At 46.1% G+C, this 144179-nt stretch overlaps 2 protein-coding genes across 4 annotated transcripts; one reads left to right on the plus strand and one right to left on the minus strand.

Moving 5' to 3' along the window:
- Positions 1 to 16632: 16632 nt before the first annotated feature.
- ATXN1 (ataxin 1) lies at positions 16633 to 31490 on the plus strand. The gene is made up of 2 exons (XM_068960974.1): positions 16633 to 18552; positions 30866 to 31490. Exons 1-2 carry the CDS (start codon positions 16633 to 16635, stop codon positions 31394 to 31396), a joined length of 2451 nt encoding a protein of 816 aa, XP_068817075.1. The 3' UTR covers positions 31397 to 31490.
- Positions 31491 to 41810: 10320 nt separating this feature from the next.
- Positions 41811 to 101201, minus strand: GMPR (guanosine monophosphate reductase). 3 transcript variants are annotated; one of them, XM_068960504.1, is made up of 11 exons: positions 101037 to 101201; positions 91390 to 91509; positions 87767 to 87850; positions 82679 to 82852; positions 70919 to 71000; positions 67318 to 67424; positions 51021 to 51063; positions 48266 to 48429; positions 47935 to 47971; positions 43094 to 43117; positions 41811 to 42344 (listed from the first exon to the last, which is right to left on the minus strand). In XM_068960504.1, the coding sequence occupies exons 1-11, from the start codon at positions 101121 to 101123 to the stop codon at positions 42046 to 42048; spliced, it is 1221 nt and encodes a 406-aa protein (XP_068816605.1). In that variant the 5' UTR covers positions 101124 to 101201; the 3' UTR covers positions 41811 to 42045. The 3 variants fall into 3 exon arrangements, with proteins under 3 accessions (XP_068816605.1, XP_068816606.1, XP_068816607.1); XM_068960505.1 differs by lacking the exons at positions 43094 to 43117; positions 47935 to 47971 and having other exon boundaries at positions 41811 to 42226; positions 48270 to 48429; XM_068960506.1 differs by lacking the exons at positions 43094 to 43117; positions 47935 to 47971; positions 87767 to 87850 and having other exon boundaries at positions 41811 to 42226; positions 48270 to 48429.
- Between the last annotated feature and the right edge of the window lie 42978 nt (positions 101202 to 144179).

Below are 144179 nucleotides of genomic sequence, written 5' to 3' on the forward strand. Positions count from 1 at the left end.
TATGCACCACTTCATGAGGTAACCCCAGCAAAATGGAAGCTAACTGTGTATATTTTCAAACCTACAAAGGGGAGAAAGATCCCAGTTTTTGAAATATGCTCTTATGGGGGGGAGAAAAGTGTGCCAGACAAGGAGATTATATGTCTCAAAATGGAAGGGGCTCATTTTTCTACTTAACACAGACATTTTTCTAATGGGAGGCTATTATTTATATTTTTGTTTACTTTAGGAAACGCCTAACTTATTTTAAGAAATTATCTCTTAGTGAAATAAAGGCCTTCCCCCCCCCACCCCATTTCCCAGTCTAAAGTACACTCTGGAAGAGATCAGGAACAATAGTGGTCCTCTGCACATATCTGGGGCTGTGGATAGCCCACACTTTGAAGTCAGGGGATGCTGATGGATAGGAGCTGAAAACACTGAAATGAGGCACGGTTTCCCCTTCGCTCTGCTGGAATTACATTGTAAGGAAAGCGCATCGACCCTACATTTTCCAGACTGAAGGCAGAACTTAAAAAAAAAAAATCAATTGGGAAAAATAATAGATTTCCTAGAAAAGAACACAAGCAAAAAACTCAAAATGAAAATCCTTAATGGCAAATAAGTCAACTACTGAATATACTGACAGATTTCTCAAGAGTTCTGATCATTTCCATCATCTTACAGAGGAAAAGAAGTTAATGTGGATATTATTGGTGGTGGTGTTTACTTGCTCAGTCATGTCCAGCTCTTTGCAACCCCATGGACTGTAGCCCGCCTCTGTCCATGGGATTTCCCAGACAAGAACACTGGAATGGGTTGCCATTTGCTTCTCCAGGGGATCTTCCTGACCCAGGGATCAAACCTGCATCTCCTGCATTGGCAGGCAGGTTCTTTACCATTGAGCCACAAAGAAAACCCGAATACGCCTGTAGTTCCTATTGAACATAAGGAGCATTTCTTAGCTAACATCTTGCATCATACCCTGTGCTTGGACACTGCACTGAATGCTTAATATACATGATCTCATTTGATGGTCACCCCTGATGGCTCAGAATCCACCTGCTAATGCAGGAGACCAGGATTCAATTCCTGGGTCGGGAAAGCCCCCTGGAGGAGGAAATTGCAACCCACTCCAGTATTCGTGCCTGGAGAATCCCATGGACAGAGGAGCCTGGTGGGCTACAGTCTGTGGGGTTACAAAGAGTTAGACATGACTGAGTGTTTAATACTTTTACTTAATCCTGCAAAGTAGATATTTTAAGATGCTGAAGCAGAGCCCTGGGTTAAGTAACTTGTTGTGACTCAAGGCGCCTACCCTATAGCCATCAGGTATAACATAGATTATCTCCCAGAAGACTAAGGCAAAGCCTAGTCCATTTAGGGAGGAACAAGGCTAAATTCTTTTCTCCATGGTGAGATGGAAAAAAGGGATAGATAGGGGGCTTTTTTCCCTGATGGTTGAGACGTTTTGAAGAAAGATTGACCCTTCTACGGGAGTAGCTGGATAGAGGGGTTAAGTGGCAAGGAGGCTTCAAAATCAGTGCTTCTAGACTTGGGGAAAGGGTGCAGAACTGTGGCACCAGCATGGACACAGAGGGGATGCTGGCTTGAGAGGGATGATAAAGGGAAGTCGGAGCAGTTACATGGAGGCATCTGTCCCACAGGTAGCTGGAGCTGAAAGCAATGTTCAGCAAAGAGAACATATTTGGATTTTTTGTGATAGACATTGCACTTTCTCCCATGAAGGGCTTCCCTTTGGCTCAGACAGTAGAGAATCCTCCGGCAACACAGGAGACCCAGGTTCGATCCCTAGGTTGGGAAGATCCCCTGGAGAAGGGAATGGCTACCCACTCCGGTATTCTGGCCTGAAGAATCCCATGGACAGAGGAGCCTGGTGGGCTACAGTCCGTGGGGTCACAGAGTCGGACACAAAGTTGAAGCATTTATATGAAGGTTCCCAAGAGGCAGTTGGAGCTCAAAGCAACATTAAGGAAAGAGAACATACTTGCATTTCTTGTGATAGACGTTGCGCTTTCTCCCATCCGTCATCTTATTTCATCTCATAGCAATCTTTTGGAAACGTTATCATCATCATTCCCATATTATAGATGGGGGAAATGGAGGTTCAGAGAGGTGAACTGTCTTTTCAGTTCAGAGAGATTTCAGTTCAGGTTCAGAGAGGTCACAGAGCTAGTGAAGAAAATGAGTTTGGTTGTCAACAGGGCGCTGAGTGACTTTGTTGCATTTCTGCCTGTCCAGTAAACATTTTATTGCCTCTTTCGATTATAGTCATTCAATGCCTGCAGCTTCCAGCAGCATCGCTTGTTGTCTTTCATTTGCTACAAGGGTTTTAAATAAAATAGCTGGCCAATTTTTGTGCATTTATAATGTTGTGGAGATTTTCAGTGGGGCCTGGGTATTCTAAAGAGGTTAAATAGGATAGGGATTGATTTCATTTGTAATGAGTAATTGTGAGTAAAATAGGTACCGTGCTCCACATTCAAAGAAGCCAGAAAGCTTCTATTGATAACTGTGGGGAGAGAGCAGATAATACAAACAACTCCACATTTTAAACATGAGTGTATTTGAATTTTATTTTTGAATGCAGATGTGATTGATCATTTGTTCTGCAGGCAAGGCTTTAGTCCAGTTAGGGAGAAAAACATCAATGCACTCGTATCGATTATTTTCTAGAAGAAGTTTTAGAGACTTACTAATAGTAAACTTTCTAAGCAGCTGAGACTTGAAATTCCTCATTAGTGGAGGTGAGGCAAGGAGTCAGAGATTGTTGCACACATCACCTTTGCTGCAGTTGACTGGCACCTGTGTTGCCTGAAGTAATCCAGGAAAGAAGTCAAGGGAAGAAAGTGTGCCTTCTCAGTGAAGGAAGTGGGGAGGAGGGTCCTTCTCAAGAGAGAATCATCACTTCAGCCTCCAGTATTTATCGGACACGCAGTGAGTCAGGCCCTGGTCTGAGTTCTTTGAATGTGTGAACTCCCAACAAGTCTGTATGGGCTGATTTGTTGTTGTTAATTCACCAAGTCGTGCCCAACTCTTTGTGACCCCATGGGCTGCAGCCTGCCAGGCTCCTCTGTCCAGCGGATTCCCCAGGCAAGCATACTGGAGTGGGAGTGGGTAGCCATTCCCTTCCCCAGGGCATCTTCCTGACCCAGGGATGGAACACGGGTCTCTTGCATTGGCAGGTAGGTTCTTTACCACTGTGTCACCTGGGAAGCCCGTGTGGGCTGAGGACTGGTATTCTCACTGTAGAGATGGGGGAACTGAGGCACAGCTGGTGGCTGAAGGAGCCAGGATTCCCACTGCAGCAGCTGGGACCCCAAGCCTGTGCCCTCAGCATCCATAAGGGGAGGTCATTTGATGCCTGGAAGTGGTTCATGGCTGGGGATGACTTTCTTTGGCCTGCTTCAGCCTGCTTGCTGGGCACTGCCTGATCCCATGCCATTTCCCTAACAGCCCCATGAAATAGAGTTCATTATTACCATCATTTTCTTAAAGAGGAAACCAAAGCTTAGAAAATTGAATTTCTTCCTTAAAGTCACCAGTCACCAAATGCCAGAAGTCTCTCCCGGGTCTCTGCAACATCAAAGTCATTCATTGGTTGACTGCCCAGCAGTCAGAGCTGTAGTCTAAAGTGCTGGATGGGATGTCTCTAAGTACAGAGAATTGAGCAAAGCCTGTCTTCTCTTCCGTCTTTGATGGGCTTTTTATCAGAGCCTTCCTTTCATGGCATATCCAAGAAGTCCTGCCTAGAGGAGGGGATTCCCTTCTTCCCAGACCCTAAATTGAATAAAAGAATCTAAAACCCGTCCCTGACATCTCCTGCTGAAAGCTGTCGACTTGACCATGTGCCTCGTTCGGAGGGCAGCGGCATTCTTCCAGGGCGAGTGTAAACTGTTCTCATTGAATGAATACCTGATTAAGTTAATGGTGCTGAGCCAGGGCGAGGAGGAGCGATTTGGCAGCCGAATTCCTGGCAGCTCATTCAACGTCCTTAATGTTCCACCGGCTTCGTGCTGGGCCGCCTGTGAGCCCCCGGGAGGGGCCGCCGGTAATTACTCAGCGTTTTGATTGAAAACAGCTGCAGGTAGCGCGTCATCCCATTGTCCGTTTCGCTGGTGATTGGAAGTGACTGGGGGCATCTTGGTCTCCACTGCGCAGCCTCACTCCGGGGAGTGGGGGTTGGGGATGCGGGGAACAAGGTAGAGAGTAGGTTTCCCACTTGCTCCGCTTTTCAAAATGAACCATTCATCTTTTGAGGGTCAGAACTCAGCCACTCATTCAGTGAGTGTGAGTCAGAGCCCTAATTCTAAAACAAACGTTTATTTCAGGGAGAATTCTTGTCTTGGCTGATCCTTACTAGCTCCTCTCCCTGTTCTTTCTATGCTTTATCTAAGCTGGTTTCAATAAGCTCACTGTCCTTGTAAGCACGTATTCCTTCCCATAAATCCAAAGAGGATCCTTGGCATTCCCCTGGGATAAATGGGGGACAATCTGGACATAGTTTCGGATCATGGGGTGTGGATTTTTAGAGGTTAAAGAGGCTGCAGCCTCGCTCCGGGAAGTATCCGGGGTTCATAATCTCCCATGAGAATCTGTGCTTAGAAATGGAATCTCTCAGGCCAGATGCTTTTTAGATACACAGTATTTTACGTCCCTCTGTCATGAGTTTCACTTTCCATCCAACACCGCATGATCACGTCCAGAAATTTAGAAGAAGATCCAGAAACACTTTGCCTTTTAGAAGCCAGCAGCGAACAGCAGTAGACAGACACAGGATGAGAACAGTCAGCCGATGAAGAAAGGACAGCAGCCCGAGCGTCCCACAGCGTTATGAAATTCAGTCTGCCTCCAGCACAGGGGCTGACCGTCTAGTGAGAAAGATGCACGGAAGTAGGCAAAGAGTGCAGTGAACAGGTTACATAAGTGATGGTGAGCCTCAGAAGAAGGGCTGTGCAATGCTGCAGTGCCTTAAGGGGCTTTGTCGTGGTTTTAGGGGATGATCCCTGTAGATGGTGGGTTTCCCTGGTGGCTCAGATGGTAAAGAATCCACCTGCAATGCAGGAGGCCCGGGTTCGATCCCTGGGTCAGAAAGATCCCCTGGAGGAGGGCATGGCAACCCACTCCAGTATTCTTGCCCGGAAAACCCCATGGACAGAGGAGCCTGGTGGGCTGCAGTCCACAGGGTGGCAAAGAGTTGGACACGACTGAGCAACTAACACACACACACAGTAGATGGTAGAGATCAGGGGCAGGAGTGGGCATGGGGTTTAGGGAGAGAGAGGGAGAATGGGGACTTAGTGTTTAATGGGGACAGCGTTTCAGTTTAGGAAAGGGAAAATTCGGGAGACGTCTGACGTCGAGAGCTGCACAACAATGTGAGCGGACTTAGTGTCACTGAAATGTGCAGTTAAATATGATTAAAATAGTATGTTTTGTATTAGGGGACTTTTACCACAATAAAAAAAAAAAATCAACCAAGGCAGAGGCATATAGGGCAGAGGTCTGGAGGGGGTCCAAACCCGGGGCTTCCAGGCGTCCTCTCCTCGGGCGGGGCGGGTCGTGGAGGGTGTCACCTTCTCCCACCCCTTCAGTGTGACAGCTCACATGCAGTACAGCCACCCAGCGAGGCTTCCCCAAGCCCTGGTGTCTGGAGACTCACTGCAGCTCAGACGCAAGCCAAGCACATGGCTGGTCTTTACTCCCAGCTCCTTACGCAGGTTGGGCGAGCACCTTTAGTACCTCCTCCAGAGGTTGGCACTGTTACAGCCTGTGGCCCAAAGCCGCCATCATAAATGATATTTTAGACTGTCCAGTGGTCAAAGCCCCCAGGCAAACACAGTCCCATAGGCAGGACATTCCAGAGGTCTAAAGGTCACCTCCCAGTAGCCAAAGACAATGATGAGAAGTCTCTTTGGGTGAGATTATCCGCAGTATATACCAGCAGCTCACTGCATAATCTGAGCACTGGGACCCAGATGTTTGTATCAGATGAACCAAGATTTTCATCTTATTTCTGTGATTTATGAGACCTCAGACTCGTGTGTGGACGCTCAGTCGTGTCTGACTCTCTGTGCCCCCGTGGACTATAGCCCATTAGGCTCTTCCATCCATGGGTTTCTCCAGGCAAGAAGACTGGAGTGCCATTTCCTCCTCCAGGGGATCTTCCAGACCCAGGGATCAAACCCAGGTCTCCTGCATTGCAGGCAGGTTCTTTACTAACTGCACCACCTGGGAAGCCCTTCATGGAACCTTAGGAGACTCATTTAACATGCGAAGCCTCAGTGTCCTAGTCTTTACACAAAAACAGCCTCAGTGGCATCTGTCATAACCCGCTTTGCCTGGGGACACTGGGTCCCAGGAGGCCTCAGGGCCTTTGTCACTAAGAAGATAGCAGAGTCGTATAGCGTCCCAGAGACGAGAAGACAATCACAGAGGGGACGCTGCCATGGAACCCCCAGAGGTAATGACTTGTTAGTTCACAGTTATCTAGAACGTCCCACTGTCCTTCGGCTCAGCCACATCCTAGGGCAGCAGATGCCTCAAGACCCTCTCAGGATGCCTCAGTTCCAGAAAGGCATTTTTCTGACCCGATGGGGATTTTCATGTTCTGCGATTGTCAGCGTGGGAGCCCCCCCCCCCGGGCGCCCTGGTCGCCGGTGGGATCTGACCAAGCCCCCTCCAGCTCCTGCTGGCCCTTTGCTATGTGGTGCGTAGCAGAGCCGCTGAGAGCGTGTGTCGGAAGACAGCTGGCAGCCATCCCCGTGGGGCAGGGAGAGAAGGTTCCGCATTTCCCCCCAGGCCTTTGGGGTATTACTCATCTTCGTGTTGTGGAAAATCAGACTGCATGGAACCAGGAAGCATCATGCTTAACCCTCGAAGAGACATGCCAGACTCCAGTTTCCCAGCTCACCCTTCTGTGGACTCCGTTGGTATAGGCTGAGCGCCTTTCGTGCTTTGGGGTGTGAACTGGGGGCCTGTGCACTGGGAGCTGTTACCAATATAATCTCTTCTGTCAGCTGAAGAAAGAGAATAAATGCTCAGACATCCATGACTTTTTCTTGTGTGAGTCACAAGTGTGAGGGGGAAAAAAAAAAGACCAGATGCTGGAAAGGATGGAGAGTCTGAGGGTATCGTGTTGATTTGATCATGGAACCAGGAGAGATCAGTCACAGATCAGTGTGGGTGAAAACAAGAGATTCCACAGGAAGCGTGTGCTGAAGTACAGTTGGGATGGCGACCGTGTATTGAGTGTGTACATTATCCCAGGCACCAGGCGTCTTAATTCCTCCCCATTTTATAGGCAGAGATACTCATTACAAGATCACACAGTATTGAGACACTCTCTAAATTGGACACCCATATAATTTGGAGTAAAATAAGGATGACATTAAAAGAAGGGAAATGGGCAGCAGGCGTGAAGCCAGGGTGTTTTTGCCATTGCTTTTTTTCAATTTGAGGGTCTTTTAAAAAAAATTTTTTTTATACAATTTTTAAAGGTTACTTTCCATTTAGTTATTACAAAATCCTGGCTCCGTTCCCCATGTTGTACAGTAAACCCTTGAGCCTGTCTTTACACCCACCAGCTGTGTCTCCCCTTCCAGCACCCCATGTTCCCTTTCCTTCCTCCCCACCGCTAACCACCAGTTTCTTCTCCCCACCTGTGAGTCTGTGTCTTTTATGTTGTATTCATCAGTTGGTCGTATTTTCTAGATTCCACATATAAGAAGTATCGTTCTGCATTTCTCTTCTTCTGACTTAGTTCACGTAGCATAATGCCCTCTCAGTCCATCCATGGTGCTGCCAATGGCAAAATCTCACTCTTCTTCATGGCTGAGTAATATTCCACTATATGTACATACCACATCTTCTTCATCCACTCATCTGTTAAGGGATACTTCGGTTGCTTCCACATCTTAGCAACTGTAAATAATACTGGTGTGAATATTAGGGTGCGTGTATCTTTCCAAATTAGTGTTTTTGCTCTTTTGCCTGCAATATACGCCCAGGAGTGGGACTGCGGAATCATATGGTAGTTCTGTTTTTAGTTATTTGAGGAACCTCCATACTGTTTGTCATAACGCGTGTGAGTGCTCAGCCACTCCGTCATGTCTGACTCTCTGCGACCCCATGGACTCTAGCCTGCCAGGCTCCTCTGTCCATGGGATTTCCCGGCAAGAATACTGGAGCCACTTGCTATTTCCTTCTCCAGGGGTTTGTCATGATGGCTGCACCAATTTACATTCCCACCAACAGTGCACGAGGGTTTCCTTTTCTCTACACTGTCGCCAGTGTTTGTTACTTGTGGATGAAGCCAGGCTTTGAACTTGTCCTTTAACCTCCACCCCAGGAGTAGGCTATTCTTCCTACTACTCCTCATTAGTACTAGTAAGAATATTCATGTTGCCTTCCTATCAGTAATAATATTTTATCCTGATACTCCAAAGATGCCAGTGGAAGTGAGTCCAGAATGACTTCCATAGTGAGATTTTTTACTGCCGTACTAATAAGCACATTCAGTTGAGAGTCAAAAATAACTTGTCTTCTAACCCCAGTTCTCACCGTGTTACTATGGCCGGTTCTTTGCACCTTTTGTCCTTAAAGCGGTTCACTCTGGCACGGGGTGCAAACTGCTGCGGGTTTGTGGAAAGCACCCAGGGAACTGTTTGCAGCCTTCGGTGGGTAAATGGAGATTTGGGTGTCGCTCCCGGGGTAGCTTACCTGCCACACAGGATGCTTGAGAGCAGAAAGGTATTTGCTCACACATGGAACCAGGGAAGGTCTTGACAGAAAGGCATTTCCAGCTTTTCTTAAAAGCGTCTTTTGGACAACTCATTTGGGACCGCTTTCAATCCAGATGGTGATCCCTCCAAGTGATTATTTTTCCATCTTCAGCCTTTCCAGGAATTCCAGCACGGGCAGGCTGCCAGGGGACACTGGCTGCCCAGATGCTGCAGTGACATCCCACGTGAGCCAAGGACAGGCCAGCCCAGCTGCGGGCCTGGGCCCTCCTCTCTCGGCCTGGCCTCCTACAGACAGAGACGTGGACCATATCCCCATACCGTAGGCCCCACCCACAGGACAGATCTCCCTGTTTTCCCAGAGGTGGCAGAACCCGCTAGAAATACTCCCAGTGTCACACTGTTATCACATGGATACGATACGGGTATGGCAAAAGCCAGCAGCCGAAGAAAGCTTCGCCTGGGCCTGATGAAGCCTGTTGCTCTGTGATGCAGACAGTAGAAGCAGATGCTGGAGCCCGACGCAGGGAGGAGGGAGATGGGGGTTAGCTCCACACCAAGCAGAGGAGTTCAGCAGAGCAGCCGTGTCTGGAGCAGTCCCCTCCGCATCTCCAACAGGGAGGTGGCTTTTAATCAGAACAAAGATTCTGAGTCCATTTGTTGCCCTCAGAGCTTCCCTGGGCCCAGGGAGCCCCCAAATGCAGCTGTGTTCTTGTGGATAGACTGAAATTTTTTAATTAACATATGACATTGAGTGATTGTATTCATTGCCCCCAAGTCCCCATGACTCTAGCCCGCCAGACTCCTCTGTCCATGCAAGAATCCTGGAGAGAGTTGCCATTATTTCCTCTGGGGGATCTTCCTGACCCAGGGATCAAATCTGGGTCTCCTGCATTGCAGGCAGATTCTTTACCATCTGAGCCACCAGAAAAGCTCCTATAGATAAACAGGCCACCCCAAAACTATTATTCTTGGTTCTGATAGAAGGGGACTGTTTACTCCTGCCAATCCTCATTCCCCTGAAATCCCAGTGTGGATGGTAGTGGCAGACCAGGGCCTCCCCAGCCCTGTCTAGCATGTATCACTGCTCTGACTGAAGGGTCCTGCACCCTGATACAGACTCTGGTACCAAACTTGCTTTTGGTGACCCTAGAGGGAGAGAGAGAGCTTGTTAACCGCATGTTGGTAATCCATGGTTCTCCATGCCTGATCTGTAGGACTTGCCCTCTGTGGGGAGTTTCAGCACTGCTGTGCCCTGGATCACCACTAGGTGGGAGTGTTGAGTTCGGTGCTGGGTGAGGCTGAGGGTCCCTGGCTCCCTTGCCTGGGAAGTCTGAAGATCGCACTCTCTTCCTTATTCAATTCAGCCTCTAACCTGAAATGCCACACCCACTGCAGCCCATGATTAGAGCTAGGAGAGATGCCGCAGTGCCCTTGACATCATCTCCCCCTCTGATCCCTTTGCATTCTCTTTTCCACATGGGACCATCAGCAGGTGTCTCTAAACTCTGCCTCAATGCTTAGGATGACACGGGGATTCCCCACCTCATGCAGCCCAGCCCATTTGACCAGTTCTGATTAGTTTCTAATGTCTACTGTATACGGTCGTCTATCAGTATCTGCGGGGTTTGGTTCCAGGAGCCCCCGATGCTCAAGTCCCATGGTCAGCCCTCCATAGAGGTGGTTCTGCATTCTGGAATTCAGCCAACCGCAGATTATGTCGTACTGCGATATAGGAGACGTGGGTTCGATCCCTGGGTCAGGAAGATCCCCTGGAGGAAGGCATGGCAACCCTCTCCAGTACTCTTGCCTGGAGAATCCCAGGGACAGAGGAGACTGGCGGACTACAGTCCGTGGGGTTGCACAGAGTCAGACGGGACTGAAGTGACTGAACACAGCACACAGCAGGTCTTTATTGAAAACAATCCCCACGTAAATGGACCTGTGCAATTCAGACTCAAGTTGTTCAAGGGCAAAGTGTGTATCACTGTAATCTGGAGCTCAGCTCTGTTCTGCTGTCTTTCACAGATGACCCTTCATAGATCTGAGCATCACATCTCTGCTCCGGCTTTTTCTATCCTTCCCCAGGCCATACATCTTCAGTTGCTGCCACTGTTATTTACCTGTCTTGGGTCCAGACCTCCCACTAACCCCATCACTCCATCCTGGGTATGCCCGCCAGTATCCCCTTGCCTCAGGACTTTGTGACCTTACCAATGCTGTATGCTATTGCAATATTTATTCTGTTACTGAGAATAGTGTGCTTTTTAAATGACGCTATACGAGCTCTTGCCTGGAGAATCCCATGGATGGAGGAGCCTGGTGGGCTGCCGTCCATGGGGTCGCACAGAGTCGGACACGACTGAAGCAACTTAGCAGCAGCAGCAGCATACCAACTCTTACCTGGAGAATCCCATGGATGGAGGAGCCTGGTGGGCTGCAGTCCATGAGGTCGCTAGGAATCGGACACGACTGAGCGACTTCACCTTCACTTTTCACTTTCATGCATTGGAGAAGGCAATGGCAACCCACTCCAGTGTTCTTGCCTGGAGAATCCCAGGGACGGCGGAGCCTGGTGGGCTGCCGTCTGTGGGGTCGCACAGAGTCAGACATGACTGAAGCAACTTAGCAGCAGCAGCAGCATACCAACTTTTAGGCACCAAACCCAACTGTTGGTTCATATTGAATGGATAGTCAAACAGAAAATTCCTGGGCTGTTTGAAATGAACTATTCTTCAACCAGATCTCTCTAACCCTGCTATTAATTGAGCTATTGAAACCAAGGGTAGGGCATTTATTTATTCTTGTTCATTTTAGTATTTTTGGCTTTGTGCCATCACTTCCAGGTTCTTAGGATATATTTGAATATTAATTGCAGGTAATATATGAAGCCGGCTTCCCGACAGCTCAGTTGGGAAAGAATCCGCCTGCAATGCAGGAGGCCCTGGTTTGATTCCTGGGTCAGGAAGATCCACTGGAGAAGGAATAGGCTAGCCACTCCAGTATTCAGTATAATATAGTAAGCACCCCTTCCAGCCTTCTGTTGCCTCTAAACATGATAACCAAACCACTTAATAAAATGTTGAACAGAATAGAACTGAAAATAGAGTTCTTGCATACCATTTGCCCCACACTGACACTGAACAGTTAAGGTCTATGATACAGACTGGAAACTAAGTGTTTGATGAATGACTATGTGATACACTTCCTGTGAGGTATGCTTGTTCAGTCAGTCTTGAAGATATCTAATTATGCTGTCATCCAGCACACCTTTCTCCATTTTGGAAATTTCAAGCATGTCAGAGTTGGGCATACTTTTAACATTTAACCTAAACGAAGTGCATTCTGCCTTTGCACTACACAGATCAACCTGTTTAATAATTCAGTAAAACAAGAGATTTGCATGCCGGGACTTCAAGAATCCTTGCCAAGCCCTAGTGACCCCTCCCATTGGGTCCAGGCATTCTGTCTTTTAAATGGTCTCATGGTTTTTCCAGAACTGACACGGGCTCACCAGGCTCTATTTCCTCCTCTTTAAAACGAAAACTATGTATCTGTTGTGCATGGACATTACAAGCCAGTCATGGGTTTCACTCAAACTGAGAAACTCACAGGATGGAGGGTGCTGGGCAGAGCAACCCAGTGTATCGCCCTGACCTTGGGATGCATGTTTAGGACTGTATGTATCAGATTCTAGGCGTGTTTTCTATTCAGAGCAGTTAGTTCGTATTTATGGGACTTGGAGTCAGTAGGGATCATCTCATTTTCCTGTCACTTCTGAAACAAGCTGAATCCATGGTAATGGGTGGGGGCAATTACAGGGATTTTTGAATGATAGGAAAGACAGAAGTGTCTTCCTTTATTAAAGTTTGCTTTTCCTCCCAGAGATGACTGAATCATATGTATAATTTACAATAATAGTCTTTTTAAAGTGTGTTTCCTTAGAGTTTTCGAAGACAGAAAGAATCAGAAGAAAAGGAGCATCTGTTACTTAGAACTGTATCAAGTTTAGGTGACCCCAAAGGAAACAGCTGAGTTCTCCCTAAATATTCCTGTATGTGCGTAGTTGTTTCCAACTCTTTAGCAATCCCGTGGACTATAGACCACCAAGCTCCTCTGTCCATGGGATTTCCCAGGCAAGAATACTGGAGTGGGTTGCCATTCCCTTCTCCAGGGGATCTTTCCGACCCAGGGATGGAACCCAGCTCTCCTGTGTTGCAGGAGGATTCTTTACTGTCTGAGCCGCTAGGGGAATGACCCTAAACATTAGCTGCTTGTCTCCAAGGCGCCATCAGTTCTGTCTGCTCACAGAACCTAGTTTGGTTCCCCAGCACTTACTCCATTAGAAAGAGGCTGAGATGTCTACTTAGGAGCTTAGGTGTACAGGCTGAGTTTCTCACCCCTTGCTGTGCATGTGAATCATCTGGGGACTTTGTTAAAATGCAGAGACTCTGAATCAGGAGCTTTGGATAGGACCTGAGTCTCTGCATTTCTAAAGCTGCTGGGGGGGCTGGTCTGAGGACCACACTTGGAATAGCAAGGCCATATGCCACTGAGCTAAATTTTAAGATACTGATGGAGAGAGAGAGAGAGAGATAAATGTAGATGTGAAGATGCTTAAGATGACTCTATTCAGAACAGTGATTAACAGGCAAATCATACGTAGTAAACCCTATATAAATTTGTCTTGATCCATCTATTGACCCCTGTTCACTCCCCCTTTCCTAATAATAATGTTTAAACATGATCTGCCTGTGTGGCTCTTTGGTAACTTTGCAGTTATATAATCGTGCTCAGCCCCATGTTTCTGTTGCGGCAGGTGCATCCGGAGGCACACGTCTCGTCTGGGGGACTCAGGTGAACGAACCATTGGTGTGTTTCAGCACTGAAAAGGCAATTAGGGACATGAAGCCCATTTGTCTGCAGCTAGAAAGAAGCCCTAAAAGCAGACATCCACTCTCCTTTCTTCTCTTCTTTCCTAGTCTCTCTCTCTCTCCCTTTTCCCTCCTGTACTTTCTACCTTCATAGTTTTATCTCTGTTTTTTTTTTCATCCCGTGAACCATCATCCAATGTACCAGGGACACAGTGGCATCCTGTGGTGCCCTCTCGTGGCTCACTGAAAATATAGCTAGACACAGTCCCTACTCTCACAATGACTTCCCCTGCTGAGAGATACAGACAGCACAGAGAGCCAATGAAGCGCAGAACAGGGACACGTGCCCCAGAATTACAGCGACCCAAGCCTGTAGCTGCACTGGTAAATAGGAAACATGGTCCTTCTAAATGTAGGAGAGTGAGCTGAAATTTATATCAGTCTGGCCCCAGGGTTGCTCCAGTTAATCTTTGTATCCTTGACTTAGTGTCAGTTATTATCTGGAAAAGATGTTTATCAATGGACCACTTTTCAGAAGAGTGCATTTGAATTTGTGTGTTAAGGCCGGTATGTTTTAGTGGTCCATTAGCAGAAGAACCAGCCATGGAATCTATAATGAGATCTTTAAGGCCAACAAAGCCTCCCAGTGTCTCTCAAAACAAACAAAAAAACAGTGTATATAAACCAAGGCACTGCTAAGAACCAAGTCGGCATTGTTTTTTCAGATTCACTGAAGCTGAGTTCTGTTTTAAAAAGTACCTTCAGAGGAGTTTTCTAGTTTTGTGTATGGTGTGTTCCATTGTGCAGCAATTTCACATTTGCATTGCTAATGGACCTCTTTGCAAACGTGTTTGACATTTTGCTTGGCTTTGAAAGGACTTTTATGCTGCTATTTTTTTCCTTCCCTAGAGCTGCCTTGGGCTAATTAACCTATTCCCTTACTGGCTGGGCTGCTATATGCAAATACTCTCATTCTGGATTCTGACACACTACTCTTACATGAACATCCCTAATGAAATCCTGTGGGGTTTTATTGGAGCAGTGCTACTGTGGGGCCAGCAGGGGGCGCATGGAGCAGTTCACGTTGAGTCCATCTCCTAAATCACTTTCCTTTGCTAGTCCCAAGGGGAATGCCAGTTTATGTTCTCTTTGTTAGAGTAACTTGAAACCTAGAGATAAAAGATCAGTATCAACACTTTTCAAGCAGTCAAAAGCGTCAACTGTTTTCAATTTTGGTAGTTTAGTTTTATTCTGTCGTTTTGAAAACAGCACTGTCATCTCAGTAGATTTGTATATATTAGGTGTAAATTACATGCCATGACCTTCCTAAGAGAAGGCTATACCTGGGGCTTAATAAAGCCGGAGGTTGGGAGGGTAATGCTGAAAACTGCTGCCTTATTGTGTCTGTTTTAACATCAGACTATAGAAAACAGGTCTGGGTAGGAGAAATGCTAAAACCCAGGACCTGGAATTCCCAGAACCTGATTCAGCAACTTTCCAGGATCACAGCACAAGACTGCTCACAGCCTGTAAGGCAGCCCTCACATCTGCCTCCTGTTAGCCTAGTTCCTGTTGGTTCCACTGATGATCTGCCTCTTGCCAGGTGGACATCTGTCTGCCTACACAGTTCTGGTAACAGAGTTCGGTGGTTCCCGAAAGACTGAGATAGGTGTCCATGAAAACTGGCTCCCTACATGTATGGCCAGGTTGAAACACACAGGCCTGATTGGTCTAGCAGAGGCTTCATCTCCAGGGTTCATGGTGGACTGGCCCTTTCCAAGAAGAGGGTGGAGAGTATGGAGAGAGAATTCAAAGAGCACTTGGAAAGGAAGTAAGAGGCAGAGATGAAGCAAGCATGTTGCCCTCATTAAAGACACCCTCAATGCCTGATTATTGCATTTTTAAAAACCAAACCATGTTCCTGTTTTAACTCATAGATTCCTTTTGGCTGTTACCATATGAGTAGCTGTACTGGGAGCTGTTTGGAAACGTGTAGAGAACATAATTATTTGGGGCTGCCTCTGCTCAGTTGGCCTGTATATAGTGTGTTTGTTTATGTCTGTGTGTGTGTGTGTGTGTGTTAGGCAAGAGAGAATTGTAAATCCAGTATGGACCCAGAGTCACTAGAATCTTTGAGTAGTGCCTATGGCAGAGCTTCCCTGATAGCTCAGCTGGTAAAGAATCTGCCTGCAATGCAGGGGACCCAGGTTCAATTCCTGGGTTGGGAAGATCCCCTGGTGAAGGGAAAGGATACCCACTCCAGTATTCTGGTCTGGAGAATTCCATGGACTGTATAGCCCATGGAGTCGCAGAGTTGGAGAGGGCTGAGCCACTTCCTACTTTCACTATGGCAGAGGAGGACTCAGATAAGCTATGAAATCCGCTGGGGACTTCCCTTCCTAACCTGGTCCTCCCAGTGCCTGGCTCAGAGGAGGGCTGATCGTCACTGGTGCCATCCTCCTTGTAGGCTTCGTTTGATCCTCCAGAGACTGGGTAAAGATACTGCTGAGGAGTGGGAGGGCCATTTCTGGGAGGGAAACTGAGAAATGCATTGTTTGGCCTCCAAAAAGAAAAAGGGGCAGGGGAGGAGAAGGTATTGAGAGAGATATCTTAGAAGACTTACTAAACCCATAAAAAAAGGTTTGACTTGCTCCATGGCTTAATGCTCTTCCTGATGTCCTACCCAACACGGCCAGCGTTTTACCTGCTCTAATAGTGGGGCTGGCGGCAGGATTTTGGGGGATTCACATCAATCTCGCGGGAGGGTGTTCTTTTCCGGTGTTGATGTTCTGACGCCCTGTTCCCCCACCCCCCACCCCTTTCTCCCTCTTGGTCCCGACCCTCTGCCTTTTCCCAGATTCCAGAGCAGCTGCTGGAGGATCGCACCCACGGGGAGATGATTCCTCATGAAGAGCCTGGATCCCCTACAGAAATCAAATGTGACTTTCCGTTTATCAGACTAAAACCAGAGCCAGTCCGACAGTGAAACGGTCACCGTGGAGGGGGGACGGCGAAAAATGAAATCCAACCAAGAGCGCAGCAACGAATGCCTGCCTCCCAAGAAGCGCGAGATCCCCGCCACCAGCCGGCCGTCCTCGGAGGACAAGGCAGTGCCCAGCGACAACCACCGCGCGGAGAATGCGGCATGGCTCCCCGGCGCCCGGGGCCACGTGGGCGGGCGGCTAGGGCCCGCGGGGCCCCCGGCGGAGCTCGGTTTACAGCAGGGAATAGGTTTACACAAAGCGCTGTCCACGGGGCTGGACTACTCCCCGCCCAGCGCGCCCCGGTCCGTCCCAGCGGTGGCATCCACCACGACGATGCCCGCGGCATACCCGCCGCCCCCGCCATCCGGGGCCCCCGTGTCCCCGGTGCAGTATGCCCACCTGCCGCACACATTACAGTTCATCGGGTCTTCCCAGTACAGTGGGCCCTACACCGGCTTCATCCCTTCCCAGCTGATCTCGCCCACGGCCAGCCCGGTCACCAGCGCGGTGGCCTCGGCGGTGGGCGCCGCCACGCCTGCCCAGCGCTCCCAGCTGGAGGCCTATAGCAGCCTGCTGGCCGACATGGGCGGGCTGAGCCGAGCCTCCGGACACAAGGCTGAGCCACCGCCACCGCCGCCACCGCCGCCACCGCCGCAGCACCTAGGCCGGACTGCGGGGCTCCTCCCCCCGGGGTCCCCACCGCCCCCCCAGCAGAGCCAGTACGTGCGCATCTCCAGCTCGCCGCAGAACGCCGCACGCCCGGCCTCGCCGCCGACCCTCCCAGTCCACCTGCACACGCACCCGACCATGATCCCACACACGCTCACCCTGGGGCCCTCCCCGCAGGTGGTCGTGCAGTACACCGACTCCGGCAGCCACTTTGTCACCCGCGAGGCCACCAAGAAGGCCGAGAGCAGCCGGCTGCAGCAGGCCATGCAGGCCAAGGAGATGCTGAACGGGGAGGTGGAGAAGGGCCGCCGGTACGGGGCGCCCCCTGCGGCCGACCTGGGCCTGGTGAAGGCGGCCGGCAAGGCGGTGCCCCACCCCTACGAGTCCAGGCACGTGGTGGTCCACCCCGGCCCTGCCGACTACAGCGTCCGCGACGCGTCGGGGGTGCGGGCCTCCGTGATGGTCCTGCCCAACAGCAGCACCCCCGCCGCCGACCTCGAGGGGCAGCAGGTCACCCACCGGGAGAACTCGCCGTCCGCCCTCAACGACAAGAGCGGCCTGCACTTGGGGAAGCCCGGGCACCGCTCCTACGCACTGTCCCCGCAGCAGGCGCTGGGCCCCGAAGGCGTGAAGGCCGTCGCCACGCTGTCCCCGCATACGGTCATCCAGACCACACATAGCGCCTCGGAGGCCCTCCCGGTCGGGCTGCCGGCCACGGCCTTCTACGCGGGCACGCAGCCGCCAGTCATCGGCTACCTGAGCGGCCAGCAGCAAGCGATCACCTACGCCGGCGGCCTGCCCCCGCACCTGGTCATCCCGGGCACCCAGCCCCTGCTCATCCCCGTGGGCAGCGCCGACCTGGAGGGGTCGGGTGCCGCCTCGGCCATCGTCACATCGTCGCCCCAGTTTGCTGCAGTGCCTCACACGTTCGTCACCACCGCCCTGGCCAAGAGCGAGAACTTCGGCCCTGAAGCCCTGGTCACCCAGGCCGCCTACCCGGCCATGGTGCAGGCCCAGATCCACTTGCCCGTGGCGCAGTCCGTGGCCTCCCCCGCCGCCGCCGCGCCCCCCACGCTGCCGCCCTACTTCATGAAAGGCTCCATCATCCAGTTGGCCAACGGGGAGCTGAAGAAAGTGGAGGACCTGAAGACAGAGGACTTCATCCAGAGCGCGGAGATCAGCACTGACCTGAAGATCGACTCCAGCACGGTGGAGAGGATCGCGGACAGCCACACCCCCGGCGTCGCCGTGATCCAGTTTGCCGTCGGGGATCACCGAGCGCAGGTAACGTTGTGGCCGCATCACGGGGGTAGGGGGACACCGCGTCGTGCCGCCGCCCTTACCTCCTGGCACCGTGACTTTCTACCAAGCAGCAGACCTGTCTGCGGCTGTGGGAGTGATTGAGGGTTTTCTTTCACTTTCACTTTGTACTTAAAGGTTAGGCTTCTCACGTTCCTCCAACCACCATTCTCTAAGAAAATTAAGCCCTAATGCACCCAGAAGCATCCTCTGTTTGTAATGAATTAATTTCTCTGCTTCTCCAATGGGGGCTGGTCAGGTACCATGCTTGGGACAGTTAAGAAAATCACCACTCGGGTTGTTTTGCTGATGTTGTCCTGTGGTTCACATGAGTAACCCTGATTAAGAAAAGCCATTTTCCACCCCCACCCCTTTTTTTTTTTCGGTCAGGAAAAGACAGTGCTGCTTGAGGGGAGAATGTTAGTTGCTCAGAGTTGCCATATCCCATTACAACATCAGTGTTTTGTTATTGTTTTTATTTATTTATTTTGGCTGTGCTGGGTCTTAGTTACAGCACTCAGAATCTGACCTTAGTCGTGGCATGTGAACTCTTAGTTGCAGTGTGGGGGATCTAGCTCCCTGACCAGGGGGTCGAACTCAGGCCGCCTGTATCAGGAGCTTGGAGTCTTAGGCGCTGGACCACCAGGGAAGTCCCAACATCCATGTTTTAACATGTAGGTTTTGTTATCATTTAGGTATGGTGAGGCCAACAGAGGAGAATACATCTGGTTATACTCAGATCCCAAGGAGAGGGGATATGCCCAGCCACGTGGGCTGCCATGCAGAAGAAGGCCAGGGGCTGCTAAAAGGCACTGGGAGCCAGGAAAATACATGGACAAGAGCCTTTGCTGTCGTTTCAGTGGGAAGGAGTGCGTGAGGCAGGGTAGCAAGCGTAGGTAGGCTAGTTGGAATCATTTCAGCAGGCTCTGGGTACAGGAGCTGTCCCTAGGTGTCTGATAGTGGCCCAGAGAGTGAAAGTCCCATTCACTGAGGAGGAAGCTGAGGTGTGGGTGTTTGCTTTACACGTGAAGAACATTATCCCCAGCAGGGAAGCTGTTGGCTATGTCTAGGAATTAGCTAATGCAGGGAGGGACAGTCCCTCCAGTGTCAGCAAGACCCCAAGATGTCAAAGCATCAGATACAGAGAATAAAAGGCATGGTTCATATAATCTGGAAGGTCAAGGCTGTCCCACGTGATCTCCTGGACTTCTGATAAATAGGAACCCCCAAGGGCCAGATGCAGCCAAGCTGAGTCATGTTAAAACTAGAACCGGGATCAGCTCTTAATTTCCATGAGTTCCTTCAGTCCACTCTTTTTCAGCTTCTTAAATCACTTGAATGCCTTGATTCCACCCATGTGTATGGAAACAGTAGTTTCACTGCCCAACTTGCTTGAAGTCAGGTTTGGCCCCAAGGCAGGGAACTTCCCAGGCTATAGAGCCTCAGTGCCTCTGGGAATGGGATATGACAGCACCTTCTTCAGTTTGAAATGAGTTGAAAAATGGTCATGGCGTAGCTGGTATTTGGGACAGTCAAAGATAAACAAACTAGTTAATGGTTTGAATTGTTCTTAGAATATTTTTTAAAAGATCAAGTGACGTGGGGGAGTCTGATTTTCCAAAGCGTCTTCCAGGACTTCTTGTGAATGTCCGGATGTGGGATCTTGCGCAATATCAGAGGGCCTGCATTGCCAGGAGCTTTTAGCCCCGAAGACTTTTCTTTTTAATGGTGAGATGTCGCTGTAAACTTTGGTGAGGCCCAAGAAAAATTTCTCAGGGCTCTGATGCAAAAAAAAAAAAAAAAAAAAGGTAAAAATCAGGATATTTGGAAAAGGGCATCATTATGTAGAACTCCCTGCCCACTTCTAAGTTTCTGCTCTCTCTCCGCGTCCTACGCGGATTAGGAGTGGGTGGATCCTCATTGACAAAAGAATGAGCTGACTTACTAGCAAAGTTGTCTTTTAACAGACCCCAAGTGAAGCCTGGGAAATGAACAAGAAGAAAAAGTAAATGTTTTTTTTTTTTTTCATGATGCTTTTAATCCTTAAAGCACTACTGTAAACAGAGGTAAGCAGAGGAAGAGGGTTTATTTTGAAATGCAACTATCTCCTGCCCAGCACCTCTTTTCAGCTTTCAGTAAAGAACAGCTCTGAGCTGCAGGCTCATCTCCAAGGCTGCAGGAGCCCCCATAGACCGGAGCCTCACAGACCTCTAGGCAGTGCTGAGGGAGGTAGCATCTCTGCGTGCTCCTCCCGCCCGATCCTCCGCAGAGCGAATGCTTAAACGATCGAGAAATTGGCTTCCGAATGTGAAGTCTCATTTCCTTCCCATTGCCAGGCCACCGGTCTCTTTGCTGACGGCCAAGGTGCAAATTAGAAGGTAGCGGGTTTGTCAGGGCCTGTTTGCAGGCCTGTGAGGCCGCCCGCTGGGAAGGACTCAAAAGGGTGGCTGGGGTTCCAAGCTGCAGAAACACAAGTGCAGGGCCCGGCACGCCAGCGATGTGTCACTTTACCCAGAAGCCTATCAGAAACAGGCTGACATCATCCCAGCTAAAATACTCCACCAGCTGTGTTTGCCACAAGTGACGGGGGCAGAGTCAGCAGAGAATCAGAGAAAGCGAGGCGGGGAGAGGGGCGGCCAGGGAGAAGGAAGGTCCAGGTTTAATTTACACTCTTAAGGGCTGAGGGCTTCCCTTCCTCCTCAGGGGGCTCTCTGAGGGGTTTTCTCCCCAGGCCTGGAGATCCCATCTCGGTCTTCTCAAAAATTAGAAATCTCTTAACACTTGCACCCATTAGGGAGGGTGAGAGATGTGCAGAGCCCTTTGACTTAATTAGCCAAATCACAGATTTGATTGGGGAAGTTGTGGGAGGAAGGGGGTGGTTTTCTAAAGGACAGATGGCTTTGTGACCCCAGGCGTAAATCCTGCACGGAGGCAGGACCACAGGGACACTTGACTTCATAACCTACCACAGGCGTCCCCGGTGAATGTGGTGTGGCTGGTGGGAGAAGCCCCGAGCTTGGGGTCTGGACAATGGCAGGACAAAAATGGTCTCACTTCTCTCTGAGCTAGGGTTTTTCTCATCACTAAAATGGGAAAATGATTCCTTATACAAGATCATATCTTCAGCATCCTCTTTGTTTTTGTATTCCTTTGCTTTCCTGCCGTTCAGAACAGTCCTTGTAAAATTCACTAGCATCCACTAAACAAAAAAAAAAGTGGGGGGATATATACAGAAAGTTACCTGACTTTATGCTAATAATCAGCATATAGATCCAGTGAGAAGGAAAGCCACCCTCTATAGAAACAAGGGAATTTTCACAGAGGGATTATTTTCAGGAGCTGAATTCCTAATTATTATTGTGAAAAGAGACCTCCAGGGTGGTGGATCTGAAGCTCCCTGTGAGGCAGTGTAGGAGAAGAATGCTTTTGCATATCCGTCCCCATCCCTGTGGTTTTGTTGTTCCCAGAGCTGTATTTCTTGGCCCAGGCAAAGTATCCTTGCATCTCAGTTCCGCCCAGGCTGGTTCTCCTCCAGGAGAATTGAAGGATCTCAGGCATTGTCTGTCAGCCTGTGTGCACCACACGAAGCCTCGGTAGCCACCCATGGTCTCCTGAGTCTATGGTGAGCCCAGAAGGGATCCTGAGATGATGATAACATCCACATGGGAGCCCATGTGATTCAGCTGGAGGGCAGAGCATCATCTGCTTGGGTGGGAAGCAGGTTAACTGGTCAGAAAATGCAAGACCTGGAGCTGAAAAGACCCGAGGCCGAATCTGTCCTCCACCACCGGAGCTTTGGGACTTGGTGCAAATCACAAACAGACTAGTGCACACATGCTTCGTGGTGCAAATGACACATGTGCCTTCCATCCGGCTCGTGTTGTAGTGTGAAGAATGAAAGTGGTTGTAATAATGAAAGGAAAGTGAAGCCAGGGTGTTAGCCGCTCAGTGGTGTTACTCTTTGCAACCCCATGGACTCTAGCCCGCCAGGCTCCTCTGTCCGTGGAATTCTCCAGGCAAGCATACTGGAGTGGGTTGCCATTCCCTTCTCCAGGGGATCTTCTCAACCCAGGGATTGAACCTGGGTCTCCTGCACTGCAGGTGGATTTTTTACCAGTTGAGCCACCAGGGAAGAAAGGAAATTTGCTCAAAAGAACCAGTTCAGTCAGTAGTGGATAGTAGGTCCTCAGCAGTGTTAGTTTCCCTTCCTTGGTTCCGCTTGGGTGGGACTTTGACCCTAAGAACAGAAAGGTTAGGCCCTGAAAAGTGAATGAGTAAAAGGCTTCATGTTCTTACAAGAGCTTTTGGAAGGAGGGACAGTTTAGAAAAGTCTGGAAGGAAGGCTGAACTTTTCTGGTGAGCCTCATAAGCCATTTATTTCACTCTGCCTGTGTTCTTGCGGCATATTCCCAGGAGAGGTCCAGGAGCATCCCTCGCCATCGTGTTTCTGTGAAGGAAGTACCATGACCTCATGCTGGCCTGCGTGCACGCAACACTGTCTGGTTTTCCTGAGTGTGAGCTGGACTGGAGGGGTCATTTGATGGTTGAGCCCTCCACATCAGTGACCAATGCAGAAACGGGCTCATGCACCTCTCCTTTGCAGAAAGGATCTGGGCACCATGCCCACTGAGGGACCCCCGGCCCGGGAGAGCCCCACTGGGAGAGCCTTGGTCTTCCATTTTTGCAGCCTCCTCAGCCCTCTATCTCATGCTCCCCAGGCTTGACTCTTCTGAAGAGTACACAACGTTTTGTCAGTACGATTTATCTGTGATGAGGCTGCTTTTTTTCCCCCTTCATGCTTTGCTCTGTCTCTCATTAGGGCTGTCTGTCGCCTCCCAGAGTCAGGAGCTGCCTGCTGCCTTTTACCTCCTTGGTGGCAGCTTAATATTCCATGTCATTTTCTTCTCCCAACTCGTGTGCGTGTGCGTGCACGCACACACCCATACAGCATGTTACAATGACATGCTCGCTGTACATCGACTGCTTCTTCCATTCCACTATTTTTTCATATGACCGCTGTGTTTTGTGAGCCATCAGTGTCTGCATTATGCATTTAATGGGTTAGCTGGTGCCTAAAAATAGCCGGAGCCCTCCTGCAGGCAGCACAGACGCCTGTATAGTCCCTAAGCAGCCAAAGCAGACCAACTTGCCAAACATTTTACACATGGGGCTTGGTGGATGTGAACCCTGATGAACCAGAAAATGGGTAGTGGCTGCCCTCGATGCAAAGCTCATTACTGGCCCTGGGGTCCAGTGATTGGTGATAATCCTCCCAGCTCTAATGCCAGAAAGGCTCCAGCAGAGAAGCAATGTCAAACACATTTTTCTTTGCCTGTGTTCCCTCCCACTCACCCCAAAAGAAGAAAAATGCTCTGCTTTAGCATGTGTGTGATATAAGTGCCCCCTGCTTGGGGATCTTACATGTGTTATTGAAGCAGATTATCTGGGACCATTGTAGCTTTTTTTTTTTTTAAGTAGACTTTATTGTTGAAAGTAGTTTTAGCAGAAAGTACAGAGTTCCCAGACACCTAGAGTTTCCCGTTATTAAAATCTTGCATTTTAACGGTACACGTGTGACTTGTGATTGATGAGCTAATGTTGATGCATCATTATTATCTAAAGTCCATACTTTATATTAGGATTTACTCTGCTCTACATGCTGTAGGTTTTGAGAAATGTGTAATGTCACATAGCCAGCCTTCCAGTGTCCTGAAAGATCGTTTCCCCACCCTAGAGATCCTTCATGCTTCACCTGTGGGTACTCCCCACCCCACCCCTCACCCTGGCAATCACGGATCTGTTTCCATCTCTGTAATTCTCCCTTTTCTGGAACGTCATGCAGTTGGACTCCTATAGTGCGTCGCCTTTCAGACTTCTATCACTCGGGAACATAAATTTACAGTACCTTCATGTTCTGTGGCTTTGAAAGCTCATTTCCTTATAGCACTGAATAGTGCACGTTTGTTCTTTAAGGCACGCATTTTCAGACCCTGCTAGGGAGGGAAGGCAAGTGGGACAGACCTGTGTGCCCCAGAGCTGCCCTGGTCACCTGCCAGTTGGGTCTCTGGGAGCCAAGCAACATTGCGAAAAGAACTCAGCTCATCCGTCATGTGGGGCTTGTGTTTGGAGGCGTCTCTGTGCTGGGATGTGGGTTTAATGAAACAGCTTCCACCAAAGACTGAGTCAGACTTAGCGTGAACGTGATGAAATGTTTTAAATAGAACACTCACAGACGCTCTTACACTCGACTGAAGAGGTGTGACTGTTTTTATTAATGATTTTTCAACATTGAAGTAAATCGGGCCTCTGTCAGCCCCTCCGTCTTTGCTCCAGTGTTTTCATTTTTTCTTTTTTACTTGGAGAATGTGGTCATGCAAACTAGCCTTCAAGGAGAGCAGACAGACTTTTCTCTATGGTTGAAACGGGACCCAGAACTTCGCTTGAATGTCACCAAAAGTGAGAGGTCCTCACTGACACCCACTTCTGAGTCATGTCCTCACTCCTGGATGCAGGCAGAATGTGTACATTTGCGAAAAAAGTGCTTTGTAAAACAGATGCCCTTCACATTTGTGAAAACAGGGATTCTCATGAAGGAAAAGGGAGACAAATTTAAACAGCAGATGTTTTGTTTTCTTTATATCTTGCTTTCGGTGATACATACATATGTGTGTGTATAGAGAGAGCACCAATCTACTGTTGAAAAATACAGCCAGACAGCATAGATGTGCATATATGCATGCACAGTTTAGATATGGTGGTCTTTAAGTAGCTAAAGGTATTTTACTGAACTTACACAAGAGCTAAGATTGATCATAAAAGGCGGTCATTCGCCAGACCAGGAGGCGACACTAAATAATTATCAGCCCAAAGTGAGGATGGTACCTCCCTGTCTTGGTTTCTTCATCGTGAATAGAAGTTGGAGGCGATCATTTTAGAGGAGCTGGTTTAGTGGGGCTGGAGAGGGGGAGGGGAGGCGGGGCAGGTTCCTCTTTGGAGCCGTGGGGAGCAGTGGGTGTGTCTGCAGCCATGGGAAGAAGGCGGGAAAGGGCACAGGAGGATGGAAGGTGACCACCCCTAAAAAAGAGAGGTGCTGGATACAAGGCATCCAGGGATGAAAGGCAGAGGAGGCCTCAAGCTGACACCAGGACAAAGGCTATTCATGCTCTCATTTCATCCTCCAGTTTGCTTCAAGTGTTTGGAAAAGGATGTATTTATGTGATGAAAAAAGAGAAACTGGCTGTGCCGCGCTACCAGGAGTTATATAACAGGTTCTGGTCTTGTTATGGTCCTGCCCTCTTGAATATATTTTCATTGGGGTTTAATCGGAGCCCATTTGAACCTCGACAAGGTCATAAAACGAAATCATGGTTATTAGCGCAGCTGAAAGCGCAGCAAGGAACCTCACGCTTGGGGAGAAAGTAACTGAAGTATGACTCAGTGGGATCAGGGTGAGCGCCGCGTCTGACAGGGGACTGTGGGTGAGGCGGCTGTGGCTCAGCCTGGAACGGCACCTGTGAAGAGCTGAGCGAGACCCAGGGAAGCTGCAGCTCCTCTCTGGGCCAGGAGCATGAGCCTGGTGGAGTCCCGGCTGGTGGTCGCAGGCCCAGGCAGTCTCTCTGTAGCATCTAAACACTGGCCTCTGTTGGCCAGTGGTACGTTGTGGTGTTTTCACTCGTGGAGGGCAAACACAGAACCAGTCTTTCAGATTTGTCCTGAGCACCCATTACAAGCCAGGAGGTGTCCTGGGGATAAATCAGTGAGCAAACCAGGCGGTATCTCAGCACAGCACCCCCCACCCGGAACATACAGTCTCTCGGGAGTTCATGGGCCGAGGTGAAACGGAGAAATATGGAAGTAAAGAAAATGACACATCAAAAGATAACCCGTGCTGTGGGAAAAAATAAAGCAGACTAAAAAGGATGGGGAAAGAAGGACGGAGAATAGTTCAACAGGGTGTTTGGTGACACTCTGAGAAGGGGAACAGGAGGCGACAGGACACAGAGCAAAAAGGCTTTCAAGTGGAGGGAATAGCAGACGCACAGACCCAGAGGCACGAGAAAGGGCCAACGAGAAGACCAGCGTCACTGCGGTGCAGGAATGAAGGGGTGGGGTACAGACCACGCCGGGCTTGTTCACAGGGCTTTTTCTCCCAGTGAGAAGCTGGCTTGGCCAGGACTGTGACCATGGAGGCAGTGAGAAATAGTCTCATCCTAGCTGTATTTGGAAGAGAGAACCCCTTGGACTTGCTTGTGATTTGGATGCATGCGGTCTGGGAGGAGGAGCCCAGGAAAGTATGATGCCCAGGCTGTTGACTTGAATGCTGGAAGTGCGGGGACGCGGCTTTTGGAGGTGCCAGGAGGAACCCAGGAGGGGCATATCAGGGGTCCGTTTGGGACACGTTCAGTTAGAGTTGCCAGTATGTAGCCAAGTGGACATCGCCAGGTAGCATGGTTGCCAGTATCCAAACAGGCCCTGGTGAATTTACTGGCTTTGCATGCCTGTTCTGGCTCCTCACTGAAGGCAGGAACTAGGTCTTAAACGGTAACTCTCACAGTCTCAGTGTTACATTTTGAACTTGATTCAAACTGCAAAACCTGGAGTGTGAAATAATATTTCTCAGCACCAGAGGGAGCCCCACATGGGCCTCAAGTTCAAGGAATTCAGACTCATTTCTGGTTTAAAGCGACGTCATGTCCCCAAATCCCACCATGTCTGTTTCATATCCACAGTAGTACCTGTTGGCCTTGACAGCATGTTTTGCGGCAGATAATGCTCCTCTGTAAGGGAATTTCAAGCGGTACATTCTCACTGAAAAATCTGTCAGTATGATTTCTTCATTAATTGTTAATGATCAGTTAACCTTTGAGAATGTTTATGTCCTTCTGACAAACCTAGTTACAAAATGAAAATACTTTTGTTATGACTACTTCAGTGTGCTTATTTGAGATATGTGCAAATGAGAGTTTAACTTTCACCTGAGGAAGGGCAAAACCTTACTTTAGTTCACGTATATCCAGACCCCTTAAAAAAGTGCATTATCTAGATAATTCAGGCTACAGCATTAGGGAGGGAAGAATATTCATGATGGTAAATATTAGCAAGGATAAATAATTAGGAGAAAACTAACATGGTGCCTGAGCCACGCACTCAACTGCTTACCGCGATCAGATGACCTGAATCTTTTGCTCCTAATTTGTATGGACCCAGCTGAAGGGGTGGCATCTTTTCCTGGGATGGCAGAGCTCTCTAGGGAGAAGACACAGTGAGCTTTTAGGAGGAAGGGGCCAAAGGCAAGCCTTTGAAATGACAGAGAAGATTTCCCCAAAGCTCTCTAGGTTAAAATAACCCATTATCATCGCCCTTTTCAGCATACCTCTCAAATATTCTCCTCTCTCCTCATCACTTTTCTTTCATGCATTATTAGGTAGGCTGTTCAAGCTATCAGGCACCTCACAGAATTTCATTCTAAGACCTGCTTTTGGAGTTTTGAGATGATAGAATGATGAAGGGCTTTCTAAATGCCCCCAAATATGGTGTATGTAACGGGGGAGCAGGTTACATCTATATCATTCCTTATGGAGTCATCAGTAACATTACTTGTCACAAAGGCTTTGAAGCCATCTTCTTAATGAGTCTGTCGCACTTGGCAACATGTAAAAGTCTTCAGGTAGATTTGTACACAGTAGAAGTTATTTTCAGAATGTGAGCACTGGCTGCTCTGAGGAATGTGTGTGATTCGGCTGACACAGCAAGATCTTCTTGGTTGGGAGCTGTTGGGCTGACTGTCAGCACAGGTCTACCCAGGAGCAGGGCTCACCTAGGAAATGCAGCCAACAGTCCCCACTTGAAGTAGGATTTGTTTCCTCTGCTCTGTGTATGATGTTAATGGCTTCAAGCCATAATGGATTCATGGAGTTAGCTCCTGATTGGTCCTCCCAGTTGGAACTTAGTGGGTATCCCCATCTGATACTGTAACTTGTATACATTTGCATGACGTGACCATAGCTCTGTCATTGAATATCAGCCTCATATATAGGGAGACACTTGATTTGCATAGCAGATGTAAGGCTGATGATATTTCACAATTTTTTGTCTCATGGAACAAATCCATAACCTTGGGTCATTGGATTCTATTTATTCCAAGTAACATTCACCACTTTTGGGGTAGTGGAAATGTTAAGTTCATCTCTTCTGGTGATACTACAATATCTTTGTTCACAGGGGCAGAGATCAGTAACATAGGAAAAAAGAAAATGGGTTTGGGGGCCACAGAGACTAGGATTAAATCCCAACTCCATCAGGGTATAGTCATGCCATTAGGTCACCGATTCAATCTCTTTGACACTTAGAGTTCCTTAGTTGTAAAATTGGAACAACAGCATTTTCCTCACTAGTTTATTGTGAGTATCAAACAAAATACTTTTTGTGAAGTATGTACCTAAATGTTTAAGAGATGTAGGAACTCAAAATTTTTTAAATTCTCTTTTCATTATTCAGATAGTCCATAACAATGAAATTTTCCCCAGATAATATGAACAGTTATATGGGCTCATGCCCACACACTGGAGAAGGAAATGGCATCCGACTCCAGTATTCTTGCCTGGAGAATCCCATGGACAGAGGAGCCAGGCAGGCTACAGTCCATGGGATCGCAAGAGTCAGTCACAACTTAGTGATTAAACCACCACCATGCCTACACACATACTGTAGTAATAGGCTTTCATATAAATTCATTTAGTTGTCTTTTCTAAAAACAGGTCTTCTATGGAGCAAATAAAATATATCATTCAAGAAGTGCATTTAAAACAAGATTAATCACAGTTATCAAAAATAGGTTAAATAGAAAGGCCACAATCCATGTAAATTACATGAAAATTTACTACTTTTAAAGTGAGATATTTTAATTATCTGTGTTTCTGGATGCTTGCCTGTGCATGAAATTCAACATTTTCAATATTATTGTGTTTAGTCAATACGGCCATCTTTCCATATCTGTGGGTTCCACACCTGTGGAGTCAACCAATCACAGATTGAAAATATTTATGGAGGAAAAAAATTCTAGAAAGTTCCAAAAAGCAAAACTTGAGTAGTTCCCAGGCAACAATTTACATAGCATTTACATTATAAGTAATGTAGTTGAGTTAATGTATGAAGATAATGTGTGTAGGTTATATGCAAATACTGTGCCCTTTTATATGGACTTGAGTATCCTTTCAGTCATTGCAGTTTATTGAAATTTATAGTAATACATGGCACATGTGTGTGTGCTCCAGTCGTGTCTGACTCTTTGAGATCCTATGGACTGTAGACCGCTAGGCTCCTCTGTCCATGGGATTCTCTAGGCGAGAATACTGGAGTGGGTTGCCACACCCTCCTCCAGGGGATCTTCCTGACACAGGCATTGAACCTGCGTCTCCTGCAGTTCCTGCATCGGCAGGCAGGCAGTTTCGTTATCACTAGCGCCACCTGGGAAGCCTGCATGGCACATAAGCAGCCTAGGAAAAACAACAGCTACTGAAAGCATGCTGGGCTTCCCCTGCTTTTGTCTTTCAGACAAAAGAGAGACTGTCTGGAGTGCCTGGGGCTTGACGGTGTAGCTGGGCCAAGCCCGTGAACTGTTTTGTATTCATTGCACCCTCAAACCCCTTGAAGTGGTGCCCAGGTTTCAGGTCCTGGGGAAGCCCTCCCTGTTTTCTCCAGCTCTCATTGGTTCTCCTCCTAAATTCCTAGAATATGCATTCATTTGTCCAACAAATATTTATTTTCAACTACGTGCCGGGTACTCTTTTCGGGGCCAGGGACACAGTGATGAACACGTGCCTGCCTGCCTCATGAAGCTAAAATACAGTCTTAACTCTGATGCCTGTTCAGCGCTGCCATCGGTGAGGATAGCATCTGTCCAGTGAGTTAATAAAGCACAGGAACATACTTTGGGCGTGAGTCACATGCAGCGCCCAGCGCCTGAACACTGAGCAGGTGTTTGTCATCCTCGGAGGGGTCCATTGACTTGTTTTAACAGAGACCAGCTGCAGAGCAGATAAACAGTAAAACTATATTTTGAATACTGAATGGACTTTGACTCGCTTCGCTATATGGTAAACACAGGGACAGCAGAAAATTAAGAGGCCTATTTACATGTGTTGGTAGAGGCAGATTGGGGAACTGAGTCTGTCTTGTCTGCCGATCAGCTTATGTGCGAATGTATGTTTGTGTACATGTGTATATGCAATAAAACAAGGATAAAACATCTTCATCTTTTCCTTCTTTCCCTTCTCCCCGTCTCTCCCTGTTCCCACAGGTCAGCGTGGAAGTTTTGGTAGAGTATCCTTTTTTTGTGTTTGGACAGGGCTGGTCATCCTGTTGCCCGGAGAGGACCAGCCAGCTCTTTGATTTGCCATGCTCCAAACTCTCCGTTGGGGACGTCTGTATCTCGCTCACCCTCAAGAACCTGAAGAACGGCTCTGTTAAAAAGGGCCAGCCCGTGGATCCAGCCAGTGTCCTGCTGAAGCACTCGAAGACCGACGGCCTCGCTGGCAGTAGACACAGGTATGCCGAGCAGGAAAACGGGATCAGTCAGGGAAGCGCCCAGATGCTCTCTGAGAACGGTGAACTGAAGTTTCCTGAAAAAATAGGATTGCCGGCCGCGCCCTTGCTCACCAAAATAGAACCCAGCAAGCCTGCGGCCACGAGGAAGAGGAGGTGGTCAGCGCCCGAGACCCGCAAACTGGAGAAGTCGGAAGACGAGCCACCTTTGACTCTTCCCAAGCCTTCTCTCATTTCTCAGGAGGTTAAGATTTGCATCGAAGGCCGCTCTAACGTAGGCAAGTAGAAGCTGTGTGGGGAAGGGAAAGCTGGCCCTCCTTTATCATTTGTATCCAGATTACAGATGTACTGTAGGTTAAATAACTCAGTATTTACATGTTATCCTCTTACTTTAGGGTTCTGTTATAACCTTGTCATTAGAGTTACAGCTGGCGTTGGGCAGGCGATCGGTGCATATGCTTTTTCCGGGCGTGTCTCTCGGCAGGTGGGGTGCCAGGGTAGGTCCAGCCCAGGCTCCAGGCAGGTGGTGGGCATCCTGGTTGAGATGAAGGTGGCCCCATGGCACCCGCCTTTTCTGGCATCGTGGATGCATCCACGGGGGCACCGACTTCCACTGGCTTCAGAGGGATGATCTCGGGAAGGGAGCTGCGTCAGGGGGGTGTGCGTGTGTCTGTGTGCCAGGGAGGGTGCCTGGGTGACACTTCTGTGAGGGTGTCTTTCTCTCTGCCTCCCTCTCTCTCGCTCTCAGCACCAGATTGGAGGTCTGGGGGAATGTCCTCAGGAGGTTCCCCCGGTGCAGAGTCAGCACTGGGGCCTCCGAGAGAGGTACCAGACAGCAGATGGAAAGCTAACCGTGTAAAAGAACATTTCCCCCCCCCCCAACTTATTTTACAATAAAAGCAACTTTTAATCATAGAGATAAATATATATATATATATATTTCCCCCTATGGGGCCTGACTGCACTGATATTTTTTTAAAGAGCAACTGCCACCCATGGGATTTCGTTTCTGCTTTACTAGTGCAGTAGTGATGCCTCCAGGGCGTCATGGTGGGCAGGCGGCCCCTGCTGGCATCGCTCCGCACTGGTTGGGGGGAGGGCGCTGGGCAGCAGGGGTGGGGGAAAGTGAACACCCCCTCCGGTCTCTGTGCAGTGTTAGGAAAACCAATCAGGTTAATTGCATTGACTTCGCTCCCAAGAGATAAGACACAAACTGCCCTTCAGAAGAGCTGCAGAAGCTCTTTGCTTTGGGTTTGCAAATCTTTTGTCTTTTAACTCTAGTACTGTTTATAGTTCATGACAATGGACAACTCGGGTGCCACTTTTTTCAGATTCCAGTGTGACGTGAGGAAATAAGATTTTGAAGATAAGCATATATATTACTATCTCTTAAGTACTTAAAATGCCGTTCACACTTTATTACCAAGCATCTTGGTCTCTCATTCAACAAGTACTGTATCTCACTTTAAACTCTTTGGGAAGAAAAACAGAAAAGAAAAAAAAAAAAAAACTAAGTTGCTTTCTTTTTTTTTTTTTTTAACACTGTAACTACATTTCAGCTCTGCAGAGTTTCTCACGGAGCAAGATGCTGAAAGTTTCAAAGTGGTTTCAAGGGATGAATGTGAATTATGAACTTGTATGTGACAATGAATGACCACCAAGTACAGCCTGACAGGAGGCACTCTTCACTTTGATGTCTCAGAAAGGAGTAAAAAGCGTATGCAGAGCTGGCAGAGGAACTGAGAGGGAAGGGATGGGGAAAAAAAAAAAAAGAATACTCACTTTTGTCCAGTGTTTTTTTTTTAAGACGAACTTTTAAAGAACCTTGCGATTTGCACATCTTGAGTTTATAAATTTGTGTGATATTCCTGCAGTTTTTATCAAATAACATTGTGGGAAAGGCTTGGGGGACTGAACGAGCATAAATAAATGTAGCAAAATTACTTTCTAACCTGCCTAAACTCTAGGCCTTTTATAAGGTTATGTTCCTTTCAAGATTCATTTTTGGTCTTCTTACCGTATCTGTCACATAAAACCAGGTCTTAGCAGGACAACTCTGAGAATTTTCTTCAGATTCATTGAGAGAGTTTTCCATGAAGACATTTATATATGTGAGCAAGTTTGTTTTTTTTTTTTAAGAAAACAATTATTGTTGTTGTTATTAATGTTATTTTCAAAATGACTTTCTTTTTCCATCTGAAATCAAGATTTAATGTTTGGTACAAACCCAGAAAGGGTCTTTCACAGTTGAGACCTTTTATCCCGAGATCTGAAAAATTGTTTGTGGGTTTTGAGTGTGCGTTTTAAGTGCTTAAAAGTTTTATAAGGAGAGAGAAATTTTTAAATATTCTTACTTGGAATGGCTGCAGAGAATCTGAACAAATACCTGATTTTTCTTTTACCATTGAAAATAGTATTTTTTCCATTTCACAGATTAAAAAAAAAAATTCTTGTCAGCCCACATTCTGGCTTTCCAGTATTCCTTCACATTTAGCTCTCAGCAGAACTGATGATTTTTAGAAACCATTTCTGGGGTGTACCAAAACCATTGGAGTAGGTTTTGAACTGCTAGAACCAGTCCTTGACTTTCCTCGGTGTTCATTACCCTCTCAGCATGCTAGCAGAGAGCTGGGTGAGTCCATTTTTGCAGTCATATTGCTTACTTAGTGCTGTATTTTTTTAAATGTCTCTGTTCAGAGAACTTGCTTAATCTTCCATATATTCTGCTCAGGGCACTTGCAATTATTAGGTTTTGTTTTTCTTTTTTTGTTTTGACGGTAAGAGGAATACGGGGCTGCCATACAGACTTTGTCCTCATCAGTACCACTAAGGACAGCGATTCAGGCGGACTCAGAGAAACACCCACCACCTTTTGGCTTCTTTTGAGTATTGAACTAACCGGATCCACACCTCCAACACTAAAACAGGAAAACATGCGTGGTTTGGAGCAATAGGAACATCATCATTGTTTTTTGTGCTTTTGTTTCAGGTATAGGAATTATCACAGAATCGGTTCTCTCTAAACATTGTCCTGTTTCACCTTCTTGTTTCTTTAGTGTGTGCAATACTTTCCGTGCCAATAGAGTCTGATCAGTGTGCTCTAGACAAAGTGTAGGTAGGCCCCTCTTGGCTTTTTCCTTATTCTCTCCATCCTTTTTCTGTGCCGGCCAAAGAAGGGCTGGAAGGAAGGAGCCAGGAAGGGGAGAGCCTCCTGCTGGGCGATTGCCCTGCTCGGGAAAGCCGAGGCCCCAGGGCAGGGAGCTTTTGGGGGAGCTCTGCGTTTCTGTCGCCCTGTTGCAGAAAAGAGCAAACAAAGCAAATCTTCCCCTCCTCACCGCGAGGAATAGTGGCGTGCAGACGGGAAGCAGGCAGACTCACTTCTAAGGCGCACTCTTGAGCAATCGAGCCAGGATCAGCCCCTGTTCCACGGTCCTTTCCTCGAGTAGGTGGGCCCCCACCCACTCAGGTCTGTGTCCTGGAGACTTGGAGCCGTGCATCCTCCAAGCGTGGGCAGGAAGTGTGGTCCACCGCGCGCGCCTTCCGAGCCTCGGGCGCAGGCGGCTGCGGAGGGCCCGGGCCTCCTGCGAACAATGGCCACCACTCCTCTGTGGCAGCTCTCGCCTCCAAATAGGAAGGCGATCCGGAGAACAGGGGCCCTCCTCCCGTTGGCACATGTGGGCGAGCGCCGAGGCCCCCAGAGCAGCCCGGTCACCGCGCCCGCCTAGCCCACCTAACAGTGCCTCGCAGCTTGTGAGGAGCAGCCATGTGCCTCTGTACCGGGTCCACTTTGCAATACTTACCTAACCCATCTTTTGTTCTCTTTACCTGTTTTCCATTTTTAAACTAGTAACAGCAGGCCTTTTGCGTTTACAGTGGAACACAATCACCAAGAAATTAGTCAGGGCGAAAAGAAAAAAAAAATTCACCAACAAACAAGGACCTCTCTTTCTAGGGATTTCTAAATATATAAAATGACTGTTCCTTAGGATGTTTCAACTTCAGAATTATTTCAGTTTGGGCCACATTGGGGGCGGGGCGGGGTGGCTAGAGAGATGGATACCACTTACCTCAAATCTTTTCAAGTGGAAATCCAAAATTGCTTTTTCATTTGGACGTTCAGGATGATTTTCTATGTCGGTCAATTTTGTGTCTTTTCCAGCTCACCCCCGTTTGTTTTCGGAGGAATTTCTTCTTTTTTTTTTCCCCCATTGCTGTCCTCAGTCCCATTTCTCACCCTGAATCATGACCCTCTGTGTGTCCTGTTAGGTGAGCGCGTTGGGTTATCTCGCCCACCGGGAAATGGCAGCACCCCTCCTCCTCCCCCCCAAGGAACTCTGCAGAACCTTTCACACCTCTAACTCAGGGACGGGGCTGGCATGTGTGTGGTACACTGACGTGTCCAGAAGCAGCACTTTGACTGTTCTGGGAGTAGGGTTGTACAACTTCAAGGAATGTTTGGATTCCCTGCACCTTGTGGGTTTCTCCTTAGATACCGCATAGATTGCAATATAATGCTGCATGTTCGAGACGAACAGTAGCTCCTAGAAATCAGAAAATCCACTCTTTGCACATAGTTCGATCTTTACTGAAATACATTGCCAAAATTTACTTTTGTTGTATAGCTTTGGAATTTTTTTTTTTTAAGGAAACAATTGATAATACCCTTTAACATCTGTGACTACTAAGGAAGCCTGTTTCTTTCATAGAGAAAAAAATATCAAATGCTTTTGAAGACACTAAATGCCATCCTATTTCAGATCTGGGTGAAGAAGCAGAGCTCTGGGGACGGAAAGGCTGGGCTTTTTGAGCTGTGTTGGTTGTCACGGCTACTGTTTGATGAACTGTAAGCAGCTCGACAAACTGGTCCATTTCCTCCTAAAACCCTTTGCACGTCCTATCTCCTAGTCACCCATGATAATCCCAGGTGAAAAAAGGGCCAGCAGTCTCCGTGGCCCAATCCCGCTTCTTCAGGGTGATGTGAAAGCAAAGGGGAGGACACTGTGTGGGCTTTTCAAGTGAAGCGGAAGTCTCTGCTTCCACCTTTGTTTTCAACCCAGAATTTCTGAAATAGAAAATTTAAGAACACATCCAGTAATAACTATACAGAGAACATACTTTGCTATAAAGCACATGCCTATCTATGCCATTGTGTTAGGTTGGTTTCCTCTTTTTTCCCTCCACGGACAGTGTTGTGTTTCTGTTGATAGGGAAACTCCAAACTGTTTGCACACCTCTACTCCGGAGCTAAGATTTCTTTTACATAGATGACCTCGCTTCAAATAAGTTACCTTACTGATAGATCTTTTCTTGTAGCACTATACCTTGTGGAAAATTTTTTTTTAATGTACACCTAATTTGAGAAGCTGAAGAAAAAAAAACTTTGAAGCACTCACTTTGAGGAGTACAGGTAATGTTTTACAAAATTGCACAAAAGAAAAATGAATGTCAAAATGATTCATTCAGTGTTTGAAAGATATGGATCTGTTGAAACAATGAGTTTCATACCTTGTTTGTAAAAAAAAAAAGCATAAAGGTTGAAAGTTACATGTTTTTTTGTATATAGAAATATGTCATGTCTAAATGATCAGATTTGTATGGTTATGGCCTGAAAGAATTACTACTTAAAAGGCTCTTCAACTATACCTATGCTTCCTCTAGGTTTTTGTTACATAGAACCCTCATCTGAGGGAGAGTAATTCTGTATTTTGCAATTAGAGAATACTGTTCATTCCTATGCCGAAAGTACTTCTCCGAGCTCCCTTCTTAGTTTGAACTCTTAAGCCATTGCAACTCCTTTTTCTCCAGAGATGATGTTTGACATTTTCAGCACTTCCTGTTCCAGTAAACCCAAAGAATATAATTCTGAACAAGAAGTGTTTGTAACAAGGGATCCTGGCTACCACAAAAACGGGGCTCATCACGAGGACACACACACAGAAATGTTCAGCCTTCTCTCCCCACCGACACCTCATTTCAATGGCGGGGGGTGGGGGGTTAAACAAGAATTTCAGTTGAGATGCCTTGTTTCACTTTGGTTTTGATTTTTTTTTTTCTTTACCATTAAGAGGCCAAAATTAACGTGGAGCAACTTCTCAGAAGTCATATTCTGTCCAGAAATCAAACCAGCCAGCAGAAACTGGACAGCTGGCAGGGGAGGGGCGGGATGTTGAGCAGATCCCCCCTCCAATTCTTAAAATTCAGAATCTGAGCCCCTCCCTCACATTACACACAGTGTTTCTGGTAGCTGACATTCACCTGTACGACGGCGGGAGGGAACAGCGGCTTCAGTTTCTCGTGTCCTCACGACTTGCATACAAATGGTTCAGCTGTATTAAAATTAAGTGCTTTTGGCCAATAGGTAGTAGCTCTCCAGTAACCGTCTCTTAAGAATTTCCGTCACTTTTCTTAGCTGAAAGGACTCCAGTCTTCCACTGCAGATAATTGGAGACTTCACCCAAGTTTTCTTTCCCTTTAGTTTGTTCGTTTGCTGTCTGGGACGGCCGATGAGCCAGTCTCCTTTTCCATGGCCAGTCTGAAGGCCCCCTTTGGAAGTGCTGTTTGCAGTCATCCTTGCCGAGGTAACAGGAACTGTCCTCTGGAATAAATGGCAAGTCTGAACGGTTACCAAGCTGGGTGTGTAGGTTTCCTCTGGTTCCTAACATGAACCGCCTACTCTTCAATTAATCCAGTTCAGGAGTGGGGTGAATTTCTTTACTGTCAGTGAACATTAAACTTGATACCTGTGTGCATCAGTTCTGTGAATACTGCCCTTTTGGCCTTTTAGGGGAGGTTTGTTTTTTTTTTCCTCCTCAGCCTTCACTACTCCCTGTACACCCAAATTAGTGTCAGCTGAAAGGCTCCAGCAGAGCCCTGCCAGCATTTTCTGGTGGCCTTTGGTTAAGACAAGAGTCCTAATTTCTAGCCAGTGGGGTCCTGGCCCCAGGGCCATCTCTGAGAGTCACACCGATGTTTTTCTAGTATCAGCTCACGACCTACCAACCTTCCAATCGTATGCCTCCCACCGGCCAAGGAAAAAGAGACACCAGAACTTTGAGGGCACTATCAGACTGACATGGCCAGTACAGAGGAGAACTAGGGAAGGGATGATGATTTGCACCTTATTGAAAAGAAAAATTTAAGTGCATACATAGTTAAGAGCTTTTATTGTGACAGGAGAACTTTTTTCCATATGCGTGCATACTCTCTGTAATTCCAGTGTAAAATATTGTACTTGCACTAGCTTTTTTAAAACAAATATTAAAAAAAAATGGAAGAATTCCTATTCTATTTTCTAATCGTGGTGTGTCTATTTGTAGGATACACTCGAGTCTGTTTATTGAATTTTATGGTCCCTTTCTTTGATGGTGCTTGCAGGTTTTCTAGGTAGAAATTATTTCATTATTATAATAAAACAATGTTTGATTCAAAATTTGAACAAAATTGTTTTAAATAAATTGTCTGTAAACCAGTACAAGTTTATTGTTTCAGTATACTCGTACTAATAAAATAACCGTGCCAATTGCAAACGTGTCTGTGCCTTGTGTCAGGTCCTGGGAAACCAGGGAGGCTGAGGAAGTGTTGGTCCTTCTTCTTGACCCACTGTGATCACTGGGTAGCTTTAGTGGTGGCAAGGGTGACATCAGGCTCTGCCTTTCTTACTAATTTTGGGGAGTGGTAAGCGGGTCGGTCGTGCTTGAGATGAGAATCAAAGTCAGGTTTCAACATCTGATGTTTCAGCTCGTTCCATTTGTTTCTCCTCTCTGCACACTGCTGTGTTTACAAGAGATTTTTCTTCTCAACAGAATTTGCCATCTTTGTGGGCTTGTAGCATTATCGATATGTTTCTGTAAGCTTTGCTATACACTGGTTAATGGTCTGAAGGTGGAAAGTTCATTTCTTGGAGTTCATGCCTGTTAGAAACTCAGAGGTTTGCACGGTGCCCGCTCTCAGATGAAGGAGACTTGGCAGTTGCCCCAGAAAGGAATTCCTCCAGGACCCAGGCAGGTAAGGCCCTCTGCCTGTATCTGCACGCGTGGCTGTCCGATCCTCCCAGCCTTCAGGTTCTGCAGTGCTGGAAGAGAACTTTTGGCATCCAGTTCAGTGTTGTTGCTTACCCCAGGCAGGGACGGGTATCTCCCGTCCTGTTAGTCATCTTGCTTCGGTGTATGGGGACATCTCACCAGGACTCTGCTGTTAGCCCTGCGACATTGAGGTCCTGTTGTACTAAGAATGCTAGCGTGAACGAATGTTGGGTGTGTAAATTAGCAGTGATGCACTGAGCCTTGAAACCCAGACAACAAGGCTGTCCAAGCCCTCATCTTCCAGAACGGTCTGGGCTGACGTGGGTCGCTCTGGTACAGCAGTCTGAACCGCCGCCTGCTCTGCTGTTGTAATAGTAGCTGCTAATGGTCCTGACAAGTCTGGGTTCCAAGAGCTGCGAGTCTTACTTGAGCCAGTCCAGTTGATGAGAGGAAAGCCTTTGCTTCACAGGCGGCAACAAGGTCGACCTTAAAACCACCAGGAGCCTACAGCGCACAGGAAGCCCTGTACAATCAGCAGGTCTGAGGGTGTCCAGGGCAGGCTCCCCCACGCCCACTGCTACTGGAGGCAGGGATGAACCTGCAGAGGGTCAGGGAGCCTTAGAAGTGAGACCTCTGCTTCAACATGTTCCTGATGAGGTTCTGGCTTCTGCGATCATGTTTTCGCTTCCCTAAATAAACCAGGTGAGTGAGGAACCTGCCTCACTCCCCTTGGTGGAAACAGAGCGGGTAGTCTGGAAAGTCTTTGCACGAGATGGATAAAGCAGGCACACGTCCTCACAGATAGGACTGGACAGCCCCAAGTCAAGACAGGAGTATGAAGGATGCTGTTCTGGAAGTTTCCTGACTACTTACTGGCAGTCCCTTTTTAAGAGCTTTAAGACTTCTCCTCCACTTCTTTCCCTTCTTTTGCCATGAAGGATCTCTTAAAACTAATGAACTCAAGGGCTCGAGTGTGACACACATCTAGCTCAGGTTACAGGGGTTCACACCTCAGACAGCCAGACAGAAAAGGTGGAGTACCTCCAGCAGCAATGCACATCCCGCCAGAGGTTCAGTACCCTTCAAACCCTCAGGTGTGTGGGCATTTGTGTTCCTACAAGAATTACTCTGGGTGGATTTAGGAGGAAAAAGTATTACCACAGAGCTCAAGTTGCTGAATTTTTTAACGTATTCTTCTAAGACTGTAAGACTGGACCACGAAGAAGGCTGAGCGCTGAAGAATTGATGCCTTTGTATCATGATGCTGGAGAACACTCCTGAGAGTCCCTTGGACAGCAAGGAGCTCAAACTGGTCAATCCTAAAGGAAAACCACCCTGAGTATTCATTGCAAGGACTGATGGTGAAGCTGAAGTTTTCCAATACTTGGGCCACCTTATGCGAAGAGCTGACTCATTGGGAAAGACCCTGATGCTGGGAAAGATTGAGGACAGGAGAAGGGGGTGACAGAGGATGAAATAGTTGGATGGCATCACCAACTCAACGGACATGAATCTGAACAAACTCTGGGACATAGTGAAAGACAGGGAAGCCTGACGTGCTATAGTCCATGGGGTCACAAAGAGTCGGACACAACTGAGCAACCGCATGGACAACAAAGACTATAAACTCAGGCCTGTAAGTCCCTGAAGTGTGGTGGTTTGTTCAGATTCCTCGTACAGTGTCAGTCACCAGGAACGTCAGGCTGTTAATTCGCTCTCACGCAGCAGGAAGGAGTGGCTCCTCTCTCCTCTAGGGCCGTCACTTGTCTCTCCAAAGAAAAATTAACTCCTGTATCTGCTTCTTTAGCCTCATTTAAAAGGAAATGAAGCAAAACATCCTGGGCTGCATACACTTCCCAGTCCTAATACTCAAGTAATGCTTCAAAAGAAGTGGCCGGTCATCATTAATGCATGCGGGTTCACCATTTAGACAACTGTCACCGGGCACTGGGGTGGGACTCCCACCAAGGCCATGAGTGAGTCTTTTCTCCAAGAAAGTACAAATGTCACCAATGAATGCATGGACCCTTAGCCATGCCCACGGTCCCTCCTGGAGAGTATTCATCACTGTGACGAGGGGATGCTAGCTGTGATGCTAAACCAATGTCAAGGCTTCAGCTGCTTTTCACTGGGACTCTACCTGCCAACTTTTTAGTGGATAACCTTGCACTGGAAAGATCCCCTGGAACTTCCTTAAAATAATGTTCTCTAAGAGAGAGGACAGCCTGGAACTGAGTGGGGGGGGGAGAGATGGAGGAAAACGAACCGAACGAAAACCCAGGACAAGACTAGAAGCAGCGTGAGCACAGTGACGGAGGCCCTGTTCCCCAAAGGCATGGGTAAGAGACGTGGCGTCAGTGCGTCCCCGCACCTTGGGGACACCGAGAGGAAACCAAGTTCAGCTGTCCAGGTGATTGCTCTCATTCTTCTGCAGCACCTGTGAGCTGGATGGAGCAGGGGCTGGTTCCCCTGGCTGCGGCCCCCTCCCCCCACCCTGCCCACCCAGGTACCTTAACCACCAAGAGCCAATCGTGGGAAGGAAGCAGAAAACCCCCAGCCCCCCAACAACGTGGTCCTGTAAATGCGAACTCCAGCACGCAAGCAAGTCTTTGTAACATTATATTAAAGTGAAACCATTTTCTTAAAAAAAAAAAAAAAAAAAGGCGTGAGTTTTAGTTTTACCAATGAGGTTACACATTTTGGGTAGGTAAGCTCCAACCGCTGACCCACTGAGTGCCTGACTTCTGGGCCCCTAGACCTAGGGGAGCCCTGCAGCCTCCAGGTGATGGGAGGAGGAGGGGGGCCCCCCACACCCCAGGACCTGCTGGAACCTCTGCCCTAACATGAGGAGGGAGATGGAAAAGCAGGCGTGTGTGGACGCCTCCGCCAGCCAGAGGTGGCCTCGTCTGCAGGGTTAGCTGAACACGGTGTTGTATTGCTGGGTCACTCGGATGAACGTCGCCCTCCTGCTGAGCTCTTTGAGTTTGGCCGCCCCCACGTAGGTGCAGGTAGACCTCAGTCCCCCGAGAATATCCAGAATAGTGTTCTCGACGTCACCTTTGTAAGGCACTTCCACAGTCTTGCCCTCAGGGGCTCTGGAAGAAAAAGGAGGTGTTTCTTTCAGTCTGGTTCTTTTCCCTGAACTACCCAGCCAGGATCCCCAGCTTTGGCACTTGAACCCACCCCAAGGCACTTGGGCGGCTGCATGCCACCCTCTGATCCAACCCACCCTAGGAGGACCTCGGCCTCGCTGCACACGCCACGTGGGTCAGGCCAGCATCTCAGGTGAACGCACTCCTCCCACCCAAGATGCACAACCTGGCTGCTGACTGCCCAGAGTCCCAGGAACACAAAGTCTCCATCAGCAACTCCTGGAAGAGTTGCAGACCCGGCCCGCACCCCACCATCTCCTGCAGGTACGCCACACCTTCCATCGGAAACCAGCCCCCTCCCCTTTCCATCCTCTGCTAATCTGTACACGGGCCTCCAGCTGACCCAGAGTCACGAACACCGACGGGGTTAGGGGAACAGACCTCCCGGCTACCTCCCACCATGGCCTCTCCTGCTGGCCCGCCCTAACCAATAACAGAACAAGCCCAGAGTGTCCCCTTCCCCCGTACCCCTGCCAGCCCTCCAATCGGCATCAGACAGAGCATCTTCACAGGAGACAATCGAGAGAGCAAGAAGGGACAGAGAAAATGGACAGGCACGGTGAGGTTACATGGAGACCTCCACAAGTAAGGTAAGTGACTCCACTCACACGGCCTCTCTTGGGCACCCCTCAGCTTACCTCCCTGCGTCTCCACAAATCACCACGCCTAGATGTGCTGCGGGGCCTCTGCAAGGTGGACCCAGAGCAGAACTAAGGACCTCCTCAGCACACAAGGCTTTGGTAAGCATCCTTCATGTTTTCTGAGTGACACTTAGAAATCCAGGTCTGGCTCATGGCACAAACATTAAACCACATCTGACTGTCCAGCTGAGTCCTTGTCCCACTCTTCCTAAGGCCACCAAGCAACACTGCCAGATTCTGTGTCACACCCCCTTACTGCAGGTTTTGAAGATACCATCTAGACTTGCGTTAGAAGGGGCATTGCAAGAAGGGAATCTCCAGTCCACACAAAACTCTACCCCCCCATCCAAGGGTCAGGAAATCTGGAAATTCTAACAATTTACCAAATACCGGAACTCTAGCTGGTCTCTTCACATGAAAAAACAGCATCTCTTGATCAAAAAGTCATTACCTAGAATTTCAAAAGGGTATTAACTCTTGTGCATTGAAATCTACACATGCAAGACTACCCTCAGGTAAGATCTAGCAGTTTAAACCATTGACCAGAACAAGACAAGGATGTCCATTCTCGCCACTTGTTATTCAGCCTAGTTTTTGAAGTCCTAGCCTCTGCAATCAGAGAAGAAATAAAAGGTATGCAAACTGGAAAAGAAGTAAAACTGTTTGCAGATGATGATACTATACACAGAAAATCCTAAAGAGGCCACCAGAAAACTACTGGTGCTAATCAGTGAATTTGGTAAAGCTGCAAGATACAAAATTAATGCAGAGAAATCTCTTGCATTCCTATACACTAACAACGAAAGATCAGAAAGAGAAATTAAGGAAACAATACCATTTTACCATTGCGACAAAAAATAAAAATGCCTTGGAATAAACCTACCTGAAGCAAAGCCCTTTCCTTGGGTGAAGGAGAACAGTATGGAGGTTCCTTAAAAAACTGAAAATAGAGCTACCCTATGACCCAGCAATCCCACTCCTGGGCATATACCAGAGAAAACCCTTAGTTCAAAAAAGATACAGGCACCTCAGTGCTTATTTACTGCAGCACTGTTTACAATAGCCCAGACATGGAAGCAACCTAAATCTCCATCAACAGAAGAATGGCTACCGACGTGGTACATATACAGAATGGAACGTTACTCAGCCATAAAAAAGGAATGAAATTGTACCACATGCAAAAACATGGACAGACCTAGAGACAGCCATACAGAGTGAGGTCAAGTCAGAGAAAAACAAATATGCAATAACACGTATATGTGGAATCTAGAAAAATGGTAGGAAGGAACTTATCTACAAAGCAGAAATAAAATGGGAGGGAAGTCTAAATAAAGGGGATATGGGTATACATATGGCTGATTTACTTTGCTGTAAAGCAGAAACACAACATGGTATACAAACAACTATAGTCCAACAAAAATTAAGGAAAAAAAAAACAAAAACACAAACCATTGGCCAGACCAAGGGCTGGCCTAGCGGCTAGTTTACAGCACCAAGTTCATGAAGCCGGTCACTGGTCACACCCAAGATGACTGGTATTGCTGTATTCTCTGATCACAGACCAACATGTGCATATGTGCCAGAAATGATAACCACTTCATTTTTCAATAAACATTTCCATGGCCTCCCCAGGCTTACAGACACCCTCCAGATCCTCAGCATCACTTCTTCTCTAAGTGGCGATGGTACCTTTTGCAAGTCATTTATCATTGACGCCCAAGTCTTCTCATCTGTAAAATGAAGGGCTTGGATGTGTCTCCCAAGGACAGTGTGAGAACTAAATGGGTCATGACTGGGAAGGAACTAGCAAAGCATAAATAACTCTGCCTTAATTAAATACATTGTCAAACTAGGAGAACCAGTCTTCGGAGGAGATCAGGTGATGGGGGGCAGGGTGCGGGCCAGGGGGGTGCAGAGACGGAACACGGATGCAGCCTAGAGGGCTCGCGCTGCCTCTGGATTACGCTTCTCACTCCTTCAGCACTTTCCTTCCGTGTCTAAGATTTGATTGAATCCACTTCCGGAACTGAGTCTTGGTACTCCCGAATCTTCTATTTTCTGTTTTGTCTAAACCCTGCTGGAATCACAGAAGATGGTTTTTTGTTCAGCTCCTTGGTTTCTGTTTGTGCTCTAGCCTGGTCTGGCCTTCCCTACCTGCTTTTCTTAGAAACCCAAAACAGATGCAGTGGCTAGAGGGGAAAAAAAGTCCTCCAGGCACAGCATCTGGCTGCCACGCAATCACAATGGTTCCTCTCCCAGTCCAGCACATGGGAGAAGGCACAGGCCCTTGAACAGTGGTACTGGTAAAGCATTAAGCTGCTTGGCAGAGGTTCAGGTCGAAGGGGAGGCAGTAAACCCCTTTCTCTCTCTCCCCCGACACTGTCTGGCCTCCTCCACTAGTCATCACACAGGAGAAAGAGTCCTTTGGAGGCTGCGTGGGACGGGGTGTCCCTCTTGTCCTAAACTGTCTGCAGCTTCCAGGATGAAGGTACGAAGGTAGCCCCCAGCTCCTTGTTCCCACCCTGCTGTCCCCATAACTACAATATCTTTTTCTTATTGAGAATCCCCCCAAAAGAGAAAGACTGCAGAGAAAGAGGAGTGAAGTTAGACTACCAGTACCCGAGGAACAGAGCTCTGGTGGGGGACCCCACCCCTCCCACCAGCCTGCCCACCTGAAATATCTCAGTGACTGAATTGTGTACCTTGAGCTTGGCTCAGACCTTACATAATGCCTCCAAATCCCACATCCTCATGATAAGCTTTTGGGTGTGGAATAAGTGGTAGGAAATTGAGGGTATCGGCCCATGGAAAGGGGCCTGAATTCCCATTCTTCTAAGGATTCAGGAGCCCGTCCACATGGTGCAGCCTGTCATCACTGTCAACTCTGATGAGAAGCAATGGCAGACTCTGGAGGAGGGCGAGGTGGTGAGCAAACTCTGCCACAACGTTCTTTAAACACACGTACAAACAATTAAAACGGAAGTGGAACAGATAAGCAGACATGAGCATCCCTACCGCAGACTGATGTGATTAAATGCCTACAAAAGCTGCCTGTGTCAACTGTCTCAGCCTGCAGGCAGGGGCGAGTCCTGTGGGAGCTGCTGCAGGTGACCCAGGGCATTCTTCCCAAAAGGTCTGACCTCCGTGAGGGGGTCTCACCCACCCCATCTCACATGCAGTGGGAGACCCTTCAGCCTGACTCAGCCTGACTCACACCAGGCTCCACAGGGGCTCTCTCAGGACAAGGCTTGGATATTCTGGCCTAGCCCCTTGGAAGCCTAGTGGGTTCCCCTCCAGGGCTAGCTGAACAAAAGTCATAACTACTCACACATACCCCTAATTCCATTTCCAACTCGACCCCAAACACTGCCAATGCTAGTTGGGATAAAAATTATGGCTGATTTGAAAGAGGCCAGGATGGGTTTTCTAATCAAAGATGATATAAATAGATGGAAAGAAACCATGTTCTTGGATTGGAGGAATCAATATTGTCAAAATGATTATACTACCCAATGCAATCTCTTATCAAATTAGCAATGGCATTTTTCACAGAACAACAACAAAAAATTCTTACAATTTCTATGGAGATACAAAAGACCCCAAATAGCCAAAGTGATCTTGAGAAGAAAAATGAAGCTGGAGGAATCAGGCCCCCTGACTTCAGACTACACTATATACAAATCTACAGTTATCTAAACAATATGGTACTGGCACAAAAACAAATGTAGGTAAATGGAGCAGGACAGCAAGCTCAGAAATAAATCCACACACCTATGGTCAATTAATCTATGACAAAGGAGGCAAGACTACACAATGGAGAAAAGACAGCCTCTGCAATAAATGGGGCTGGGAAAATTGTGGGGAAAAAAAGAACATTTTTTAACATCATACACAAAAAGAAACTCAAAATGGATTTAAGACCTAAATGTAAGACCTGATACTAGGAAACTCAGAGGAAAACATAGGTAAAACTCTTTGACATAAATCACAATATCTTTTGATCCATCTCCTAGAGTAATAGAAATAAAAATAAATGGGACCTAATTAAACTCAAAAAAAGTTTCTGCACAGCAAAGGAAACCATAATCAAAATGAAAAGGCCACCCACAGAATGGAAGAAAATATTTGCAAATGATGGCAACTAGCAAGGGATTACTCTCCAAAATTTACAAGTAGCTCATGTGGCTCAATCTTAGAGATCATCTCACACCAGTCATAATGGCCATGATCAAAAAGTCTACAAAGAGTAAATGCTAGAAAGGGTGTGGAGAAAAGAGAACCCTCCTACACTGTTGGTGGGAATGCAAACTGGTACACCCACTATAGAAACAGTATGGAGACTCCTTAGGAAAGTAAAAACGGAGGTACCGTATGATCCAGCCCCACTCCTGGACATATATCTGGGGAAAAACATGGTTCTAAAGGATGCATGTACCCCAGCGTTCACTGCAGCTCTGTCTACAATAGACAGGACATGGAAGCATCCTAAATGTCCATCGACAGATAAATGGATAAAGAATACATGGTACATATAACATGTACACGATGGGATATTACTCAGCCATTAAAAATGAAATAATGCCATTTCAGCAACATGGATGGACCCACTAAGAAGTCAGAGAAAGACAAATATCATATGATACGGCTTCTATGCACAATCTAAAAAGAATGATGCGAATAAATTTATGAATAAACTTACGGTTACCGGGAAGGAAGATGGGGGACAGACTCAGAGTCTGGCACTGATATGTACACACTGCTATGTTTACAGTAGATAACCAACAAGGACCTACTGTATAGCACAGGGAACTCTATTCAGTATTTTGCAGTAACCTATAAGGAAAAAGAATCTGAAAAAAAAAGTATGCGTATGTACAACTGAATCACTTTGCCATACACCTGAAACTAACAATGCTGTCAATCAACTATACTTCAATTAAAAAAATGTAAGCCATACAGTTATTTAATTAAATCTCTTAATTTTAAAAATGTTTCCCAGGCCTTTCCCACGGTACCATAATATAAACAGACTCGTATTCTTTGAGACCTACTTCCATCCCCCAGGTCTCCCACACTGCAGGTGGATTCTTTACCAGCTGAGCCACCAGGGAAGCCCAAGAATCCTGGTGTGGGTAGCCTATCCCTTCTACAGGGGATTATCCCAAACCAGGGTCTCCTGCATTGCAGGTGGACTCTTTATCAGCTGAGCTACAAGGGAAGCCACCATAATATAAACCAACTTGTGCTCTTTGAGACCTATTTCCATCCCATTTCTGTAAGAAGCAAGGGAATGTAACCTCACCAGTTATAGCGCTGTGCCCACTCCCCATCCAACCCCCACATACCTATACTCCGCAACCCCTCCTGAGTGTTTCTTCATCGCCGTCTCTGAGCTCATCCCATAGAAGAGCTTGAGCTTCTGTCCGTTCCTCTCGATCACCTCTCCAGCACACTCAGTATGGCCCGAAAACATTCCTCCCAGCATGACAAAATCTGCTCCAGCCCCTGTACCCCAAAGTGGGGACAAAAAGAAGCAGCAGAGAAACGAGTCAGGGAAAAATCAGCTCCAGAAAGATGCAAGGGCTACCAACCCCCCCGTCTCTCCTGGCTATAGTGAGAAAAAGCTCGAATTCCTTACTCAGGGGAAAAAAGTTAGGAGCAGACGAGCACCAGACAGTCTGAGCAACAGAGCCTACTGAAGCTTGGTGACTGGTACACTTGGCAATCCTTAATGGTTATTGTTGACTTCCTATGACCATCTTTCACAGGTCTAACTCTCTTAAAATCAGAGAAACTTTAGAAGTGAGCAGCATCTCAGTGTGTTGTCCAATCTCATACTTAATACAATAAGTCCTCTGCCATGTCCCCATTGGGCATCTGGTCTACCAAAAGGTCTCAGCACTCTCACACTCTGTATAGATGGGAAGGGACCTCAGAACAGACAGAACTTCCTGCCCTAGAGCTTGGGCATGGAGGAGAGAAATCTGTACGTACATATATGTATATGTGTGTGCATTTGTGTGTACACATGTGTATGTCTGTGTACATAAAACATATACACACATCTGCCTATAGATATATCCTGTAAAACTCGACTCACACCTCTGTTGTGATAAACATTTGACTTCCAGTGTAAACAACAACGCATATAAACCACCAAATTACATGAAACTTCCAGGACAGGTACAGAGGACACTGGGGTGTTGCAGCGGCCTTTGGAGGTTATGTTGGATCCGAACCAGGAGTGGTAGGACCCGGGCTGGCTCACTGCTCTGTCCTCAGAGTTTATCACAGCACATGGCAGAGGTGGCGCAACTAGCTGTCAGGAAAGTAGAAGGCATACACGGAAGAAATAGAAACAGTCACCGTTCGCCATCCTGACCATCCTACTGAGGGTTTACATTCAGAATTGGGGGATATCAGGGTACAGAAGTGTTACACAGTCAGGATGAAGGACCAGAAGGAGCAAGCACAGACTCCCCTAAAAACTGGCCTTGACCACTTCCAGCTGGTCGCTTAAATATTTGTAAGAGGACTTTGACGTGTGCCTCAGGTGTCCCAGGCCCTTCTGTCCAGCATCACAGAAGGCCGGCTCTGCAAGGCTGGACCCTGGGCCTGGCAATCAGGCAAGCAAGACATAGGGCCTCTCGACTTGGCAGCAAGCTTTGACGACTTCCCTGCAGGGTCCCCAACACAAATGCCAGCTCCTCCGTCCCCCTGCCATGATGATAAGGGGGCAGGGACAACTGGTGTCCGGTCAGGCCTCCTGATGACCACAACTCAGGAAGCAGTGCTTTGAAGTGGCTTCCAATCACTTCCCTTTCTGAACGCTCTTGTGTCCTTTCCCAACGAGCATTTTTCCCTAAAGTGGTTCCTCTCCGTCCGAAGGCATGGCTACACTTCCTGGAATGGGGGTGGGGGCAAGCCTTCAGCACCTGAGTGCAGAGACCACTCTGCACAGGGTGCCCGTGTGCACTGTTAGAGGGGAGCCCGAGACAGAACACCCTTCAGTGTTCAGTACATCCAGCTGAAAACCCCACAGGAGAAATGTCCTTGGCTGCTGATCCTTATTAAAAGAGGTGAGTGAACAGACCAGTGGAGCCGGAATCCCGATTCCGCCCCCGAGTCCGGGACCCTTAGCTTGTCACTCGCCTCTGGGGGCCTCCGTCCCCTGCACGTTCTCCAGGGTTGCTACAAAACCTAGCTGCTAAGAACAGCCCCCGGCATTGTCATGAGCAGCATTCGAAAAATAATTTTAAAAATGAACTCATTTTAGATAATTTAGAATTACTTAAATATTTAGAAAAAATAATTTAAAACATGAACCTAAGACGATTTACGGGCTGAACTGAAACAGCAGTAAAGAAGGACAAGAGGGGATGTCACCTCTTACAGGTGAGAGGAGGGGCCTGCAGCATCTCTGAGGGGTGCCCAAGGCAGAAAAGTTCCCTCCAGCGAAAAAGAAAAAAATAAACCAGCAGCAAACCCGGTCCTGTTATCAGGAAAGGAAGGAGGGGCTGCCTCTGGCTGGTACACCTCACAGCTGCGGACCGCAGTTGGCAAAGGTTCAGTGGCGGGCACGGGGCACAGCCTGCAGAGATGCTGCATGGCCCAGTGCCTTCCCAAGAAAACACCTGGCCAGCCGGCCCGTGGGCCAGCCCCACCAGACCACAGCCGGAAGCTGCTGCCCCCTAGTGGGAAACAGGCTCCTCAGCATCTGGTATGTGAAACTGCGGCTTGGATCTCAGTCCCTCCCTGGGGATATTAACCCTAGGTTAGGCTCCAAACACCCCCTCGCTGAAGTTTGAAGTTTCGTGGGGCATCAGACCTGGTACAGTCCTCTTCCAACGGGTCCCCTGAGCCTTCTCAGCGGTGACTTCTGGGCTCTGACTTTGCCCACTATCTATCCCTGGGCACTCCGCCTGCTCTGACACCAATTAGAATCAAAGGGCCAATCAGAGGCTGAGATCCAGGGAGAGGAAACTCAGGATTGGCCCCGATCCTCTCCCAACGTGTCTGCCCCCTCCCTCCGGCACCCCCTCAGGGAGCTCACCGCCCCCTTCCCTTCACGCTCCCTCCCCTCCACGGCCTCTTACCAAAGGCTTTGGCGACATCTCCTGGACACGTGCAGCCTCCGTCCTTCAAAAAGGGGAAGAGCAAAGAGAGGAGGTCAGTGGGAGCTGGGCCAGGCCATTCCCAGCCCCCACCATCTCCCCTGGGCGGGGAATGAGATGGTGTCTGCCGGCCTAGTCCGCTCTGGCCACCCTGCCTGGAGACAACCACACAACCAGCAGAGCCCAGGCCCAACACTCCCCTTGTAACCAAGCCAGACTGTGTGGGTAGCTCTGTCAAGTTTACGATTAACCTCCTTCTCTGAACGTTTATTCCTTTTCTTGTTCAAAAACTTGTTCTCCTCAAGGCTGAGGAGTATCAGAAAAAAAGAGAGGAACTGCAACCCAGCAGGACCCCATGGGGCCCTTCCTGGGAGACAGGCCTCCCCCTGTATTGTGTGCTCAAGCTACTCTCTGAAGTACCTAGATAATAGTATTTGATGCACAGTTCCTGAGTTGCTTTGCAGATATGAAAGTGAAAGTGTTAGTTGCTCAGTCGTGTCCAACTCTTTGTGACCCCATGGACTGTAGCCTGCCAGGCTCCTCTTGGCCATGGAATTCTCCAGGCAAGAATATTGGAGTGGGCTGCCATTCTCTTCTTCAGAGGATCTTCCTGACCCAGGGATTGACCCCAGGTCCCTTGCATTGCAGGTAGATTCTTTACTATCTGAGTCACCAGAGAAGCCCCTATTTGATGCACAGTTCTTGAGTTGCTTTGCAGATACGAAAACCCACCACCAAACAGGTGTTAACTACTCTATTAATATTTGATGACCATGAGCACATAGCCCCAGGCTAGGACCAATAACATGAACCCCTGTGACATCACTCTGTTCCCTCACCATCAACCAATACGATAATTGTGCACAAGCTGATCACGTGACCCTGCAATCTTCCCCCCACACCCGAACCTGGCTTTTAAAAGTGCTTTGCCAAAACCCTTCCAGGAGCTTAGGTTTTTTTAGGGCATGAGCCGCTGTCTCTTTGCATGGCCCTGCGATTAAACCTTCTCTGCTCCAAACTCCAGTGTTTCCGTTTGTTTGGCCTCTGCATTGGGCACCCCAACTTGTGCCAATACCCTCACCATTGCACCTGCCATTCCCAGGCCCCGTCAGTCATGTTTTAGGCCAGTACACACACCCTGCCCCCACCACCTGCCCCCGCTCCGCCACCGGGCATCAGTACTCCGCTTAGGATGCAGGAACCACTGAGCAGGCAGGATCGGGGGGCCGGACCTCACCTCCACCAGCCCCCGTACAACATGCCTGGCCACTGGCCATCCCCACGTAACTCACATTCAGTCATCACCTCTCTCCGCTGCCCGGCATGAAGTGAGATTTATTTAGCACAAGAGCACTGGTATTTCATGAGCCACAAAGGACACTGAATTTGCTCCTTTATATTTTGAGCCTTGTGCCTCCCTGTCACTTCCTTGTAAGGTCCCCAGTTTCCTTCAAGTCAAACACAGGCTCCTGAAACCCACTTGACCCACAGAGCGCCCTGACTGGTTCAGTGCCTGTCACCATGGGCTGCTGGCACAGTTTGGCCGTGGGGGTTATGTTTCAACACCAGGGACCCAGTATAAAACCACAGGACACAGACCTACTGGGTTTTCTTACAAGTATGAGAGGCACAAAATAACCAGGCTGCTACCTGCTGTTGGCAGTGTGGCCTGTGTGAGGCCCAAGGAGGAAAAGGCCAGCCACGGGGCCTGGGGTAGCCGCCCACCCAACAGAGAAAGGCAAGGAAGCAGCGGCCCTGGGAAGCCGGGTCAGTCCTCAGGTGAGACGTGACAGAGCCCAGGGCTGGTCTTGGAGGGAAGTGCCTGTTCCTAGGAGAGGGGACACACTCTGGGAAGGATGCAGAAGACGCAGGCCACCCGAGCTACCCATGTGGTGATGGCAGGAAGGTGGAGGGCATCTCCGTGGAACTGAGAGGAACCACCTTACAAACAGCCTCTCTGACTGAGGACGTGGGTCCCTATGACTCAGTTCTCCTTTTCTGGTCTGCTTTTAAGCCTGTCCTTCCAGGAGCTAGACCTCAAACACTCAGTTCAGTTGCTCAGGAGTGTCCAGCTCTTTGCAACCCCATGGGCTGCAGCACGCCGGGCCTCCCTGTTCATCAACAACTCCCAGAGCCTACTCAAACTCATGTCCATTGTGTCGGTGATGCCATTCAACCATCCCATCCTCTGTCATCCCTTTCTCCCGCCTTCAGTCTTTCTCAGCATCAAGGTCTTTTCCAATGAGTCAGTTATTCGTATCAGGTGGCAAAAATATTGAAGTTTTAGCTTCAGCATCAGTCCTTCCAATGAATATTCAGGACTGATTTCCTTTAGGATTGCCTGGTTGAATCTCAAACACTGCTTCACTGCAATTCTGATCAAAAGGCAGGGGTAGGGATTCAGTCTCTTGTTTTTATGAATATTTACTGACTGCAATTACCTCCTCCATCAAGTGCATCATTCATGTCTGGCTTTCCTGACCCAGGAGGACCATGGGGTCACAAGCAAGGATTTATTTCAGAAGCAGGCTCTCCATAGAAGGGCCAAAGCCCTTCATGTGAATACAGTCACACACACGGCCGTCTGTCTTGTTGCTGCTTCAAATTTCCTGCATATTTTTACTTTCTCTTTCAAAGGTGCAACCCCTCTATGCCCTTCACTTGACTTGCCAATTATTTTTAAATTGCTTTATCTTTTTATCAAAACCAGTTCTCCACAATAGGGTTTCAAACTTATAACCTCGAAAGAATAAATAGGGACTGGCCCTGGCAGTCTAGTGGTTAAGACGCCCAAGCTTCCACTGCAGGGAGCATGGGTTCAATCCCTGGGTGGGGAACTAATATCCCATATGCCATGCAGTATGGCCAGAAATAAAGAAGATTAAATACACTCATGCTCCCAATAAGAAGGTCCCTAGCATGGGCTGACTTAAAACCAAAAAATGTGTGCATACCTCCACACACACACAAGCGTGTTCTTAAGTCTTTATCTCACTTGTGAATAGTTCGTGACTGCTTGTGCAGGCTCTGAAAATGTCACACCTGTGTGGTCAGTGATGCAGCCTGACTCAGAAAGCCTGCGCCCTAGGGACCCCCAGAAAGCAAGCTCTTCTCCTCCCAGGATCTCCACAGATGTCAAGATGTCCACAGTTAACAGGACTTCATGATGTGCTTGGGAGACGAAACCATACATAGCGCTTCATCTACTCGCTGGCCAGGGTGGGATTTAGGAAACAGAGAACGCATGGCCAAAAGGCAGGACTACAGTTTAACCCAGTGCAACCCAACGTCACACAACGCCTTAGGGCAAAGGAGTCTGCCCCCGACTACATTTACAGGTAATCTCCAAAGGAGGTTCAAAGCATCCTTTCATGTTCTCAGGAGGCAGAGACATGCATTTACTTTCATACGTAAACACGCACAGCTGCAGGGAGTTTTTTTTATTTTTAATGCAAATATTTCAAGGGTTACTTGTTTTGTTTTCCAAGAGTGTTGAAGTCTTTTAGTAGAAAAGGTATCACATGACACGAGTGGTGATTCGATCTGTGAACTGTCAGCATGACCTCTTCTTAAAAATACCTGCCCAGCCCTAAAAGAAGGGGCAGTGAAAACAAGCATGTGTGCACAGAGGGGACTGAATTGAGCACCAACTATGAACAAGGGGTTCTCACAAATTTCATTTTTCTATTCAAACACCACAAGTACCAGAAGTTGATGCTTTGTAGGTGGGGAAACTCAAAGAGGGAGGCTCAGAAAGGTGGAGTGACTTGTTCAAGGTCACACAGCTATAATAATGGATGAACGAGATTAGAACCCTAGTTAAGAGTAACCTCTAACAATGTCTAGAAGCATACATATCAAAACATTAGCAGTGGTTATCTTAAGATGGCATTTCTATAGAAGCAAAAACAGAGAAATGGGACCTAATCAGGCTTCTAAGCTTTTGCACAGCAAAGGAAACCATCATCATAACAAAAAGACAACCTACGGACTGGGAGAAAATATTTGCAAATGATACAACTGACAAGAGCTTAATTTTCTAAATATACAAACAGTTCATACAACTCAAAAACAAATGACCCCATCAAAAAATGGGCAAAAGGCCTAAATAGACATTTCTCCAAAGAAGATGTACTGATAGTCAACAGGGACATGAAAAGATGCTCATCATCTCTAGTTATTAGAGAAATGCAATCAAAATTACAATGAGGTACCCCTCGCACCAGTCAGAATGGACATCATTAAAAAGTCTACAAATGACACATGACAGAGAGGGTGTGAAGAAAAGAACTCTCCTACACTGTTGGTGAGATTCTAAACTGGTACAGTCACTATGAACGAGGATGGAGTATGGAGGTTCCTCAAAACACTAAAAGTAGAGCTGCCATGTGACCCAGCTATCCCACTCCTGGGCATATATCCAGACCAAACTCTAATTTGAAGAGAAACACGCACCCCTGTGTTCATAGCAGCACTCTTCACAATGGCCAAGACATGGAAAGAACCTAAACTGCCCACTGACATATGAATGGATAAAGCTCTCTCTACACACACGCACGCACACACACAGAGGAATATCATGCGGCCTTAAAAAGAATGAAACCATGCCACTTGCAGCAACATGGACGGACCTACAGATTATCACACCAAATGAAGCAAGTCAAAAAGAGAGACAGGGGCGTCCCTGGTGGCTCAGTGGCAAAGAAGCCACCTGCCACTGCAGGGGCATGGGCTCAATCCCGGATCCAGGAGATCCCACATGCTCTGGAGCAACTAAGCCCGTGCACCATAAGTACTGCACCTGTGCCCTAGAGCCCAGGAGCCGCAACTCCTGAGCCTGTGCACCCTGGAGCCCACGCTCTGCAACAAGAGAAGACACTGCAGTGAGAAGCCTGCGCACCGCAGCTAGAGACTAGCCGCTGCTTGCCACAACTAGAGAAAAGCCCACACAGCAACAAAGACCCAGCACAGCCAAAAACAGAGTATGTTTTTCAAAAGACAAATACAGTACCACTTATATATGGAATCTAAAATATGACACAAACGACCTTATCTACAAAACAGAAACAGACTCACAGACATAGAGAACCAGACATCTTGTGCTTGCCAAGAGGGAGGGGTTGCAGGGAGGATAGATTGGGCGTTTGGGATTAGCAGATGCTGCCTATTATATATAAAATGGGTAAACAACAGTGTCCTACTGTATAGCACAGGGAACTATATTCAATATTCTGCAATACACCATAACGGAAAAGTATGTATATATATGTGTGTGTGTAACTGAATCACTTTGCAGCGCAGTAGAAATTAACACACTGTCTATCAACTATACTTTAATAATTTTTTTAAAAGATGGCATTTCTTGTAATCTTTATTTCCTCTATATTTCTAACTTGTACTAGGCTAAATGTATTTGGTTGAGGGATTTCTCAAGCCTCAAAAAATGAAATTTTTTGAATGACTTTGTTTAGTTCAGTTCAGTCGCTCAGTCGTGTCCAACTCTTTGCAACCCCATGAATCGCAGCACGCCAGGCCTCCCTGTCCATCACCATCTCCTGGAGTTCACTCAGACTCACGTCCATTGAGTCAGTGATGCCATCCAGCCATCTCATCCTCTGTCGTCCCCCTCTTCTCCTGCCTCCAATCCCTCCCAGCATCAGTCTTTTCCAATGAGTCAACCCTTCGCATGAGGTGGCCAAAGTACTGGAGCTTCAGCTTCAGCATCATTCCTTCCAAAAAAATCCCAGGGCTGATCTCCTTCAGAATGGACTGGTTGGATCTCCTTGCAGTCCAGGGGACTCTCAAGAGTCTTCTCCAACACCACAGTTCAAAAGCATCAATTCTTCGGCACTCAGCCTTCTTCACAGTCCAACTCTCACATCCATACATGACTACTGGAAAAACCATAGCCTTGACTAGACGGACCTTCGTCGGCAAAGTAATATCTCTGCTTTTCAATATGCTATCTAGGTTGGTCATAACTTTTCTTCCAAGGAGTAAGCGTCTTTTAATTTCATGGCTGCAGTCACCATCTGCAATGATTTTGGAGCCCAAAAAAATAAAGTCTGACACTGTTTCCACTGTTTCTCCATCTATTTCCCATGGAGTGATGGGACCAAATGCCATGATCTTCGTTTTCTGAATGTTGAGCTTTAAGCCAACTTTTTCACTCTCCTCTTTTACTTTCATCAAGAGGCTTTTTAGTTCCTCTTCACTTTCTGCCATAAGGGTGGTGTCATCTGCATATCTGAGGTTATCGATATTTCTCCCGGCAATCTTGATTCCAGCCTGTGCTTCTTCCAGCCCAGCGTTTCTCGTGATGTACTCTGCATATAAGTTAAATAAGCAGGGTGACAATATACAGCCTTGACGTACTCCTTTTCCTATTTGGAACCAGTCTGTTGTTCCATGTCCAGTTCTAACTATTGCTTCCTGGCCTGCATACAGATTTCTTAAGAGGCAGGTTAGGTGGTCTGGTATTCTCATCTCTTTCAGAATTTTCCACAGTTTACTGTGATCCACACAGTCAAAGGCTTTGGCATAGTCAATAAAACAGAAATTGATGTTTTTCTGGAACTCTCTTGCTTTATTCATGATCCAGCAGATGTTGGCAATTTGATCTCTGGTTCCTCTGCCTTTTCTAAAATCAGCTTGAACATCAGGAAGTTCATAGTTCACATATTGCTGAAGCCTAGCTTGGAGAATTTTGAGCATTACTTTACTAGCGTGTGAGATGAGTGCAAGTATGCGGTAGTTTGAGCATTCTTTGGCATTGTCTTTCTTTGGGATTGGAATGAAAACTGACCTTTTCCAGTCCTGTGGCCACGGCTGAGTTTTCCAAATTTGCTGGCATATTGAGTGCAGCACTTTGATAGCACCATCTTTCAGGATTTGAAATAGCTCTACTGGAATTCCATCACCTCCACTAGCTTTGTTCGTAGTGATGCTTTCTAAGGCCCACTTGACTTCACATTCCAAGATGTCTGGTTCTAGATGAGTGATCACACCATCGTGATTATCCGGGTCGTGAAGATCCTTTTTGTACAGTTCTTCTGTGTATTCTTGCCATCTCTTCTTAATCTTCTGCTTCTGTTAGGTCCATACCATTTCTGTCCTTTATCGAGCCCATCTTTGCATGAAATGTTCCCTTGGTACCTCTAATTTTCTTGAAGAGATCTCTAGTCTTTGCCATTCTGTTCTTTTCCTCTATTTCTTTGCATTGATCGCTGTAGAAGGCTTTCTTATCTCTTCTTGCTATTCTTTGGAACTCTGCATTCAGATGCTTATATCTTTCCTTTTCTCCTTTGCTTTTCACTTCTCTTCTTTTCACAGCTATTTGTAAGGCCTCCCCAGATAGCCATTTTGCTTTTTTGCATTTCTTTTCCATGGGGATGGTCTTGATCCCTGTCTCCTGTACAATGTCACAAACCTCATTCCATAGATCATCAGGCACTCTATCTATCAGATCTAGGCCCTTAAATCTATTTCTCACTTCCACTGTATAATCATAAGGGATTTGATTTAGGTCATACCTGAATGGTCTAGAGGTTTTCCCTGCTTTCTTCAATTTAAGTCTGAATTTGGTAATAAGGAGTTCATGATCTGAGCCACAGTCAGCTCCTGGTCTTGTTTTTGCTGACTGTATAGAGCTTCTCCATCTTTTGCTGCAGAGAATATAATCAATCTGATTTCGGTGTTGACCATCTGGTAATGTCCATGTATAGAGTCTTCTCTTGTGTTGTTGGAAGAGGGTGTTTGCTATGACCAGTGCATTTTCTTGGCAAAACTCTCATTAGCCTTTGCCCTGCTTCATTCTGTATTCCAAGGCCAAATTTGCCTGTTACTCCAGGTGTTTCTTGACTTCCTACTTTTGCATTCCAGTCCCCTAGAATGAAAAGGACATCTTTTTGCGGTGTTAGTTCTAAAAGGTCTTGTAGGTCTTCATAGCACCGTTCAACTTCAGCTTCTTCAGCGTTACTGGTTGAGGCATAGACTTGGATTACTGTAATATTGCATGGTTTGCCTTGGAAACAAACAGAGATCATTCTGTCGTTTTTGAGATTGCATCCAAGTACTGCACTTCGGACTCTTTTGTTGACCATGATGGCTACTCCATTTCTTCTGAGGGATTCCTGCCCACAGTAGTAGATATAATGGTCATCTGAGTTAAATTCACCCATTCCAGTCCACTTTAGTTCGCTGATTCCTAGAATGTCGACGTTCACTCTTGCCATGTCTTGTTTGACCACTTCCAATTTGCCTTGATTCATGGACCTGACATTCCAGGTTCCTATGCAATATTGCTTTTACAGCATCGGACTTTGTTTCTATCACCAGTCACATCCACAGCTGGGTATTGTTTTTGCTTTGGCTCCATCCCTTCTTTTCAAATAACGTCTGACCATTCCTAAACTAACCATTCCTAAGCTAATGCATTAAATCAACAAAATAAATCTGTGGATCAATGGATCCCTCTTTGCAGAAGGTCAGTGAAGTGGATGAGAGCCCTACTGACTGGGTGGAGACAAACAGGGGGTTGGGGGTTACTCTGAATCAGCCCCACCTCTATCATTCTCTCCTCAGACTGGAGAAGCATGCTCTCTCGGTCTTTATCAAATACAATGGTTAAAATTTTGGCCCTGAGTAGAGAGACAACAGTGATTCCAGCCAACCTCATCACAGGACTTTTTTTTTTAGGTCCTGCCTGGGAAGCACTACAGAGTCCAGACTATTTTGGGTATGGACAGTGAACTCATCTGGTTCTTCAAATCCCTCCCCTTCCTCAGGGTTCATCAGGTACTGACTCTGATCTCTTCACTGGAACACAAGCTTGGGAGCCCTGAGGGGAAAGGCTGAGCTATAAGCACAGATTAAGCTGAAGCTCCCCACAAAGCACGGGTGGGAAAGGGGCAGACCGGGAATGCTGGGCCAACCCTGCATTCTTGTTGATTTCAGCAAGCCCTCACCCTCTGAGTCTCCACGTTTTCTAAATGAGGGTGATCAAGGGAAGGCTTGGAACACAGGAGACAAACAGGCCTCGGTTTCAGAGCTGGCTTTGCCCTCCACCAGCAGTGTGATGCTGAGCAAATCACTAAGGTCTCAAAGCTTCGGTCTCCTCACCAGGTGTGATAATGTTATATGCCAACTTTACTGGGCTGTGGAGTGGCCTTTGGTAAAAAATTGTCCTGGGTGTTTCTGAGAGGGTGTTTGGCAATAAGAGTGTGTGTGTGTTAAGTCACTTCAGCCGTGTCCAACTCTTGGCAATCCTATGGACTGTAGCCCACCAGGCTCCTCTGTCCATGGGGTTCTCCAGGTAAGAATACTGGAGTGGGTTGCCATACCCTCCTCCAGGGGAGCTTCCCAATCCAGGGATTGAACCCATGGCTCTTACACTGGCAGGCAGATTCTTTACCAGTGGCGCCACCTGGAAAGCCCTTTGTGGATGAGATTAATATGCAAATCAGTAGCATAAAGCAGATTGCTCTCCCACATGTGGGTGGGCCTCACCTAATCACTTGAAGGCTTGAATAGCACAAAAAGGCTGAGACTTCCCCAAGGGAAGAGGATTCTTCCTCAATGACTGCCTTAGAACCGCGACACTGACTCCAACTGAAACACTGGCTCTCCCTGGCTCTCAGGTCTTCGAACTCAAGATTGGTACCACACGATCAGCTCTCCTAGGCCTCCAGCTTGCCAATTCACCCTACAGATCTTGCGATTCTTTTCAGTCCCATCATCACACGAACCAATTTATTTCCTTATAATAAATCTACTTCTATCTAAACACACAGGGGCACACACACACACACACATACCCTACTGGTTCTGTTTCTCTGGAGAACCCTGACTAACACACCTGTCCAAAGAAGATAACAGCAGTATACTCAATACCTAGACCATTCCAGGGATAGAGATTATAGGTATACTGTGCCCACAAGATAGATGTTCAATACCTGACAGCCATTATGACCTCTAAAGCTGTTTCTACCTTTAAAATGCTCTCCTTTGTGTCACGTCCCCAGCAGATGACAAGACAAAATGAACCGGTCACACCTTACTCTTCACCTATCCCAGGGGGTGTCTTGGATTTCTCAGCCCTCTGCCTCTCAGAAGCCCACACGGATCACAATAAATGGAAACCCAGCTCAAGTCCAGCCGCTTGGCCATGGCCAACCGCCCGCTGTGGCTTCCTTCTGAACTTCAGCAGCAAACACGTGCAAATTCAGCAATGAGAGTGTAAAATGAGGCAGCTGGACAAAGTGGCAGGATCCAAACAACTGACAGGTTTCCACTGGGTTTAGGTCTCTTGGCAAGTGGGAGAAACCTGTTTGTGAAGCTCCATTAGGCAAACAGTCAGCAAGTAAAACAGCTGCTCTGAACCACAAGATGCTCAGCTAATCAGAAGGAATGAGCTGAAGTCAGGGGTCCAGAACCTATGTAAGTCTGTGAACTTCACAGGGTCTCTGCTGGCTACAAATTGAACTTCTAGCCCTATCTAGGAAAGCTCTGGCCACCCATGGAAAAATAAGAACGTCAGAGCATCAGGACCACCAGCCTGGGCTGTCACTGTCCCTGACAAACTCAGAAAAGCTGTTTTGTGGTTGTCAAAAGACGGCTCTGGCACATGGACCCAGCCTGTGTGTGCTAAGCCTCAACTCTAGAAGCCAGTGCCTCTCAAGCTTGAGAACAGACCCAGATTACTCGGAAGGCTTGTTAATTTCACCTTCAGGGCTTCCCATTCTCTAGGTCTGAGATGAGGCCTGAGAACTTCTCACAAAGTTCTCAGTTGATACTGGTACTGCTGGTCTGTCCACATACTTAGTGGACACACACTTAGGCTGACATAAGCTATAAAGTAGAGGATGCTGGGTAAGGAGATCCTAGGTTGATTTTCAGAGTCATCTGTGGTGCGAGCAGAGCCTCCACCCCTACTCTCCCCAAAGTCCTATAAACTAAGCCAGTGTGAAATTTCCAGAAAGACACAAGTATGGGATCTCAGAGTAAGTCCATAGTAAAACTTCATTAATTTGACCTCTACTGATTTAAAAATGGTGGCCTTTGAAGGAATACATATAAGGTCTAAATTGTTACTAAGACTCTTGATGGTGAACGGAGAATTATGACTAATTACCTATGGTGCTCTAGGACACAAACTATGAGCAGTCTAATTCAACAGGATTGAGGGATTGTTCACTAGGGCAAAAGCTAAAACAGAAAGATACTGAGTTGAAGACCTTAGAACTGTTGTGCATGTATGCTAAGTTGTTTCAGTCATGTCTGACTCTGTGTGACCCTATGGACTATAGCCCACCAGGTGAGAATACTGGAGTGGGTTGCCATGCTCTTCTCCAAGGGATCTTCCCAACCAAGGGATCGAAGCTGCATCTCTTATGCCTCCTGCATTGGCAGGCAGGTTCTTTACCACTAACACCACCTGGGAAAGAACTCGGTCAGCACCCGATAAATCTTTGGTCATTTATTCCAGCCCCAAGCACACAGTAGATGCTCAATGAATATGAACTAACTGAATGGATGGATGGATGGAAAGCCTGGATGAGAAACCAGAAGGAGCACAGGAAGTGAGCGTGGGACCATGAATCAAAGACCTAGATCTTCATTTCGGTTTACTAAGTCATGTGGGGGGAAGCACTGGCAGCAAGGCTCAGATGCCGCAGTAAAATCTGAAAGAGATTGTGTGCTCATAGGGATTTTTAAAGTATATTATTATACCCTCAATACCGAAATCTGATTGATTATATTCTTTGCAGCCAAAAATGGGAGAGGCTATATACAGTCAGCAAAAACAAGACTGGGAGCTGACTGTGGCTCAGGTCACAAATTTCCTATTGCAAAATCCAGACTTAAATTGAAGACAGTAGAGAAAACCACTATTCTGGTATGACCTAAATCAAATCCCTTATGATTATACAGTGGAAGTGACAAAGAGATTTAAGGGATTAGATCTGATAGAGTGCCTGAAGAACTATGGATAGAGGTTCATAACACTGTATGGGAGGCGGTGATCAAAAACATCCCTAAGAAAAAGAAATACAAAAAAGCAAAATGGTTGTCTGAGGAGGCCTTACAAATGGCTGAGAAAAGAAGAGAAGGGAAAGGCAAAGGAGAAAAGGAAAGATACACCCATTTGAATGAAGAGTTCCAAAGAACAGCAAGAAGAGATAAGAAAGCCTTAAGTGAACAATGCAAAGAAATAGAGGAAAACAATAGGATGGGAAAGATTAGAGATTTCTTCAAGAAAATTAGAGATACAAAAGGAACATTCCATGCAAAGATGGGCACAATAAAGGACAGAAATAGTATGGACCTAACAGAAGCAGAAGATATTAAGAAGAGGTGGCAAGAATGAAGAAGAACTATACAAAAAAGGTCTTCATGACTCAGATAACCATGGTGGTGTGATCACTCATCCAGAGCCAGACATCCTGGAGTCTGAAGTCAAGTGGGTCTTTGGGAGCATTACTATGAACAAAGCTAACAGAGATGATGGAATTCCAGCTGAACTATTTCAAAGCCTAGAAGACGATGCTGTGAAAGGGCTGCACTCAATATGCCAGCAAATTTGGAAAACTCAGCAGTGGCCACAGGACTGGAAAAGGTCAGTTTTCATTCTAATCCCAAAGAAAGGCAATGCCAAGGAATGTTCAAGCTACCACACAATTGCATTCATCTCACACGCTAGCAAAGAACTGCTCAAAATTCTCCAAGCTAGGCTTCTTCAACAGTCTGTGAATTGAGAACTTCCAGATGTGCAACCTGGATTTAGGAAAGGCAGAGGAACCAGTGATCAAATTGCTAACATCCACTGGACCATGGAAAAAGCAAGAGAATTACAGAAAAACATCTGCTTCATTGACTACGTTAAAGTCTTTGACTGTGTGGATCACAACAAACTGTAGAAAATTCTTCAAGAGATGGGACTACCAGGCCACCTTACCTACCTCCTGAGAAATCTATATGCAGGTCAAGAAGCAACAATTAGAACCAGACATGTAACAACAGGCTGTTTCAAATGGGGAAAGGAGTACGTCAAGAGTGTATATTGTCACCCTGCTTATTTAACTTATATGTAGAGTAAAATCATGCAAAATGCTAGGCTGAATGAAGCACAAGCTTGAATCAAAATTGCTGAGAGAAATATCAATAACCTCAGATATGCAGATGACACCACTCTTATGGCAGAAATCGAAGAGGAACTCAAGAACCCCTTGTTGAAAGTGAAAGAGGAGAGTAAAAAAGCTGATTTAAAACTCAACATTCAAAAGACAAAGATTATGGCATCCAGTCCCATCACTTCATGGCAAATAGATGGGGAAACAATGGAAACAATGACAGACTTTATTTTGGGGGCTCCAAAATCACTGCAGATGGTGATTCCAGCCATGAACTTTAAAAGACACTTGCTCCTTGGAAGAAAAGTTATGACCAACCTAGACAGTGTATTAAAAAGCAGAGACATTACTTTGCCAACAAAGGTCCATCTAGTCAAAGCTATGGTTTTTCCAGTAGTCATGTGTGGATGTGAGAGTTGGACTATAAAGAAAGCTGAGTGCCAAAGAATTGATGCTTTTGAACTGTGGTGTTGGAGAAGACTCTTGAGAGTCCCTTGGACAGTAAGGAGATCCAACCAGTCCATCCTAAAGGAAATCAGTCCTGAATATTCATTGGAAGGACTGAAGCTGAAACTTCAGTTGGCCACCTGATACAAAGAGACAACTCACTGGAAAAGTCCCTGATGCTGGGAAAGATTGAGGGCAGGAAAAGAAAGAGGCAACAGAGGATGAGATAGATGGATGGATGGCATCATTGACTCAATGAACATGAGTTTCAGCAACTCCAGGGGACAGTGAAGGACAGGGAGGCCCATGGGGTAGCAAAGAGTCAGACACGACTGAGCAATTGAACAACAATAAATTATGTCCTCAAAGCAGGTCTAGAAATCAAATCTCACTAGTTTCAATGCTGAACCAAAACCAGTAACAGATCATTCCACCAGAATGTTAATTTACTATATCCATTTTTTTTTTTAACCAAAATAGCCTGTCAATTATTTAATATGAGAGCTTGGCTTAGCAACTGAACAAGTGAAAAGGACTGAAGATTTAATTTACTATATTTAATATGAGTCCATTGTTATAGCACTGCTAAAAACATGCCAAAAGTTCAGAATTTAGATATATGTTATTAAATATATATAATTCAAATGTTTATAGGATATATACGGGCTTCCTTTGAGGCTCAGCTGGTAAAGAATCTGCCTGCAATGTGGGAGACCTGGGTTCATTCCCTGAGTTGGGAAGATCCCCTGGAGGCGGCGAAGGCTACCCACTCCACTATTCTGGCCTGGAGAATTCCATGGGCTATACAGACCACGGGGTTGTGAAGAGTAGGACACGACTGAGAGACTTTCACTTTCAGGATATACATATATAACCCCCATAAACTGAAGCCATAGTTCTGTCCAAGTCCATCCAAATATATCTGACAAGTTCTGCCCTGTTCTGAGCATCTCCCCTAGAAGGAGACATATGTGATGACTACTTGAATGATGGACATGTCGATAAAGGTAGAGAAGAATGACGGATAAACTGAGGGTTAAATTGACACACCTTCGATCTGTAACATTTAGTCGCTGAGTACTGGGGTGTTTTTCTTCCAGAAGCTCCATAACAGTGTTGTTAGATCACTGACTCTCTTCACCTCCATCCATATACCCCTCCACTTGCATAATCTAACTTCTGCCCCCAGCATCGTACCAAACCCGTGCTCACTACAGAAACCGGTGACCAGCCAGAGCACTGAAAGCACTGCAGATGTGAGTAGCTAAGGTGAGGTCACCTTGGAGTAGGGTGGGCTCTAGTCCCATACAACTGATGTTCTTATAAAAAGGAGAAGTCTGGACACAAAGGCAGATGTACATGCAGGGAGGATGCCCTGTGAAAACCAGAGCTCTGGTGCCCTTAGCTGAGCAACTACCAGAAGCTCTGGAGGCTGGAACAGGGGTCCCCCTGGAGGCTTTGTGGCCCTACTGACACCTTGATCTTGGACCTCTGACCTCCAGAAGAGTGAGACAATATACTTCTCTTATTTGTTCAGTTCAGTCGCTCACTCACGTCTGACTCTTTGCGACCCCAAGGACTGCAGCACACCAGGCCTCCCTGTCCATCACCAACTCCCAGAGTTTACTCAAACTCATGTCCATTGAGTCGGTGATGCCATCCAACCATCTCATCCTCTGCCTTCTCCTTCTCCTCCTGCCTTCAGTCTTTCCCAGAATCAGGGTTTTGTTCAATGAGTCAGTGTTTTGCATCAGGTGGCCAAACTATTGGAGTTTCAGCTTCAGCAACAGTCCTTCCAATGAATATTCAGGACTGATTTCCTTTAGGATGGACTGGTTGGATCTCCTTACTGTCCAAGGGACTCTCAAGAGTCTTCTCCAACACCACAGTTCAAAAGCATCAATTCTTCGGTGCTCAGCTTTCTTTATAGTCCAACTCTCACATCCATACACAACTACTGGAAAAACCATAGCTTTGACTAGATGGACCTTTGTTGGCAAAGTAATATCTCTGCTTTTTAATATGCTGTCTAGATTTGTCATAACTCTTCTTCCAAGGAGCAAGCATCTTTTAATTTATGGCTGCAGTCACCATCTGCAGTGATTTTGGAGCCCAAAAAAATAGTCTGTCACTGTTTCCATTGTTTCCCCATCTATTTGCCATGAAGTGATGGGACCAGATGCCATGATCTCTTGTTTTCTGAATGTTGAGTTTTAAGCCAACTTTTTCACTCTTTTCTTTCACCTTCATCAAGAGGCTCTTTGGTTCTTCCTCACTTTTGGCCATAAGGGTGGTGTCATCTGCCTATCTGAGGTTATTGATACGTCTGCCTGTAATCTTGAGTCCAGCTTGTGCTTCATCCAGTAAGGGGGCACTTTGTTACAGCGAGCCCTAGCAAGCAAACACGTGACCCTCTCATCTTCTCAAAGCTCCCCATGTATCCCGTCATGATAAGCACCACCTCCAGCTATTACTGACTACAGAGTAGTTACTTGCCAAGGAGCCGCCCCCTTCTCCACAGTCCCTAGGGAGTAGGGCCTGTATCTTTGTTGCGTGTCACCGTCAGCGAACGCTGCGAGCGTGGTCCCCAGCTGGCTCCCGAGACCGCAAGGTCACCAACGAGGTGAAAGGCGGCAGGGGGCAAGGGCCTCCCGGAAACGCCCCCCCACAGCCCCCTCCCCCAGCCCCGCCGGGACACTTACGGAGATGATGTGCCCCTTCAGGCCGTGGGCCGAGTCTGCGCACTCGATCACAGCGCTCAGCTGGGGGTAGCCCACCCCCGTCTTGGTGCGGGTGGTGCACACGGAACCTGGATGGAGGAGGAGGGGGACCCCAGAGAGAGATGGTTAGGGCTGAGCAGACAACGAGCCTCCTCTCCCATCACACAGCCATGCCCCCATTTCCCGGGGTGGAGGGCGGCGGGGCAGGCGGCCCCCGCAGCTCAGCCGAGGTGGTTATAACAGCCGTCATGGCCGCTCGTCCTTTCCGGGCCCATATCACCCTCATCCGCTCAGGTCCAGGGCACGGCTCCCTACACCGGTCACCGTCAACTCTCCACGATATCAGCTCCCTCTTACCGACTTCCCAACCTCCAACTCCACTCCTTCCCACCTTCCCTCACTTCCCACACAACCACAAGATGCCTTCAGATGCCTCCCATGGTCTTGAGCCTCCTTGACCTTCAACTTCTGTCAAATGACTCACTTCTCTAAGCCTCAGTGCCTCACTCAAAAGGTGGAAATGAAAGCATTGACCTCATGGGGCTGTGATGGAGATGAAATGGCATGAGGGATGAAGACTGCCCGGCCTCCAGTAAGCCGCTGAGCAAAGGGAGCCAGCGCTCAGGGCATGCTCGCAGCCGCCCTGACTCGGCTCTGGCCTCTACACACGCCAGCCTCCCGGTCCAGCCTCCCTCTGACCCGGCTCTGGCCTCTACACACGCCAGCCTCCCGGTCCGGCCTCCCTCTGACCCGGCTCTGGCCTCTACACACGCCAGCCTCCCGGTCCGGCCTCCCTCTGACCCGGCTCTGGCCTCTACACATGCCAGCCTCCCGGTCCGGCCTCCCTCTGACCCGGCTCTGGCCTCTACACACGCCAGCCTCCCGGTCCTCACCCTCTCCTGGTGCGTCTCTCACCCTGTCCAGCCCGGCCTCTGAGGTGAGCTGCCACTGCCGAACTCAAACCAGTCGCCTCGATACCTTCATCCCCGCTGACCTCTGCCCTCCCCATGGTCAACTCCAGCCCTAGTTCACTATCTGCATTGCATTAGCCCAGTCAGGTCCAGGCTGAATCAGACGGGCCTCTCCAGCACATCTCCCTGCTCAAGCCTCCCCTTCCCTCCCAGCAGACCAGCGCCTGCTCCGAGGCCACCCAGCTCAAGCTCTGCACTGCCTACCCGCCCACCCCCTCTTCTCTCGGCCCACCCCGCTCGGCACCCCCCAGCCTCGCTGACCTTTCCATTCCTCCCACCTCGGGGATCCCCTGTACGTGATGTTCTGTCTCCCGAGCACTCCCCTCTGCACCAACCCCCTGGTCTGGCCAACCCTTTTTCATCTTCCAGGCTTCATCTTCCATGTCACTGCCTCAGGAACGTTGTTCGTCACAGCAGCTCGTTTCAAAAAGAGCATTTAAGTCATTATTTGTGTAAGAACCAAGGATCTGTTTTCTCCGCTGGAGGGTAAGCTCCGTGGATATTCATTGTTGTCAATCCAGTGCTGAGAACAGAGCTTTGTGCATAATAAGGCCGCTATAAATAGTCACTGAAAGCATGCGTGAACTCAAGAATGAATGAGTCACGTCGCTGTCTCCACCGCTTCACCACTCACTCTCACTCCGTCCCCCCTGGCTGTCTGGAGGTGTCGCCTATGGGCCCATGCAAAAGCTGGGCATGAACTCCTCCACTCCCACCAGACTCATGCAAAGCCTCTGCCTCCTCTCCTTTCCCCACCATCACCAGTGGCTTCCCAGCTGCCCACAAACCTCTCCCGACAGGTCGAGAGCCAAGGCTATATATACTTTGAGGCCTGGGTCCGGCAGAGTCACCTGGACCAGGGGAGCCGCCTTCTCCCGCATCCGGTTGCAGGGAGGAGCCGTCTCCCTCTGTCCATCCTTACAACACGGCCACTCGCTCCCTGGGGGCTGTGGTGCTTCCCTCCCGACCAAGGCACCCCTGCCCCAGACACGCACTATGCGAGGCACAACTGGAGCTTTTCAACCTCTGGTTCTGGTTCAGAATCGGCCTTTCTCCTTTCCCACTCCACTGCCAGATCCTGGCGGGCAGGGACTCAGCTGCAGTGGCCTGGAGCTCTGTATGGGTGGGGGACGAGGCGGGGGAGTGGTCCAGATGAACCCCCAGGTTGATAGGAGAAACTGGGTACCCACTTCTTCCCAGCCCCAGTGGCCGTGGGGCACATTTTTAATGCTTTTTTTTCCCCCAGGTCCCAGGAGTTGTTCTGTGATGAACCTTATTTAATGCTTTCACTTGGGCTTCCCTGGTGGAGCTCAGTAGTAAAGAATCCACCTGCCAAGGCAGGAGACACAAGTTTGATCCCCGGTCCAGGAAGATCCCACGTGCCAGGGAGCAACCAAGCCCATGTGACACAACTACTGAGCCTGTGCTCTCGGGCCCGGCAGCCCTTGCTACTGAGCCCACGCGCCTGGAGCCTGGGCTCCGTAACAGAAGCCCCACAATGAGAAGCCCCTGCACCACAGCTAGAGAGCAGCCTCCATCTACCAAACCTCGAGAAAAGCCTGCACAGTGGTAAACACACAGCACAGCCAAAAGTAAACAGATAAAATTATTTAAAGAAAAAAAGTGCTTAGGGCCATTTACAAGCCTACAGGGCTCTCCTTCCCTAAGAGTCCCTTCCTTCCCATCCTGGTCCCTCAAGGCTGATGACTGTGCCAGGTCACAACACAACCATGGTTTCTGCCTCCCTCTCAGACTATGGTTTGCTTCCTTTTTTGGTAGTGTCTTCTGAGAGCATGGTATTTGTTAAAAAAAAAAAAAAAAAAAAACTTTGCTGTTTTTTTATTCCCAAATGAAAATGTATATGTCTTTGCCTTCTCTCCCATTTTCGTGTTTGGTTAATCATGGATGTGCAAGGAGGAATTTTTAATATGAAGAAATTAAAAATATGGAAGCTCATGCACCTGTCTGGCCAAAAGGGAAGGTCAGCATCAAGTGGCCCTGAGAGGAATAGGTCTACCCAGAAGAGGGTAGAAAGGTGCCACCTTATTCCTCCACTCAGAATGCCACCGGTAGTCCTGGGAGAGAAGGCCTAGGAGGATGCAGCAAAATCTGAGATGGATATGTATCAGCTGAAGAGCCAAAGGTGATAACTGCCTGGACCATGAGTCAAGTTCAAACATGGCCTCAGCTGCATGCTTATTTGTAATGTTTGGGGTCCCTCAAACATTCACATAAACTGGAGTCATTCACATCCATTAACTGTCCCTGTGAGCTCTTCATACCTCACCTTCCTCTTCAAGGTGAATGGGATCACTCATGAGCTCTCATTCTTTTCTTCCACAGGAATGTTCTGAAACCAAGACCTTATTTGAATCGAACCATATTCAAGTTCCTTCAGAACTTCCCAGAGGCATCAGAAAGTAGCTCAGTGATATTTCTAATCAGGAGACTCTTCTGATCAGAAGCTCAACAATACTTCCAAAAGAAATGCGCTTTAAACCTGTGGCTGGATCATTCCTGAGGTCCCTTCTGGGCATCTCTGGTCCCCCCAAGCGCTAGACCCCAATCCTCCCCAACAACACACTCTCAGCTGTGCTCCCAGCAAGTCTTACCTGGTCCAACTCCCACTTTGATGATATCTGCTCCAGAAAGAATAAGCTCTTCCACCATCTCTCCCGTCACCACGTTCCCTGCCTGGGATAGAAAGAATATAGCTTATGATCATGAACTACTCCAGGAGGAACTTGGTGAGTGACGGAGGAGCCCCACACCTGAACACAAGGAGGAGCCGGTTCTGAGGCCATCAGGCAGCCAAGGGGACAAAAGTAAAAAACAGAAAAGACAAGGGCCCAATCCCTGAATCAACTTTCAGCCAATTGGTGGCTTGGGGTTTTCTCCAGGTTTCCTTTCTTCTCAATTAACTATGATGGTGTGATCATTCACCAAGAGCCAGACGTCCTAGAGTGTGACATCAACTGGGCGTCAACTTAAGAAGCATCACCACCAACCAAGCGAGGGGAGGTGATAGAATTCCAGGCGAGCTATTTTAAATCCTAAAAGATGCTGCTGCTAAAGTGCTGCACTCAGTATGCCAGCAAATTTGGAAACAACCCTAAATAACAACAATTAACAAGAACACAGAATTGGACACCCCAGGCTACCGCTGGGTGAGCAGACAGCATGAGGAATTTACAGAACTACATGACTTCAGAACTCCAAGAGACCTTGGTCTTTCTAGGTCAGGCAAGACAAATCTTACAGAGAACCCAAACGTATAAAATAAGCAATGAAACACTCTCTCAGCTGATTAAAATGTTAATTGTGGTTCACAGTTTGTAAAACCCCTGAAGAACTTCTATGGAACCAACAGAACCCAGAATTAGGGAACTACTGGTCACCTCACAGTTGGGAAAATACCTGGATATCCCATCCTAAAGGAAATCAGTCCTGAATATTCATTGGAAGGACTGAAGCTGAAGCTGGAACTCCAAAACTTTGGCTACCTGATACCAAGAACTGACTCATTTGAAAAGACCCTGATGCTGGGAAAGATTGAAGGCGGGAGAAGGGGACAACAGAAGATGAGATGCTTGGATGGCATCACCGACTTGATGGACATGAGTTTGAGCAAGCTCCAGGAGTTGGTGATGGGCATGGAGGCCTGGCATGCTGCAGTCCACAGGGTTGCAAAGAGTCGGTCATGACTGAACGACTGGGTTGAACTAAAGATATGAAAAGGCAGATGAACCCTAGGCACCTTGGGGACTGGTACATACTTCATTTCAGAACAACATGAAACTTCGGTCCTAAGAATAAACCCATAAGCCAGGAAGTGGTAGAAACTAAAAACCAGAAGGATGCATCTGGTTTGAAAACAGTGCATGTTCTTTCACTGCAGGAGCCTGGGAACATAAAAATAGCCCTTTTTATTACAACTCACTGGCCTGTGGATTCTTCAGTTGGTACATAGAATACTTGGCAGGATGCCTGTCTGAATTTTCACAACTGTGCAAAGTCTTATTTTGGGTAGTGCATCCCTAACTCATACAACTTGTTTTTTGGCATTGAAGCCCCAAAAGTGTCTTTTCACTGAGTCAATTCCAAGGGGAATTTTTCTTTCTCCACCTAGACAACGTGACTTTTAACTTTGTATAAAAGGATCTTCAAAAGGGGTGATGAGGATGGCTCAAAGTTACTTTAATCCCAACAGCATTTAACAATGGAAAATGTTAGCCCAGAGAAAGGATAGGAACATATGAGAATACAGTACATGATAAAGATGGCGTTTCACGTCACAGAGGAAAGGAACAATATTTCAATAGACAGAAATATTGAAATGTGGGGGGAAAGGGATCTTTTGGAAACAGATATGGATTATCACTCATACCTTGCACCAAAATAAGCTTCAGATAAATTAAAAGTTGTCTCCTCCCAGATTTAGAGGAAAATTTTGAATACTTGTAATACACATACAAGTGAAAAAACATAAAGACAGATCTGTCTACATGAAAGTTAAAAACCTGCATAAACACACACTCATGCATATAATCAACAAAACTAATAAACAGCCTGGTGGAAAAAAAGATTCACAATTACGAAGAAGACTAACATTATGAGAGCTTTTCCAAATGTACAAGAAAAATGCAAGTACTGCATGGAATAACTTCTGAAGGACATGAACTAATGAGAGAAATAAAAGTGGGCAATAAACACAGGGAAAGTGTTTAACCTTCACCAGCAATCAAATTTCAATGAAGATATCAGCAAGGTACCACTTTTCACTTAACAAATTGTCAGTGATTATAAAAACTAAATGCTGAAAACAGACACTCATTCTCTGCCAGTGGAATGCCTACTCCAGTACAAGTTTTCCTACAAAATAATTTGCCCATATACAGAAATGAAAAGTATGTATATCCTTTGATCCAATAACTTCCAGGATTTTCTCTCAAGGCAATAATTATGGACGAGGTCAAAGATTTAACTACAAACATGTATTATTGTTAACAGTGCAAAACTGCAAATATATTCCCCCAAAAGGGAATGGTTCAACAATCTCTGGCCAACCCATGTGATGTTTATAAGATTGGTTTGATGCCATGGGAAAATGCTTAAATGCTTTCAGTATAATGTTAGGAGAAACAGAAGGAAATAGTAAGATCTCAGTTTTGTTAAACAAGTATATGTAGAGATGGAAATATACACCAAAATGCTGATAAAACACGTCCTGGTGAGGGAATATTCTGACTTTTATCAGTAATTCCTTACCATTTCTTGGATTTGACAGTAGAAACTGCATTACTTTTACAATTGAAAGTTATAGTTTCTGTTTTCTTAGGGTTTTTATTTTCTCCTAAGTATACAACTCTGAACCTGGAAAAGAACTTAGTAGGAACCCAAGAAGGGCTTCCCTGGTGGCTCAGTGGTAAAGAATCTGCCTGCAGTGCAGGAACTGCAGAAGACACGGGTTCGGTCCCTGGGTTGGGAAGATTGCCCTGGAAGAGGGCATGGCAACCGACTGCAGTACTCTTCCCTGGAGAATCCCATGGACAGAGGAGCATGGCAGATACAGTGCATAGGGTCGCAAAGAGTCAGACACAACTGAAGTGGCTTAGCACACACACAGGAACCCAAGAAACAGCACGCCAAGCCCTCATTCTTCCTCCCTGGTTGACTTGCTAAAAATTCAAAATAGATTTTACAAATAAAAATTAATTAGAAGTTAAAAATAAAACATCTAAAGAAGCTACTCGAAGCTCCCTACAAGGTTTCACTTTCATTGTGGATTTTTCTCTCCAATCTGGTACTGCCTACAGACCAGTGTAAAAGGGTTCACTTTATACCAAATAAGTCAATTCAAATCACCTCAGATGGATATAGCAAGTATAACCATGTGAGGTGAAGATAAGGTTAAAAGTGTGGAGGGAGCTGATGCCATTAAGAGCCCAGGGGCTCCCCAGGTGTCCCCATCCCCTCCGAGCTGCCTTCAGGGCTCCTGAACCAGAAGCGGGCACCACAAAGAGGACTGAGCATGGAAAAACCCAGACTGATGACAAAAAGCCTCCAGCCCAAGGACCACAGAACAAGGATGCCGATGACTAGGCGAGGACGGTGAGTGTCCCCTTGCAGGAACAAACACCAATCCAAGTTTGAAACCAAGATGGGCAAACACAAAAGCTGAAAGAAGTCAAGTTCAGAAATGCGAGAGGCCCTGGGAGTGTGGTTAGGCTCTGGGGGAAGCCCAGCCCACAGCGCAGGCAGCAGCGGCTCGGGGTGGGATGCGCTGGGGTGGGGGGGGTAGTTGGCCGGGGGTGATTAGTGAGCAGTCGGCTTATCTTGGCCAGAAACAGCTCCTGTGGGGAGTGGATACCACAGGCTCAGAAGTTGGCAGCACGTCCGGCCTGGTCATGACGGGGGCAGCCAGGACAAATAGAAGCTGCAGACCCTAGCTGGGTCCCAGAGCAGACAGGTGGAGGTTTCTGTGAGGCCCCCCTCTCCCCAGGGAGGCCAAGCACTGTCCGGGCACCACCTTCTGCTCCTCCGAGTCCAGGGCAGGTGGGAGGACCCAGAGAACACACAAAAGGAACAACACGAACATTTCACGTACGTGTGTAACGTTTAAGAAAGGCCTCTAGGGGCCTCCCTGGTGGCTCAGTGGTTAAGAAGCCCCTGCCAACGCAGGAGACGCGGCTTTCATCCCTGGTCCAGGAAGATCCCACAGGCTGAGAACTGACTAAGCCTCTGTGCCACAAGTACTGAAGCCTGAGCACCCTAGAGCTCAGCTCTGCAACAAGAGAAGCCACCACAATGAGATGTCCGCCAGCCACAGCTAGAGAAAAGCCCACGCAGCAACCAAGACCCAGCACGGCCAAAAATTAAATAAATTTTTTTTAAAAAATGAAAACTTTTAAAAATAAATTTAAAAGTCCTCTGGGCAAAAACCAACCCCAATTCTTCCAGTTCTCCTTTGGACCCAGACATCTATGGTAAGATAACTTCAGAAAGCTGGGGCTGACTGAAGGCCCTCCCACTCACTGGGTAATTTTAAGAAAATCTTATCCACTCCAAGTCTCCATTTATCCTGCTATAAAGCGGGGCTGATCAGACCCACCTGTCCTTGTCACTGGAAGGTTTACAAAGGAACTTCACCAATATCCATCTCCAGAACTTTTTCATCATCCCAAACTGAAATTTTGTACCCATTAAACAGTAAGTTTTCTACCCACTTTTTACTGGCTCTTCGGAAGTCTTTTGCCAAGAAAAATCCTTTCTGTAGAATGAGAAAATGTGGAAAACTCAGCAGCAGCCACAGGACTGGAAAAGGTCAGTTTTCATTCCAATCCCAAAGAAGGGCAATGCCAAGGAATGTTCAAACTACTGCACAATTGCACTCATCTCACATGCTAGCAAGGTAATGCTTAAAATCCTTCAAGTTAGGTTTCAGTAGTATGTGAACTGAGAACTTATAGATGTACGAGCTGGATTTAGAAAAGGCAGAGGAACCAGAGATCAAATTGCCAACATCTGCTGGATTACAGAAAAAGCAAGAGAATTCGAGAAAAATATCTACTTCTGCTTCATCGACTATGCTAAAGCCTTTGTGTGGATCACAACAAACTGTGGAAAATTCTTAAAAGAGATGGGAATACCAGACCAACTTACCTGTCTCCTGTGAAACCTGCATGCAGGTCAAGAAGCAACAGTTTGACATTGAACAACAGACTGGTTCCAAATTGGGGAAGTCAAGTCAAGGGGGGGTACATCGAGGCTATACATTGTCACCCTGCTTATTTAACTCACATGCAGAGTACATCATGAGAAATGCCAGGCTGGATGAAGCACAAGCTGGAATCAAGAATGCCGGGAGAAATATCAATAACCTCAATAACCTCAGATATGCAGTGGAGAAGGAAATGGCAACCCACTCCAGTATTTTTGCCTGGAGAATCCCATGGACAGAGCAGCCTGATAGGCTACAGTCCACGGGGTCGCAAAGAGTCAGACACGACTGAGTGACTTCACTTCACTTCAGATGAGATGGTTGGATGCAGATGACACCACACTAATGGTAGAAAGTGAAGAGGAACTAAAGAGCCTCTTGATGAAAGTGAAAGAGGAGAGTGAAAAAGTTGGCTTAAAGCTCAACATGCAGAAAACTAAGATCATGGCATCCGGTCCCATCACTTCATGGCAGATAGATGGGGAAACAATTGAAACAGTGACAGACTTTATTTTCTTGGGCTCCAAAATCACTGCAGATGGTGACTGCAGTCTTGCAATTAAAAGACACTTGCTCCTGGGAAGAAAAGCTATGGCAAACCTAGACAGCATATTAAAAATCAGAGATATCATTTTGCCTACAAAGGTCCGTCTAGTCAAAGCTATGGTTTTTCCAGTAGTTATGTACGGATGTGAGAGTTGGATCATAAAGAAGGCTGAGTGCAGAAAAAAATGATGCTTTTGAACGGTGGTGGGAGAAGACTCTTGAGAGTCCCTTGGACTGCAAGATCAGACAAGTCAATTCTAAAGGAAATCAACCCTGAATATTCAATGGAAGGACTGATGTTGATGCTGAAGCTTCAATACTTTGGCCACCTGATGCAAACAGCTGACTCATTGGCCACCTGACTCAAACAGCTGACCGTGATGCTGGGAAAGGCTGAGGGCAGGAGGAGAAGGTGATGACAGAGGATGAGATGGTTGGATGGCATCATCAACTCGATGAACATGAGTTTGAGCAAACTCCGAGAGACAGCAAAGAACAGGGAAGCCTGGTGTGCTGCAGTCCATGGGGTCGCAAAGAGTCGGATAGGACTGAGCAACTGAACAACAAGCCAAGAGCAGCAGACTGAATCTGGCCTGAGGGCCAACTCCTAACAGAAAGTGCTAGAACATTAATACCAGAGACTTCCCCCATGCACCCGAGGATATCCCTCTATTTACCGGGGCATTCCAGGGAGTAGGAGATGCCACCAAGGCAATAACCACCTTTGACATGAAAAACACAAGCAACCAAATTTACTGCATGACTCTCAAAGGCACACATCAGCCGAATCTTGGGGGCCCTTCCTAGCTTCTGCCGCAGTTTCAGTTGACACTGGTTCCAAAGAGAGGATGAACCAGAAAATCTAGGCTAACTTGGCCTGAGAGGGTGTCTGCGCTTCAGGGAGGTAAATTAGGGTGCCCACGGCTGCCACCTTCAAGAACACTGAAGAGCATCACCCGCCCCCACCCTCTCACCTCCCCAGGAAGAGGCATAGAGCAGGTAGGGCCTCCGTGTGACTCAGAACCTTATCTGACCATGAAATGCTGGAGAAAGGATCCAGACAGGTGTCTGAGCCACTGGCCACACACGCAAAGGCCAAGGACGTGCCCACAGCTTCCCAGGGTTTGCCAACAGTGGCTGACTTGACATTCCCCAGGGGAGCAGAGCTAGTCTCCTCTGAACAGATTAGGTGTCACAAGCCTGTGTCCTCAGGGCCAGATCAGAAAGAGCCACCAGCACAAAAGCACTTCCCAGACCCAACTTGGGTTTCGCAGGCGGCTCTCGTGGTAAAAAATCTGCCTGCCAATGCAGGAGACACGGGACACTGTGGGTTTAATCCCTAGGTTGGGAAAAGCCTCTGGAGGAGGAAATGGCAACCCACTCCAGTGTTCTTGCCTGGAAAATTGAATGGACAGAGGAGCCTGGCGGGCTACAGTCCATAGGGTTGGACACGACTAAACACACACAAGAGACCCCACACAGGAACCTCTCGGTCACAAGGAGCCTGAGCTGGTAGGGGGTCTGGCTGCAGCAGGGTGCAATCGGGGGGAGCCTGGAAAGGGGGATTCTAGACCCAGGGGACACACTCTTTAGCTCAGTCCCACCTCTCACTGGCTGCGTGAACATCAAAAAGTTTCTTGACCCCTCTAAGCTGAAGCCTCCCAACTAAAGTAGGTACTCTTAGCCTTACTCGAGCACCAGTTATCATAAAAGACAAATGCCTGGTCCTTGCTAGCGCCTCTTTCCACAGTCCCTGGAATCCACCCAAGAACACACCATTCCCATTCCTCTCGGAAAGCCACCAGGCAGAGGCCCAGAGGACTTGTCACACTCTAACACCCAGCACCTTCACAAGACCCTTTTCTGCCAGTGACGTTCTCTAAACAGCCCTGCTTCCTCCCTCCTGACCTGCAGTGGTGCTTTCCTTAGGTGAAAGGTAAGAAGCAAAGGGTCCACGTGAATCCCAGATGTGCTGGGCAATGGGAGCAGCAAGCCTGGAACTGAGGCTCTGCCAAGACGCTTCTGAGCTGCCCTTCCGTTCACTGCAGAGTAACCATCAGGACAGCACTCAGCATCCCCCGAGTTATCTACCCTTCAGGTCCCCATCAGTGGACAAGCGCATCCTCACAATGCCTCCAAACACCACGAGAAAAATTATCTTCCTAAAGACCAAGGGTGTTAAGAATACTGGAGGGTTCCACATGAACCTGAGGAGTCAATGTAGGTAAAGCAGCCGGGGGAGAAAGGCTAGAGCCTCCTGCTCATCCCTGGGGAGACCAATGCCAACACTGGTAATACACCCCCTGGGCAGTCGGCAGGCGCTGCAGAGGAATGCTGAAAAGCATCACCCTGCACCCCCCACCCACCCCGCCTCCCCAGGGAAGAGGCACAGAGCAGGCGGGGCCTCCGTGTGGCTCAGCACCCCTGGGTGCCCAGGGGGCATGGGAACTCAGTGTCACTCTCCCCCTCCCCGCCTCACCCCTACCCCAGCAGCCCCCAGGCACTGCACTAGGCCTGGCGCCCTTTCCCTGCCCTGCCAGCCCGCCTCCTTCCTGTACTGCCCATATCCCCTGCTCCTTTCCCTGGAGCTGGAAGCCAGGCTCCACAACCGGCAGCCCGCTCAGCCCTAGGTACAGCCAGCTGTGAGCTAAAACTCACCGGCAACTGTATGCAGGGTGCACTGGAAGCTCTGGGGCGCTGGGGCATTTCTGCTATCACTATCCTTATTTCAAAAAGTGGCTCATGTTGTCTCCTTCTTCTTAAAACCAATATACACCCCCTCATCCCACCCCCATTTCTTTTCTCCATCAGCCTTCCCTCTCTGGTTCAGTTCCCAGCGCACATACCCAGTCACTCAGTGGTACTTGCCCACTTGCCACTGGGTGACTACTGCACCCTTCCCATCAGCCCATCTGATCCCCATGATGATGCTCCAACCATTTTTATCTTGACCAGCTTTTCACAGGGAAGAAGAATGAGCTTCAGAAGGTAGGTGATGTCCCCAACGTGGTTTGGCCGAATCATGTTGCTCATGTGGCCACACTGACATCCAGGACCCTCAGCGATGTTAATGCTGGTACAACCAGCATCGAAGCAGAGCAAGAGGTCAAGAGCAAGGGAGGCGCCTGGGAAACGGGATTAAGATTCACCCCAGGAACGGTATATGACCCCACAGCTTCCAAGAAACAATGTGGGCCATCACAATGAACTACAGAGGCAAAGACCCAGAAGATAGGCAGTAGAATCACCATTTATATGAGGTTCAAAAATAGGCAAATTCAGTGGTGTCCTTTAGGAATGCATTGGTAGATGGCAAAACCAGGGACACTCGAGGAAGGAAAAGAGCACCAGGAAGGGTGGGGCTTTTGTCCGAGGTGGGAGGAGGGGCTGCAGAGTACAGGTATGCTGAAGGGCCCCTGCTTTTATGACCGTTTATTAAACACCCGTGTTTTATGCACTTGTTTGTATGTATGTCATATTTCACAACAGAATACGTCAATTATCCAAAACAAAAAAGTAAAGCCACTAGGTTGCTTCATTCAAAAAGTGTAATTTCTGGTCCCTAACTACTGGAGGTGAACTGGAATGATCTGGAAAGATCTAGATCCCACTACCTCAGATCAGAGGAAACATCCACAGCAACCCAGAAGTACTCACCAGAAGGAATCAATGAAGGCCTCCTCCTGCTCAAATATTTGTCCTGCTCTTCCTACCATCCCAGTCATCACTGAACAGAGTTTGTGTTTAACACCAAATGTTTGCAGGGCTCCCAGGTCCCAGCTGAGGGGAGAGGGCATCTGCCCTCCCGGGAGGCCAGCTTTCTCATTCCTCCGTTTCCCCAGGGGACTAGGGGCAGAGGAGCCAGCTGGGACCTCAGGACTAGATACATACGCCTTGCTGGGTGATGACAGGAGCCTGAGGAAGCTGCCCAGCTCAGGACTGAGAAATAGGAAACTGGTCACGTGTATGGCCCAGTGGAAGGAGGGAGCTTCATCAGTAAAGTTAGCAAGGATGGGGCATGTTTGCAGGTCTCCAGGGCAGAGCCTGGACTCTGAATTCTGACCGCCCTGACCTCAAACCCCAGCTCCACCACGCCACAGGGTGTGCCACACTCACAAGGGTGTGAGCTTGTGAAAATCGCAAAGTCGAAGGATCACGAATAAGGATTTCTCATCTGCAATAAACTTGGGACAACAGTTCCTTCTCTTCACAGAGATGATGTAAAGAAAAAGAACAGAAGGAAGCCTCCTGAAACATGGGAGTGAAAGTGTCAGTCACTCAGTCGTGTCTGATTCTTTGCAACCCCATGGACCGTGGTCTGCCAGGCTTCTCTGCCCATGGGATTCTCCAGGCAAGAAAACTGGAGTTCATTGCCATTCCCTTCTCAAGGGATTGAACTTCCGTCTCCTGCATTGCAGGTGAAATCTCTACCTTCTGAAAGACATGAGAGGAACTCAACAAATGGTGTTTCTTCATCAAAACACAACAATGCTGGCAGCACTATGATGAGGGTGAAACGCATCTTGCTGTTCCCCCCCCCCCCCAGCTTCAAACATGGTACAGCTGGTTGACCTCAGGACAATACTTGATGCTTTCTTCTCACTTGATTGGAAAGCATAAAAATACTTATCTCAAAAATTTGGTGGGGGTTGGGGGGGGCGGGGTGCTGCGCTGGTGGCTCAGTGGTAAAGAATCCACCTGCCAATACAGGAGACACAGGTTCAATACCTGGTCCAGGAAGATCCCACATGCTATGGAGCAACTAAGCCCGAGCGCCACAACTACTGAGCCTTTGCTCTGGAGCCCGAGAGCTGCAACTACTGAGCCCACGTTCCCTAGAGCCCATGCTCCACAAGAAAAGAAGCCACCGCAGTGAGAAGCTCGTGCAATGCAACTAGAGAGTAGCTCCCACTGGCAGCAACTACAGCAAAGTCTGAGCAGCAGCAAAGACCCAGCACACCCAGCACTAAATAAAAATATATTTTTAAAATGTTTTGGAAATCCTTCACAGGTGATTTAGCTTTGTCAACAGAAATACCTTCCTTAAAATGATGAAATGTGAAGATAAATTAAAAATTTGTAAAAGGAAGACATAGAGAACAGACTTGTGCTTGTCAGGGTAGAAGAGGGGCTGGGGAAGGATGGTTTGGGAGTTTGGGATTAGCAGATGCAAACTATATGTACAGAGTGGATAAACAACAAGCTCCTACGGTATAGCGCAGGGAACTATATTCAACATCTCGTGATATACCATAACAAGAAAGACTATGAAAAAATGTATATATGCACATATGTATAACTAAAGCACTTTGTTGTAGAGCAGAAATTAACACAACATTGTAAATCCACTATACAATAAAATAAATTTTAGAAAAGAACTGGGTTCAAAAAAACATAAAAGGAGAGTTAGGTAAATTATCTAGTGGTCAATCAATAATCACCATGTTAATTAAGACCAATAAAGATACATAATTACAATATAGATTTTTCAGAAGCCCAAATTTAACCCTAAAGCTTCTAGTTCATTTTTCTATAAATCTGTGTCCCAACGATAACAGATATACATTCTCACCAGTAATGGTGTTAAAAATTAGTAAAAATAACCCCCTCAAAAGGTAGGAAAGTTCAAAGATAAAGATCCTAGATAAAACAATACACCAATTGATTTGAAAATAGCTGACTATTGTGAAATGTTCATATTGTGGATTTCAACTCTCACAGCAGACTTTTCTACTAGCAAGGAGAGTGGCGCAGAGATGACAAATATGATAAAGAGAAAGCCAACTGTGTTGTTTTTATTTTTTTTAATAGACTCTGTTAAGCAGTGACATACACCTTGGTTTAAAGGTCTCACATGGTACGAAACCCTTGATGATATTTAGCAGAGACAAGGAGCCAACACCCTACGGCATTGATCTGGATTTTACTTTTTATAGTGGAGCCACTTTTCAGATCTTCACAGCTGCTGCCTGTGCTTTTCCCACTGATTCTCAACTATTCTTCTAGAAAGAAGGCACCAAAAGCTCCCAAGAGAACACAGCTCTCCCAACACACCGTGTAACTCTTCTCTGCTTCCCCATCTAGAGGGTCATCCCATCACACTTACCATGATGGTATGTTCTGGAAATCTGGACCGGACCAGCTTCACGAACTCCACAAAATGTTCCGAGTACCCATTGGCCACATCCAGGCAAATAAACTTAACCTGCGGCACAGCTTCCAGGATGTCGCTCATCTTTTCCAGATCATTCTTCCCACTGCCCGAACTCACGGCTACATGCTGTACCAAATAAACCAAGAGGTGTAAGACAGGAACGGTAAGTGGCATTCAGAGGCCAGACCCTGCCTCCATCCACCCTCCAGTTCTGGGGACAGTACCGTGCCTGTCTGAGGTTCACCCTGATCATACACACAGCGAACCAGCTCAAGAAACCTGCGGCAGCAGAGGCAAAGGAGATTCTCATGGTCAGTTATCTAAACTGACCGTTGTCTTTTCCAACACTAAACTGCATATAAACGCTAAACTGAGCCCTGCGCCTTGGCCACACAATCTCATCCATGGCTTTTGTTTAATTTCCTCAAGCTTTCCACGTGGCCATCAAACCAGTCAATCTTAAAGGAAATCAACCTTGAATACTCATTGGAAGGACTGATGCTGAAGCTTCAATACTTTGGCCACCTGATGTGAAGAGCCAGTCTTGGAAAAGACCCTGATGCTAGCAAAGACTGAAGGCAGAAGGAGAAGGGGATGGCAGAGGATGAGATAGCTGGATAGCATCATCGAGTCAATGGACATGAACCAGGGTAAACTCTGGGAGATGGTGAGGGGCAGGGAAGGCTGGCACGCTGTAGTCCATGAGGTTACAAAGAGTCGGACACGACTTGGCAACTGAACAACAACGCCACATGGAACGCAGAACCATGGAGTGACTGGTGCAAATTCTCCTCTTGGAGCAGAGGAGAGGCAAGGAGAATCAGGGTGGCCAGTCTGCTCGGGTTCCTCATGCCAAAGCTGTGGCTGTTACCCTGAGCATCCCACTGAGAGGGGGGTGGGGGAAGAGAGAGGGAAAGATGTCTAAAACCTCCCTGATAAAACTCCTTCCTGTTTTCATTTTTACTCCCAATACAACAATATCACAACATGCAAATTGTGCTCTCGCAGTGCAGGAGGTCCAAGTTCAATCCCTGGTCAGGGGAACTAGATCCCACATGATGCAACTAAGATCCAGTGCAGTCAAATAACTAAATATTTAAAAAGAGAGAGAGAAGAAAAATTACATACAAGTGTTAATGTCTCCAGTAAAAAAGACAAAATGTCCCAAAGCACAAGAATGAACGCGACTGAAAGGATCCTTCCTGTCTGCGCTGGGACGTGTTTCCATCTGATGCCGCCACCTCCTCCTCCGTGATACCCTCTCCCCCAACCTTCCTCAGCACCCGTGCCTCCAACCCACCCCTCTGCGGCTCTCAAAATCTGCTCTGTGGGTTTTAGCAGTTTATGCCTCATTAAAACTAGCCTGTGGGACTGTGCCCAGAGTTAGCGTCTCACCTTCTATGACGTATTTATTTTTTATAAATTTAAAATTTGTAAATTCAATATTTTAACTCACACCTCTAAACTATAAACTGCGGGTGAGCAGCACATCTTACTATCCTTTGTTACTCTCCCTAAGCCACAAATCACAACAGTGTAGCTACACCCCACAGACTGAGTGTAAACCACTGGTAATATGATACATACCGACTCCCACCTTCACTCCCCAGGACAGTCTGACCAGGTACCCCAGGTCCACAGGTTCTTTCCCTCCCACTCAGCTCTGCTATCTTTTTAATCTTTCATTTCTGTTCAAGTTTGGCAGGTGGAACTGGAGACTGGTTACGTTTCTCTCAGTACCCTTTTTAATGAGCTTTAACTTCAGTGGCAGTGGGGTAGTAAGTGGAATGATCGCCCTTGGTAATGAAAGCCACGGTTCTGATTCACAGTGCGCTGCTGGAAACGTACGCTCCCCAAACTTCCTCCAGAGGAGAGGGGGAGAAGGTGAAACAGAGATAATCCATTAGAATAAATTATGCCAAAAAGAAAAGACTCAAGTGTGAGCCAGAACTGTTTTACCTCTGAAACCACCTCCTCGCCAATCAAAACCCACACACAGCCACGGCACAGCAAAGAAAAATAGCCAGAAACTAGTCTAACTTCAAAATCAGTACAATATGAAGTCACTTTCCAATCCAGATGATCTGACCATGGAGGAAATCATCTCCAGTGTAGAGATGTCTCTTTGGCATGGATGCAGGACCACCGAGGGTGCCAGGATCAAGATGCAGGATCAAAGACTGGCATGTTCTATTGGGGCCTTTATTATTTTCAAACCGCCTGTATTTTTTCTCATAACAGCTTTATTGAGATCTAGTCACACACACTTCCTCTATTTAAAGTGCACAATTTAGTGGGTTTTAGTATATTCAGAGCTGTGCAACCATCACCACAATCAATTCTAGAACATTTCATCAACTCCCAAGAGAAATCTCCACACCCTTTAGCCCTCACTCTCAACTAATCCACTTCCGTCTCTACAGGTTTCCCTTGTCTCAACATTTCATGTAAATAGAATCATATACAAGGCTTTTTGTGTCTGGCTTTTTCACTTAGCAAACTGTTTTTGAAACAAGAGTGAAGCGGGCAGGGCACGACCTTTAAAAGAATGACACAGACCAAGGACACAACGTAAACGGTCACCGTTGTTGTTCAGTTACTAATTCGACTTAGCACGTCACAGTGATGGTGAGCAAAAAGGACGTGTGCTTATCTTCTGCGAGAACATCAAAATCACAACTAGCTGCTGAGCAACCATGGACAGGAGGATGTTGGAACTCATCAACATAAACTGATCAGAATCAAATGCGTTCAAGATGGAGGATGAGCAGACTTCCACTAGAAACTGAGCCTCAGTACATGCCCACTGTGACACATCGGCAAGCTAAACGACACACCCACAGGCACCATGATAGTTCCAAGGCGGCCCATCAAGGACCAAAGAGTTGGCAGAGGCCCAGTTCCTGGAAATCTCCACCCCCTCACCAAAAAAGTTGGAATAATCCTCCCACTCATTATCCTATGAAATTACCCAAGCCATAAAAGCTAGTGAAAGTGCAAAGTTGAAAGTGTTAAGTCACTCAGCTCAGTCGAGTCTGATTCTTTGCGACCCCATGGACTGTAGTCCGCCAGGCTCCTCTGTCCATGGAATTTCTCCAGGGAAGAATACGAGAGTGGGTTGCCATGCCCCTCTCCAGGGGATCTTTCTGACCCAGGGATCAAACTTGGGTCTCCCACATTGCAGGCAGATTCTTTACCAACTGAGACACCAGGGAAGTGCCCCATAAAAGCTAACCACACCACATTTCAAACTTCCCAGGTGACGCTAGTGCTAAAAGAAACTGCCTGCCAATGCAGCAGATTTAAGAGAGGTGGGTTCAATCTCTGCATCGGGAAGATCCCCTTGAGAAAGGCAAGACAACCCACTCCTGTGTCCTTCCCCGGAGAATCCCATGGACAGGGGAGCCGGTCAGGCTACAGTCCAGAGACTTGCAAAGAGTCAGACAAAACCGAGGCAACTGAGCACTAGTGCCACCTTTCAAGTCCACTCTTGCCTTCTGAGATGGCCCACACCCTGTGGCATGTGTTCCTTTCAAATAAATCCACTTCTTACATATCTCTTTGGGCTTCCCAGGTGGCATGAGTGGTAAAGGACCTGCCCACCAATGCAGGAGACATAAGAGATGTGGGTTTGATCCCTGGATCAGGAAGATCCCCTGGAGGAGGGCATGGCAACTCACTTCAGTATTCTTGCCTGGAAATCCCTATGGACAGAAGAGCCTGGTGGGCTACAGTCCATGGGGTCATGAAGAGTCAGACCCAACTGAAGCCACTTGGCAGGCAGCACACCTATCACTTCGTCTCTCGCTGAATTCTTTCTGCGATGAAACATCAAGAACTTGAGCTTCATTAGGTCCTGAAACCCTAGTGTGTGAGATCAGTTGAAAGACCGTGGGTTTGCTTGGGTTTGAGTCCCAGCTGTGTGTGTCCAAGTCCCAGTTTGAGGTGAACAGTTTCATTTCCAAGATTCATTCATGTTGTAGCATGAATCAATACTTTATTGCCCTTCTTAGCTGAATATTCCGCCCTATGTGTATACTAGGTTTTGTTTGTTCATCAGCTGATGAGCACTTGGGTTGTCTCCACCCTTTGGCTACCATGAAGAGTGCTACTGTGAATATCTGTGTGGGCTTCCCTGGTGGTTCAGATGGTAAAGAATCTGCCTGCACTGCGGGAGACATGAGAGACCGGGGTTCGATCCCTGGGTTGGGATGATCCGCTGGAGGAGGGCATGGCAATCCACTCCAGTATTCTTGCCTGGAGCATCCTCAGGGACAGAGGACCCTGGTGATCTGTAGTCCATGCAATATCCGTGTATAAGATTTTGTGTGAACATATATTTTTATATCTGTTGGGTCTATTCTAGGAATAGAATTGTTAGGTGATATGGTAACTCCTATGCTGAACCTTCTGAGAAATTGTTGAACTGTCTTCCAAAGCAGTGGCACCATGTTACATTCCCACCAGCACGGCAGAGGGTTCCAACTGCTGCGCCAACACTTTGTGCTATCTGCCTTTCTCACTAAAGTCATCCTGGAGAGCATACTGTTTATTCTGCTCCATCATATTCAGATCCAATTATAACTTATTATAATTAGATGTTTTTGTCTAGATAAAAGGCATGTTTGGAATGGACTCAATCCCTGGCAGGATTGACCTTGCTGGGACCTCCGCAAGCTCTCATGACAAAACACTTCACTTTCCAAGGGAAAAAAATATGTTCCTTATAGGTAAATCATATTTTTAAAAAGAAGTACAGAACAGGTTTCCTTGGCAAATTCCTAGCAACAATCAAGGGCTGGGGATTCACTATTGCCTTCCCCAATATCTCTCTGGAACTGTGTGTCTGTTGTTATTGTTCAGTTGCTAAGTCGACTACAGGGCACCAGGCTTCCCTGTCTTTCACTATCTCCTGGGAGTCTGTGTGTCTATCTGCTGCCAACTCAAATCCTTTTGACTACCCTGACCATTTCCTTTTCTGGAAATCATTGTCGGTTTCCTGGGCAACAAAGGTCATTTATAACCAGGGTAGAGTCTTACCTGCAGGCATTCTGGGTGATTAGCTGCAAAGAGCTTCCAGTCATCCAGGGTATAATGCTTGTGAATCGCTGTAAACATGGAGTGCTAGGAAACGAAATAGAAAGGCACCTTTAGGACGAGAAGCCAAGGGAACCCTGCCCCGCCTTCCTCCATACGGCGAGGTTAAACCACCAAGACAAAACCATCCAGTGTTCCAGCCATTCACGCTTCACTTGCTTTGAATCTGCTCCGAGGAGCCCCAAACAGAGGAAGGTGTAACCAGGGAAATCACAGGACCGTGTTTTCCATTCTAATCTCATCAGCCAACACAGCATTCAAGATTTAGGAGGCAATGCCAGGAGGCAGGGGTGGGAGAGGATGAGGAAGGGTTCTGAGAGCCCTGGTCCAGCCCACATGTGACAGGCCAAGAGCAGCCCAGAGGGCTGGTCTCCTGCTAGTCAGCAGCACAGCCCGAAGGCAAAGTGATGCTTCTTCTTCTTGTTCAGTGGCTATGTTGTGTCTGACTCTTTGCAGCCCCATGGACTGCATCATGCCAGGCATTCCTGTCCACTCTCTCCCAAAGTTCGCTCAAACTCATGTCCATTGAGTTGGTGATGCCATCCAACCATCTCACCCTCCTCTGTTGCCCCCTTCTGCCCTCAATCTTTCCTAGCATCACGGTCTTTTCCAATGAGTCAGCGATTCACAGCAGGTGGCCAAAGTATTGGAGCTTAGTGATGCTTAGTCAACCCAAAAGAACCTCAGCTTCTACCCGAAAGTTTCTCTTTGTGTTCATGACCTAAACATTTCCTGCTAAAAGCTAAACCCATCAGGCAGCTGGTATTCTTGAGGGAAGGAAGCACATAAATCCTAATTCTAAAACTATGACCATCAACCCAGCAAGGGGTTACTGAACATCTATTTTGCGTAAGAACTTCACATACATTATTTCATGTACTTCTCAGAACAACTTTGTACAATAGCAGTAACTTCGTGGGCAAAGATGGGACTTAAGAAACTTACATTTAAGAAATTTAACAACTGCTTGGCCAAAAAGGGGGCAAAGGACAGAATCAAACTCAAATCTGAATGCAGAACCCAGGCTCCTCCTCCTCCTATATAGGGGCCTCATTCCAAACTTCTCTTAGTCTCTCCCCCATTGAAAAATTCTCTGACTTAACTGATGCAAGGAACTAACTCAGCATTCTAGAAATGGAAAATTCATAGGACCCACACATAATTAGTTATTTCAATGAACACTGTCTCATTTATGGAAAGTCTTTCCTGTGCAAATGGGAAGAGCCTAGCAAGTTCTCTGTTTCTCATGAAACAGTAATCTGAGATGTGAATTAATCAGGGCTATTAATCGCTCCCTGATTCCATGCACTTTTACACAAATACATAATTCATGAAGAGCAATGGCTGATCACAGCAAAGTGAGGGGAAAGATAGGGAGAAAAAAAAAAACCCACAAATTCCTTTTCCAATTAAATTGTTAGCCTCTGGCCCAAAGCTCAACGGGGGCCGAGGGCGGACAGACGATGCAACTGATCCTGGCCTCAGACCTCAGGCAGACCACCCCCTTCACTATTTGGTGAGTTCATAATTTGTTGAAAATCTTCCTTCTAATCACTGGCTAATAATGAATCCCAGCACCTCCTGAGGTTAGACGTGCTGCCCACAGCAAGAAGCTCTTTCAACTAATTGGATTTATCTTTTCACTTGGCAGGCATTGTCTATGGAAATAGATGCACAGACTCTGAGCCTCAGAAACACACATTTCACATCGATGATGAGTTAAGATGCACTGAACCTTGAATCCAAATGCAGACACAGATGTGTGAGATGAAGGTTCTGCCCACAGTAGCTTTGCCTTTATTTTCCCAAGCCCAGGATACTAGTCTCTTTACAGGCAGAAAGAGAGCAGCCGGCTCCAGGGACCTTGAGCTTATATCAGTACTATGATCTGCCAGTGTAAGTTGGGAGGCAGGTCCCTGATGCTGGAGTCAGTCTGGGTTTGCATCTCAGCTCTCTGTCTATTTGCCTAAACGCCTTGGGCCAAGTGACCTCTCCTGTCTGTCTCTGGTGGAGTTGTGACCACCTCATCCACATTCCATCCAGTGCTTGGCACCTACAGTTTCTATATTGTGATATAATAAATGCTACACAGCAAAGTGATTCTGTCTTTTTAAAGGTGCTGTCGCTCTTCTACTAAATGTGACACTTCTCTAACACTGTAATATGGCATGACATCCAGCTTCGTTTTGTATCTCTAATTTCCAAAACTATCACAGGCATTTTCAAGGAAGAAATGGATGCAGGTCTGAAACTGAGCAGGGTCCTGTGAGGCTCCTGGGCACAGCTTTTCAGTGTCCCCCATTGCTTTGATTATAGGAAACAGCCTTCACTCAGCCTCCATGACCTTCCCGGAGTTCCAATGGGCAGATTCAAACAGTTACTGATTAGGCAAGGGAGGGGAGACCAGCAAGCTACAACAGTGAGGAGCAGCCTGGGAGCAAGGTCCTGTTTCCCCATCAAAGGATACACACGACTATATCTTTGAGCTATTTTGCGGATACCGAAACACCTTCCAGGTGGCAGAAGTTAATGATTAAGGATGGTATGCTGCCCACCCTCCTAGTGGCTCAGACGATAAAGAATCCGCCTGCCAGTGCAGGAAACACGGGTTCGATCCCTGGGTTGGGAAGACCCCTAGAGAAGGGAATGGCAACCCACTCTAGTATTCTTGCCTTGAGGACGTCATGGACAGAGGAGCCTGGTGGGCTACCGTCCAGGGGCCACCAAAGAGTCAGACGTGACTGAGTGACTGGCACTACTTCTCATGGTGCCCACAAGCCTATAGACCGCAGACAGCTGGACCTGAAGGTTGAAAACACTGACTCCTACTTACCTTACCACCAACCCATCAGAGGAATGTCTGAGAGCTGATCACACCCTCTTTGAACAATTACTACAAAACTTGTCACTATCATCCCTAAGTGCAGACACACAGTTTTGAATTCATTAGTCCATCGTGTCCCCCTTTGCCTGGCAAAGCAATGAGTATGTTAGTCGCTCAGTCATGTCCGATTCTTTGTGACCCCGTGGACTATATATAGCCCCCAGGCTCCTCTGTCCATGGGATTCTCCAGGCAAAAATACTGGAGTGGATTGCCATTTCCTTCTCCAGGGGATCTTCCTGACCCAGGGATTGAACCCAAGTCTCCTCCATTGCAGGTAGATTCAATGGCAAAGCAATAAAGCTATCCTTTTCTACTTCACCCAAAACTCCCCATCAAGGGATACACACGACGATATCTTTGAGCTATATTGCAGATACTGAAACACCCTCCAGGTGGGAGAAGTTAATGATTAAAGATGGTCTCTGAGATTTGATTGGCACCAGTGTACAAAGAAGCTGAGCTTTGGGCATCAGATCTAGACCATCTCATTGAATGTGAAGTCCAGACTCTACCCACCTTCTGATGGAAGAGAGAAAAAGAAGGGCTTCCAACAACAATCAGACTCAGAACCAATTAGTTTGGCCAAAGTGAATGACCTGAAATGTCTCACTTTTCTCCTTTCCCTTATGTATGACAACCTGTCCAGTGTGAGCACCAGAGGGAAAAAGCCCACCGTCCTACCTGTGACATCACCACTGCCATCTCAAACGTCCCCACGGTGTCCATGTTGGCCACAATGATGGGAATCCCCGAGTAGGTCTGCTTCGAGTTTCGAAATGTGAAGGTTCGCTCAAGGTCCACCTATTGCAAGAGGGAAAAGAAGTCCTTGGTTCTTTATGTGATTGGGGCAGAATTTCTAGAGTTTGCAGTGAATGAAAAGACACGAAGGAATTGTATGTCCCTGGGTCCTCTTAGGGGTTGGGCCAGGGGTTCCAAACACAAGCGAGTCCCTGAGGAAATGGAATCATGGGTTGTTATCCAGGTGCAAAAATAGAACCCAGCTCCTTGCGATCCTCAAGAAACCAGGACAAGGCACCGCATGTTCTGCCATCAAGCCTAGCCTCCAAATTGGAAGCTCTCTCCTTCCCATCCCCCGCCACCTTCTGTCGCCAGCCTGCTTCATGCCAGCCTCAAACACCACACACAAGTCACTGTTCTCCACTTCTGGAGGGACAGTTCCCCTTCTGGGAAAATCCACTCCAGTCTTCCCTGCCATTCAAGACTCTCCCTTTAATTCCCACCTTCGGAGAGAACAAGGCACTTCACCTTCACCCTGCAGTCAGCAAGCCCCATTAATCCCCTTGCCTTCAACCTTCTCCACTGTTTCATGACAACCAGCATCTTTCAAAGATAGCCACGACTGTGCACATAACCACTGGTTTCTGATTTGCAAACACAGCTCCAATTCTACCCTAATTCCAGCTTCAGGGTATTTATGACTAACTCAAGTGATCGAGAATCCAGAACGAGAGCTAAGCCAGGAAAGCGGGCTCAGCAAAAGCAGTGAGTAGGGCCAGGTGTTCGCCAAGAGCTGCTGCTGCTAAGTCACCTCAGTCGTGTCCGACTCTGTGTGACCCCATAGACGGCAGCCCACCAGGCTCCCCTGTCCCTGGGATTCTCCAGGCAAAAATTCTGGAGTGGGTTGCCATTTCCTTCTCCAATGCATGAAAGTGAAAAGTGAAAGGGAAGTCGCTCAGTCGTGTCCGCCTCTTCGCGACCCCATGGACTGCAGCCTACCAGGCTCCTCCGTCCATGGGATTTTCCAGGCAAGAGTCCTGGAGTGCGGTGCCATTGCCTTCTCCATGCCAAGAGCTAGCAGAATTTAAATCATGGCCTCAACGTGGGCCAGATCTCCGGCTGCCATACAAAGGCAGCCATGTATGTGCCCAGATGCAGTGCTCATCCTATGCCTGCTCTTATCTAAGTGCTCTGCTCTTATCTAAGGACCCCCCAACACACACACACACCACCATAGGCTCCACTTCCCAGGCTGGTTTCTGGCTGGGTTTGGCCAATGGGGTCACTGGTGGGGCAAGGGAGGAGACAGGCCTGGGTCCACGCAGAGTAGTTCTGCAGACCCCCTCGGCCATGGCCTGCCAGGTTGTGGTTCTAGCTCACAGAGTGATCCCAGGCCTTGGGACCCTCCCCTTTGGAAGTGGTTTCTCTGCAGCCAATCTCTGGGGTCCCTCATATCCCCTCTGGCATCTCTGCTGAGCCATGCTGCCTCGTATTAAATTTCCTGTTTTAAATATTCAGTCCTGTTTCCTCAGTTGGACCCTGTGGGACACAGCCCGCACGGAAGCAAGGGGGCGCTTCCCCAAAGAGAACTGGCAGCACAAACCCAGGTGTGAATCTTAAGCTGCCGCAAGAATCTGGACCTACATTAATCCTGGCTTACTAAGGACCATGGCAATAATCATTTCCTACCAGTGTTTATCTAGAGCCTTTTATTTTTCGTTGGAAGTAACTTTCTATTTTTTTTATTTTTTAATAAAAATTGCTTTACACTGTTGTGTTGGCTTCTGCCATACAGTGTGAATCAGGCATAATTACATCGTCCCTCCCCTCATCCATCCCATCCTTCTAGGTCATCACACAGCGCCAGGCTTAGCTCCGTGTTATACAGCAATTTCCCACTAGCTCTCTGTTTTACACACGACAGTGTACACATGGCTTCCCTGCTAGCTCAGTTGGTAAAGAACCCACCTGCAGTGCAGGAGACTCTGGTTTGATTCCTGGGATGGGAAAATCCGCTGGAGAAGGGATAGGCTACCCACTCCAGTATTCTTGGGCTTCTCTTGTGGCTCAGCTGGTAGAGAATCTGCCTGGAATGCGGGAGACCTGGGTTCAATCCCTGGGTTGGGAAGATTCCCTGGAGAAGGAAATGGCAACCTGCTCCAGTATTCTTGCCTGGAGAATCCCATGGGCAGAGGAGCCTAGCGGGCTACAATCTACGGGGTTGCAAGAGTTGGACACAACTTAGCGACTAAACCACCACCACCACCACCACCACCACCACCACCACCAGTGTATACACGTCAATGCTATTTTCTTTTTTTTTAATTTAAATTTGTTTATTTTAATTGGAGGCTAATTACTTTATAATATTATATTGGTTTTGCCATACATCAACATGAATCTGCCACGGGTGTACACGTGTTCCCCATCCTGAACCCCCTCCCACCTCCCTCCCCATCCCATCCCTCTGCTTCATCCCAGTGCAACAGCCCCAAGCATCCTGCATCGAACCTGGACTGCCAATTCGTTTTTTATATGATATTATACATGTTTCAATGCCATTCTCCCAAATCATCCCACCCTCGCCCTCTCCGAGTCCAAAAGACTGTTCTATACATCTGTGTCTCTTTTGTTCTCTCGCATACAGGGTTATCGTCACCGTCTTTCTAAATTCCATATATATGCGTTAGTATACTGTATTGGTGTTTTTCTTTCTGGCTTACTTCACTCTGTATAATAGGCTCCAGTTTCATCCACCTCATTAGAACTGATTCAGATGTATTCTTTTTACTGGCTAAGTAATACTCCATTGTGTATATGTACCAGAGCTTTCTTATCCATTCGTCTGCCGACAGACATCTAGGTTGCTTCCATGTCCTGGCTATTATAAACAGTGCTGCGATGAACACTGGGGTACAGGTGTCTCTTTCCATTCTGGTTTCCTCGGTGTGTATGCCCAGCAGTGGGATTGCTGGGTCATAAGGCAGTTCTATTTCCAGTTTTTTAAGGAATCTCCACACTGTTCTCCATAGTGGCTGTACTAGTTTCCATCAATGCTCAGTTCGCCCCACACCCTCTCCTTCAGCCGCTGTGTCCCCAAGTCCCTTCTCTGCGTCTGTGTCTCCATTCCTGTCCTGCAGATAGGTTCCTCAGTACCTGAGTCAGTTGTAGTGAGGTGGATAAACCTAGAGCCTGTTACAGAGTGAAGTGAGTCAGAAAAACAAATACCGCATAGTAACACGTACACACGGGATCTAGTAAAAAAAACAGTACCGATGAACCTATTTGTAGGAAGTAACTCTCGCTTTGCCATCAGCATGTCAAGACACCAGGGGATACCTAGGTCTTTTGGCCTTTTCGCATCTCCTGTTCCTCCACACACAGAAACCTTCCTGAGCCAATGAGGTCATCAACATGACGACATCGGCCTTAAACAGCATCAGCGAGGGGAAAAGAGATGCTGTGACTGCGGGGGCACTGGGGGGAGGCGCTCATCCCTTTCCCCCACTTCCTTTATGACCATGCTTGGTTCTACTTCAGTGAAGCAAGTTCAATCTGCATCCTGAAAGATAACTGATGGGAACTATTAATGGCACCCTTCTGGGCTGCTAATGGCCCTCTAACATTTTGGCTTTGCAGGCTCAGGACAATCAGGATTTCTTGGTCTCGAATTACTAATACTCCTTCCAAGAAGCATGGGAAGAGCAGCTACACTCTGCACCTGGCTGAGCTCACAATGGTATTTTTTTTTTTCTTGGCACTCCAAAAACCTATAGGCAGTAGGCAAAAAACTGTTCTCCGTGGAAGAGGTCAGCCTTGACAATGAACTCTTCCCCTCATGTCTAGTCTCCTCCACATGGCAGAGTCTATGCAATCCTTAATTCTAGGAATGAGAAATAAAATATCTGCTCCGACCTTATGTACACAGACAGAAAGACACACAAACACACACCCCAAAACAGACCAGTTGTTTGCTGAGAGAAATATTTTAAATATCCTAGCCACCAGAAACTAAACTTGGCATTTAATCTGCCACAGCTGGTCAAGGCACCAAATATAGCACCTCCAAACCCCCTCTCTGCTAAGCCTGATTTGAAAGGGCACATAAAGTAATAAGCCACCCCTCCTCCACCTCAAAAATACACGTTTCAACTGCTCTTGCTTCCCTAGTGGCTCAGACAGTAAAGAATCTGCCTGCAAGGCAGGAGACCCAGGTTCAATCCCTGGGTCAGGAACATCCCCTGGAGAAGGGAATGGCAACCCACTCCAGAATTCTTGCCTGGAGAAGCCCATGGACAGAGGAGCCTGGTGGGCTACAGCCCATGCAGTCGCAAAGAGTCAGACATGACTGGGCAAACAACACACTTTCACTTTTATCACAGTCAGTCCTACAGCCCATTGTTTGAGGGCCCAGAAGTACAACCAGAAGCCCATCTACCACGTTGCCACATATCTCAATGTCAGGAGCAACGTATAAGAAGCTGCTGCACAAATTTTGCTCTGTCCTCCTTCCTGGACAACAGTTTCATTAAGGGCCTGGAAAGCACTAGAACATGGCGTCATGGGAGCCAGCCCTGGCCATCTCCGCTCACACACATCCTTTTGTGCACACAGGGACACTTCAGTCTACCTGCTAACCTGCATGTCCACAGCCTATCCCTCAAACAGCAGTGACCTGGCCACTCTCTGAGATAGAGAGACGAGCGTCTGAGCAGCATGGCTGGCCACTAGAAAACACACCTAGGGAAGGCTCCCCACCCCCCCACCCACCTGCCCCCTGCCCTCTGCCCTCTTGCCCTGTGCAGGCCCTGGAATCCGTTCAAAGTCATCTGGGCAGGAAATTCAGGATCCTGAGTATCTAGAGCACGGCCCCGAGGGAAAGGCCCAGCCTTCAGCTCTGTCCAATGAGAAGGGACAAAAATGGGGTCTGAGGCAGGGGCCTCTTTTGCCTAAATCTATGGATGGTGCTGATTAAAGCAATTCTCTGTGTTACTTGGTACCGGTCTCACGTGTGGACTGTAAGTACAGGGCAATGCCTTTCCCTGCTGTGGTCCGAGTGGCTCAGAAGGGTGCAAATAATTAACGTCTGGCTAAGGGTAAGGATGGGATCGTGTTTTGGCTCCCAGTCTTTCAGGGCAATGTGTGGTGGCCCCAGCCCAGCCCTCTGAACGTGCCTGGTCCCCAGGATGTTTCCCCATCAGGTGTCAGGATTCATGGAAGCACGTGCAGTCGCATATCACCACAAAACGACGGTGCTCCACTGTGCAAAGGCTCCAGTGGCCAGCCCCCGGCACCTGTGTGCACATCAGAATCACGCATGATGATTCCCAAAATACACATGCTCAATCCGCCCCAACCTCATAAATTAGAACCTTTGTGAAGGAGACACTGTATTTAGGAGTGTCTTCCTAGGTGATTCTGATGCATTCATGAAAAGCAAGCCTAGTCAAACCCTCCAGTGTGACAGAGCAACATTTACAGAGGCTGTTACAGTTGGAACTGTCTCTCCTCCAAAAGGCATTGAAATACCAACCAGTTCAGTACCTGTGAACATGACCTTTTTGGAGATAAGGTCTTTGTGGGTAATCAAGGTAAGATGAGATCATTAAGGTAGGTCCCACTCCAGTATGACTAGTGTTCTTATAAAAAGTGGGACTTTGGACAGAGACACACAGCAAGGGAGAATGCTGATTGATGGGGAAGGCAGAGATTGAACAATGCTTGCAGCCAAGGAATAACCAGGCTGTGCGTCAACAACCTGAAGGAAGGGGAGAGGCAAGGAAGATTCTCCCTCATAGCTCTCAGCAGGAACCCACCCTGCTGAAATCTTGACCCGGTGCTTCCAGAACTGAGACAATAAATCCCTGTTGTGTGAGTCAGTCGGTCTACGATACTTTGTTACAGTGGCCCCAGAAAACACAGAGCCCAGGAAATAACACAACTGGCTCAGAGCCTGGAAGAACCCAGGTCTCCTTTCTTCCAGCCAATATCCTCTCTACTCTGCCATGGTCTTGCTCCTCTCAGACCAGCCTGCTGTCCACTGAAGCTGGACCAGAACTCACCAGAGCTGGTCCATTTCTCACCGGACCTCTGGTGAGAAAAAGACTACGGAGCATTTAGGAGATTGATCACTCATTGGGTTATGTCTTGTCTGCCCCAGCCCAAGTGACCAGTTTTCCGCTGCAAACTCCTTCACTGTCCGACTTCCAACATTATGGTTGTGCCGTTAGGTTTGTGGTTTTCTTTAAACATCTTACTAGCTTAAGGACAAGGATGGGACCCTGGAGCAAGGAATGGGTCCAAAGGAAGAAAATTCTCAGGCAGTCAGGGATGAGGTCACCCCCTCAGTGTGGCAGAGCTCTTGCCCAACCAACATGTCCCTTCCTCTGAAAACACTACCTAAATGCAGCCCTGTGGCCCTCTATTCCTGCGGCCCGAGGACTTGTGGAAACAGGAGCATAGACAATGGAGGGACAGCTGACAATGGCTGGTGACGTGGTACAACCACAGGAAGGCCACCTGGGCTGTCTCCACTTGTACCCTTAGCCTCTGGGAGCTGATCTCAGGTTCATTTCCTGTGACACTTGTGGCAATGCCCTGGCAGGAGCACTAACCTTGAGTGTGAGGGCACCCTGCCTTTCTCTCCATTTCCTGCTCACTTGCCTGGTGGATCCAGCAGCTAGTCCAGCTCTGAGCGAAGCTGCTGCAGCGATGCATCTTGTCAACAGTCACCAGGCTCCCCTCCCAGCCAGACTGCTATCACGGGGGCTGTTTGCTATCACGGGGGCTGTTTGCTCTCCCGGCTCCACTCACATCTGCTCTAGGGCTGGGCTCAAAGTCCGGCCATTTACCATTTAGTTTCAAATTTACATTCAGATATCCCCGTGCCTGGGGGCATGCACTTCAGGATGATACCTGGTCGTACAATGCAAAGTTTTCCTCTGCCTGTGGGAAACTTCAGGCATCCACAGCCCACTGAGCACACCTTGAAAGGGGGTTAGAGGTCCTCCTAGATCCCTCAGTATCAATGAAGCAGGCAGCCAGGTGATGGGGGTAGCCAACAGGCAGCTAAACCATGATGGTATCCAAATGGGCTTCCCTGGTGGCTCAGATGGCAAAGAGTCTGCCTGCAATGCAGAAAACCTGGGTTTGATCCCTGGGTTAGAAAGATCCCTTGGAGAAGAAAATGGTAACCCACCCCAGTATTCTTGCCTGGAGAATCCCATGGACAGTGGAGCCTGGCAGGCTACAGTCCGTGGAGTTGCAAAGAGTAGGGCACAACTGAGCAACTTTACTTCCTGCTGCTGCTAAGTCGCTTCAGTCATGTCCAACTCTGTGCGACCCCATAGACAGCAACACACCAGGCTCCGCCGTCCCTGGGTTTCTCCAGGCAACAACACCGGAGTGGGTTGCCATTTCCTTCTCCAACACACGAAAGTGAAGTCACTCAGTCATGTCTGACTCTTAGCAACCCTTCTCCGACTGCAGCCTACCAGGCTCCTCTGTCCATGGAATTTTCCAGGCAAGAGTACTGGAGTGGGGTGCCATTCACTTCCTAGGTCCCTCAATATCAATGAAACGGGCAGTCCGGTGATGGGGGTGGCCAGCAGGCAGCTAAGCCATGATAGGAGCCAAATGGAAAGGCAACGCCAGTTAATTCAGGTTTCCAGGGAGGGAGCTGGTAAACTCCCACAAACGTGGAAATCTGAAAACACTTCTCAAGGGCACCGAGATCTCACTGCTGTGTGTGCATGTAGATTGCAATGTATCATGGGAAGCTGGGACATTAACAGCTTCAGTCAGCCCAAATTACGAAACCAGATGACTCAAGACAAAGTCATACTATTCCCTGGAAAAGAGTAATTCATTCTAGTGCAGAAGGGGGTGACAGAGGATGAGATGGTTGGATGGCATCATCGACTCAAGGGACATGAGTTTGAGCAAACTCTGGGAGATAGTGAAGGACAGGGAAGCTTGGTGTATTGCAGTCCGTGGGGCTGCAAAGAGTCAGACACGACTAAGCAACTGAACAACAACAACAAACATAAATTCTGAATGTTTTACAAGAGGTTTCCTGCTTCAGAAAATACACATAATACATCCTTGCTTTAAATATATGATTTTTCTCAAAATAACTTTTTCTTTACGTGAACCCAATATTTAGATTATTGCTGCCACCAAATTATTAGTCTGCCCCAAATCCCCACATCTCGTCTCAGTGTGGACTCAGGTACCAGCTACTGCTGAGACTTCAGGAGTCTGGGCCCTGCCATCCAAGCTGTTCGTTGTTCTTCCAAGTGACACAGTGAAGGGCAGGAAGAGAGTTGACCAATCCAGAGTGACAAGTGTTACTCATTCCCCACCTCTTCCAGTCTGGGCTCCAGCTGCCAACCCTCCAGCTTGAGAAAGTGAGTTGATTAGTTCTGATTATTGGCTAAAGCAGGAGGCTTGTAGTTAATTCAAACAAGCCCTCAGCTGGCAGCACCAGGCACTGCAGTCAGGAGTCCCAGCCGCACAGGCAGGCAGGCAGGCAGCCCAGATCCTCGCAAGGGGATTTATTTATGGTCCTGGAAGGGGGGGGGGGGGTGTTTCTCCGGTGGAGAAACCTATGCTGGCTCAGCCTCCCCCTGTTTACATCTGCAACCCCTGCCTCCAGACACAGCAGTTTCCTCACCTTTCTCTCCAGCTCAAAGCCCCAAGCAAAGCCACCATCACACATATACACATCTCCAGGGGATTCTGCCTATCTGTGCAACTAGTTTATCCTTCAAGACTTGACCTTCCTCCTGCCCCCACCCTCTAGCTCTTTCCAGTCTGGTCTCCACCTGTTCCTCAGGCTTTGCTCTCATTATTAAGGCAGAATGGGCAAAACTGCCCCCACCCCTGCCCCCCAGCGGTCCCATTAGCCCCCACACCCGCACCCCAGTGTTTCCAGCTTCTGGAAGACTGGGTTGGACTCCAGCTGTCCAGTAAGGGGGTGCCACCAGGCACAGGTCCCCAGCCTGTGCCTCCCAGAAGTCACTGAAACGCAGAAAGTAAACCCTAAACTTTTGTCCCGGAGTTTCCCTGTGTTTCAGACCTCCTAAAATAAATTCCATGGCTGGACCTGATACTAAAGCTGTCGGAGTTCTCCGCAGAGAGACGCTGCCAAAAAAATCCCCGTCCCTGTACACCTGGGCTCTGCTGCGTCCTTTTCACCCTATATGCACCCCTCAACCGGCCCCTGTCGTCGCCGTCACTCTTTCTGAATCAGCTGATCACTTGGTCTTCGCTCCTCTGGGGTTTAGTTCCGCTGTCCCTTTCCCCTCGCCGCCCCAACCGGACGCATTGAAGATTTTAGGCCAGAGTCGGACCCCTTAAGGACAGCTCGGACCTCTTACAGACACCTCCTGTCCTGGCAGGGAACCAGCTGGTTTTCCCTCTCTCCGGTGGTGAGAAGAGCAGAGGGGGTCGGCGTCCCACCCACCCCTAGACACACTGAAAAGCAGGCGCGGTGGGTGCACAGTACAGCGGCTCTCACCCACCTCCCCCGCGCCACCCCGGAAAAAAACAAACAATCCCACACCAATGCGGCTTTCCAAGGGCCCCACCTCGGCTCGACTCTTGAGGCTGCTTCGCTTGGGTCGGAGCAGGACATCTTTGAAGTCCAGCTTGAGGTCCGCATCTATGCGGGGCATGGTGCGGGCAGCGCGCTCCGGCTGGCGCGGCTGGAGCCCGCAGATCCTTCCTGCAGTACAGGCGGCGCGGGACACGAGCAGCGGGGTTTGCGGGGAGCCGGGAAGGTTAGGGCGGGCGGGGCGGGGCTCCGGCGCGCGGGGGCGGGGCGGGGCTCCGGCGCGCGGGGGCGGGGCCTCCGGTGGGCGGGGCGGGGCTCCGGCGGACGGGGCGGGGCCTCCGGTGGGAGGGGCGGGGCTCCGGCGGACGGGGGCGGTGCCGCGGGAGCGCGAGGGTGGAAGGCTGTGCCGCGGCGGCTGCTCTGCCCGCGCGCACGCGGCCCCCTTAAGGCCTCGGGCCACCCCCAGCCCCTCTCGGCCCCGCCCCGCGCCCCGGAGGCCCCGCCCCCAAAGGCGGCGGCCGAGGTGAAGAGCAGAGCCGGGAACTGACGCGGTGGCGACAGACCAGATGGACGCTAAGAAGTCCGCTCGTGTGACACTTCTGGCCGCTGCCCGCCCCTGTTTACGGGCTTGCTCACTGCGGTGACCAAAGTGTGTGGGGAGGGGGAGGAGGAGTGCACACCGTCTCGTCTGTCACCGAGGTCCCCTGTAGGGAGGAGACTTGGCCTGTGACCCCCTCACCCACGGAAAAGTCCACTCCTTGAAAGGCTTCCCTTCTTTCATTTCAAGCCCCGTGTGCCCGTCAGGTGCTGAGTCACACCTCTCACATGCCAAAAACGAAGAAACCCCTGGGAAGTTGGAGAGAACTGGGAAAAGAGAGTGGGCAGGTGACTCTATTTAGCCGTGGTGGACTTGTTGAGACAATCTTTGCGTTCCCTTTGGATTTCAAGAATTTGTATTAATATAAAAGCGTAACGTCTGTAGTCGGCGGAGATCCTGAGATTCGAGGGACCTTAGTCCTTCTGAGAATGAGTGATGTCAGTTTATTTTTAGTTCACTTGTTGACCACGCTGAGCCGTCATTATGCATTAGGAATGTGCTCAAGTGCCCGCCCTGCACCTGCTCATTCACTTGCACAACAACCCAATGAAGAAGGAGCCCGTTTGCAGATAAGGAACTTGAGGACATATAAAGGAAATAACTTGCCCAAGGTTACAATAAAGTTAAATATAAATCTCTCGGTCCTTAAAACTTACTACAACCTTAGGCAAAGCTGCTTTTGTCTTGGGACCTCTCTCTGCCTGGGTTCAAAACCTGACCCCACCACATTCTAGCTGGATGACCTTGGGGGAGCCACTTAATAATTTATCTAAACCTGTTTTCTCATAAGTTAAAAGATGAAGAAAAACATTTAACGCTATTCTCTCCCACGTTTGGGAGAAAATTAAATTGTGTGTGTGGGTTTCCCGTAATTAATACATGGGAACTGTTTATTTGGAGTCACATGTAGCATCATGTGCTTTTTGCTTTGCATCCTCAAACTAGATTGCTAACTGCACAAAAGCAACTTTCATTTTCTTTCAGTTGTCTGCAGGCTTGACCTGTTCTCAGGGAACTCATATTTGGTACAGCTGACCATAAAGAAATATCACAATGTTCATTTAACACAAATGTCTGCACATGATAAAGTTCTCAGCCCGTCCCACTTGCTCTCAACACCTTTGCACCATAGGAAGTTCCTGAAGTTTCCTGGAAGGAAATGAAAGTTATCAGGGAGAGAGTGAAAGTCACCACAATTAGCTGGGCAGGCTAAGTATTTATAACCCTTATGGAATCATTTGTTGGGAGCCAGCCAGATGGGCTGCTTATTTTCAAAGTCTCAAGTTAATTCTGATCTTGATTCTGATCTTAAGTTCCTAACTAAAAACAAGGTAAAATGTAATTATTTATGGTATGGTTATTTGAAAATGATACTCCCAACAGGGAAGAGAAACTAAACTTACGAAGGATCTACCTGGGGTTACAGTAACGGGTGAATGTGGGCTTTATAGTTGTTATTACCTACCACATCTTACTCAGACGGTAAAGCGTGTGCCTACAATGCAGGAGACCTGGGTTCGATCCCTGGGTCGGGAAGATCCCTTGGAGAAGGAAATGGCAACCCACTCCAGTATTCTTGCCTGGAAAATCCCATGGACGGAGGAGCCTGGTAGGCTACAGTCCATGGGGTCGCAAAGAGTCGGACATGACTGAGCAACTTCACTTTCACATCTTAACGGAAAAGCCTCCTTTGGGTGACCTTGCTCATTATTAACCAGGAAGGTACCTCTCCTCTTGGTCTCTTGCCCAGATAGAGACAGAAGACCACCCTGTGCATTCCATTTTCTTTCCTTCTGGAATGTTCCATCATACCTTTCCTCTTCCCAGGCACAAAATCATGTTCCAGGGGTCTTAGCTAAGAACTCAGAAGGGCAGAGGAACAATTATTTCTTCTCTAAAATTTGTTATTTTAAGTTACAGTCTAACCAAGTTTATATGCAGAGTTGAAATAGGAGAACATAAGGTTCAACCTATTTATAATTTAAATGTAATAGATTCACAAGTTATTTAAATACAGGGGAAGATTTGACTTAATTGAAGCACTAAAAGGAAAATGAATATATTGAATTTAAATATGTGGTGTAACATGTTTATAGAAATTTAATTACATTTATGAACAGGACTAAACACTTTCAAAGGCTTCTTGATGATAAAATGTACTAACTTTAGAAAAAGATGATTAGGAACCTAACTTTGAAAAGTTAAAGAATTTGAGGTTTTAAAAGTGCAACTTTGGAGGGGAGGTAGGTTTAGCAGTGGTCTTGTTGCTGTATAACAAATTATCAAAAAAATTTAGCAGTTTTAAAAACACGATTTCTATAGGTCAGAAGTTTGCGTCTGGCTTAGATAGTTTCTTTACTTCAAGGTTTTATCAGACTACAATCCAAGTGTTAGCCAGAACTGTGGTCTCATAAGAACCTCAACTGGGGAAAGACCGGCTTTCAAACTTTCTCAGATTGTTGTGAGAATGCATTTCCTGCAGCTGCAAAACTGAGGATTTCAGTCTTTCAGAGGTCTCTCTCTGTTCTTGCTCGTACTCAGTCACGTCCAACTCTTTGCGACTCCATGGACTGTAGCCTGCTAGCTCCTGTCCGTGGGATTCTCCAGGCAAGAATACTGGAGTGGATTGCCATTTCCGCTTCCATGGGATTTTCCCTGCCCAGGGATGGAACCCACGTCTCTTGTGTCTCCTATACTGGCAGGTGGATTCTTTACCAGTAGCTCCACTTGGGAAGCCCCTCTGCTCCTAGTGGCTGCTTGCAGATCCTTGCCATGTAGGTTTCTCCAACATGCCCGCGTATTTCCTGAAAGCGTGCTTCTTCAAAGCTGGCAATAGAATTTGAGTTTACTAGCCAGATGGGGAGAAGGCAATGGCACCCCACTCCAGTGTTCTTGCCTGGAGAATCCCAGGGATGGTGGCTGCAGTCCATGGGGTCGTCAAGAGTCGGACACAACTGAACGACTTCACTTTCACTTTTCGCTTTCATGCATTGGAGAAGGAAATGGCAACTCACTCCAGTGTTCTTGCCTGGAGAATCCCAGGGATGGTGGAGCCTGGTGGGCTGCCGTCTATGGGGTCGCACAGAGCTGGACACGACTGAAGCGACTTAGCAGCAGCAGCAGCCAGATGGAGTCCTGTCTGTGTGTGTGCGTGTGTGCTAAGCTGCTTCAGTTGTGTCCGACTCTTTGCAACGCTATGGACTATAGACCATCGTGACAGCTCCTCTGTCCATGGGGTTCTCCAGGCAAGAATACTGGAGTGGGTTGCCATGCCCTCCTCCAGGGATCCTCCTGACCCAGGGACTGAACCCGTGTCTCTTATGTCCCCTACATTGGCAGGTTGGTTCTTTACCACTAGAGCCACCTGGGAAGCCCAGAGTCCTGTTCAACAAAATGTAATCGCTAGAGTAATGTCTCATTACTTTGCTATATTCTGTTAGAAAGAAGCTCAGGTCCTGTCCACACTCAACAAAGGGGATATTAAAAGGGCATGAGCTCTGGGAGGTGAGGGGCACAGAGGGAACTCTAGGGCCTGTCTGTCATTGCTGTTTTTCTACCTCTCCCCCTATTCCAGGATTCAAACCGGAATTTTGAGCTGTATTTCATTTAGTTCTCGGCACCAAGAGCATCCTTAGTCTCCTCAAATCTGTGACAGTTTCCCAGGTTTTCCTTATCATTCATGACCTTGACACTTCTGAAGAGAATTGGTCATAGATTTTCTCCCTCAGTTTGGGTTTACCTCATGTTTTCTTAATATAAGACTTGGGTTAGGATGTGTATGCGTGTGTGAAGAATACAACAGACGTGAAGCACTCATCTCATTGTATTATGTCAGGGGCTCATGATAGTAATGTGATTTGTTACTGGTGATGTGGAAGTTAATGACTTTGATAAGGTCGTGTCTGCCAGGTTTCTGTACTATAAACTGATCCTTTTCTATTCTCCATGTTCTTTTCAAAGCGAGTTACTAAGCCACTCTACACTCAGGCAGAGGGGATTTAGCTCCACCTCTTGGAGGGAAGAGTGTCAAAAAATTCATGATGTATGTTAATGTGCTGTGTTCACTCATGTCTGACTCTTTGCGACCCCCTGGACTGGGACCCATCAGGCTCCTCTGTCCATGGGATTTCCCAGGTGAGAATGCTGGCATGAGCTGCCATTTCCTTCTCCAGAGAATCTTTCTGACACAGGGATCAAACTCGTGTTTCTTGCATCTCCTGCATTTGCAGCTGCATTCTTTATCACTAACACCACCTGGGAAGTCCTTCATATTGCTCAGTAATTAGTAAATCAATTTGGGGAGATATTTTGAGGCTGTACAACTATCCTATTTCTCACTGAAGCTTCTATTAATTTTAGCATTCATGATTGAAAAATTTTTACTATTTGCTTTTCTTCTCCTCTACTAATATGAAAGTTATATTCTCCATTTCTGTTATGTTTTTTAAAAGTCTTTATTAAATGAGTTACAGTATTGCTTCTGTTTCATGTTTTGGTTTTTTAGCTGTGAAGCATGTGGGATCTCAGCTCCCCAATGAAGGATGGAACCCATACCCCCTTGCACTGGAAGTCAAAGTCTTCACCACTGGATCACAGGAAGTCTCTGTTTCTATTTTTTTATTCAGTTCCTAGAAGTTATAACATGCGTCATATCTTTTTGCCTTTTCATACTGTCTTAAAACTCAAGATTCAAAAAACTAAGATCGTAGTATCCAGTCCCATCACTTCATGGCAAATAGATGGGGAAACAATGGAAACAGTAACAGGCTTTATTTTCTTGGGCTCCAAAATCACTGCAGATGGTGAGTGTAGTCAAGAAATTAAAAGACGTTTGCTCCTTGGAAGAAAAGCTATGAGCAACCTAGACAGCATATTAAAAAGCAGAGACATTACTTTGCTGACAAAGGTCTGTCTAGTCAAAGCTATGGTTTTTCCAGTGGTCATGTATGGATGTGAGAACTGTAAACAAAGCTGAGTGCCGAAGAACTGATGCTTTTGAACTGTGGTGTTGGAGAAGACGCTCGACAGTCCCTTGGACTGCAAGGAGCTCAAACCAGTTAATCCTAAAGGAAATCAGTCCTGAATATTTATTGGAAGGACTGATGTCGAAGCTGAAATTCCAATATTTTGGCCATCTGTTGCGAAAAACTGACTCATTGGAAAAGACCCTGATGCTGGAAAAGCAGGAAGAGAAGGGGACAACAGAGGATGAGATGGTTGGATGGCACCATTGACTCGACAGACATTAGTTTGACAAGCTCCGAGAGTTGGTGATGGACAGGAAATCCTGGCGTGCTGCAGTCCATGGGGTCACAAAAAGTCAGACACGACTGAGTGACTGAATTGAACTGAACTGAATAACGTGTATTTGGTTTATTAAGTTCTTAAATTATTAAAATCTTTACCCCATCCCCAAATAGTACAAAGATTGCAAAACACTCCAAGTCTATTCATCACATTCATGACTTACATGCTATTTTTAGCACAATATTTTGAGTCTCTTTGTTATTAATATTTATTTTACCCCAGTAGATAATGTCATTGCTGTTGCTATTTTTAAGTCACTAATTAGTTTCACCCATGTTACCACTTTAATCTTTTTGATCTCAGTTCTGCTAGCTGGGATGGCTGTCTAATTCTGAAGACTGTTCTTTAGGATTCTTTTTTTTTTAGTGAGGTTTTCCTTGTGATGAACTCTCAGTTTTTGTTTATCTGCACATGTCTTTATTTTGTCCTCATTTTTGAATAATATTTTTCCCAGGTATGGAATTCTAGATTGCTAGTTACTTTCATCAGCGCACTGATAATCTCTCTGAGAAGTGCCTTTTGGTGTCCATTATTGCTGTGAAGTCAGTTGTAAATCTACTTGTACATCCTTTAATGGAGACAGTACTATATTGAAGCTATGATGGCTCAGGCATTTCCCCCTTTTGCTTTGTTGTTTCTTCTATTCTGTTCAACAGTCAACAGCTCTCTTTACACACAGCTGGGCAGTGGGGAGAAGCTGGGAGCTGAATGTAGATCCCCTTCATCCTAACACTGAAGATTTAGGGTTCCCCTTTGGGGGTCCCCATTTTGTGTGGGCAGGGTCTTCTATCAGACCCTCTTCCTTGCATGAGACCTGAGCGCTGACAGTTCACTTTCCCCTGACACAGATACTGAACCGAAGCAGAGGTGAGGGGTGTCAGCAGATTCTCCAATAATGTGTTTACCTCTCCAGTTACTGATATCTTGCCGAACACTGGCCCATGAGCTTCCCAGTGTGTTCAATTCTACCGTGCTGAACAGGCTTCAGGTTGTTGTGAAGTCTGATGTTTTTTACTATTTTTAGAGCGGGAGGGTTGACCGGTATGACCTAGTCCATCATTAACCAGCAATTAGAACCTGACAATGGTCGCTCAATCACTAAAGTTTAAGGTTTCCCTTATGGCTCAGTGGTAAAGAATCTGCCTGCCAGTACAGGAGACAGGTTCAATCCCTGGTGTGGGAAGATCCCACATACCGCCACAACTTCTGAGCTTGTGCCCTAGAGCCTGGGAGCCGCAGCTTCTGAAACTGGCATGCCCTGGAGCCTGTGCTCATCAATAAGAGACGGCCCTGCAATGAGAAGCTTGCACACCGCAACGAAGAGCAGCCCCCGCTGCAACTAGAGAAAGCCCATTGCAGCGACAAAGACTCAGCACATCCAAAAATAAATTCTTCTTAAAAAGCTCTAAGGTTTATGGATTAACAGTGACTGGACCAACTGTCATTTTTCAGACACAAGTTTGAAGGAAAGTCGCGTTTGGTAAAGTATGGCCACAGTCCTTTCCATTTCTCAAGTGATTACTCTCCACCTGCCCTTCTGCTAAACCCTTGCAGTGCATTGTCTCCTTGGATTATGGAAACAAAGCTATGAAATACAGTCTGTTCTTATTCCCATTTAACGGTTAAACAAAGTAAAATAGAGCTGTTCAAACTAGGACCTGGCTGACATCAGACTTCCCCTAGGCAAGCAGTCTTACCTACAGAAAAACAAAAATCCTTGTTGAATTGGATAGAGTTCAGTTCAGTTTAGTCACTCAGTCATGTCTGACTCTTTGCGACTCCATGAACCACAGCACGCCAGGCCTCCCTGTCCATCATCAACTCCTGGGGCCCACTCAAACTCATGTCCATTGAGTCGGTGATGTCATCCAACCATCTCATCCTCTGTCGTCCCCTTCTCCTCCTGCCCTCAATCTTTCCCAGCATCAGGGTCTTTTCCAGTGAGTCAGCTCTTCACATCAGGCGGCCAAAGTATTGGAGTTTCAGCTTCAACATCAGTCCTTCCAATGAACACCCAGGACTGATCTTCTTTAGGACGGACTGGTTGGAGCTCCTTGCAGTCCAAGGGACTCTCAAGAGTCTTCTCCAACACCACAGTTCAAAAGCATCAATTCTTCGGTGCTCAGCTTTCTTCACAGTCCAACTCTCACACCCATACATGACTAGCTTTGACTAGATGGACGTTTGTTGACAAAGTAATGTCTCTGCTTTTTAATATGCTGTCTAGGTTGGTCATAACTTTCCTTCCAAGGAGTAAGTGTCTTTTAATTTCATGACTGCAATCATCGTCTGCAGTGATTTTGGAACCCAGAAAAATAAAGTCAGCCACTGTTTCTCCATCTATTTTCCATGAAGTGATGGGACCGGATGCCATGATCTTCGTTTTCTGAATGTTGAGCTTTCAGCCAACCTTTTCACTCTCCTCTTTCATTTTCATCAAGAGGTTTTTTAGTTCCTCTTCACTTTCTGCCATAAGGGTGGTGTTATCTGCATATCTGAGGTTATTGAGATTTCTCCCGCAATCTTGATTCCAGCTTGTGCTTCTTCCAGCCCAGCGTTTCTCATGATGTACTCTGCATATAAGTTAAATAAGCAGGGTGACAATATACAGCATTGATGTACTCCTTTTCCTATTTGGAACCAGTCTGCTGTTCCATGTCCAGTTCTAACTGTTGCTTCCTGACCTGCATACAGGTTTCTCAAGAGAGACCCCATTAATTAAAAATATATCTTGGAGACATTACTTCCCACCTATTAGGATGGATATTATTTTTAAAATATAAAGTATTGGCAAAGATGTAAAGAAATTGGAACACTTCATTCTTGCTGGTGGGAATGTAAAATGGTGAGGTTGCAGTGGAAAACAACTGGGCAGTTCCTCAAAAAGCTAAACACAGAATTACCATATGATCCAGCAATTCCAGCTCAGGGTATATACCCCAAGCACTGAAAGCAGGGACTCAAACAGACACTTGAACATCAGTGTTCACAGTAGCATTATTCACAGTACCCAAAAGATGGAAATATGTAACTTGTCCATGGATGAGTGAATAAACAAAATGTAGTATATTCATACAATGAAATAGTATCCAACCTTTTAAAAAGAATGAAATTCTGATCCATTCTTTAACATAAATGAACCTTGAATATATTATGCTAAGTGAAATAAGCGCATCTCGAAAGGAAAACTATTGTACGGTCACACTTATAGGAGGAATCTAGAGTACACAAATTCACAGACACAGAAAGCAGAATGGAGGTTACCAGGGGCTGGGAGGAGGGGGATTAGGGTTTGATAGGTACATACAGAGTTTCTGCTTGGGTGATGAAAATTTCCTGGAGATAGTGGTGATGGTTGCATGACATTATAAACGTTCATAACGTTGCCAAATTGCACATTTTAACACGGTTACAATGGTAAATTTTGTGTTATGTGTATTTTACCACAGTAAAAAGTCACCAAAATATAAATGCAGTAAATCATGTTTTGTTTTTTTAAAGTAGTTTGTTGATATAAAATATTTCATTCCCCCGACCCCACCATATTTTACCTTAATTCAGGACTTCTAAAGCAATGTCATTTGGGGTTATGGAAAAACATGGTCCCAATCCTAAAACCATTTACTGAGAAATGTTCTATGTGGGTTTTCCAAATTCCGGTTGGAACTCAATTAATGTATACTCAATTCTCAATGGATTTGAAATGGCACACCAAAAAAAAAAAAAAAATCTACTCAAAAGGCTATATAGATCAGGGTATTAAGGAGAGAGGAAAATTGTATTAGGAGAATAATAAAAGCCAGTGTAAATTCATCACATAGAAATGCATTACATGGTCCTAAAGCTAAAAAAAGGCCTCCAGATATGGCATTCTGATTCCTAGGATCAAAATGTGGCTACAGTATTCAATGTCCATAAATATGAAAACAAAGTCTCAGATTCTTCCTGTTCCTGAACTGAGATTTAAAAGGCATTTTTCTCATGGGTCTCTGCTAGGATAACATTGTGTGATGGAAATGTGAGAATTTCCCATGATTTTTTTATATGACATTTGCCTGTATAAGTAAACCCACAGCAATAATTCAAAGGAGGCAATTCTGTAGGTAAAAGATTATGTTATATAACTCAACAAATATTTCTTGAATCGCTAAGCTGTTTGCATAAATATGACAAATTCTCAACCTATCCTCAAAGATTTCATCCAGGAACCAGGGTAGGAACTGCTAACTAAGAAAGAGCCAGTGCTATTTACAGGGCTTGCAAACTTGCTGTCTCACCTAAACTTCACCTGTCTGGTTTAACTAGCACAGTGCTTTTGTGTTTTTTGTTTGTTTGTTTTGCTTTTATTTATTTTCTTTCTTTCAGTTGAAAGTGCATGCTGTTTACAGATGACACATTTTCTGGTTCAGAGCAGCTCCTACCAATTTCCACCATATCACCCCCAGTCTGATTTATGTATTTATTTTGTTTACCTGACCTTTGCAGATATTTATTTGCAATGTTCAAATGACTTCACACCTGTTAATTATTGCTGTAAAAAAAAATACATCCTGGCTTTTACTGTTATTACTCAGCTGATTAGGGTTGTTCTGCTTCATCACCTTGAGGATTTCACTGAGGTTTGTGTGATACAAAGCCAACAGTCAATCAGTGACCTTTCAGCATCACGTTTGGTTTGAGATTTTATTATTTCAGTGTTGCAGACTTTAGGATCTCATAGGAGATACGCTTTTCTCTTTCTCATTGACCATTACTATAAGAAGCTGGGCTTAAATAAAAGTGTCCAACATCCCCCCTCTCCCATGGCCTCTGTCCTCATTAGCTACGCGTTTGTGATGATAGTGACAATCTCATTCCACATCTACTGGTTCATTGAATTCACAAGACACCATTCTCCAAAGCTGCTATGAAACTTTAAACAAAAGGCCATCTAATTTGATTTCTACTTCTAGAATGTGTCTCTGGGGTTTGTAACAGAACCCAGGAGCACCAGAGAGCTATTTTAGGCAGAACCGTGCCTTGGAGGGAGAGCAAACAGAATGACAAAGGTTCTAAGTATGTAACACAAGTATGTAACACATCTTTCGTACACCGTGTTAAATATTTTAGGATCTCTTCAAATAAAAGGTGCTGCTAAGTCTCTTGGTGGGGAGGACTTTCAGCTGAGTTGCATGGAGACTGGATGATTGTATTAGCTCAGTTTTTTTCAATGCTGTGCCCTAGGTGAATACCCAGGCTCTCCTCATTTTTAAAACGTTGTTTAGTGTTCTTGCCAGCTTTGATGAAAGGAGAAAATCACCTAATTTCTAACATCTGCTATCAGCTGGCTACCAAGATGGCTACCTTCTTGTCTCCAGGACTAGGTGGCCTGGGACATCAGTAGGAAGAATTAAGCTTCTCCTACAGCTGAGAAGCTGATAACTAGTTTGCTTTTTTTCCCCTTTTCTTATTGTTCAGACACTCAATCATGTCCAACTTTTTGCACCTCCGTGAACTGCATCATGCCAGACTTCCCTGTCCTTTACTATCACCTGGAGTTTGCTCAAGCTCATGTCCATTGAGTTGATGATGCCATCCAACCATCTCATCCTCTGTTGCCCCCTTCTCCTCCTGTTCTCAATCTTTCCAAGCATCAGGGTCTTTTCCAATGAGTCAGTTCTTCACATTCAGTTCAGTTCGTTCAATTGCTCGGTCGTGTCCAACTCTTTGCAACCCCATGAATCACAGCAAGCCATGACTCCCTTTCCATCACCAACTCCCAGAGTTCACTCAAACCCATGTCCATTGAGTCGGTGATGCCATCCAACCATCTCATCCTCTGTCATCCCCTTCTCTTCCTGCCCTCAATCTTTCCCAGCATCAGGGTCTTTTCCAGTGAGTCAGCTCTTCACATCAGGTGGCCAAAGTATTGGAGTTTCAGCTTCAACATCAGTCCTTCCAATGAACACCCAGGACTGATCTCCTTTAGGATGGACTGGTTGGAGCTCCTTGCAGTCCAGGGGACTCAAGAGTATTCTCCAACACCACAGTTCAAAAGCATCAATTCTTCGGTGCTCAGCTTTCTTCACAATCCAATTCTCACATCCATACATGACCACTGGAGAAACCATAGCCTTGGCTAGACAGACCTTTGTTGGCAAAGTAATGTCTCTGCTTTTGAATATGCTGTCTAGGTTGGTCATAACTTTCCTTCCAAGGAGTAAGCGTCTTTTAATTTCATGGCTACAACCACCATCTGCAGTGATTTTGGAACCCCCTCAAAAAAAGTCTGACACTGTTTCCACTGTTTGCCCATCTCAGCAGTGGCCACAGGACTGGAAAAGGTCAGCTTTCATTCCAATACCAAAGAAAGGCAATGCCAAAGAATGCTCAAACTACCGCACAATTGTATTCATCTCACACGCTAGTAAAGTAATGCTCAAACTTCTCAAGCCAGGCTTCAGCAATACATGAACCGTGAACTTCCAGATGTTCAAGCTGGTTTTAGAAAAGGCAGAAGAACCAGAGATTGAATTGCCAACATCTGCTGGATCATCGAAAAAGCAAGAGAGTTCCAGAAAAACATCTATTTCCACTTTATTGACTATGCCAAAGCCTTTGATTGTGTGGATCACAATAAACTGTGGAAAATTCTGACAGACATGGGAATACCAGACCATCTGACTGGCCTCTTGTGAAACCTACATGCAGGTCAGGAAGCAACAGTTAGAACTGGACATGGAACAACAGACTGGTTCCAAATAGGAAAAGGAGTAAGTCAAGGCTGTATATTGTTACCCTGCTTATTTAACTTATATGCAGAGTACATCATGAGAAACTCTGGGCTGGAAGAAGCACAAGCTGGAATCAAGATCACCAGGAGAAATATCAATAACCTCAGATATGCAGATGACAACACCCTTATGGCAGAAAGTGAAGAGGAACTAAAAAGCCTCTTGATGAACGTGAAAGAGGAGAGTAAAAAAGTTGGCTTAAAGCTCAACATTCAGAAAACTAAGTTCTTTGCATTAGGTGGTCAAAATATTGGAGCTTCAGCTTCAGCATTGTCCTTCCAATGAATATTCAGGGTTGATTTCCTTTAGGATTGACTGGTTTGATCTCCTTGCTGTCCTAGGGATTTTTTTATTCCCTTGAAGTTATGAAAATTTGTAGAAAAACAATGGAGGGAGAGCAATCAAGGGGGAGCATTTCAGCACTCTTCTCATAGCACCCCCATCATACTTTTGATTTATTATAATTTTTATCTTTTTTTTTCTCTTGGTCATGTGGGATCTCAGCTCCCTGACCAGGAATTGAACCTGCACCTCCTGCATTCGAAGCACTGAGTTTTACCACTGGACCACCATGGGGGTCCCATTATACTTTTTAAGGGGAAGGGGTCCTCTTTGAGAACAGAGAGCAGTAAGAAACCAAGCACTGAATGATTCTGGGCTCCCTAAGCAGCAAAATTTTATTTCTTCCAGTACCAGAGGGAGCAAACTCAAATCAAATCTATTCTTCTGGCTCTTCCCATAACCTTTTGGGTATCTAAATAGTTAGGTTCTCTGAACTTTCCAAAACCAAGAGTTGACTTTCTTCCCTGTGTTCTTCTTGTCCTTGCAGGGCAGCAGTTGTTAAATAGGGTGGCAAGAAAAACAACCTCACACTCGGACCACAAAAAGCTAACTATCCACACAGCACCTGGCTTCTGTAGACGTTTAATGAGACCACAATGTTCCCTCCTCCTGTGTTAATGAATGAAGACCTCGGCTGTCAGCTTCAGACTGGTTTACATGCAGAATGTACAAAACGAGGTGACGGCCACTCTTTTCTTCTACTTGGCTGTTGACCCTTAGCCTTTTCTTCCTGAGCTGAGCTGCCTTTATTTTGCTTCTACTGATTCATAAAATCTCTTTTCCCCTACCCTATTACTCCTCAAGAGCTAAAAAGACCCCATTTTCAAGAATCAGTAAGATCTCCAAAAAATCAGAGTCTCTTCCCCTGGACATATTAGATTATTGTGTATTGTTGAGTGTGTTCATATAGCTAACGTAATATTGGACATAATGCAGTTTGGCATGGAACAGCCCAGAGCAATGCTAACTCAAGTTTCTCATTCTTCATCCAAACTGAGTTCAATTGACACCAGGGGTCACACACACACACGTGTGTGGCAGGGGCAGGCAGGAAATATAAAAAAGATACTGGTCCTGGTATAAGTCGTCATTTCTTAGCCACTTCTCTTAAGCCTAGACAAGAATAGAAATAAGATTGAGGGGATTCTAGGGTCCCTGTCAGTGTTTTTGGACAACAGCTGGTAAAGAATCTCCTGCAACACGGGAGACCTGGGTTCGATCCCTGGGTTGGGAAGATCCCCTGGAGAAGGGAAAGTCTACCCACTTCAGCATTCTGGCCTGAAGAATTCCATGGACTATACAGTCCATGGGGTCGCAAAGAGTCAGACACGACTGAGCAACTTTCACTTTCACTTTTCAATGCTTTTGAAGAGAGTGGAAATGAGAAGACAAAAGAGCGTTTATCCACAGAACAAGTGGTTCTCCTGTGGGAACAGTTTTGCTTTCCCAGGGGATATTTGGCAATGTCTAGAGACCTTTGTGGTTGCCACAGCTGGGAAGGTGGGATGCTAGTGCCGTCTAGTAGGTAGAGGCCCAGGGTGCTGCTTAATACTCACAAAGAATTACCCAACGTAAAATTTCATGAGTGCTGAGGTTTAGACACCCTGCCCTGGATAGATACAGATTGTGGCCTTCAATTTTTTTCCCCACATGTCCCTCCGAAACTATTCTCTATCATATGTTTTAAATATTTATCTATTTGGCTGAACCAGGTCTTATTTGCAGCTCGTGGGATCTTCAATCTTCATTGCAGTACATGGAATCTTTAGCTGTGGCTTATGGTATCCTAATACCCTGACCAGAGATTGAACCCTGCCCTCCCCTGCCTGTATTGGGAACTCGGAGTCTTAGCAACTGAACCACCAGGGAAGTCCCTCTCTTGCATATTTTTAACTGAAATCTAAAACTTTTCATTGTAAGTTTAGTTGAAAAAGATGTAACTCCTAGCTTATTTCAAGTGTAAACATTATATTATTTTAAAACATATCAAATGAAAACAACACTGGGACTACTTAGGGTTTATCGTTATTCACTTGCAAAATACATGAAAAAAAACCTTGCTTTTAGCGTTGAAAATTCATATTGTTCTGTTTTGTCCTTGACTTCCTATTTCCATTCCATGTTCCCCACAGGAATTTATCCTAGTATAACCCATTTCAAGCTTCATGAAATGAACTGAATTGGGATACAAGGCTTCTCTCAATCACCCCATTATGCTTCTCCATCAGAAAAATCTATATCTGCCACCACAATTTACATTTTATTATTTCCTGTGATTGTAATGATCTAATCACCCGTGTTTTCTTATGGGTTGAGTTATAACCTTTGTTTGACACCACTGATCAGTTCAGTTCAGTTCAGTCACTTAGTCATGTCCAGCTCTTTGCAACCCCATGAATTGCACCACACCAGGCCTCCCTGTCCATCATCAACTCCCGGAGTCTACCCAAACACATGTCCATTGAGTCAGTGATGCCATCCAACCATCTCATCCTCTGTCATCCCCTTCTCCTCCTGCCCTCAATCTTTCCCAGCATCAGGGTTTTTTCCAGTGAGTTAGCTCTTCACATCAGGTGGCCAAAGTATTGGAGTTTCAGCTTCAACATCAGTCCTTCTATTGAACACCCAGAACTGATCTCCTTTAGGATGGACTGGTTGGAGCTCTTTGCAGTCCAAGGGACTCTCAAGAGTCTTCTCCAACACCACAGTTCAAAAGCATCAATTCTTCAGCGCTCAGCTCTCTTCACAGTCCAACTCTCACATACTTACATGACCACTGGAAAAACCATAGCCTTGACTAGACGGACCTTTGTTGGCAAAGTAATTTTTCTGCTTTTGAATATGCTATCTAGATTGGTCATAACTTTTCTTCCAAGGAGTAAGCGTCTTTTAATTTAGAGACATGTAAATCAAAACTACAATGAGATACCAACTCACATCGGTCAGAATGGCCATCATCAAAAAATCAGCAAACAAATGACTTCCCTAGTGGTCCAGTGGTTAAGTCTCTGCACTTCCAGTTGAGAGGCTTGATCCCTGGGTCAGGAACTAAGATCCTCCCAAAAGATACGTTGAAGTCCCAACTCCCAGAATTTATGACTGTGACCTTTTTTCCCTTGGTTATAGGATCGTTGCTGATATAATCCGGTTAAACTGAGGTCATTAGGCCCTAATCCAGTGGAGCTGGTGAACTTAGAAGAGAGAGAAACAGGGAAAATGTAGGGTGAGGATGGCTGCAGAGACTCGAATGATACATCTCCAAGCCCAAGAAGGCTGAGCGCTGATCTTGTCCTTAGACATGAGGAGTGAAGCTTGAGACACTGGAGGAGGCCAAGGCAACCCACTCCAGTATTCTTACCTGGAGAATCCCATGGACAGAGGAGCCTGGAAGGCTATAGTCCAGAGAGTTGCAAAGAGTTGGACAGGACTGAAGCAACTTAGCACCAGCCTCCAGCACTGAGAGAATACATTCCTGGTGTGTTTAGCTACCGTGTGTGTGGCACTTTGCCACGGTAACCCTAGCAAACAAATACAGAGTCTTGAAGACAACACACATGGAGAGGAGGGGGAAGGAGGATGGGGTCAGCACACGGGGCCCTGAGCCCAAGAGCCTCCTTCACGTCTGCACTGGAGGTGGCTTGCTGGCCTCACCCTGGCCCCAGGAGCACATTATGAAGTGAAGATGATAAGAATCCTAACTCACATTAGCTCCCGGCAGGAGGAACTGCGTCGGGGCACCCACAGCACTCTTTAAAATCCCTGGAGGACAGGTGACCTACGGTCATGACCGGAGGGCGTCCTCCAAGCGCTAGAGGAACCGGGGGACTATGGCTCCTCTCATGTTATCTGCATGAGCAGTTGAATTGTGGCTCCCTGTTCAACAAGATCATTGGAAGGGTGACTGCAAGCAAATTTACTTAACCTTTGCTTTGAGATTTCAGTTTTTTCCTTTCTTCCTTGCCAGGGCTCTGAGGGTGGTACAGGTTACGTGGTTGACATTCGCATGCATGTTAGAATGAGAACCTTGGGCTGAGCCTATGTTAACAGAAATTCCCTAACAAGGAAATTGCCTAGTGAGACTATTTCTGGAGCAATTTTTTGCTGTAATAATAGCATTGCCTTCCTGCAGGGGAGAGCCTCGGGCCATGTAGACTGAAGTGTTGTATCACAGCTAAGACATGGGAATATCACATTGACGAAGGAAGTTTAAAAGAGTCAGTTGTCAGGTTGGGTGGGCAGGTATGATAACATCACAGTTGGGTGCTATGCTGGGTGGGACTGGGCTCCCTGAATGACACTGGGCACAAATAGGCCAAAGCACATGATAAGTTAATAACTGGAAAAATCAGACACAAACAAGTGTTTTTAATCTATTCCCTTGCCCTCTCTGTGCCCAAACATGCTGCTGAGTGTTACACATGTCTCAGGCAGGGAGGAGGACATGGGGCCGTGGAAAATCCATCTGGTCATAGTCAGAATTTATGACCACATGGAGGAAGAAGCCCACTGAAGCACAGGCACCCTTCTAGGGCCTGGAGGTAGGCACTGGATCAGGAAATGGCAAAGGTGCCGAGGTGGAGGGCTGATGCTCTGTGGGGGAAGTGCCTTTAGCAGCTGCCTCAACCCAAGCTTTCCCCTCTTAAGTCATCAGTGATCTGATTTCCCTACACAACTTTCCTGAACACTAAGAAATTGTTATCAACAAAAATCCTTTAACTAAAGTAAACAAAGTTCTCTTAGCCAGGAAATCCCATGGACAGAAGGAGCCTGGTGGGCTATAGTCCGCGTGTGCCAAAGGTGCTCGTGTGCTTAGACACTCAGTCGTGTCCGACTCTCTTCAACCCCGTGGACCATAGTCTGCCAGGTTCTTCTGTCCATGGGATTCTCCAGGCAAGAATACTGGAGTGGGTGGCCGTTTCCTTCTCCAGGGGATCGTCCCAGGGAGCGAACCCTTGTACCCCGCATTGCAGGGCATTCTTTACCATCTGGACCACCAGGGAAGTCTGGGCCACAGTCCCTGGGGTGGCAAAAGAGTCAGACACAACTTAGCAACTAAATAACAACAATGAAGTTATCTTAGACGTTTCAATACTGAAAATGACTTTGGAAGATTTCACCTTAAACCATATATTGAAATCAGTTACACAAACATAGTCAAAATGCAAAATACCAAATATGCAGACACCTTCTTAACATACAAGTGTTGACACTATGTTCCAATTCTCTTAAGCATTTCTATATTTTACTCTGAATCTCTCCAGGTTGGAAAACACTTATTTGTTCAAGGAAGATGGTTTCACTACCAGTTAACCCAAGTGCTATACTGCGAGACATACAGCTGAAGGTCCCAGATTCTCATCTGGAACCATGAAGAAATGGGCATGGCTCTTGCTATTCATATATGATTCCATAACAACAAGAGAGCAGTTGTCACTCACCCGCTTCCTTGGGTTTAAATTATGCACCTGACCTAATTCTTTTGAGGAGTAGGCAGGAGGCCCCAGCTCCACCTCACTGGTAAACTTTTAGATAAGTGAACTTTTTTTTTTTTTTCCTATAACCCTGGAGACCTTGAACATGATGGGACCCTACCATGTTTAAAGATCTCCAGGCCTCACAGAACCTCCTAGTTTTTCATATTTAAAAATGAGATGATATAACCCTTTCAGATATTGAAACATTATCAATTAAATTTTGTATTTTTAGGTGTTTTTCACTCACTGGAAGTTATTACATGAAGATAACTAACTGATATTCTCTATCAGCCAGACAATGCTTTTTAATACTCAATTTTCCACATTCTGTATTCTTCATTGATTTAATAAATGAGCCAATAACAGCAACAAGGCTTAATAAAAATGCGTCTATTCACCTGCTTATACAAATTTTTAAAATCCTGTTAATTCTCACTTTTTGCATCTCACTCTGGACCCCATGGCTTTCCAAATTTTACAGTATATCAGAGGGCACAGTCATTATTCTCTTTTTGAAGCTTAAATCATGTCAGCTTTGGCAAGTGAGACCTTTTCAACACGTTTTGTTGTCTAACATATGATCTCTATTCTGGCCAACTTTTAAAATTTTTGAACTTGATGGAATCCTGAAATGTTTTTATAAACTTCCTGCCTCTTAAGGTCATGCCACTCTTACAGATATTACCAATGGTAGCAAGCTGACTTTTGGATTTCTCTCACAGCTTTATCTGATTGATGAATCCCAGCTTTCAAGGTCACTCTGCTGACAGGACACACCTAGGTTTGAAACCCAGCATTGCCACTTGTCAACTGTTCCTGGGTAAGTTTTTCATCTGTTCTGAGCCTGTTTGCTCATGTAAACACTTAGATAATACTGATACCCAGTTCAATGAGAGAATTAAGTAAGATAATGTATATATATCCTTTATCACTGTGCTTGGAACATATAATTTAATAAATAGTAGCTGTAATAATGTTATTTTTAATATTATTTTATGTAGAAATGAACTCAGACTAATTAATGAGTAACGTGGATTTGTGTGTACATGTTAAAGACTAAACGTATGTTGCAACCTAAGTGTCCACCAACAGATGAATGGATAAGAAAGATGTGGTGTATATCTGTACAATGGAATACTACTCAGCCATTAAAAATAATGAAATAACACCATTTGCAGCAAAATGGATGGACCAAGAGATTGTCATACTAAGTAAGCTAGACAAAGACAAATGTGGGTTCTAAAAAAAAAAGACACAAATGGACTTCTTTACAAAACAGAAATAGACTCAGAAACATAGAAAGCAAACGGATGGTTACCAAGGGGGAGGAGGGGAAGGATGAATTAGGAATCTGGAATTAAAATATGTATACAACTATATACATATAATAGATAACCATCAAAGACCTACTGTATACGTACAGCACAGGGATTATACTCAGTATCTTATAATAACCTATAATGGGAGAGAATATAAAAAAAGAATATACACACAGACACACATATATATGCACACACACACATATATATAGGAATCACTTGGCTGTACACCTGAAACTCACACAGCATTGTCAACCAACTATACGTCAATAACATTTTCTAAAATAAATTGGAATAAAAAAATGACTGACCATAGCCCTTCACATACATTTCACTCTTCCCCAGTCTTGGGTGTTGCCGCCCCGGCTCCTGAAAAGTGTTTGCCATCCTTGAAGAAACTCTAGCAGGAGATGTTACCTCGCGTTGAAACTCCACAGCCTCTGCAAGAAGCCGAGAGTTCCAGAGTGTCTGGTCTCTCTGTGTAGTGAAGTTTCCCAGGAGGAGGAAGAGCCGTGGAAGCCTGCGAGGCCCGTGAGCTGGGAGGGGCTGGGCGCTGGGAGCTGGGGGAGGGCGGATTGGGGCGCTCAGTAGAGAGGCAGCAGAGGCTCGAGTCGGGGGCTCCTATTCTCCGTTTGGCCCTCTTTCTGTTCTCCGTTTTCTCTCACCTCTCTCTGCGTTAGTCAGATGCTGTCTCCTTCAAATCCATAACATATCATCCTCCCTTGTTGCCCTGGAAACAGCTCCTCTTTTCCCGCCAAGAGGGTTTTATTGATCTCTCTGCCTTCTTTCAACCTCTTTTTAAAAATAAAAATGGCATCAACGAAAATCCTGCATCCTAAGAAGTCTTCCTTGAAAAACGCAAACACATACAAATATGCCTATTTACTTTTTCTTTAGGAATGAACCAACTTCCTTTTTCATCCTTTTTGTTGGTGCATTGTCTCCTCTGTTTCTGATCAAATTCAAGGCCACCTGTAATTTTTGTTTGTGGTACCGAGTGTGTTGACGGAATGTATTTTTTCAGTTGTTATGTTGTTGGTATTGTTTAGTCGCTAAGTCATGTCCATCCAACTCCTTATGACCCCATGGACTGTAACCCACCAGGCTCCTCCGTCCATGGGATTTCCCAGGCAAGAGTACTGGAGTGGGTTGCCATTTCTTTCTCCAGAGGATCTTCCCAACCCAGGGATCGAACCCATGTCTCCCTTATTGGCAGGTGGGTTTTCTTTTTTTTTTAACCACTGAGCCACCTGGGAAACCGGTTCTTTAGTGCATTTATACTAATGTTTAAATTAATTTGGGGCATGTGCTCCATCTCTGACCAACAACTTCATATAGAAACTTAATACATAAACCCGACCACACACAACTTTGCCATATGATAGAAAGAATTCCACATTTCAGGTGGTGAGTTGCCGGGGTCCAGCCCCGGTGGATCCAGGGTAATTCGAAGGTGGGGACGGGGTCGGCGTCCTGAAAAAAACTTATTTAATTACAGATATAGAGGGAGATTAAACAGATCGTGTAGTAGAAAAAGAGGCTGAATTCAGCTAGGAAAACGGGGAGCAAGAAAGAGACGACACGGGGCAATCAGTCTTTCCAGAAACTGATCCGATTTCTTTATTTTTCAGGTTTGTTTATATACCTTTTTGTTAGACATAGGGATGAATACAGAGTCACGTGGGGGTCAGCAGACCTGACCCTTTGACAATCAGGTGCTTCATATAAAATTATACAAAGGTCTTATGAGTTTCATCATCTTTTAGCCATGAGGTCTGCTGACATTTTATGGCTCTTTCTGATACTGGTAAGTTAACCAGAAAACTTATTTTTCCAGGCGTGATTTTTTTCTTAAATCAGGTGCCACCCTCCAAATAAAGTTGCATTCCTATAGGGTGAGGGTGTAGCGAGTTACAATCAAGAAAGGAATTTACTTAACCTAAGGTTTAACATGATTTATCTTAAAGGTTAATACTTATTTCTCCTATATGCTAGTTATATTCATTATAAGGGCAGGAATATGGAGATTTAACAGCAAATATTGGCTCAACAAATGTAAACCCTTCACCAATGTTCCCCTTAAGATCTATTTTGTCTTAAGATTGTGATAAAGTTACATTATTGCATAGCAAGGACACAGTGATTTATAACAAAGTACAGTGGTCTATAATAAAAGAGAAAATTCATTAACTCAAAAGTCTAGTATTGCTAACATCAAAAAACTACTATATTTCCTTTTCTATATTCCAAATACATTGATTAATATATTCCCAGGTGCCTAAGGATATGGAGGCCTGATGGCAATCATTGACTCATCAATGAGAAAAGCCCTACGCTAATACTGCAAACTCTCTGTGCTGTTTATGGTTGAGAGGTTGTCACACAAGCTAGTCTGTCAGCAGAGAGGTTTGACCTGAGACATCCTTGTCACACCCAGGGCAGGGAATTAGCAGTAATTTCTGGCACGACAAATGAAAAAACCCTTCACCAATATAATTCCTAATCAACCCACTATACTATACTAATGATCTTCTAACTTCTCAAAAAAGTCTGTATTTAGAAAGTTTTTTTAAAACATCTCGTGCCTCTCACAGTTGGGAGGCTGTAAACAATCACATGTGGCTGGACGAGCCTGATCAGGCAGGCCAGAGAACCTTCAGAGTTCATAAGTTGAAACACTCTTACCACGCCCAGGAATTTTTATTAACTGGAGCTGCAGGTTAACTCCTTCTCTGAGAGAAATGGTTATGGGGGCGAGCTCCCCATAAAGTACTCTGGTTTTGGGGGTAGATGCTCGGGAACAGGGGGTTTCCTGAGGCTTGATCACGCCTTTGCGTATGCCAAGCTTCCTTCCTCATGACCTTTGCCATGGGTGGAGTTCCTCACGCTGGCCCCCAACACTGAGTGACCCATCTTAAGTAATATTTCATATAGTAAAATTCTGGTACAAGTAAGCCTATTTTAAGGCCCAACATATAACAACCTACTCTTTGAGAAGACCTAGAATACTTCTATTTCACATGTGAAAGTGAAATCACCAAAGCCTCAGTTTCTTGCAGGACAATTCATTCAACTGAGAAAGGAAATCAACTCTATAGCCAAAGCTGCTTCCCATTTTATAAAAGGAAATAGAAAATTCTTCACAAACAGGACAGACTGGTAAAAACTGATGTGCACACGTCTCCATGTCCATCACTGGTGTTGCCAAGGACGCCTGCACAAACCTATGGGCTCTGCCGTGGGCTCTGCCGTGGGTCAGCGGCAGTGGACTGGGGCCCTTCTCGTGGACATCTGCCCAACTTGTCCTCTTCAGCATTTCTGCGGTTGGGGGAGGGGTGAAGGAAGTGCTCCCTTTATGCCGTGACCTCACATGTAGCATCCGCGCCCCACCTCTGTTCAGGAATGACAACCGAGTCCAGGATAGGGTTCTCTGTGGGTGGTGAGTCTGTGGGTTCACACACAGGAGGCTGATCCTTCCTGCTGTCCCTTCCTGCTGGGTCCTGACCCTAATGCTGAAAAGTTCCAGCTCTTCTTTCCTATCTCCTAGCTCCACCCATCCTGGCTTTTTGTTCTCGCTTGAGTAACTCATCACTGTCTTTCTTCCTTCCCGTTTCCCCAGCCCTTGTGTTTTCTAGGTTCAGGAATAGGAAAGCTGTCTCTCTAGGATGGCGTCCTACTCTTTGTCTCCCTCTTAGTTCACCTGCTTCTTTGAATCTTGGTTTCTGCTGAGGAGCAGGTTAGGAGAGGGTTCCTGAAATCAATAAAGGAAAAATACACACACAAGACAAACATAGTACTTCAAAATGCACATGTACTTGCTCAGTCGCTTCAGTCGTGTCGTCTCTGTGACTTTATGGACTGTAGCCTGCCAGGCTCCTCTGTCTATGGAATTTTCCAGGCAAGAATACTGGAGTGGGTTGTCATGCCCTCCTCCAGGGGATCTTCCCAACCCAGGGATTGAACCAGTGTCTCCTGCATTGCAGGAAGATTCTTTACCGTCTGAGCCACCGGGGAAGTTCTCATGCTTCAAAATACCACCTGCCAAATGATTTTTAGAAATTTTACTCTTTTAGAGCTGAAAAAGGTAACCAATTATTAGTCTAGTTTTTGCATGTATTTATGGGAAAACTGAGGCCCTGAGATGTTAAAGGGTTTGCTCAAAGTCACCTCGTTAGTGGTAGAGGCAATGCCATGGTCCATATCTGCTTGTCTTCAGGTCAGTATTGTTTCCAGAAGACTGTGTTGCCCCTTAGGGAAGAACTCAATTACTATATTAAACCCTAGATTAGGATTTCTAATCAACCCTAGATCATTTGTACTGGATTTCAGTTTTAATGAAAATGGTACAATCTTGTTACCTGTACCAGAAGAACTTGAATAACTAAAATCAAGTATTCTTCTCAAAGAATTCAGAATGGAATATTTCTTGGTTATTTGTCGTCAAACTGAAGCAATGGCCTAGAGGAGGTGCTCCCTCTAAGTCAACGTGTAATGAAGCAATGCATCATTAACCAATCAAAGAGTGTCGCTTCTGGATGAAAACCTGCTAACCGGAACTCAACTTTTCTGCAGACTGCAAGAGATACTGAGAAGGCTTATCCTTAGGGTACAGTGAGTGTTTTCTGCCGCGCTTTGGTATTCATTATTTCTTCCTGGTCTTGGGTACTGGAAGTCTCTTCCAGTTAACTTAAATCTTTGTGCTTCACATCCTGTCCGAACCTCAGGGTTTCTGGAAGAAAATAGGATTCAAGAAGCCAGGCATCCAATCGTCCTGCGTCATTTACTACCCGTGTCTCCTTTGCTGCGGACAAAGGGCACTGTGTCAGTGTGCCGTATTGACCACTAGAGGGCACTTTGACACTTGTTTTTGACTCTATAGTTCTTCAGCCTCCCGAATCGCAAACATCCGTACCTGTTGTGTTCACACGTGAGTGGTATTTCCTAGCAGCTCTAACGAAATGCTCTCCCTGTCCAAGATAACAGTCTGTGTGATTCTTAACAAATATTAGTTGATGATGGGGATAGTTGCAAGGGATTCTAGTTAATTAAGAGGAAATTGGTAAGTGTTACCTTCTAGTGGTGGGAAGAATTCTAAATGCAGGAATTAGGGGGAAAAAACTCGGAAGAGATGGTGCCTGCCTTTGGTTGTCTGCCTTAGCAGGAAAGCACCCGGAATAATACTATGATTTACCAAACAGTGCAGACTAAGGGTAAGCTCTGTCTAACACAGGCATACGACTGGCAGTCATCAGAGTTCAGTTTTCTCATATTGTTCTCTCAAGGTCTTTTAAGCTCAGTATATTATATTATCCATGATATATTAAATCTTCATTTGCCCTTTTTTTGTGTTTCCTTGGAGATTTAATCATTATGCCAGTAACATGTTTTCTAGTTGCGACTTTATACTGTATCTACTTGCCCCCACATGATTTCTGCTTGGATGGGGAGAAACAAAAGACAGTTCCTGAGATGGTATCACTGTTCCCTTCAACGGAAAGGTCAACCCATTGTACTTTTTATGAGATGGTAACTGTTTTGGGAGGAACCGGCTTTTGAATGTAGGAAAGTCCAGGAACTCCCAAATGAGGACAGTCAAAGAGCTGAAAACCCCTGATAGAAAGATACCCTTTGGCCAGAAGCACGGGTTTTATTCACTAAAGACGCTTCTTATGACATTAAAATGCAAATTCAAACACTGCCTGTAAAATCTGACACCAGCATATGGTTTCAGAATTCTTCATTCCATTTGCAAGCTCATGTCCCGTAAAAGATGGTTTAGTCTTTGAAATTGGCTCCATTGGCATGCATAGCAGTGTTAGAACTTGTTCAAATGTTAATGCAAGCAATTGCTGTTAATTTCCTGTTTACCCTAATACAAAAATGTGAGACTATTCATTCAGCCAGCATTTATTCTCCTCCAAGATTCATCTCCCACCCAGCTCTGTCATTCCTACAGAAATGCTTTCCATTCCCTGCATTTCTCCCATGCTTCCACTATTTTTGCTTGATTATTTACCACTGGGTTTTAAAAAATAAACAAATATCATAAAACTTTATATTGATTAACACCAACATTTAATCTAAACAGAATAATAATTATTCTCTACTTCAACCTGTTTCTTTGTTGCATTTTTATAGGAAAGATTTTTAAAAACTACTTATTTATTCAGCTGTGCTGGGTCTTAGTTACAGCAAGCGGAATCTTTAGTTGTGGCATGTGGGATCTAGTTCCCTGGCCAGGGATCAAACCTGGGCTCCGTGCATTGGGAGCAAGGAGTCTTAGCCGCTGCAGCTCCTGAACTGGCAGGTGGATTCTTTACCACTGAGCCACCTGGGAAGCCTCTAGTCTGACTTTAATATGCCATAAAATGCACCATTTTGAAGTGCACAATTCAATGGTTTTTAGTATACTCACAGGTGATGTGAGGTCCATGAAGGTACTCAGGAGGTGATGAATGAAGGGCGTGCAGAGTGGAGTTTGGGAGAGTGGGCAGCCCTATGATGACGTCCTAAAGGATAGAGAAATAAAGGAGTGTGCCGAGGTGAAAAGGAAAGTCATGGGAGCGTGTGATCCCTCCATACTAAGACAGAATGGAGAGAGCAGAAGGTCCAGCAGGTGGAAGAAGTCAGTGAAGGGGTCTTTAGCCTCATAAGAGTTTAAATCCAATTGCAGAGCAAAGCATATTCATGCACAAAGCAACTGGGGGTCCTTCTGCGTAAATGTGTTGGTGAATCTCAGGGTAGAGATAGAGTCCACCACTTAGCTGATCAGGTTTGCCTTATGCCTACTCACAATTGGCACAGTTACGGGCTCTCCTCCTTGGAGCCATGGGTCATACTATCCTTCCATCCTAAATGCCACCCCTAGAACCCTCCCACCTTTCGTTGCTCACCTCCATCCTCTATGAAATATTCCCCAGTGATCCTGCCCACAGTGGGTGCTCTCTTCTTATTGCGTCTTTAAGGAAATCTCACCATACAGAAGTGATTGCGTATCTGCTGGCAGTCAGATCACCAGCTGCCAGGGTCATCTTGGTCTTGCAGCCTACCTCATAACCCTGCCCCACCTGTAACTGTTGCCAGCTTGCATTATCAACATATCTTTCCAAGTGATCATTTAAAGGATCATCACCATGTCTATTGGTCTGCTAGGGCTACTAAGACCAAATGTCATAGACTAAGTGGCTTAAACAATAGATACGTATTTTTCTCCCAGTTCTGGAGGCTGAATGTCCCAGAACAAGGTGCTGTCGGAGTTGGGTTTTGGTGAGGTCTTGCAGGTGGCTCCCTTATGGCCAAGTTCTCACATGACCTTTCCTCTGAATGTGTGTGGGGAGAGACAGAGAAAGCAGAAAGATCTCGGGTATCTCTTCCTCTTCTTACAAGGACATCAGTCCAATCAGGTTAGGATTCCATCCTTGTGACCTCATTTAAACTTAACTGCCTCCCTAAAAGCCCTGTCTCCGAATACTATCACACGGGGGTGTAGGGCTTCAACATACACGTTTGTTGAGGATACAATTCACCCATAACACCAGGAAAGGACTGGGGAGCCCTGACACAGGAAAAAAAAAAAGATCTAGAAAGTAATACTGGGCTTCTATGCAGAGCACATCATGTTAAATGTCGGGCTGGATGAAACACAAGCTGGAATGAAGATTGCTGGGAGAAATATCAACAACCTCAGATACACAGATGACACCACACTAATGGCAGAAAGTGAAGAAGTACCAAAGAGCCTCTTGATGAAAGTGAAAGAGGAGAGTGAAAAAGTTGGCTGAAAGCTCAACATTCAGAAAACTAAGATCATGGCATCCAGTCCCATCACTTCATGGCAAATAGATGGGGAGACAGTGGAAACAGTGGCTGACTTTATTTTGGGGGGCTCCAAAATCACTGCAGATAGTGATTGCTGCCATGAAATTAAAAGACGTTTACTCCTTGGAAGGAAAGTTATGACCAACCTAGACAGCATATTAAAAACCAGAGACATTACTTTGCCAACAAAGGTCCATCTAGTCAAGGCTATGGTTTTCCCAGTAGTCATGTATGGATGTGAGAGTTGGACTGTGAAGAAAGCTGAGCACCAAAGAATTGATGCTTTGAACTGTGGTGTTGGAGAAGACTCTTGAGAGTCCCTTGGACTGCAAGGAGATCCAACCAGTCCATCCTAAAGGAGATCAGTTCTGGGTGTTCATTGGAAGGACTGATGTTGAAGCTGAAACTCCAATACTTTGGCCACCTGATGCAAAGACCTGATTCATTTGGAAAGACCCTGATGTTGGGAAAGATTGAAGGCAGGAGAAAAAGGGGACAACCGAGGATGGAATGGTTGAATGGCATCACTGACTTGATGGACATGAGTTTGAGCAAGCTCTGGGAGTTGGTGATGGAAAAGGAGTCCTGGCTTGCTGCAGTCCATGGGGTCACAAAGAGTCAGACATGGCTGAGTGACTGAACTGAACTGTTATTTCCATGGACAGTGGTAAATAATCACCTGCAATGCAGGAGATGCAAGAGACATAGGTTCAGTCCCTGGGTCAGGAAGATCCCCTAGAGGAGGAAGTGGCAACCCACTCCAGTATTCTTGCCTGGAGAATCTCACGGACATAGGAGCCTGGTAGGTTACAGTACATAGCATCTCAAAGAGTCAGACATGACTGAAGTGACTGTGACCACAAGGAAGGTAAAAAAACTGTCTCAAGGAAATAATTACATGCACACGTGCACATAGAACAGGTCTTCTCCAAACATTTTCCACACATACCATAGTAATTTTGATAGCAATAGTAGTGCTATCCAATTCCTTGTATTTTTAGACTGTCATTTAAAAGGTTTTATCAAAAGTTTTAAGTTGTTGCCAAAGATTAAATGTCTGGTCTGATGTACTGGGAACACTGAAATTTTAAAATAAAAGTAAGAACATTGCTCATTTACTATTTTTAAAAAAAAGTTCTTTTTTTAATGAACATAAATTGTAAATTGCTCCTATTTCTCCTTGAAATTGTATCTCAATTCCACTTCCCCAAATAATTACATCGTATTGTAATAATACATTTTATACTTCAGAGTCATTTACTGATCACCCTATTATATTTTTCTTCAACAAAACAAATGAAATTAATTTTTAAAAAATTTCTGTGACTAATGGTTAAAGTGTTAAACAGTAACCTGGATTGAGTTATTATTAATTTATTATTCTTACACAACGGATCAAAACAATCTACAACTTTAGTATGTTTTGAAAAGGATACCTACATGTAAAAAGTAAAATTTTATTAGAAATTCATCTATTAATGAGATGTGTGTTTCCTCCACTTAGTTCATATATCAATGAATGAATATTACTTACTTATAGAGCTCTCAGACACAGTTAAACATTAATTCTATTCCTATTCTTTTATAACTAAGTGTAAACACTGAATAACTAGCTCATAAAAATAGTTGAACGAGAATTGGTATACTTCTGTTACAGCAAATTGCTTGTTCTTTGAAAACAGAATTATATGCTAAGAATCATATGATGTTCTCTTTCCCTCCTCCTCCTCCTCTCTCTCATATGCTAGGTTCTCTCCAAAGCATGATACATGAGTTATTTTATGTAGTCTCCTAGCAACTCTATGAAGTATGGCCTTTTATTATTCCCATTTTACAAATGAAGAAATTGAGGAGGAGATTGACTCTCCAAGTCACAAGGTTAATAGGTGGCAGAACATGAATTCAAAGCCAGGCAGCATGACCCTGGAGCCTGCCCTCCCAGCCACGACCCATCACAGCAGGTGGCACCACGAAGTCCAGTTCTGTCCCAGCACTTGAAGCACATATTTGCCGGCTGGTTCTCTAATGAAGGCAAAAACCCCAGAAATAGGAAAGCTCCATAAATGTTGTTTAAAAGTTCATTCAACACATCTTCAGTCTCCTGGAGATCTGCTACCCAGCAGCTCCTGAACAAAAGACCTAGCTGCCTGGCCGGTGATCTTTAGACTGCTAGCTAGCTGGAGGGATTGCTGTGATGTAAGAGCCTTTCACAGTATTTTCAGGAATTGTCAGGCAGTGTTTTTCACCCTTTCTGTCCCAGCAAAGTACAGACTGGCTCTGACTCCCCGTCCTGGACAGCCTTCTTCCTAAATCCAGGGCTTCAAATGCCCATAGAGTTGATCTAACACAGCCTTGTTGCCTCCTGCTGAGGTCGCTAGGTTTCAGTTTCTCTGCCAGGCCCCACTGAAATGCTGTCAATTAAGTCAACCTTGTGTTAGGATCTCGAGGTATTGGATGGAGGTCAGCTGCATATATCTCTATTTATTTGCATTGGATTCTAGTAGTTACCCCATGGGCAGCGTGAATGTACTGGGGCTGCAGTTGCCTACTGTTTAAGAAAACGGGGATTGGAGCTGTTGGCAGAGGTCCTGTGGGCGTTAGGGAGGGAGGGGATGAAGGGTGGGCGGAGTCATGTTTGGAAGAAAGAGGAACCAATGGAAAAGCTGTTTTTTGTTTTTTACTGTGCCCAACTGGCCAATGAAATGATCCCACCTGGGTAACTGGCTGTGTAGGCCTGGAGTCTGGCTAGCAACAGCCCTGGACATCTGGCCACACTGCAGCCTGTCTCTGGGGCAGCTGATTTTGGGCTTCACGGCTATTACCCAGAGTCAGGAGTAATGTCTTTCATTCTGAGACGTCTAAACCCCACAACCACAGGCCTGTGTTCCTCCAGGGCAGAGGGCAAATGCAATTACATCTGTGACCAATTTACACAGCTGGGAGCTCAGTCTCCTGACAGAAACATTTATTTGAGATTCAAGTCTCCAAGGAGCTGGGGAACCAGACAGGAAGTGAGGTCCAGCAACCCTTTGTTGCTTGCTAGTCTGAGCCTTGAAAACAAAACACAACAGAAAACATCAACTTCGGCTTTTACAAGCCAAAAGTGAGACCACTCTCTCTACAAACCAGGAGGATTTTCATAGGGGACAAAAAGAAGAATTAAATAAGGCTTGGCTTCCACTGAGTAAAGAAGGCTCATCCACACGAGTGCGGGCAGGCATCATTGAGTCCACTGAAGGGCCAAACAGAACAAAGAGTCAAAGGAAGGACACATTTTTTTTCCTTTCTTCTGGGCTGAGACGTACATCCTCTCCTGCCCTTGGACCTCAAGCTTTGGGTTCTCAAGCCTTCTGTCTCTGGGACTTATGCCAGTGGCCCCCTTGTTCTCAGGGCTTCCTGGCCCCAGGCTGAATTAACTACCAGCTTTCCTGGTTGTCCAGCCTGCAGATGGCAGATTCTAGGACTTTTGGCCTCCATAACTAAGTGAGCCAATTCCTATAATAAATTTCATCTTACATAAATACACCTTTATATATTCCATTGTTTCTGTTTTCTTCAGAACCTTTCCTAATACATCTAGCAATGGACGTTTGGGTTGCTTTCACTTTTAACTGTTATGAACAATGTAGCTTTGAATATTAGTGTATAAATGTTTATGTGGACATACCTTTTTTTTTCAAACACTGTGTCTACCTGACATTCTTCTTACCCCTCAAGCTGCTCTTTCTAAGGTCTTGGGACAGTTGAACCTCCTATATTTGGCTATTTTGTTTATTTTTTAAAAAATATTTATTTTTATGTATTTATTTGGCTGAACAGGGTCTTAGTTGTGACATGCAGGCTCTTTAGTTGTGGAATGTGGAATCTGGTTTCCTTACCAGGGATTGAACCTGTGCCCCCTGCATTGGGAGCAGAGTCTTATCCACTGGACCACCAGGGAAGTCCCTGGACATACATTCTCGTTTTTCCTGAGGATATATATGGGAGTGGAGTTGCTGGATCATGTGATAACTCTGTTTAACTATTTAAGGACCTGACTGTTTCCCAAAGCAGTTGTCCCATTTTATGTTCTGATGACCAGTAGTATATGAGGGTTCCATTTTTTTCTACATTCTCGACAACACTTGCTATTTTCTGTTGTTTTTTTTTTCTTAAATTGCAGCCATCTTAGTGGGTGCTAATTGGTATCTAACTATAGTTTTGATTTGCATTTCCTGACTGCTAATTAAGTACAGCATCATCTGCTTGTTGGATATTTTTATATCTTCTTTGGAGAAATGTCTATTCAGATATTTTGTCCATTTTTCAAATAAGTTGTCATTTTGTTGTTGAGTTGCAATAGTTCTTTGTATATTATAGATATGAGTCCCTTATCATATATACTATTTGCAAAAACTGTCTCTCATTCTGTGGGTTTGTTTTCACCTTCTGGATGATATCCTCTGGAATACAAAAGTTTTAAAATTTAATTATGCCCTGTTAACCTTTTCTTTAGTGGCTTATGCTTTTAGTATCATATCCAAGAATCCACTGCCTACCCCAAGGTCACAAAAATTTACTCCTATGCTTTCCTCTAAAAGTTTTAGTTTTAGCTATTGCATAGGTTTTGATCCATTTTGGTTTGTATATGGTGTTTGAGAGGGTCCAAATTCTGGTTTTAAATTTATTTTTGTGTATGTCTATTCCATTCTAAGGGAGATCAGCCCTGGGTGTCCTTTGGAAGGAACGATGCTAAAGCTGAAACTCCAGTACTTTGGCCACCTCATGCAGAGTTGACTCATTGGAAAAGACTCTGATGCTGGGAGGGATTAGGGGCAGGAGGAGAAGGGGACGACAGAGGGTGAGATGGCTGGATGGCAGCACCGACTCAATGGACATGAGTTTGAGTGAACTCTGGGAGTTGGTGATGGACAGGGAGGCCTGGTGTGCTGCGATTCATGGGGTCACAAAGAGTTGGACATGACTGAGCGACTGAACTGAACTGATGTCTATCCACTGTCCCCACACCATATGCTGAAAAATTCTTCTTTCCCCATTAAATGGTCTTGTATCTTGGTTGAAAGTCAACTGACTATAAATGTGCGAGTTATTATTTATTTCTTAAATCTGTTTTATTGATCTATACCTCTGGCCTTATACCAGTACCACACTGTATTGATTACTGTAGCTTTGTAATAAGTGTTGAAATTGGGAAGTATGATTCCTTCAACTTTGTTCTTTTTTTCAGGATGATTTTGGTTGCTCTGGATACCTACAATTTCTATTTAAATATGAATTTTATGGTTAGCTTGTCAATTTCTGAAAACAAGTCAGCTGGGATTTTTATAGAAATTGCATTGAATCCATAGATCAATTTGGGTAGTATGACCATCTTAACAACACTAAGGCTTTTGACCCACGAACATAGGGTATCTTTTTACATCTTATTTGTTTCAATGATGTTTGTAGTTTTCAGAGTATACTGGTTCTATTCTTTTTGGCAGGTTAAATTTACTCCTAAGTATTTTACTACTTTAATGCTATAAGTGAAATTAATTTCTTCCTTTTATTTTTGGTTTACTCATTGCTCCTGCATAAAGATACAACTGATTTTTGCATAACCTTGATATACTCATTTATTAATCCTAATGGTTCTTTAGTGGATTCCTTAGGATTTTCTATCACCAGGATTAGGTCATCTGAAAATATAGTTTAACATCTTTCTCTCCAATCTGGATTTCTTTGTTTCATTCTTACCTAATTGCCCTGGCCAAGGTCTTTTGTATCCCAGCTGTCCAAGCAGCTGGATTTCTGTTATCAGCCATCACAGAGGATGAATTAAATGCTCCAGCTCCTTCAACCAGTCACTTAATGCTTAATATTTAGTCTACTACCCAAATCGAAAGATACGCACTCCTCAGGGTATATTTCAGTAGAGAAAAACAAGCCTCTTGCACTAATCAGACACATGCTCGTTCAGTTTATTACTGTGTTCCTAGATGGGATGTTGGGACACCAGAAAAGAAAGAGAAGAGGGACAGCTTTGGACATGGAGCCCTTTTTGGAGGGCCAGTTGGACCATAAGGAAGGCTGAGTGCCAAAGAACTGATGCTTTCAAAATGTGGTGCTGGAGAATAAGACTCTTAAGAGTTCCTTGGATAGCAGGGAGATCAAACCAGTCAATCCTAAAGGAAATCAACCCTGAATATTCATTGGAAGGACTGATGGTGAAGCTGAAGCTCCAGTATTTTGGTCACCTGATGGGAAGAGCTGACTCACTGGACAAGACCCTGATGCTGGGAAAGATTGAGGGCAGGAGGAGAAGGAGATGACAGAGAATGAAATGGTTGGATGGCATCACTGACTCAATGGGCATTAGTTTGAGCAAACTCTTGGAGATAGTGAAGGACAGGGAATCCTAGCGTGCTGCGGTCCATGGAGTAGCAAAGAGTCTCAGACATTACTGAGTGGCTGAACAATAACATGTGGAGCTCACAGAGGAAGAGACTGGGATTCACACACATGCATGGAACTGCGGCCATGGCCTGGACAAACCTCCCAGCTTTAGCCATCTGCACTGCCCACAGCAGGTCGGAACAGAAAATAGAATCACTGCTTTTTTCAGGCTGCTAACCAAGTAGGCTCTTTTCTTCTCAGACTTGGAGTCAACAAACTCTGTAAGCCATCCTAATTAATGAGGAAAGTGCCAAGCCGGGCATGTTTTTCTATTGCTTTCAAGCATTCTGTGCTCCTAACACTTCCCTGATTGGCTGGGCTCAGGAAGATAGCCAAAGAGAGCTGAGACTGTATATCTTTGCGGGGGGGGGCTGTTTGCTGTGAGGTGGTCACAGATCCTTCTCCCTCACTGGAGGCAACATCTTGTCCCCCACAACTTCAGCAACAAGATGAAATCAGCGTTCTGGTTCGTGGGCAAACTGTGCAGAGCAGGCTTTGTGGGGGAGCCTGCAAAGGTGGAAGAGCTATTCAAAGGTTGCCAGAGCCCGAGAATAAACTGGCTTTGATGCAGCTTATGGATACAATCCAGTTTTTAGCAAAATCCATGCCCAACCTCCCTGAAGTGCCCCATTGAGAAAACGGCTTGAAAATAGGTTGAATGACATGGGGAGCAACATCGGTAGAATAGCTTTAATGAGCCAAACAATGTGGTTTCAAATGCCCCTCTGAGTACCGCTGCCCAACTTTGCCAGCAGATGTAAAATCTGTGCACTGGGGCAAACTCAGAGAGCCACGACGCGGTGCTTATGCAAACTCTAAGCCGGTCAATTGCATTCCTGTTCAAGTCCAGAAAATTTACTCATGTGGAGAAAGATATGTCTGAGCTGAAGGGCAATTGTTTATGGTCCTGCATGCACTGTAGGGATGGGGGCAGGGTGCATGCCGAAGGAAATCTCTCGGATCTCCTGCAGAGAGAGTTTTTGGCTGTGCTTTGCCTTTGGCTCCCAGAAAGCGGGGCGAGGAGTTGTTTACAGTACAGTCAGATCCTGATTATTCAGGGGCTGATTATCCATTTCATGGATTCACTGGCCTTGGGCTTCTCCTCCTTTTAAAGGGTTTTCTGACTTTTAGGGAAGTTGCTGTTCAGCTGAGGCCAAAGAGTAGAAAGAATGAAAAAGAGACTAAAAATATTTTTACCATATGTGAGCAATTCCTGTAAGCAATCTGATCAGGAAAAGGGAGCAAATTGTGTGGTTAATATAGAATCTAGGGCTTGCTGGGGGGTATTTCCTTTCCTGTTCTCTGTATGTGGTATCTTGGGCTCCTACCGCTGTTGAGACTCCATAGCAGATTTGCTGGGGAAAGCTCTGGAAGGCAGTGCTCATGAAGTGAGGATGGGAGAGAGCAGCCAGCCAGGCTCACAGTAAGGAATGTTGACTGCAGAGTCAAGCAAGGCAACGGACTCTGAAGAAACATCTGGGCTCTGACTGTGCTTGGCCTACAGCTGCTTATGCGTCTTGAAGTGTGCGTGTGCTGTCGTGTCTGACTCTTTGCGATGCTATGGACTGCAGGCCGCCAGGCTCCTCTGTTTATGAGATTTTCCAGGGAAGAATACTGGAGTGGGTGGCCATTCCCTCCTCCAGGGGATCTTCCTGACCCAGGATTGAACGCGTGTCTCCTGTATCTCCTGCACTGCTGGAGGTACAGGCTCCATTCAATTCCTTGACACCAAATGATCAAGCACTTGGTAACAATGACTTGAGGGGGGTCAGTAACCAAGGCCCAGAGGCCAGAAGTAGAATTACAGATCTGTGAGGACATCTGGTGAAGCCAAACACCAAGAAAGTCAAGGAAATGGAAAATGAAGATATTACTCCACAGGAGCCTTAGCCACTGGGGAGGAAAGTAGGTTGACCTTTCATAGAATTAATGGTGGAAGAGTCTTATGACTTAAGAAATACCTTCCTTTAATAAAGGCTTCTTAGAAGGAACTTTTATGTTAATATACTGAAGGCGTATTACATTGGACTGTAATCTCTTCATTAACCTCTCTCACTTTCCTTTATGAGTGATCATTTATATTTTTAATGTATATGATATGTGTAATGAAATGATTGCAATTATACTTTAAATTTTAATTAGGATTTTTAAATAATTCAAACGGAGCTTTTCAAAGACTTCTTCCCTGCTCTGTCACTCTTGCCCCTTCTTCTAATCTCACCACTTAATTCAAAACACAAGTTTTTATTGCAATTGAAACAGAACAGGGATTATCTTTCAGTCTTAAGTCTTTGACATTGATCTTGGTTTTTTCCCCCTTGTTATCAAACTTAAGAAAGCTCCAGACTTTTGGTTCAAATGTTTATTATTTTTACTGGTGAGGTTGACAGAAGAACCCACCAAAGACAAGGTGTATTGTAAACTAGAATAACTGGTCCTAAGAGCTTTCTCCACCTCTCACTACTAGGATGCTGCAGGAAAAAGCTAGTTTGACAACGATAATAGTCCTTAAGTTTCTTTAGTCCTAGTTGCCTTTGAGATTCAAATAAAATTTATGGACCTTCTTCCCAGAAAATTCTTAATGAACACAAAAACACAGATTCCCTAAAGCTATTCTATGGAAATAAAACAGATTGGTTGAAGTCTCCTGATGCAAAACTATGGTTCTACAGCTGCATCTTTGGAGATGAGCTTTAAGTGGGAGCATACTCAGTTGCTCAGTCACGTCTGACTTTTTGTGAACCCATGGACTGAAGCCCGCCAGGCTCCTCTGTCCATGGGATTGTCCAGGCAAGAATACTGGAGCACGTTGCCATTTCCTACTCCAGGGAATCTTCCTGACCCAAGGATCAGACCCACATCTTCTGCATCTCCAGCATTGGCAGGTGGATTCTTGACTGCTAAGCCACCAAGGAAGCTCTGAACTTTAAGGAGCATTTAGAAATTTTTTTCTTTATAATTGACATAAAGAAATGAAGGCTTGCCAAAAAAATTAGGAAAGGAAGATAGTTGGGGAATTGAAAGGAAACCGAGGTGCCAAAAATGAAAATAAGCAAATATAGGAAAAAAGGCAAAGAGAAGATTATGGGAAACCTCCTGTGGCAACATTACCTGGGAGTTCATTCTGCCCTGACCTCAGCAGTACCCAGGGAAGGGAAGATCGTGGGGTAAAATGATCTGCAAAATTGCTTTTTGGAAGCTGACAGTTTGAAGCAAGCATGTGAGAGGACAGCTGGGAGAGGGAAGTCTGAATTCAGAAGACCCCAGCAGGAGATGCCCTGTGACAGAATCAGACTTGACAGGCAGAGGCATCTACTTCTGCTGTCATCTCTAAACAGAGATCTCAGACGACGTATTTAGTATGCTCTTGAGATGCCACTGTGTCAAAGGAAGAGAAGGCATATGGTCAAGCCACAAGGGAGAGCCTGCCATGAGTGGTCGAGGTGACTCAGGCTTCTTTGCTATTCCTAATGAAACAAGGGCAGCTCTCTCCTGCCGTGGTTGATTGAAGGTGCATTGTGAGTGTCTACTTCCTTCAGACAAACTGTACTTTGAGGTCTTTCCACAGAGCTAGCCAATGGTCTAGCAATAATCTATATTAAAGGGGTTTGGCCAAAACATGTCTAGTCAAGCAATTTGAAACTGATAGGTTTGTGTTGAAGAGTCTGTTACTGGATGCTTCCTAAAATAGCAGCAAATGAATCAAGAGCTCCTAACAGTTATGCTTTGCTTCAAGTACAGTGTGTTGCTATAGTGGTAGAGATAAAATTCACAGAAACAATGTTATGAGTTTTCAATGACTATTATTTCATATTTCTGTGCAGTTAATACTTGTCTTGATCAGGAATAGAAAATGTTATGCCTGGAATACTCAGACAGATAAGGAAATTATATCCATGAACTAGAACAGGAGATCATATTTCTAAAATTAGCCAAATATAAACTGGGAAGGAATGAAAAATAATCAATTAAAAATTTTATAAATAGATATTAATTTAAATAAAAATTATCAGTAAACATTTTAAATACTGGGAGTTTTTGAAAAAGTGAAATTACTGCATCTCAAGGACTGAGGATGTAATTTAAGTGGTAGACACAAATATACTAAGTAAAAAACAGGAAAGACTGAAAATAAGATTTAACTCTAGAGGCTAGGAAAACAATAACAGAATAAACCTGAAGTTGATTGTTGCTTTCTTAGTAGAACAAAGAAATAATGAAGGAGAGTATATGAAGGGAAATGTTTTTATCACCATGTGATGCCATTTAAACAAAAGGAGTGTATTTCATTCTTTTTGCTGGCTGGAATGTTGAGGTGAACAGTGAGAGCTGGATACAGTATCTGGCTAATGAAAGTGAAAGGCGCTCAGTCATGTCTGACTCTTTGCAACCCCTTGGACACATGGCCAGAATACTGGAGTGGGTAGCTTTTCTCTTCTCTAGGGAATCTTCCCAATCCAGGAATCGAACCCGGATCTCCTGCATTGCAGGTGGATTCTTTACCAACTGAACTATCAAGAAAAACCCTGGATACAGTATCTGAGAGCCTGGGATAGAAGCCACAAATTGAGGATGGTGGAAACCACAGAGTCCGTCTTATCCTGACACCATGAAGTCTCAAGATTTACCTGGAACGCTGAAACTGTGAGGAGAGAGAAAATACATTTCTATCATTGTTAAACCCCTGTTCTCTTAGCCATTGTACATTTCATATGCATGAAGGTATATACAAAATAATAAAAATATGAAGATTCAATTCAGCAATACATAAATCTTAGGAAGGATGGGTGCACTGTTTTTTATTTTTCTTTTTTAAATTTTATTTTTTGGCACTGCAGCATGCTGGATCTTAATTCCCCAACCAGGAACTGAGAGAAATTCCCTGTGCCCTCTGCAGTGGAAGCATGGAATTGTAACCACTGGACCACCAAGGAAGCCCCCATTTTATTTTTATTCTTCAAACTGTACCATTGATGTGAATTTTTAGTGTCCTCAAGGATGGCTTTTGTATGCCAACAGAATGGTTTTGACAGATACTGAAATAGAAAAGTAGATGCTGTATACAGAAAAGTAGATGCTGTATATATCCAACTCTTTGAATACTGGAGTGGGTGGCCTTTCCCTTCTCCAGGGTAACTTCCCAACTCAGGGATCAAACCCAGGTCTCTCGCATTGCAGGTAGATTCTTTACCAGCTGAACCACAAGGGAAGCCCAAGAATAGTGGAGTGGGTAGCCTATCCTTTCTCTAGCGGATCTTCCCAACCCAGGAATCAAACCAGGATTTCCTGCATTGCAGGTGGATTCTTTACCAAGTGAGCTGGCAGGGAAGCCATGATATTTAATTACGATTTTGTAACACAGGTATAGGTATACACGAATAGTTCAATGAAACAGAATAGAAACCTAGAAATAAAAGACAATCCTATGTGGAAAATGTATTTGTCAGAGTTAATATGACATATCAGTGGGGAAAAGGATCGCCTATTGAATAAACAGCTGAAGCTGAAGCTCCAATTCTTCGGCCACCTGATGCAGAGGAGAGATGGTTGGATAACATCACCGACTCAATGGACATGACCGAGCAAACTCTGGGAGACAGTGAAGGACAGAGAAGCTTGGCATGTGTGCTGCAGTCCAATGGGTCTCGAAGAGTCAGACATGACTTAGCAACTGAACAAGAAATTAAATAAATGGTTGTGGAAAAACGGGTAATCCATGTAGAAAAAAACTTGGGACTCCATCCAACATTAAACGTAAAATAGATCCCTGGTGCAATAAATATATAATGGTAAACAAGCAAAAGTTTATATTTATTAAGAAAATAGGGAATTCCCTGGCAGTCCAGTGGTTAGGACTCCAAGCTTTCATTGCTAGGGTTCAATCCCTGGTTAGGAGCTAAGATCCTGTAAGCCTCAAGGTACAGCCAAAAGAGAAAAAGAAAGAAAGAAAAAGAGCATCTTTATATTCTGTAAATACAAAATGATTTTTTAAAGCAATGTATCAGACAAGCACAAACTACAGAGAAAAAGATATGTTCAAATACATTAAAATTAAAAATTTCTACACAGTGAAAGACCAAGAGCAAAGGTCAAAACAAACTTAGGATGGGAGAGGGTATTTGCAATAAATACAAATAAATAACAAGAATTATATAAATAATATATAACAAAAATCAACATGAGAAGGAAGAATTATCCAGTGGAAACATAGGCAAAGTATATAATTAAGCAGCTCACTGAAGGGGAAATCCAATTGGCTAATACACATACAGAAAGGAATTTCAGCCTCCCTAATAATCAGGGAAATAAAAATTAGAGGAGATGGACAAAAAAATGAAACCTTCTTATAATTCTATGTGATGGCAAGGATATAGTTCCTTCACCTAATTATCAAGAGTATCTCGGAAGAAGAATAGTTTGCCAACTGCAGTTTGCAAACTCAACTCTTAACTTTCACTTTAAGTATGAGGAGGCTTTTGGATCCATCTGACAAACAATGGTGTTTAAAAGGGTCTTGTTACTGGCCCCTGTTCTTAACGCTGTTCTAGAGTCAGCTTTGCGCTATGGCTGGGCACCTTTCGAGGAGGGCTGTCAGCAGTATTTGAGGCCCAAGCTTCATAATTCACATTCACAGGGGGAAAAGGAGGCTCTTTGTCATCATGGAATAAAGGGTCTTCCTTGAAATCTGATAAAGTCAACGTGGATCACTTGCCATCACTGGATCCTGTAACCATCCCAGACTTGAAGATAGGAAATGGGTTTCCTGAAATTAACATAGATGTCTGGAAAATGAAAGCGTTAGTCATTCAGTCGTCTCTGACTCTTTTGCGACCCCCTGGATGGTAGTCTGCCAGGCTCCTCTGTCCATGGAATTCTCAAGGCAAGAATACTGGAGTGGGTAGCCATTTCTTTCTGACCTAGGGATCAAGCCCATGTCTCCTGCATTGCGAGCAGATTCTTTACCGTCTGAGTCATCAGGGAAGCCCTAGATGTCTGGAGTTGGGTCAATTCCCAAGAACATTGCTGTGGCTGAGGAGTGGATGGGGTAATATGAAGTCCATTGCACCTCCTGTGAGTACAGGTCTCCCAAATACTAAAGATATAGACCTACCAACCCCAAGAAACAGCAACAAAAGGTGACATCAATTTCGAATACAATTACTTGACACTTTACGTAAGGTTTCATTAAACTGTTTTAGTTATTCCTCAAGGCAGTACAGTGGGGAATCTCTGAGGAGAGTGAGAAGTTGAGCTTTGCAAGCATCTCGCCTTGAGAGGCAAAACCTTGGCATGGTCAAAGTTCATGGCACCAAACAGCACTCAGGGCTGCTGTTTTTCCTTTCACAGGTGACATTGACAGGAGAAACAAAGCTTGTACTGCAAGCTTTGTTCATTTTTATGCACTGCTGGAATTTGAGATCCTTAAATTGCCTGGAGTGGGACCACAACCATAACTGCCAGCAAAAATATCGTTGCAGTAATCAGAAGCTCTATAACTATTCTGATTCTAAACTTGACCTCTGTCTTATGCTTGTTTCAGAACTCTAGTGCCCAGTCTATACCTAACAGCTCAACTTCAGAGTTCTGAATGACTCCTCGTCCATGGCTCAGCCCACCACACTAGAGTTTACTAAAATATGTTGTGTGGAACACAATCCTATAAAAGGATATAAAAAACTTATGTGGACCAAGTTGAGTTAGGAAACTTTACACATTATATCCTCCTGAAGAATGACAGTCACATCTTTAAGATTCTGAGCAGTGAAGAGATCTGTTTAATTTGGTATTTTCTAATCTAATTGCTCACTTGGTAAAGAATCTGACTGCAAAGCAAGAGATCTGGGTTCGATCCCTGGGTCGAGAAGATCCCCTGGAGTAGGCAATGGCAACCCACTCCAAAATTCTGGCCTGGTGAATCCCATGGACAGAGCAGCCCGGTGGGCTATATAGTCCACGGGGTCACAAAGAGTCGGACATGACTGAGTGACTAACATACAGGCACACAATCTAACAGCAGAATCTATTACATGAAGGACATTTATTAACATCTTCAGAAGTAATGTTACAAAGAATGTACTTTAAGAAACATTGCATTAAATCATGCTGGTGGTGTTATTGTTCAGTTGCTAAGTTGTGTCCAACTCTTTGTGACCCCATGGACTGCAGCACGCCAAGCTCCTCTGTCTTCCACTACCTCCTGGAGTTTGCTCAAATTCATGTCCATTAGGTTGGTGATGCTATCCAACCATCTCATCCTCTGCTGCCCCTTTCTCCTTTTGCCTTCAATCTTTCCCAGCATCAGGGTCTTCTTCAGTGAGTCAGCTCTTTGCATCAAGTGACCAAAGTATTGAAGTTTCAGCCTCAGTATCAGTCCTTCCAATGAATATTCAGGGTTGATTCTTTTCGAATTGACTGGTTTGATCACCTTGCAGTCCACGGAACTCTCAAGAATCTTCTCCAGCACTACAGTTTGAAAGCATAAATTCTTCAGCGCTCGGCCTCCTTTATGGTCCAACTTTCACACCTGGACATGACACTGGAAAAACCATACCTTTGACTAGACAGACCTTTGTCAGCAAAGTAATGTCTCTGCTTTTTAATACATTGTCTAGGTTTGTCATAACTTTCCTTCCAAGGAGCAAGCATCTCTTAATTTCATGGCTGCATTTTATCATATAACAAAATAAACAACAAACTTTCAATTTTAGATGTATGAGGCAACTTAGAAAACATGCTTTTGACATGGAGTAGTCCAACCGTATGCAAAAGCCGAGAAGCTAGTATGATAAATTTCATGTGCATATCACCTAACTCAGCACTTGTTAGCTATCCTTCATACCACCACTCATTTCCCCAACCACTCATGATTATTTGAAGCAAATCCTAGACACATGATTTCATCTGAGAACACTTCAGTATGTATCTCTAAAGACAAGGAATCTCTTTATTAAACACAATTTCAATTATTAGCACACCCTGAAAATGGCAACTCTAATCCTTAATTTCACTGTCCTTTTTTTCTTGATTGTCTATAAATGTTCTAACACTTCTGTGTTTAGCATGTTTTGTTGTGTTTTGTTTTACAGTTTGTTTGAAATAAGATCCAAAAAG

Source organism: Capricornis sumatraensis, chromosome 22 (assembly GCF_032405125.1).
Source record: "Capricornis sumatraensis isolate serow.1 chromosome 22, serow.2, whole genome shotgun sequence".
Lineage (NCBI taxonomy): Eukaryota > Metazoa > Chordata > Mammalia > Artiodactyla > Bovidae > Capricornis > Capricornis sumatraensis.

Coding starts and splice junctions, on each gene's coding strand:
- ATXN1 (XM_068960974.1), top strand. CDS start 16,633: ATGAAATCCAACCAAGAGCGCAGCAACGAATGCCTGCCTCCCAAGAAG. Junction 18,553..30,865: donor TCGGGGATCACCGAGCGCAG/GTAACGTTGTGG, acceptor CTGTTCCCACAG/GTCAGCGTGGAAGTTTTGGT.
- GMPR (XM_068960504.1), bottom strand. CDS start 101,123: ATGCCCCGCATAGATGCGGACCTCAAGCTGGACTTCAAAGATGTCCTG. Junction 91,510..101,036: donor GCCTCAAGAGTCGAGCCGAG/GTGGGGCCCTTG, acceptor CTCTTGCAATAG/GTGGACCTTGAGCGAACCTT. Junction 87,851..91,389: donor TGGCAGTGGTGATGTCACAG/GTAGGACGGTGG, acceptor TTCGTTTCCTAG/CACTCCATGTTTACAGCGAT.